General features: G+C 41.1%; 5 protein-coding genes across 9 annotated transcripts; 3 read left to right on the forward strand and 2 right to left on the reverse strand.

Annotated features, from left to right (window-relative positions):
* Positions 1 to 4391: 4391 nt before the first annotated feature.
* Positions 4392 to 31477, reverse strand: mrrf (mitochondrial ribosome recycling factor). The gene is made up of 7 exons (XM_060908870.1): positions 31407 to 31477; positions 14687 to 14851; positions 14204 to 14356; positions 10079 to 10197; positions 7002 to 7093; positions 5804 to 5963; positions 4392 to 4928 (listed from the first exon to the last, which is right to left on the reverse strand). Exons 2-7 carry the CDS (start codon positions 14847 to 14849, stop codon positions 4851 to 4853), a joined length of 765 nt encoding a protein of 254 aa, XP_060764853.1. The 5' UTR covers positions 14850 to 14851; positions 31407 to 31477; the 3' UTR covers positions 4392 to 4850.
* Positions 31478 to 31544: 67 nt separating this feature from the next.
* Positions 31545 to 55149, forward strand: rbm18 (RNA binding motif protein 18). Of its 2 annotated transcripts, XM_060908872.1 has the most exons (7): positions 31545 to 31701; positions 32732 to 32826; positions 33092 to 33205; positions 43895 to 44021; positions 44771 to 44851; positions 52599 to 52687; positions 54234 to 55149. In XM_060908872.1, exons 3-7 carry the CDS (start codon positions 33099 to 33101, stop codon positions 54397 to 54399), a joined length of 570 nt encoding a protein of 189 aa, XP_060764855.1. In that variant the 5' UTR covers positions 31545 to 31701; positions 32732 to 32826; positions 33092 to 33098; the 3' UTR covers positions 54400 to 55149. The 2 variants fall into 2 exon arrangements, with proteins under 2 accessions (XP_060764855.1, XP_060764854.1); XM_060908871.1 differs by lacking the exon at positions 32732 to 32826.
* A 2428-nt stretch (positions 55150 to 57577) lies between these two features.
* Positions 57578 to 80929, forward strand: lhx6a (LIM homeobox 6a). 4 transcript variants are annotated; one of them, XM_060908399.1, is made up of 8 exons: positions 57578 to 57811; positions 60533 to 60721; positions 63707 to 63828; positions 77966 to 78186; positions 78399 to 78499; positions 78617 to 78712; positions 78976 to 79150; positions 79234 to 80929. In XM_060908399.1, the coding sequence occupies exons 1-8, from the start codon at positions 57734 to 57736 to the stop codon at positions 79311 to 79313; spliced, it is 1062 nt and encodes a 353-aa protein (XP_060764382.1). In that variant the 5' UTR covers positions 57578 to 57733; the 3' UTR covers positions 79314 to 80929. The 4 variants fall into 4 exon arrangements, with proteins under 4 accessions (XP_060764382.1, XP_060764383.1, XP_060764384.1 ...); XM_060908400.1 differs by having other exon boundaries at positions 77969 to 78186; XM_060908402.1 differs by lacking the exon at positions 57578 to 57811 and adding an exon at positions 58469 to 58506.
* Positions 80930 to 85213: 4284 nt separating this feature from the next.
* morn5 (MORN repeat containing 5) lies at positions 85214 to 107167 on the reverse strand. The gene is made up of 6 exons (XM_060908545.1): positions 107121 to 107167; positions 106677 to 106824; positions 104807 to 104918; positions 104517 to 104648; positions 85523 to 85622; positions 85214 to 85369 (listed from the first exon to the last, which is right to left on the reverse strand). The coding sequence occupies exons 1-5, from the start codon at positions 107165 to 107167 to the stop codon at positions 85528 to 85530; spliced, it is 534 nt and encodes a 177-aa protein (XP_060764528.1). The 3' UTR covers positions 85214 to 85369; positions 85523 to 85527.
* A 393-nt stretch (positions 107168 to 107560) lies between these two features.
* ndufa8 (NADH:ubiquinone oxidoreductase subunit A8) lies at positions 107561 to 114892 on the forward strand. Its single transcript, XM_060908881.1, has 4 exons — positions 107561 to 107830; positions 108624 to 108787; positions 112517 to 112682; positions 114575 to 114892. The coding sequence occupies exons 1-4, from the start codon at positions 107780 to 107782 to the stop codon at positions 114710 to 114712; spliced, it is 519 nt and encodes a 172-aa protein (XP_060764864.1). The 5' UTR covers positions 107561 to 107779; the 3' UTR covers positions 114713 to 114892.
* Positions 114893 to 144179: the final 29287 nt, after the last annotated feature.

Here is a 144179-nt window from a genome sequence, read left to right on the forward strand (position 1 = left end):
ACCTAAAGGGCGGGACAATATCATGATGTCATAAACATTGTGCTGATATCATATGCATTTTTATTTTTTAAAATACAATATTACTGTTTTGCCGGAACTTTCTACAAATTGCGTATGATACATTAAATCAGAGAAATGTCTGAGTATCATGATGTGATATTTTTATCGTATCGCCTACGCCTTCATGACAGAGTGACTTCGGAAAACTGGAAAGAAAGAAATATTCTTGAGGGTAAATCAGTGACCCTTAAAGTCCACTCAGTACTCAGCATGTAAACATTAAAAGGTGCAGTACGTTATTTAGCACCCTTGACGAGATTTATAAAAAGAAACGTGCTTAGTGTTGACGGTTTCACGCCGGTGAGACAGTTTGTAGCCTGAATGTACTATTTAGAGCTTTTTCAATGCAAATTGCTCCTTATGAGTGCACTATGTAGGGTACGAAGTAATGACTTCTCCACCTACGTCGCGAGTTTAACGTTCATGCTGCAGAGCTCAGATGACTCAGCTGTCATTTTGTTGAGAAACAGGAGCACTGATTAAAGTGTGTAATTCTTTAAAAGAGGCTCGACTGGTTCCTCAGATGTAACGAAAGAAAAACTACTACCATCAAAAAAAAAAAAAAACCCTGAATCAAAACCGGAAACCTTGAAATAATTGTACACTTTTGAAATACGAGACGCTATCAGAAGCGTGACACAAAAAAGAAAATCGGACCAAAAAATAAATAAAATAAAAGTGAAAATTGTGTTAATTTTCCTTGGTGCAATTTGCATATGCAGTGAGGCCGCGTGCCCTCTTTCTAAAGGCACCGGTGGAAAAGAGGGGGAAAAAAAGGGAAATATCATCACTTTACGAAGTACATTCCGCAGTTAAGCTGATTGGATCCTTGATGAGGCCGTCGGGTGGCCTCGCACACTTGAGAGACAGGCGAGGACGCGGTGAGCCAATTCGGAGAGGCGCTGAAGTGATTAAACGCGCTCTCGAGCCCCACCATCCTCCTCGCACCTCACCCACCCATCCACGACAGCGCGCACAGAGCGTAATCAGCGCAGCCCGGGAGGAGAATAATAGGCCGCTTCTTCTTCGCTGGAGACCCCGCCGCTTGCACAAGTGCTTGTGCTCTCCACCAAAACTGGGATATCGGTGCTCGCGTGCTGCCACGAGACGAGACCATACGCCAAGATGAATGATGCAGCTCGAGCGTAAATAATCTGCATATAAACCAGACGGGAAAGAAAAAGCCTGAGACAGACAGACTGATGGGTTTCACATTTCTAATTTCCAGAAGAATAATGAATGAAACAGATGGATGCTTTATGGTCAGATCTCAGTCTCTTCATCCTGTGGTCGTATCCCAAATCTCTCCTCACACTACACTGCACTACAGGCTACAGCAACAAATACGTGATATTATTATACACACAGGACACTTTTTCGATGGAATAAAAACGTGTTCTTTTCCCTTCTAGCGGGTTTCATTCATTTGGTTTGATAGCATGCAATATTGTTAGCATATCGCTTATCCTACATGTATTATGTCACTCTACCCAATGGAGAATGAGCGTTGAATATGGTTTACGATATTGCATGGTTGTCAAGACATGACGTCACGCATTGGAGATGTAAAACTTCCATGCTAGCAAGCAACTGTGACAATTTGTAAACAAACATGGGCGCCAGGTTTGCTTCGCTAAATACGGAAGATTTTGAGAGAATTTTGAAAGAGAAAGGTGCGTTGAACACCTGAAAGGAATGTGTATGGATAATAATAATAATAATAATAATATTGTCTGGCCTTTTTTCGTGGTTTATCAGATATATTCCATTCAGCTACTCATCTTCGACTCGTTCAGTATCATGCTCGCTGAATGGAATATATCTGATAGACCACTCAACACCAGCCAATAGTATTTAAAATGTTATTCAGTTCAAATGTAAGAAGGTGAAGTTTTCCGTGACCGTTATGCCACGATGTACAGAGCTACTGCTGGTTTATATTCAAATGAAACATGTTGAAGTAAATAAAACAACAAATACATTTCATCATGGTAAATCGTTCTTGTGAGAATTATGATGCAGCCGTCCATCTTACCGCGTTATAAAGTATACATGTATGCAATACTGAATACTGAACATGTGAGGAGTAACACACTCCGGGCTGTGCTGTTACAGGAAAATCATCTCATTTTACATGTTTATAGTTACGTTAAATGTTGTGGAATGTCCATAATGTTCCTGTTCTCACTTAAAGGAGAACTGAAGGCAAATTTTTATCATCATCAAAACTCGATTTCTCATTTTATTAAATATCAGAATGCATGTTTGATCGCTATTTTGTCGCTGCTATAGCAAGTTATGTTTGAAATATGCTCTGTAATATATCAGTCCATATGTCAAAGCAATAGCCGTAAACGAGATTCGTTGAGACCTGTGCAAGACATCGTAGGACGGAAGTAAAACGTACAGCGGAAATCAAAGTGACCGACGTCTGCCAACGTTGTCAAAAGACGCGCGCGCCGTCTTTCGAATGCTGACGTGATCAAGCTGGAAGTTTTGTTTGTTTTGATAGCAAAGTTTGAAAAAAGTAGGCAGTAATCGTCATTTAAACTCGTTTTTGTGCAATATTTCATTTGGAAAACAGTTTTCAAAATGGCGGCACTGACACCTGGCTGACGCTTCATGTTTCGAAGTCTCGCACAAGTCTCATGAAGATCGCGCGGATAAGCGACGCCTGCCGTGGACCCAACGAACTAAACTCATTCAACACGGCTAAAAACCGAATAGGCCGATAAGTATAATATTTAATTGCAATTAGTTGCCAATACAAGTCACGATATAAGGTTACTAAAACCCAAAACGCAATTGAATAACACGTTAATTAAGAAATAAAGCAAGTTTAAAAATGACTTCAGTTCCCATTTAACGGCTGTAATATAAACGCAACTCGTCTTGTTGCAGAGGAACCAGAAGCATGAACTCCTTTCTGTGACTGAAAACTTCTTGATTGTTACAAAACGCTGAACCTGGAGACGCCTCCATAAATGTTTCATAAAAGTATAAACATCTAACAGAAAACGTCCCCATATCCACATTCACACGCTCCGATGGCTACTCTACTACTAGGCTATCAGCTCATATACCGTGTGTAGAGAAAAACGAAATGGCGGGGCGTGTCGCTGAACCAACCGAGGATGAAATAAAAACTCTACTCGAAAACAAAACCACAAAAAATAAAAAAAAAAGCAACAAAATATGGAATAAAAGTATTTAATGGTAAGCGCGCATCTTTTTTTATTTTTCAAGAATTATCATCACATTTTTCACAAATTGCTCCTGTCATCTTGCCAGTTTGTTTACATTCCAAGTGGAAATGATTTTGTTGAATGTTTTGTATAAAAGTTTTTATTTATGGAATTTGCAAAAAAAAAAAAAAAATACTCTCTCAAAATCCAGTGAATGTGGATAGAATAAAACGGTTATTCCACTCAATCTCGTCGTATTTGGATTATATCAAAATATCAGCTCACGTACGACTCGACTTAGTGGAATACGTGTTAAATATACACTTCCTTAAATCAGTTCACGTGGAGCATCTGTCGTACAAGCCCCTGTTACTATAGAAACGCTAACAAGACACAACCTGTGATGTGTGTGAAAGCTGGAACTACTTTCAGAGTTGCTGTTCTAGAAAATTAATCAACACCTTCTGTGGTATAAACAGTAATCGAACACTGAACTAAATTCAAACCGCTCGTTCAATTCAATTCAAGTCCGTACCAGTTTCTCAGGTCCAGCTGCCAAAAAAAAAAAAGCAGCCATTTTGTTTCCCCTGTGGTTTTATATTAAGACGTGTTTGAGACGAGTGAGTGAGTAATCGAGAGTGAGACTCTGACCAAGAGCGCGAGCTCACTTTCCAATCTGAAAGTTTACAGAGTCAATTTCTGCGTGTATATTTTCAGCGACACAGAAGGAAAAACATTTGGCCCGGGCTCCTGCCACCCCGATCGCCTCCATCATGGCGGCTGTAAACAGAGAGAGACACGCCGCAATCCGCGTGATAAATGTAAAGCGAAGTGAAGCTATCAGCTGAAAGCAATTTTCAGGCCGGTGCACAGAGCCAGCGACTCAGGAGTTTCACCCCTTCATCGATCATGAGCCTCCAGTCCAGGCCAAGATACACAATGCCCCCAAATTACTGACATCTGGACCTCAGCCTCGGTGGAAACCTGCCTGTGGACTGCGCCGTCTAAACGCCTGTTTATTCAGTCACCCTGATGGGATTTTTTTTTTTTCCTGAGGCTTTTTGATGCGAACCCTTACACTGCGGCGACTGTCGGAGATAAAAGGTCACCCGTACTCAAGAAATACACACTGAATTTTTCCCAAGGTATTGCTTCGGAGATTTTATTCTCACAAACAAATAGAACATTTTTGTCTCAGTGGCGATGTAGAGGAAACAAACACCTGATTACGAGCTCCATCCTGTAGAGCTGAAGGAGTTTCTTCTCCTTTTTTGCTTCTGCGCTTTCTGAGACAAATGCTGCGGCTGTGTGAGCGTGGCATCGTGCTGATTAGCAGGGAGGAACCCTGAATCACATTAAAACTTCATCTTCATCCGTCCTCTCGGTGGTTCGTTTGAGGATGTGAGGATGGGCGTGGCCGCTAACCGCCACTACCGTGCCACGGCGAAGTTTGTTTATGAGTCATGAAAGCACACAAACAACTAACGCCCCAGCACAGTCCAGTTTCATCAACACGCTGCTTTATATTTAGTCCGTTAAATAGATTTTGTGATGTCCAGCTTCCGGCAAAATAAATCTTTCGAAATCTTGGTGAGGAAATCCGCGTCAGCCGAGGAGCTCTTTGGTTTTAGAAGCGAGCTGTTTGTCGATGTCTGCTGAGAAAGTGTCCGCCATCTGCTGAATCTGGGACAGAAATCAGAAATAAACAAATACTTCACAAATATTTTAGCATTTCTGGTTTAAAGCACATCCCACTTTTGATCCTGCGTGGTCTGGAACCAAAAAGGATGTAATTAAACAGTTCTGGAGTGATCATGGATTTGTTGATCCTAGTTTTATTTTTAAAACGGATTAAAACCTTGAGCTGGGGTTTATTCTGACCACATAATGGATCCTTTGGTCAAAACAAGGAATAAACAGCATTGTTCCATCCACATTCACTGGATATGAGTAATCGTGAGCTCTGATTGGCTACTCTACTACTAGGCTATCAGCTCATATACCGTGAGGAGAGAAAAATGAAATGGCGGAGCGTGTTGCTGAACCAACTGAGGACGAAGTAAAAACTTTACTCGAGAACAAAACCACAAAAAATACAAAACAAAGCAACAAAATATGGAATAAAAGTATTTGATGGTCAGAACAAAATTTTTTTTTTCAAGAATTATCGCATTTTTCACAAATTGCTCCCGGTCATTTCGCTGGTTTGTTTACATTCTAAGTGGAAATGATTTTGTTGGATGTTTTATGTCAAATTTTTATTTATTGAATTTGCAAAAAATAAAAATGCTCAGTTTCTCAAAATCCAGTGATTATGGAGAGAATAAAACAGATATTCCAGCTCATGTACGACTCGATTTTGTGGAATAACTGTTAATTACATTCATGCTGACAGGAAAGAGTTTTATTTTTATCTGAAGTGAAAAGACAGAAATAAATCCATAACTGGAATTGAAAGCTGAGTTTAAACTAAGAGAATAAATTAATCCGTCTGTTTATTTACTCTTCTGGACGTCTGTCAGAATCAGCAGCTTCTGAGCAACGCAAAAACCTCTCACCTGCTTCTCTATCAGGTGGATGGTGTCCTCGGACACGCCCTCTTTACTCCTCTTCACCCGCGCCAGGGCGTTGGAGCGAATCCTCCTCACCGACTCTTTGGCCTTGTTGCTGAACTGTTTTGCGAGTTTAGTGAGGTTCTCCCTGTGCTCCCGGGTCACCCTGACAACCACACACACACACACACACACACATACACAATCATCAAGTAGACTGTTTCATACACTCTGCACCACCAGTGTGTTTTTACTCAAACATTTTACAAAATGGCCAAAAACAACACTTTCATTCAAACACATTTCGTGTTAAAGTGTGGTGTGTGTGAAGGTTTTAGTGGAAGAACTCGAGTGTCCTGAATGACCCCCCCCAGAACCACGCCCCAAAACCTAGTGGAAAGACTTCACAGGAGTGTGGAACACGTTCTAACAGCACAGGAGAATAAATCTGTAGAAACCATAAACGAGAGAATGTCACTCGTCACTGGTGATATTCTCTGTGCAACATTTCATTTGAGGAAAGTTTTCAGAAATATAAATCTGACCAGGGTTCACACACACGCACCAGACGTGCCACATTACATCAAAAAGTGCAGGAACCCGAGCGAAAGTGTGCGTCTCTAATTCCTGGGAGGTGTAGAAGTTCCTCATCTGCTGCTCCTCCTTAATTAGAGCTCTGAAATGAGCCGCTCTGCAAACAGTCCAAGAGCGGCGCGTGTTTACTGCAAACAATGTGTGTAATTAGTGACTGGGATCCAATCAAGCCGCGCACTCTGTATTTTGCACATGCAAATGTGCGTGAGGAGGCTGTGCTGATTGCGGACGCCTCGTCTGGCCCATTCGAAATCCGCCGCCAGACGAGCACCTGGCACTGCCGAGGAGACGCAGCCGGCGCCGAGATGACACGCGCACGATGTTACAACAGGGACGTGAGGAGGAGAACCGAGATGCTCCAGTCATTTATTATCTGACGAGAGAGAGACAGACACAGATGGGGGAGTGAGAGAGAAAGAGCAAGTGTGTGTGTGAGGGATAGACAGACAGAGAGAGAGACGGGGAGACTAGACAGACAGACAGGGGAGGGAGAGAGACAGACAGACAGACAGGGGAGAGAGAGAGAGCACAGAAGCCACTGGAAGGTGAAAATGATTTGCTAAATCTCAGCCCTCAGTCCTCTCACACACACACACACACACACACTTACTTAGGAGTGGGGACTCTGATGATGTTGCCCTCCACCTCTGGGTTCAACTTCATGCTGCTCTCCTGTAGAGCACGGGCGGCTGCTGCTGTGGCCTGAGGATGGACACACACACACACACACACACGGGTGGGTGTTAATGACCGCCGGCGAAGGCTGTTGTACCTGCCACTACACCACACACACACAGATTCTCACAAAGACTCAAATACTACCACACACACACACACACACACACCCCTCAAGGTTCAACAGATGTTAGTCAGCTCGTCCAGGTATACAGTATCGTATTACTGTACAGTGAGGTTGAAATAATGTTTCTCTCAGACCTGTGGTACAACATTAAAGACAAACACACTCAGATTCTCACAAAGACTCAAATACTCACACACTCCCTGTCTCTCTCTCACACACACGCCTTTGATCTGAGGTGAACTGTGCAGCATCTCGCTATAGTGAAGCTACAGCAGGGTCCTTTTTGTGTGTGTGTGTGTGTGTGTGTGTGTGTGTGTGTGTGAGAGAGAGAGAGAGAGAGAGACAGCCGCGCCGCAGGGCACTGTCAGCACACACACTCCTCTGGGAGACGGCTGACGGGCTGCAGTACAGCCTCCTGACCTTTACTGACCCTGACCAGGCTCGAGGTCCTGCTGAACTACCCCATCTCCCCCCCACCTTTCACTTTTATGTTTATAGTTAAACACTTGCCTGTTAATGCACTCGTTATCATTTCACTATAAACTGCTGTTTAGTTTAACATCATGTTCTTGCCATGTTTCGGCAAATCGTCATAAAAACATCCAGAATGTTCGAGACGGTCTGATCTTTTTGCAGGTGAATCAGTTTGTGCAAAAGTCAGTAATGTAATAACAGATTAGAGATGTATTTATTGTGCAAAACCCCCCAAATAAATCAATCAATAAAAAACCCTTTAAATCAGGAAAATAATCCAGTTTCAGGATCCAAACACAACCTTCTGCTCACTCAGGAAGTGATTTATTTATTTATTAAAATAAAAGCCCACAGATAGAACTGTGATGTTTGACACATTTAAACTTTACACACAAAAACATCTGGTGACATCTGGCAGGGGTTTGAGACATGCAGCAAACTTCAACAGCGTGAGGATTTTTTCTTTCCTGTATTTTGGTGGAACTCTCACACAAAGGTGGATATTTTTGTGGCTTGTTTCCCTAAACGGATCCAAAAGCGTTGAGTTTTTCCCCCCCGAGCTCCTCTCACGCTGGATGATCGATACGGAGTGTGTGTGTGTTTGATTGCTCTCTGAATTTCATTTATCATTATTTCCCTGAGCAGTTCTGCCTCTAATGGTGAAGAACACTCTGGGTTTAGGTAATGCCTTATAAGCAAGATGAGAAAAAAAAAAGAAAGAATGAATGAAAGGAAAAAAGCAGAGTTCAAAGCAAAGTGGAGCTAAAGTAAACACACCCCTAATGACAGCGAGAAAAGGCTTAAGCGTTTAACCGCTGCTCTTTGATGAACTCTCACACGAAAGACACTCGGAGGGTTTTTCCTGCAACTTCAGCGCCGCTGTAATGAATGACGGGAAAACAACGGCGTCTCTGGCGCAGGCTCACGTAATGGATTAGGATCATTATAAAGCTGTTTGCCTTCGAGCCGGGCCAGTCACCTCTGTGTTAGTTTTGTGTAGGTCTGGGGCATAATCTGGTGCTCTCACACACACACACACACACACACACACTCGAGCAGGGATTACACCACCCTGTGTCAGGATGTTATGGGAAAATAATCAACAACGGGATGAGGGGATTCCACGCCAAGACACGTCCGGACGTCTGGAGCCTGACACCCGTTTCTCATGTTGAGTAAAAAATCCTGACAGGTATTAATGAAGATAAAGAATATTTTTAAAAAAAAAATCACAACTTATTCTGCAGATTCTATTAAGTTCAGTTAACTTCAGTTTTTTACGTAACCCTGAGTTTAGAAACCAGCTCGAGTGAAATCCTGCTCGGTCAGAGCGAGCCACAGAGTGAAACTCAACCCTGAAACATTCAGGAACCTTTAATCCAAGAGGAAAAGCCATCCATCAGAGAGAGAGAGAGAGAGAGAGAGAGAGAGAGAGAGAGATTTATCAGGAACTTATCAGGAACTGAGCAGGCACAGGAGAGAAAGACAGAACAAACAGAGAGAAAAACAGAATGCGATAGTGTGTGTGTGTGTGTGTGTTAGAAAGCAGCTCTGTGCTGTAGAGGGCAGTGTGCGGTCATTTCCTGATCTCTGACAGACTCCTGGACTCTGCTTCAATCGCTCTGAGATCAAAGAACTTTTCCTCAACGATTCATCAGAGACAAAGGCAGCAGGACTGACCGCCGACTCGCTCCGCCCCCTCCCCTCAGGCCGCCGACTCGCTCCGCCCCCTCCCCTCAGGCCGCCGACTCACTCCGCCCCCTCCCCTCAGGCCGCCGACTCGCTCCGCCCCCTCCCCTCAGGCCGCCGACTCGCTCCACCCCCTCCATCAACACAGAGTCACTCCACCCCATCAGCATGCTGACTTGCCCCCTCCATCAGCACGCCGACTCGCTCCGCCCCCTCCATCAGCACGCTGACTCGCTCCGCCCCCTCCATCAGCACGCCGACTCGCTCCGCCCCCTCCATCAGCACGCCGACTCGCTCCACCCCCTCCATCAGCACACCGACTCGCTCCGCCCCCTTCTCTTTCTGAAAACTGCCTCACTCTCAACACCACCTCGCTCCATCATTCTCTGTTTTCAGAACCCGGACTCCGAACGCTCGGGTCAGATGATATTCAGATTGATGAATCAAACACCAAACAATTTTCAAAATCATCTTTTCCCTCGAATTCATTCCTCTTCTCCCGTCAGGTTTCTTCTGCGCTTCCCACGTACACACAATATTTTCTCTTATTCCGCATTTTCTTTTTAGTTGTATTTTTTCCTTTCTCTTCTCTTTACCAGTTCTAAACGAACATCTGAGTGCAATTCTTACATAACAGGAGAACACGGCTGTCCCGAACTGCAGGGTCTGGGAGATACAGAGACAGTTCAAGACCCCAAACCCCCTGTAGATGCCCAGTGTACCTCGGGGTAGCTGGCCATGTTGATAATGAGGAGCTGTGGAGATTTCATGGAGATCTGTCCGAGCTGGTTCAGAGGGAATTTTCCATCCTTGGTGCTGACCGTGATGTGATCCAAGGCGCCTGTTTACAGAAACACAAAGACACAGATCGCGCATTAACACTGGTCGAATTTTATTTGACATTCAAGTATCGGCATTTCTTTAGTTTTACGCTGAAGCTACAAGACTAACGGAGCCAACAAGCTCAGAGACGTTTATAGCATCCGATTTAGAAGAAACTCCTCGGAACTGAAGATTCTGGAACGTTAGAGCTTCACGTCTGATCGTTCCAAATCACTGACACTGGAGACTCCTTCCATAAATGTTCAGTAAACATCATCTCTATAGCAACGAGGACATTAATTCTGCAGAAAACCTCCTGACCAATCAGAGTCCAGGATTCCAGACGATATAAACTGAGGATATAAAAGTTCATAAATCAGGACATCATGAGAGCAGACAGACAGAGTTCACTTTACTGCATAAACGTATAAAGAGAGGTATTTTTGTCTCTTTTCTCTGCACTCGTTTTTCCTTCCTCTTTAATTTGAGTGTACGATCAGGAAACGGAGAGCGAGGCCTGGCTCGTGACTCGTTCTCTCAGTAAGCGGTTCCATCTCCTCCTCCTCCTCGCTCTGCTCCTTCTCAAACCGGAGAACCCGAGAGCTTCACGCCAACACGTCTCCTCCACTCATCTGCATTTCCTCACACGCCACTGGCTCCTCGTCTCGCTGTCTCTCCTGTCTTACCTCACTAGCTGTCTTACGCGAGACACGCTGCAATCTACCATCATTCTTTCTGCACTCGGATGGTTTTTTCTTTCCCTATTGCTCGACCCAGGCGCGCGCCAAAAACTCCATATTTATACCATTTTCTTGCATAACCCCGTGTCTCGATCTTCCAGGCAGTACCTGGAAAAGAATTACTCCATTTGTGAAACTGCCATCGGAATCCGAGCCAGTTCTAATCACAGATGTGATTTTAAAGAGAACCAAACTTCCATTTTGTCATTAGGAACAGCGCGTGCCTCGACTATGAGCAACAGCGATTGCTGGCTGCGGCTCGTGCATCATGATTGGCCGTGGCCTAGACGAGTGCGTCTCAAGTCCCTGTCTCGTGTGTGTGTGTGTGTGTGTGTGTGTATGAGATACCTGGTCTGTCTCACATCTGCTAACGTTTCCCGCGACTCAGACCGCCGTTTCCTCCATTACAAAACGATGAGGATCAACCAGGAGGCTATTAACCAATTGAGCTCTTCCTGGTGGTGCCATCACCTCGTACCCTCTCCAGCGGAAACGCCCAAAAGGTCACACAGTTCTCAGATAAAGAACATATTCACTGATAAATGTTCTTCAAACCAGAGATTCCTTTCTCAGCTCACTACATTTAAATATTCATCTCAGTTCTGCACCAGGAGATTTGGGACCATTCCATCCTTCCAACATCTTCAGGACGTTTTGTTAGGTCCTGATGGACTTCACTTGTAACAATTTATCATGATGGACAAATCACCCAGCTCTAATTAAAATTTTATTCTGTTTCACTTGAAAGCCCGATTACTCCAGCCTGTAGAACAAGCTAAGGAGTTAAATCAGGAAGGTTCTTGAACCCGGATTCAACCAGAGCTGCTGTTTTAACTCACGCAGACCTTTGTATACGTGCTTATTCACTGCAGGAACCTTTTCGGCAAATCAGGAACCATTCCGTCAACCCAGGAATGAAGGAAACTTCTCAGAGAGCCAAGGAACACATGCAGGAACCGATCAGCAACCTAGAAATTCTTCTAGCTCATTCAGCAACCTTTTGTGGAACACTCTGCTTGGGTATGGGATTGAACTGAAGCAGTCTTCAGGTTAGAACATAACGCTGTAGTGAAGCTCACCTGCTTAACTTGAGGAGTGTTGTGATGGAGATAAAAGGCATGCCATCATGAGGCTTCCAGAACAGCAGTGTGACCAGACACTGGGTCACGGCATTAACTCGCAGACTCGTCACGCCCTTCCCACAGCGAAGGTGACTCTCTGTCCCTCCTCCACAACACAAACACTCAGTAATGAGCCCCAGATGACCATCAGTCCCACTTAAAGGAATGATGTCATGCATGACATGGAAGGTTTCTCCTCCAGCACAGACGCCAGACAGATCCAAGTCCTCCTGCCTGCTTTCCCAAAAATGGCAAGAGAAAGAGCAAGAGAGGCGGATAAACAACAACAAGAAGGTCAAAAGGTCAGAGAGCATCCACCTTGCTGAGTGAGTGCCTGGTCTGAGGAGATCAGATTTGGCCCTGAATGACCACAAACACGGTGAAGGTTCCCACCTCGGGGAACAATAGTCCACAACAGAATGGATCAGTGAATGGATGCTTGTGGAGTAATTCCTCAGGGAGCACGAGGTGGAACAATGCTGCTTTACCCTGACATAACCTCCACAACTCCTAAAGACGCCTCAGATTGGTCTGTAGGAACCCTGATTCTCCCTTAGCTACTGGGATTCTCTCTCTCTCTCTCTCTCTCTCTCTCACACACGTGCGGCTACCTTTTTCCTTCAACCCAGAAATCATTTCTGACCCCAGGAATTCATTCAGGAACATTTTCAGAGCTTAGAAAGCATTTTTTGTTTCATAAAACCTCAGGAACTTTTTCCACAACTGAGAAACCTCCTGGAACTCATACAGGAGCCCAAGAATTTATTCATAAATCTTTTCAGGAACACAGTAAGCCTTTGAGAAACTCCTGGCCCGTTTGACAAATCAGGAATCAAAGAAACATCAACTCAAGTCAAGTTTGTTTGTATAGTACTTTTAACAATAGACATTGTCCCAAAGCAGCTTTACAGAATCTGAATGACCCAAGACATGAGCCAGTTTTATCCCTAATCTATCCCCAATGATGAAGCCCGTGGCAATGGTGGCAAGGAAAAACTCCCCCAGACGACACGAGGAAGAAACCTCGAGAGGAACCAGACCCAAAAGGGAACCCATCCTCATTTGGGCAACAACAGACAACATGACTATAACATTAACAGTTTTAACATGAAGTCAGTTTCGTTGATGTTATAAACTCTTCATTGATGGAAACTTGAGTGCAAAACTGTTCATGACAACTGCAGTCCTAAAGTTAGCAAGTCAGCTGTAGTCCTCAGCCATAAAAGCATTACTGTAAGAGTCCAGAGCGTCCTCCAGGTTTGACTTTCAACTGAGAATTTCTCAACTGAGAAATTCTTTTAGGAACCTGAGAGCCTCAGGAACCTTTTCAGGAACATTAAACATTTGGAGTCCCAAAACCCGTTCAGAAACCTATTCCTGAACATTTAACATTTTTTGTATTAAAAAAAGGACCATTTATGAAGCCAGGAGCCTCTTTAAGAGCCCCTTAAGAAAGATTTTTAGGAACTTAGGAACCTTTTGGCAAACCATACACACCTACACACCCAGGAACGGTTTTAGGAACCCAGGAGCCATGGAAACATTTCAAAAACCCAACCAGGATTCCAGAAGCTTTTTGGCAACCAGGAACTGTTGATGGAACCTTGAAAGCTTTTTGGAATCTATTCAGGAGTCTTTTCCAGACTCCAGAAAGTATTTGCAGGAGCCCAGAAACCTGATGGTGAGGTTTTTGTTTTTTTTGAAGATCCCCAGAAACCCATTGAGGAACATTTTCAGAAACACAGGTTAAGGAACCCAGAAACTGGTTCTGAAACCTTGTCGTGATCTCAGGAACCTTTTAAGAAAATCCTGGGAACTTTTCAGCTGCCTGGGATTTTTTTTAACAGAATGTTTACTGGATGTAGTAATAATTCCCAGTTGAGAAGATGATCACCAGATTCTTGTCTTCTTGTAGTTTCAGACTGGCATCAGTGAGTCAGAGTGGAAATAAAATAAGTTGTTAAAAATAAATAAATAAGTAAATACACACACACGGAAAAATTAATAATAAATGCTTATACACTCAAAAATATAGAATGTCTCACATCATCATGGTTCCGAGCTTGTAGTACAGGAACTACAGGAATGATACTCTTCTACGAAAGGAGAACTGTGTGTGTGTGTGTGTGTGTGTGTGTGTGTGTGTAGGGGTAATAACGCTGACCTGGTGAGGTTCTAATCCCAAGGTTGCGGCTGAAGTCGTCCTTCAGCATAACCAGCACAGCAGCCATGTCCTCCTTCACCTCGTCCAGGCTGATAATGTCCTCCACCAGGGCGGCGTTGATGCTCACTTTTGCCGTCTGGTTCTTCGCTTTTGCTTCACAGAGAGGTGGTGTGGAGGAGGAGAAGAGGAGAGAAGAGAAGACGAGAGAGGGTTTAAAGCTATTCTGCAGATTTCTGATGTAGAAATGAAAGGAGTCGCCTGCATGCTGGTAGATCATCAGTGCCATTACATATGAAAGCAAGACAAGTCCGAGAGGAATTCCCCGTCCTCTCATATGGCCACTCCACTGAACCTAAGCAAGCACTACAACTGAAGAGCTGAGATTTTCTCCCAGAACAAAGGCTCAAGACCAAGCTCGCCCTCACAGACGGCTCTTTGAAACGCTCTGCACGGCGAGACGAGCGATGCAGGCACTACACTTACCTTTGCTTTTCTTCGTAGCGTAATGGCGGCTGGAACAAAGTGGAGAGACGACAACATGGGGGCAGAGATGTTGAGTGAGAGGAGGCACTCGCACGCTGCTTACAACGGGGCTTCTGATGTAGCAGAGCAGCGGACGCAGGAGGCCTAGACGGCTAGACGCCATGTCTGGACATAAGAACACATGTGAGAGGAAAGGGCACACATTTAATTTATAGTGTGTTATTTATTACCTTTATTTCACAGATTCATATCTGAAAATCTGATGAGATGATTTATCATTTTAACTGATCCGTCTCAGACACAAAACATTTAAATGTCTTTCTTCATTTGTAATTTATTCAAGAACAAATGAACAAATCTTTTCACTGGATTACTGTAATGACTCCCTTTCGCCACAAGGGGGCGAAAATCATATACAGTACAATAATAATAATAATAATAATAATAAACAAATATGGCATTTTACAGTATATTTTGATTTTTTTATGTCATAATTTCCCTAAATGCTCGGACATGATCGTAAGAGTAGAAACATGGTGGTGGTTGTATTACAAGAAGCCACGCCTTTTTCTGAGTTAAAAAAAAACCCCCACCAATTTACCGTATTTTCTGGACTATAGAGCGCACCTGTATATAAGCCGCATCCACTCTATTTTTAAAAAAAAGATATACAAGCCGCACCGGGCTATAAGCCGCAGATATCTATGTTGAAAAATTAGATATTTACTGCATGTACAGAACGATTTTGTACTGTAAATGTACATGTATGTACCTGAACAGATTCTTTCCGAACAGTGCCTTTTAACACGGCAGCAACTTTGCTGATTAAAACGGAACAGAACCAAGAGAAAATAACCGGTATTTATTTACCTTCATTTCTCCTGTGTTTGAAACCACAAGTCACTTTAATCATCTTCGCTGGATTTGAAAATAATTACCAGTTAGTAATTTGTCGTGCGTGTTCTATCTGCTAAAGATCTGCTAATTCTTCTTTGCATTGATTTTTCGTCCATCTTATTTTTGATTCTACTTCCGGTTAGAGCGCCCCTAGCGGTGGAAGAAAAATCCACAGAATAGCCGCACCTTTGTATAAGCCGCATGGTTCAAAACCTAGAAAAAAAGTAGCGGCTTATAGTCCAGAAAATACGGTAATTTAATTTGTCGGGAAGAATGTACAAGAAATAAAATTACACACAAAAAAAAGTTTCCCCTGGAGCTGGGTGATAATATTGATATTGTGATGTGTCACAATATGCTTTCCTGAAGTATCGTGATAGCTGTCATTTATTTTGTCAAATAAAATTAATTTTATCGCTTTTATAAATTATTCGACATTTAAATTTTGTCCATATGAACTCTTACACTGTGCTACACACATCATGTACTATAGAAATGCCTTCAGGATACGATGTTTTTTGTCTTATCGCCCACTCCTAGGTGGAGCTGAGGATCACGGTTACCATGGAAACCGCTATTAAAACAAAAACAAAGGTTTGTATCATTAAAACCAGAAGACTTAGATCAGATTTGAACAGTGAGACATTGTCTCAGGTCTCAGTTCAGGAATTACGAGTCTCTCTCTTCTTAACGAAGTTGTTGTTGCGAAGAGGCAGGTCTCGCCAGCTAAGGGGCGTGGCCAAGACGGCCACCAAGTGAGTGGTCTCATCTCCTAATGGTCTTGGACGTGACTCAGTGTGGAGAACGGAGTTCTCAGAGTTTCTTCTGAGGATCTTTCCGTAAATTATAAACAGGACAGCTGTTCCTGATCGAAGAAGCATCAGAGCCTGACTCACATCTGTCCACATCCTTAACATTAACGATACACAACCCCTAATGACCCCCCCCCCCCCCCCACACACACACACGAAGCATTTTACTGGAGCGTACAGTATCGAGGAGTGAAGCATCACTCAGAGAATCCTGTTTAACAACGATCACATTTCAACACAAAAATAACACAACAGGCGAGAAACCGGACCAAAGCTCCGATTCGCAGATCCGATTCTTTCGGCTTGGTTAGAGACGGCACTGATCCAATACCCAGGATAGAAAAAAGGTAAAGGGAGATTGGACATATGAGAGAGAGAAAAATAAAGACTGATCTGATCCTGTAGCGAATGGAAAAGACAAAAAAAGATTGGGCTTTGGAAACGATTTTTCTTTGGAAATGTAAAATGTTTTATTAAAAAAAAAAGTCATATAAAGAGACTTGATGGTATTTTTATTGTACATGTTGTTAGGATGTATTTTTTAAGCTATTTCTACTTTATTTGTTATGATATTTGCCGTGTGAAAGCTGTGGATTAGTTTTAAAAAATATATCAGCTGATACTCAAAGAAAAAGAATACAGGAAAGAAAAAGTGATCTTTGGTAAACAAGCTAAAACGTAAAGCCGTGAATACACACACCATGTGACAAGTGTGTGTGTGGTGTGCGCACACGCAACAACATCAACATTGCTTCCTTGCTCACTGTGTACCTTTGATACGTCTACATTTACATCTTTATGAAAGCTGGACTGCCTTTTAGGTTTTAAGTGTAGGTCATAAAAAGAATTTTCCCCGACACCCAATTATTTTTGTTTAGTGACCGAAAGCTACTGAATTCGAATCACAGACTTCCAATTTTATTACATTTTTTAAAATAGAACAATTAATGAGTTTATCTCCACGTGGCCCTAAACTGTCCGCTATTTTTTCCTGCTTCACCATGACCCAATTCAAGATACTACTGTACGTCATGCATCACATGGTGGGCTTTCCCCGTTCACGCAAGGCATTGTGGGATACAAATTTGAAACCGGAGAGAAAAATGGAGGACGTGAGTGTGCGAATGAAACGTGAAAGAGGACTACAGTAACTAAAAGCGAGAAGAAAAGACGTTATGTTATATACGAAGGAAAGGAAACGCAGGACCAAACTAATAAATATGGGCGCTCAGCGAGCACCTCGGTGTGATCAGCTGTTCGTTTAGCGACAGAATGATGGAACTGTCAGTGCACGCTCAAAGGGAAACCTGTAGATGGCAGTAATGCAGCACTGTGGATGCCAGCTGCTGTAAAACCCAAAAGAAGAAGAAGAAGGTAAACCTGCGCATGCGCACACGGACTTCCTCTGTCTGCTTGACTGCGCCAAGCGAGCGATTTCATGCACATTATTTGCTTTAATCCCCTCAAATTAAATAACTTCCCAGCCACAGAATGGCCTGATATTTTGTGAGATATTACGGAAATAAACAGATATCACAATCACCACGTTTCAGAGGGAACTAAATTTCACCGAGTTTATGAAATCAAAAGGCCGTCTAGCTTTAAAGTTGGTAAAAGACATTTGACATCACATCAACTATCAAACAAAAACTATAATATAAAACCATCAAATAAAACCCACTATGTAAAACCACTATATATACACAAATTGTAGAAATGCATGCTAGAAACAAACACCACTAAAAATTAAATAGTCTTTAATTCATTTATATTCAATACATTTTATATTAATGTACAAATTATTAATTTGTGCTAGCAGCAGTAGCGCTCTCACTCACAATCTTTCTACTTTCTTCTTCTTCTCCTAATGTTTTTTGGACGCTATTTCTCCCTCAGTTCTTAACCAATCATCACCAAATCTCACATGAAGAATCTCTCTGGGCTGAATTACATTACTATGACTTTTGGTGCTGATCTGGATTACCGAACCGGAATGATCCATGAAAAACAGGCTTTTTTCCTCACTAAGCGTCATTCTCCATCTCTTACCGTTCTGGATCTATAGGGTTCGGTGACCCTAGAGCTGAGAGCTAGCGCAAATCACTGTGACTTTCATACACAGATGAAACAGGAAGGAAGAAATAATTTTACAAAGTAAACACTGACTACGTTTACATGCACATCCAAATCGAGCTGCTGTCGGTAATCGAGCTGAAGGTCCCAGCAGGGTGCCAGAGAAATCCAATCCTACATGCACACAATGAAATCGGGCTATTGTGTGAGGTGCATTGTGCACCCGAGCCACAGGTGGCGCTACATGCCCCATCGTGTTGGTACACTTCCGGTTGTCGTCATGAAGAAGAGCTATTCAAGAGTGTAAACAAAGTTATCAGTTCCGTGTTCTCCATTGCGCGTTTTTCTCCCGTCCATGAATTTTAATATATTCAACTCCTTAAGCTGAATGAGCATGAACTCTGTCTCCTCATTGCTCCAGAAGTGCACGTTTCTGCTTGCCTGTGGCAGTGGGGGCGTGGTCAAGCGCCGGTCTGTGACAGGAGGGCGGAGCCAGGGAAGGTGAGTGGCAGAATCACTTCACCTGACGGTAATTAACCTGTGTTTGTGTGTCTTCCCAGTAACCGCGCCCTATTTAAGGAGGCAGAGGGAGAGCAGAGGGGAGAGCTCATCCCGGGACTAGAACACAGCGCGCACGTGTGTGTGTTTTTCTCTCAAGAATAAAAGTAGGCTGTTAAACTGAAAAGTCTGACAATAAAAAGCCTATTAGTACCAGAAGCTTTGTCCTGCCGTCCTCTGTGCTCCACCCACACTTCAGAGAGCTCTACATCGCCATTTTCTCTTCTTTGTTTGTTCCTCCTGACCTCTTCTGCTGCTCGCTACTACTGTTGTCATGCCGACCGAGGCTGTTGTGTTTCCCGCTTGTGGTCTCGTCACTCGTCACTTCCGGAAGTAGCTTGACAACTAGCTCGATAGGGTTTACATGCACAAAGTAGCTCGGCAGAAATCGCATAAACTAGGTCGTGTAGCTCGATTCCGAGAAATCAAGTTCGGTTCTATTTCAGCCGAATTAAGGTGTATACATGGCAATTTGAACTTCGATTTCAGTCGAGCAATGGCAGAAATTCGATTCTCTCTATGTGCATGCAAACATAGTGATTATGTGTCCAGGAGAGCAGGAATGATCCGGAATGATGGAATAAACTCTCAGGAAAGTAAATCCAGTGTTAGAGATAAGTGATGACCCCAAAATAACAACAACATCGCAATGAATCACATGACGATACATTCTTCAGAGATATTGTGTGTTTTGTGTTGAACATTTTTTAATAACGGTTCTAAACTCCAGAATCAGATCTGCTCAGGTTCTGCTTCCCTCTTTAAAGGGGAACTGAAGTAATTTTTAAACTTGCTTTATTTCTTAATTAACGTGTTATTCAATTGCGTTTTGGGTTTTAGTAACCTTATATCGTGACTCGTATTGGCAACTAATTGCAATTAAATATTATACTTATCAGCCTATTTGGTTTTTAGCCATGTTGAGTTTAGTTCGTTTGGTCCACGGCAGGCGTCGCTTATCCGCGCGATCTTCACGAGACTTGTGCGAGACTTCAAAACGTGAAGTGTCAGCCAGGTGTCAGTGCCGCCATTTTGAAAACTGTTTTCCAAACGAAATATTGCACAAAAACAAGTTTAAATGACGATTACTGCCTACTTTTTTCAAACTTTCCTGATTGCTATCAAAACAAACAAAACTTCCAGCATGATTACATCAGCATTCGAAAGATGGCGCGCGCGTCTTTTGACATCCCATGTCTGAAATCGCTCCCTACTCACTATATAGGGCACTATATAGTGAGTTCGCCATTTTGTAGTGCTGTCCAAAACCTTAGTCAGGGATGAGAGTGGGTGGTCACCAAAAAAGCAGAAAACAAGATGGCGCCCGAAGCCGGGGGTCTGGGAGGGATACCCCCCCCCCCAGGAAAATTTTGAAAAATAAGGCCTTACAAACCACTTTTCCTGCAATCTGAGCTGTAGTACATAAAAAATCTGTTGTCTTTATATATTTACATGAAAATGTTTCAAATTAATAGGAGTATTGTTTGAATTCAAAATAAAATCACATTCTACATTCAAGGGTATGGTTATAATTTATGATCAACAAAAATGACAAACTAAATTCACATTAAACGCAAGTTTTATTAATTATCAAAATGTTCATATATTAAATAAAATTTCTTAGGGAGAAAAGGTCAGTCACCCTGTGTCCTCATTAGTTGCATATGATTTCAAAGTCTTTTGAAATATTTAAGTTTTCAAAACTGTCAGCATTAATTCAGATTTACTGACCATCATATCCATGTTCAGTGTGTTAAATCAAACGAATGCTAAGTTTATGGGATAATGTCTATGTACACTTTATACAATTATTTATAGTTCACAGTCGCTTCTCATTTTCATTTAATCATTTCGACGACTTCTTCAGCTTTTTGGCCAAAGACAAGAGCTTGTCAGTCCTCTCTCTGTTTTTTATACCAGCATCGATTTCACGTACCTTCGCTTCGTCTCGCTTGTCAATTATATTCGGCACTTTGAGTAAAAAAGCCGATACGAAAGAGAAACGCATTTTTGAAGCGCAGCAACGATGAACATGTGCAAGTTTCGATAAAATAGAACAGATGCGGGTACTTTTGTAAGAACTGTTATGATTGGCTTTTGTTCTCTCCCACACTCTTGTAAGAACTGTTATGATTGGCTATCATGCTCTCGCCAGCGATGTTTTGGCCAATTACATTGTAGATAACACGTATTCTACCGCGAGACTAAAAATGGCGAAAATGTAAACATGTAACATCGTCGTACGCTTGAGTATCACGAAGGAACATACCCCAACCCCCCTCAATGAAAAAAACATCTCAATGGATTTGGCATAATATCGATTTTCGCTCAGAAAAAGCGGAAATCCGCCGAAAAGCGGAAAACTCTCATCCCTGCTTAGTGAGGATTATTTACACCCTATATAGTGCACTCAAAGTATCCCATAATGCATCACGAAAAGTAGTGTACAATGATGGTCACTAACCAAAGCAATACATCCCATCATGCATTGCGGTCGCACTGAAAGAAACCTAATTAAAAGTCTCAAATGTGATTTAATAAAAGGCAGCGGCAAAGAAGAAAGGATTCAGCCTTGATTTAAAAGAACTGAAAGCTGCAGGTACTTTGTAGTGATTAATGTGTGAAATGCGCTCAGTATAATATGGATTTATCACAAAAACACATGCATGTATTTATTATTTTGAAACCCACCAGCCGACTGATCTGGCACGTTTTAATTGTGCGACAGTAATGACGTAAATACCAGCGCGACGGAGGAGTGTCCGAAAGCGGTTTTACATTTTACCAATGAGCTCACTGTATAGTCCTCTATATAGTAATTCCCTATATGGACCCTTTTCACGTGACGTCACGACAAACGCGGCCGCCATTTTGGACATGTACTACCAGTAGTTTACCACAGCCAACATTGAGAAACGGCAGCAAAGAAAGTGTTTATTTTCAGCAAGACTTCCATCATGCCACTATATTGTTGTGCACCTGGATGTAGTAACCATCAACAAACAAGGCAAGGGTTATCATTTTATCGGATCCCGGTAGATGCTGACCGACGGAGAAGATGGATAGCGGCGTACCGGCGCTTGTGTAGTGACCACTTTGTTGGAGGTAAGACGAATAAAATTAGCCAGAAAAGGCATTACATTGCTGTTAACATTCCATTCTAGTTTACTGAAATTATGATCTGGCAGCTATTTACACCGGATCCAGTGTAAATAGCTGCCGGAGCCAACGTCCGAGGTTCCGGAGCGCGCTAGCTCGCGGCCGGCCGGAGCGCGCTCCGGCAAGCTCGGACGTTGGCTCCGGCAGCTATTTACACTGGATCTGGTGTAAATAGCTGCCAGATCATAATTACAGTAAACTAGTAAATACAGTTTTCTGCATCTCGCTCCTTTTTCTTTTATGTTTGTCGCCTTCCTCGCATTCAAACCGATTCGAGCCGAAGTCCACTACATGTCCAAAATGGCGGTCGCGTTTACGAAGGTCACGTGACTGAAAAGGGTCTATAGGGAGTAGTGAACAAGTGAGTGATTTCGGACACAGGGAACGGTGGCAGATGTTGGTTACTTTGATTCCCGCTGTATGTTTTACTTCCGTCCTACGATGTCTCGCACAGGTCTCAGCGAATCTCGTTATAAGCCGATACATTACAGCCAAGCTGGACTCTGATTTTTCTGTGTTGGAAATATGTACTGTTTGGTTTCCATAACAACAAAAGCAAAAAACAGAAAGTTATATATCATAAATTTGTTGATCATTTTAGGAAAATACCAGATTCATAAAGCCATGCTTAGTCGTTCAAAACCTTCATTTATAGCCTTCGAAAAGGAAACTGCACAATTGATCAAAATAATCTCTGACTTGAAAAACGAGAAAGCTGCTAAAACTTTTCATTTGTGCTCATTATTTAATGTCTTTATTTGAAAACTCCCCCTGGCTCCTGGTTTGTTGTTTGTGTTTGTATTAATAACTGTATTTGTATTTTGTTGCTGTTATTTTCAATAAAAATTATTTAAAAAAAAATAGAATCTCGTTTATGGCCATTGCTTTGACATATGGACTGATATGTTCATGGTTTTCCCCAAAGCGTTTTAGCGTATCGGGCCCGATCCGCTTGCTCTGCCTGCTGATACGCTTAGTCGCTTTATTTAAAATCCGATACGCTTAGATTTATACCGATACGTTAAAATTTCCTACCCATAAGTAACTAGATACATAGGAGAGCAAATAACAGATCCATTTACATATCGATTGATATTTGTGTTAAACAAGCCGTCTTTTTTTCCCCAGTGTTTGAGTTGATTCTGTCAAAGTAATACGTCTACGTGGTATGATGTAAACAAACTGTAATCTGTTGGCTATGTCAAGATCACGTGTTCAGACCGTCCAATAAAAACATCGAAAGAAAACGTCAGACATCCCGGATTTTTCCGATTCGTTATAAGCAATCTCATTGGCTGCCGATGTCGTCCCCCACCGGACGGACAAATTTTAATTTGCCAACTGATTTTAATCACAAAAGTTTGACCTCGTCTATTATCATTATGGCTTCGATCAAAGATTGGTTGACTAAACGTCGACAAACCCACGTGAGTGATGGCGCACAAAACCAGACAACTGTCACGACAACAAAAACCTCGTCAATTCTGATCACAGCGACTGGCTCAAAAAGCACTCGCTGGACAATTTGATCCACATCAGCATGGATGAGAGCGAGACGGACTATGAGAGGGCTGCCCAACATTGGGCCGAGCAAACGCCAAGGAGAATTAATCTGCTTTAAAGGAGTAGAAACTTAATTCATTAGTTTGGGTTTGCAGAAAGATTATATATTTATAAACACTCTCACCAAGTGAAACTGTCCAAATGTGTCAAATATAGCATCATTTCAAATAATAATCATAAGCATTTTTAGCAGTCTGACATCACTGGGATCCATTTAACAAAAGGCGGCTCCGGATTATTCTTTTGTTAAAGGCTCACCGTGACATCACACTGCCAAATACCCTCATCATTATTATTCACAGTTATGCTACATTTGACGCTTATTAACAAATTCTCTTCATGAATGTGTTTAAGTACATAATCTTTCCGCAAACTTAAATGTATGAATTAAGTTTTTTTTTCCTTTAAAGGAACAGTCCACCGTACTTCCATAATGAAATATGCTCTTACCTGAATTGAGACGAGCTGCTCCGTACCTCTCCGAGCTTTGCGCCACCTCCCAGTCAGTCAGACGCGCTGTCACTCCTGTTAGCAATGTAGCTAGGCTCAGCATGGCCAATGGTATTTTTTGGGGCTGTAGTTAGATGCGACCAAACTCTTCCGCGTTTTTCCTGTTTACATAGGTTTATATGAGCAGTGATATGAAACAAGTTCAGTTACACAAATTGAAACGTAGCGATTTTCTATGCTATGGAAAGTGCGCACTATAATGACAGGCGTACTAACACCTTCTGCGCGCTTCGGCAGCGCATTGATATCTGAGCTCCGTATCAATGCGCTGCCGAAGCGCGCAGAAGGTGTTAGTACACCTGTCATTATAGTGCGGACTTTCCATAGCATAGAAAATCGCCACGTTTCAATTTGTGTAACTGAACTTTGTTTCATGTCACTGGTCATATAAACCTATGTAAACAGGAAAAACGCGGAAGAGTTTGGTCGCATCTAACTACAGCCCCAAAAAATACCATTGGCCATACTGAGCCTAGCTACATTGCTAACAGGAGTGACAGCGCGTCTGACTGACTGGGAGGTCGCGCAAAGCTCGGAGAGGTACGGAGCAGCTCGTCTCAATTCAGATAAGAGCATATTTCATTATGGAAGTACGGTGGACTGTTCCTTTAAATATGTTTTAATCTTAATCTAGTCCATTTAATAAAGTGCCAAAATGTAAACTTTATAATATGCAGATGCCTGACTTTTCTTTTCAGTGTATCTTAGTTATACATATATTACGGTAATTGCATCAGAAACATTCTAAATCATTACAGTTACAGTAATACAGCAACTTATTTTAAGGTGGCAGGTCTTCGGTTCAGATCCCTTTGTGATCAACAGGAGGTCATGATGATCGATTCTCTTCATTGGGTTGCATAAGATGGAGCAAACCACTGGTCATATTTTCATGCACATTTTTGTTACAACACGACTTGATCATAGATAATTAAGGGATCCTGTAGATTTTCAGTCGATCGTAGACCTCAGTAATCTATAACAAAACAGTTTAACTTGCATGTTGAACTTTAAGGTGAAATTTCAGATGTGTTTACATTAAATACTGTTTAGGTCAGAAATCACTGAAACACTGGTAAACTCGATCCTATAATCCTCTATCTAAAACCTCTCAGAGACCCTGAAAATGCACTTGACAGCATCTATTTTCAAAACATTTTCCGGGCAGGCATGCCCCCAGACCCCCCTAGTTTCACACCGTCGGCGCTCAATTGCCTGTGTATTATCATGCCAGAATTTAGGGCTTTAATTGTTTTCTGGGGAAAACACTGATATTACAGAGCAAATTTCAAACACTCATAACTTGCTATAGCAGTGACAAAATAGCTATCAAAATGCATTCCTATTATTTAATAAAATGAGATAAATAGAATTTTGATAAAAAAATTTGCCTTCAGTTCCTCTTTAAATCTGTTACACGTTTCCCAAACTTTCGTACGCATTAAATCACGAAGCTGATCACGCTGAAGGTTTATTTCGCAGCTGCAGTCTGAGACTTCACAGGATTACTGGACCATGGCTCACATCAGGGATTGTAGAAACGTCTTGAAATATCGTGACGCAATATTTTACGCCTTATTTTGCGTACGACTGCGTATTACGATTTTACGAACTTGTATCTTGTTGAAATATTAAACCAGTAAAGATCTTCGTGGCTCCTCCACGGCTGTGTGTATAAACAACGCTGTAGGTGAATTAAAACAGGCCGAAGAATGCTGATGTTCCAGATGTTTACACAGCGCCTCTGCAGTGTGTTGAAGTGTGAGGTCTCGCTGTAGCCAAAACAAGGCCGCGCGTGTTGTGTGTGAAGTGAAGTGACGGCACTGAGGCGAGTCAAACTCAGCTTCACCAGTCGCAGGCTTTAAACCCATCGCTCCGGTTCCTGCCCTCGCGCCACAACCGTGATTATGATCAGAGCCCGGCGTCGACGCGTGGCAGCTTCAATAAAAGCCCACAGCTGGTGCAGTTTAAAGGCAAAGCTGACAAGAGAGAGTCTGACAAGTGCAGTCGTCTGGCGAGAGAGAGAGGAGGAGGAGGACGCAGGCTGAGAGGGTGATGGCAGATTTTAACAGAGCAAGTCGACCGGAAAAGTGCAGCACAGGTGCGATGTGGACCTCGACACACCTCTGACCGGCGCCAAGACCAGCTGCTGCTCCTGGTATGAAAGATGGGCTTGGAGCTTACACCCTTATCGGAAAGACGAAACAATAACGTCCATCAGCAGCACATGCAGCCGTCAGGGGAATAAAACTCAGTCACGGAGGATCTGAGAGAAAATTAAGTGATTTCATGAAATCAAGTCGTACATGAGCTGATAGCCGACGAGGTGCGTAGCACCGAACAGAATAACTGTTTTATTCGATCCACAGTCACTGCATTTTGAGAAATGGAGCATTTTTATTTTTTGCAAATTCAATAAATAAAAACTTCATACAAATTGTAAATAAAAACGGAATGCAATGATGTGGAAGTTTCAAAATTCCATATTTTATTCAGAATAGAACATAGATGACATATCAAATGTTTAAACTGAGAAAATGTATCATTTAAAGAGAAAAATTAGGTGATTTTAAATTTCATGACAACAACACATCTCAAAAAAGTTGGGACAAGGCCATGTTTCCCACTGTGAGACATCCCCTTTTCTCTTTACAACAGTCTGTAAACGTCTGGGGACTGAGGAGACAAGTTGCTCAAGTTTAGGGATAGGAATGTTAACCCATTCTTGTCTAATGTAGGATTCTAGTTGCTCAACTGTCTTAGGTCTTTTTTGTCGTATCTTCCGTTTTATGATGCGCCAAATGTTTTCTATGGGTGAAAGATCTGGACTGCAGGCTGGCCAGTTCAGTACCCGGACCCTTCTTCTACGCAGCCATGATGCTGTAATTGATGCAGTATGTGGTTTGGCATTGTCATGTTGGAAAATGCAAGGTCTTCCCTGAAAGAGACGTCGTCTGGATGGGAGCATATGTTGCTCTAGAACCTGGATATACCTTTCAGCATTGATGGTGTCTTTCCAGATGTGTAAGCTGCCCATGTCACACGCACTAATGCAACCCCATACCATCAGAGATGCAGGCTTCTGAACTGAGCGCTGATAACAACTCGGGTCATCCTTCTCCTCTTTAGTCCGAATGACACGGCGTCCCTGATTTCCATAAAGAACTTCAAATTTTGATTCGTCTGACCACAGAACAGTTTTCCACTTTGCCACAGTCCATTTTAAATGAGCCTTGGCCCAGAGAAGACGTCTGCGCTTCTGGATCATGTTTAGATACGGCTTCTTCTTTGAACTATAGAGTTTTAGCTGGCAACGGCGGATGGCACGGTGAATTGTGTTCACAGATAATGTTCTCTGGAAATATTCCTGAGCCCATTTTGTGATTTCCAATACAGAAGCATGCCTGTATGTGATGCAGTGCCGTCTAAGGGCCCGAAGATCACGGGCACCCAGTATGGTTTTCCGGCCTTGACCCTTACGCACAGAGATTCTTCCAGATTCTCTGAATCTTTTGATGATATTATGCACTGTAGATGATGATATGTTCAAACTCTTTGCAATTTTACACTGTCGAACTCCTTTCTGATATTGCTCCACTATTTGTCAGTGCAGAATTAGGGGGATTGGTGATCCTCTTCCCATCTTTACTTCTGAGAGCCGCTGCCACTCCAAGATGCTCTTTTTGTACCCAGTCATGTTAATAACCTATTGCCAATTGACCTAATGAGTTGCAATTTGGTCCTCCAGCTGTTCCTTTTTTGTACCTTTAACTTTTCCAGCCTCTTATTGCCCCTGTCCCAACTTTTTTGAGATGTGTTGCTGTCATGAAATTTCAAATGAGCCAATATTTGGCATGAAATTTCAAAATGTCTCACTTTCGACATTTGATATGTTGTCTATGTTCTATTGTGAATACAATATCAGTTTTTGAGATTTGTAAATTATTGCATTCCGTTTTTATGTAAAATCTGTACTTTGTCCCAACTTTTTTGGAATCGGGGTTGTAAACAAACTGGCAAAATGACAGGAGCGATTTGTGAAAAGTGCGATAATAATAATTCTTGAAAAATAAAAAAAGATATGTTCTTACCATCAAATACTTTCATTCCTTTTTTTTGGGGGGGGGTTGTTTTCAGGTCGAGTTTTTTATTTTGTCCTCGGTTGGTTCAGTAACACGCTCTGCCGTTTTGTTTTTCTCTACTCATGGTATATGAGCGGATATCCTAGTAGTAGAGTAGCCAAATCAGAGCACGCAATTGCTCATATCCAGCGAATGTGGATGGAATAATACAGGATCTAAGACCTTCTAGGAAATTAATTAACGACGGTGTGGTGGTGTGAGGTGATGAAACGGAGACAGGCTGCTGTTACGGATCATCCTGAAGCGTTTTATTCCTCTAACTAATTTTTCATTTGTTAAAGAACGACACGTCATGCGTTTTATCTGTTTATAGTTACATTTAATGTTGTGGGACTTGCATGAAACAGGTTAGCTCCTGTTCCAGCAGCTAGAAACAAACATTTTCTTTTTTTCTTTCTCTCTCTCTCTCGACATTAATGAGACTCAGGAATCAACTCCTGTCTCTGTCCTGAAGGAAACTTAAAGTTATAGCAACTGTTAAAATGTCATCATCATCACCAGAGCAGATTAAAGCGCTTGCACGCTCTTTGTTTAAATGTTGAAATGGCTGAATAAAGACAGTCTGAACACCAGTCAGTGAAATTAGTTTCCACAGTGACGCGAGTGTGAACGGTGGAGTGACGAGGCGACGATGAGGCTCATGTTTCAACGTTGCCAGGTGATGAGACACAGACTGACGTGGCTGATGATGAGAATCAAAGTGAGAACTCATTTCCTGTTAGAGGTCTTTCTTTCAATTTGCTCAATAATGGTGTTTTTCCATCAGGAGATGAGGTTAGAAATGGAGAGACTTTAAAACCTCAAACTTTATTTCTGGGTAAAAACAGATTTCGGTTCATGAAGGTCTGGATAATGTGTAAAGTAATACTTAATACTCACTGTCCCAAAATAAACAGAGCCTGATTTTCTTATTGTGCTTCACTTTGTATTCAGCATTCACACTTACTCTGAAAAATATTTTTTGGGGAAAAACCTCGCCTCTTTTTAATTTGCCATTTAATTAAAGGTGATTCCTCTGCTTGGGTATTTATTTTTCTTTGTATTTTTTTATTTATTTAAATATTTTAAAACTATTTAAATTATTTTTTCTTATTTATTTAATTCTGTTTTATGTATTGTGTGTGTCATTTGTGTAAATTGAACAATTTTTTTTGTACTTTGATCTTTTATTGTATCCTTGTGCATTCGGTTACATTCATTTTTATCATTTCTTTTTTCCGACTTCATTCTGCACCAATCGATCAGTCAGAACATTAAAACTGACCACTGACAGGTGAAAAAGTGAATAACGTTGATTCTCTCATTACAGTGGCACATATTAGGCAGCAAGAAGAGAACAGTCAGTTCTTGAAGTTAATGTCTCCAAAACGGCACATCGTGTTGGGTGTTCCTGGTATGCAGTGGTTGGTACCAAACAAAAGTGGTCCAAGGAAGAACAACTGGTGAATCGATGACAGGGTCATGGGTGTCAAAGGCTCACTGATTCGCATGGGCTAGGCCATATGGTCCAATCCCACAGAAGAGCCACTGTAGCACAACCTGCTGACAAAGTTAATGCTGACTAAAACAGAAAGGTGTCAGCATTAACTTTTTCAGCCATTGTAATGGGATAATCAATGTTCTTCACTTCGCCTGACCGTGTTCATGCTGTTATGGCTGATCGGTGTGTGTCACCTTTGAGTGAAATTTTAGTATTAAAATGTAGCCATGTGAAAGGTTTTGTGGGCTGCAGGATCAGCAGCTGGATCAGCTTTCTTCTGTCTTCAAAACCCAAAAAACAAAATGGCTTCTTGTTTTTGTTTGTTTTGTGTTTTTTCACCACTAAACTCTAGACAGTATGACTAAGGACCTGGGGATTAGTTTCAAATCTACACTATCAGCTCTTACATTACAGTTTTGTCACTTGGCTATAAAAACTAATTTCATTTTCCTTTTATTAATTTTATAACAAAACAAACATTGGGCAGCACGGTGGTGTAGTGGTTCGCACGGTCGCCTCACAGCAAGAAGGTCCTGGGTTCGAGCCCCGGGGCCGGCGAGGGCCTTTCTGTGTGGAGTTTGCATGTTCTCCCCGTGTCCGCGTGGGTTTCCTCTGGGTGCTCCGGTTTCCCCCACAGTCCAAAGACATGCAGGTTAGGTTAACTGGTGACTCTAAATTGACCGTAGGTGTGAATGTGAGTGTGAATGGTTGTCTGTGTCTATGTGTCAGCCCTGTGATGACCTGGCGACTTGTCCAGGGTGTACCCCGCCTTTCACCCGTAGTCAGCTGGGATAGGATCCAGCTCGCCTGCGACCCTGTAGAAGGATAAAGCGGCTAGAGATAATGAGATGAGATGAGACAAACATTGGGCAGCACGGTGGTGTAGTGGTTCGCACGGTCGCCTCACAGCAAGAAGGTTCCGGGTTCGAACCCCGCAGCCGGGGAGGGCCTTTCTGTGCGGAGTTTGCATGTTCTCCCCGTGTCTGCGTGGGTTTCCTCCGGGTGCTCCGGTTTCCCCCACAGTCCAAAGACATGCAGTTAGATTGACGTGGGGCGGCCTTGGGCTGAGGTGCCCTTGAGTGAGGTACTGAACCCCTGACTGCTCCCCGGGTGCTCTGGTGTGGCTGCCCACTGCTCTGGGTGTGTGTGTGTGTGTGTGTGTGTTCACGGCTTCAGATGGGTTAAATGCAGAGGATGAATTTCACTGTGCATGTGACAAATAAAGGTTTCTCTTCTTCTTCTTCAAAACAAACATTGAAACATGTCCCTCAGGAATCTGATGCAAAACGTCACAGAAATATTTAACACTGATGAATTAAGTAAACTAAATTATATTCCTGAATAATAATAATAATAATAATAATAATACTCTTCCCCTCATGGCACCGCAGCTGGAGAGGACATGTGGGACACTGTTATGAAAACTCTCAGCTCGCTAAAACTCTATTTTTAAACAAATAATGAACAATTTTTAAAATAAAAAGCTATTAACGTTGTTATTGTGTAGTATTAATATGAATACATACCTCACACTCAGGCTAAACTTGTACACTTCACCGTTTTCAAACACGGCTCAATCCGATGCAGCAACATGTGTGAAACGTCATAAAAAATGGCGGCCCAGTTCTACAAAGCTGCTAAAAACGTCATCCGGTTGCGCCGTTTCTTGACGTCTTGCTAGTTCGAATTGTTAGCACAGAAGCTAAATAGCAGCTGCCAGAAAGAAAATTAGTGATATAGTTAACGTCATGGTGTGTTTTTAAATCATTTCTAATCATCGCGACTCTGTTTCTTGCTTTTATTGCGAGCTTTAGCAGTACGGTAAGTGAATAACGAATTATTTATAGAAAAACGCGACGCTAATTTAGCTAGCGTTAGCGAGCTAACTAGCTCAGTATGAGAAATAAACATCTTAGTGTAGTATAACATTATTTATCAGTTGTTTAAGTGTTTTATTAAGCTGTTTATCATCTGATATTAAGTAGCAGTTAGGTTGAAAGCACGAAATGTTCGCGATTCTAAGTAACTAGATTAGTTGTGTTCTAATATGTGTATGATTTGTATTGTTTTATATTAGAGGTTGTCATGGAAACGTTAGCAGCCGTTTACTAAACAATGAAGGATGGGAATGAGTGTAAAACGTGTGGAAATTGATTTATAATTCATTTATTCTAAACATTAGTGTACTTTATATTATAATATTAGGATAAGAACATTAATTAGTCCTGGGTTTTATTCTCATTACGAAATAAAAATCCAAACATTCCAGTATAAATCTTATTTCTAGAAGCTTCTGAGGTTATAATTGAGATAAAGAATGAATGAATGAATGAATGAATGAATGAGGAGAGGGAGGTTTATTTGGGGTTGTGGTGTACTGAATCGAACCACACCTCTACTGATCTGAACTAACGGATCTGATTCAGATCTCTGGAAAGAAGTGAGATTGGACCATGCTGGCTTTAGAGAAAAGACAGATCGGATATTTTCACTTTTTCTTGTCATATCCACCTAAAATATGTTTGAAACCAAATGATGGAAGGATCAGAAAACACTGTGGCTGCTGTGAACAGGTAAACAACGTGCATCTCAGAGTGCTGTTGGATTCTGGATCCGGATTGGTCAGGAGGTGTTGATTAGTTTTCTCTCGCAGCTTCTCTGAGAATAGTGCAGATTTATATCAATGTTATCGTTTCTATGGTGACAGCTCATTCGCAGGGACTTGTACAGCGCATGATCAGCAGAAAAAGATGTGAAGTTTTCTTAAAGTAATGAGATTTTTATTTGATGGAAGGAGTCTCCAGTATCGGTGCTTTGTAACAAAGGTAAAGCTGTAACTTTACGTTTACAGACATTCAAGACAGAGAAGTTTACATGGTGCAGTTCCTCATTTCTGAGAGAGAAAACGAGAGGCTGGTGAGGGATCGATCGTTTAAAGCTGCTCAAGTGAGTTCAGGAACTGACTGGTTTCCTGGATGCTCCCCAACTTTAAACGTAGCTATAAAGTACGATGCCAAAATTTACAAAATTGTAAAATGGTGTAAGAGGAATACAACTCTCCATGTTCTGCTGTTAATATAGGAAAATGGTCAACGTTGTCATGGCAACAGTAACAGCTTCATCATATCACCTCATGATTGATTATTTTACTATGACAGCACAGCACACGGTGTTTTATTCCTCATGTAACGTCCAACTCGTTTGTCTTTAGGAGTCCAATGCAGTCGGCTGTGGAGACGGTGGAGAACGCCTCCATCCTTTCGAGCAGCTCGTCGCAGGAAGGCCACCGCCTGTGGATCGGCAACATCGACCCCAAAATCACAGAGTGAGTACCTGAAGGCCAAGGAGCGGTCTCGACCTGTTTGGATGATGGATTAGCCGTGTGTGTGTGTAAGGTTGGAGAATGAGCAGATGACCACGGGGTGTGTGAGAAAAGAGCCGTGGAGACCTGCTTGTTTGCTTGGCCGTCATTTCCTACTCACCTGGCATGTTTACTCTGTCAACTGAGAGAGAGAGCGCGCAAGCACGAGCGCTGCTGGAAAATGTACAGCTCTCTCAGGCTGGTGTCTAGACAGGCGTTTCCTTCCCCCTCCGACTCCTCCATCTGCTGTTTCTCTTAACTAACCTGCTCGAGTGAACCCAGCCAGTTCGATGCCCACGGGCTGGTGTTCAGCGAAGATTAATTAGCTCACGTGCCGGCAGTGTTTGTTGTAGCAGGGTCCACTTCACTGTGAAAATCCAGCAGTGTGACGTCAGCGCTCGGCTAATGCACTCGTTTTTTGTTCCTTCCTTCAAGTTTCCAAATCTTGTAGCTCGTGTGTGTTTGCGTCAGGATGATGGGCCGAGCCTGAGAGAAGATACCGTACTAATCTTGTGAAAGGAAACCGGTCCACTAAAGACTTTAAAAAATAAAAACCCATCAAAAGTGTGTATGTATTCACTGATACACTGAGGAGTAATAAATGTGACGCTAAAATGGATTTCACATCTGGACAACAGGTTTAGTGATAAAATATTTGTGAATATTTTGCTGTAGCAGTGCAGATATTTGAGCAGAATCAGATGTTCTACATTAGAAGAAAAATAAAACTGAATTGAATATAAGATCAGTGGTATGTGTGTGAGATGGTGTAATATTGTGATAAATTGTGCCACAGTACGCTTTCTGCGTGATATTTCAAGTATTGTGATTTTTTTTTTTTTTTTAAATAATGAGGTTTTTTTTTCTTTTGGTAATTGTTACAAGCTTTAATTGTAAGGTGTGCTGGGAAGGAAAAAATCTTGAATTTTCTCCAGCTTTTTCCTTCGTAGAGTTATTTTGAAATATTTCTATAAAATAAAAATATTTTCATTTTTCTAGATGTTAAATAAAAGTATTATCAGACTTTTTTTTTTTTTTTTTCTTGTTTTAGAGAGATTGATTGATTGGTTTGATTTACTTTATTGATCCCAAGCTGGGAATTGTTTTGTTGCAGCAGCAAGTTATCAGACATGTGGGGAAAAAAAAGACACACTGTACAACATAAAATAGAATTTAAAAAAAGCCCCAAGAACAAGCGGAGTATACAGATAAAAATGTAACGGTGTGTGTTAATAATACCCCCTCGCCTTGTGTGAGTCACTGTAACACACATCTGATTAAAAACGTGGACCAAAATATGCTGATAAAATCCAGCCAGGGTTCCATAATGAATTAAATGTATTAATAATCTCTTTTGCCACACGATGTAGTCTGATCACAGCAAGCTCTGGTTGCTAAGCAACGCAGCAGACGAAGATGAGGGTTCTCCATGGACAGAACGATGGGTAAACTGTAGAGACGGAACCAGAAGGTGTTTTCTTTTCCAGAATCGAAACTTTGAGTTTCAGCTGATGGATTTTCTTTAAAAAGTAAAATGTTAATTGTTAAAAAACTTGATACGTTTTTTAAACACAAGATTACTTGGATTTATAAATAAAGTGTAAATATTATAATAATAATAATTTCTGTTCTAACAAAAGAAAGAACAGTCAAGTTTCTTGATATGAATGTAAACATTCCCAGTTCCCAAGATTGATTCCTTTTCTGGATCTGATGTCCAGGATGGGTTTTGTTTGATATCTGATCTGCTGTTTGGTGTCGGATGGATACCAGATTGCTGCTGTATTTATTTAATTGTAATGCATTAATGCACAGTTGGATTATTTTGATGTGTCAGGTGTGTGTGTGTGTGTGTTGAAGATTTTATGACCCTTAGTCTCGAGTGCAGCTCAGCCAATCAGAGTTGACGGAACATCTTTATAGATGTATAATTCCACTCTCACAGCGCTGGGGCAAGCAGCGGGTCGAAGTGGAGTTCTGTGCTTTAGGGACTGTGTGCGCACGTGTGTCGGAGCAACATTGCTGTGATATAGAAGGTCAAAGGTCAGGGCAGAGTGACGAGCCACACTGCTGAAAACACTTGCACTGAACGGCCTGTTCACGCACTTTCCACTTCAGTGCTCTCTCTCTCTCTCTCTCTGTGTTCTGTGCTCCATTGTATCTCCTGCGGTTCAGAGTGAGTAAAGTCTCCACCCTGAGTTCTGTTTGTATTTGACCCTGAAGCTGTGACCTCGCTGCCCTGAGGATTCAGTGGAGTCTGAGGAAATCCATCAGTTCCTTCAGTATCGTCTCTCCCACTCTGGCTCCAGGCTTCAGTCTCAAACCCTCACTGCTTGTGGCAGTCGTATTCATGAACAGCGCAGAAATAATAACCTGCATTGACCGGGTTGAAATGTCTAAAGTCGGATCCTATCACAGCACAAATATCTTTTTTATAAATATTATTCGCTCGTTAAACCATTTTCAGAAGCTTTGTGCTCGTACCGGCGCTCCTGTTCAGCTCACTGCCAGTGAAAGTGTTGATTCTTCCTCAGTCAGCAAGTAACTTGGTTTCAACTTTTGTCGTGATCTTTCAAACCTGCTGCGCTGGTCTTCTACAGAACCGGGCTGGTAACAGTCTCTCATGTGACAGTCAAAAAAAACACGATGCAAATTAACCTCCTAAGGCCCAAGCTGTTTTTTTACATGCATTTTTTATTTCTCTTTGCTATTTGGGCTTATTAGAACCTGATTAGAATAAAAACTAAGCATCATCTTTTGATAAGATGTACTTTTATAGAAAAAGTATGTCCACATATGTGGATTCTTGTTCCGAATTTCTAAAAAGTGCTGTCCACGCATGCGACCGCTAAGCCCTAGGAGGTGAATGATGATTCGAGTTGATGAAATAAATCGAAGAAAACGCATTTCTGATCGCAAATATGCAATAAGTGTTTTCACTAGAACTAGTTGAGTTGAGCTTTATTGCTGTTTTTGGGTTGTTGTCATGGTGATGAAATGATGTCGCCTCAAATCCCACAGCCATCATCTTCATCATCCAACTGCACTGAAGCAATTTCGGCCTTCAAATCCTGATCCTCGGAACAATTCTAGATTAATCAAATCCTCTAAACCAGACATGGGACGTGATCAGTGGGCGGTTCGATTAAAGTTACAAATCGTTTCAGTTATTGTGATCAGAGGCGTAACGGTGATGCGATTTGAACTGATGCTTTTGAGGAAGTTTATCTTTGAGTAGTGAGTGTATATTTTTCAACACAAGAATATAAACTTCATATCTTCACTCCACTGTGTAATGTTCTTTATATTATATGGACACATCCACAAAAAAAACTGCAAGTTAATCAAAAGAATTTTAATTTTGAACTGGTTTGCTATTTTGATAACGCGCATCTAGTCAGCAGGAAAATGCTGTGAGTGACCTCATCGGAGTGAAATATTGGGAATTATTATCCATACAGGACACTTTTCCCATGGAATAAAAATGTGTTCTTTTCCCTTCTAGCGGGTTTCATTCATTTGGTTTGATAGCATGCAATATTGTTAGCATATCGCTTATCCTACATGTATTATGTCACTCTACCCAATGGAGAATGAGCGTTGAATATGGTTTACGATATTGCACGGTTGTCACGACAACATGACGTCACACGTCAGAGACGTAAAACTTCTACGCTAGCAAGCGACTGTGACAATTTGTAAACAAACATGGCCACCAGGTTTGCTTCATTAAGTAGAGAATTTTGAAAGAGAAAGATGTGTTGAACACCCAAAAGGAATGTGTCTGAATAATAATGATGTCTGGGGTTTTTTTTTTTTTTTGTTCGTGGTTTATCAGATATATTCCATTCAGGTGCTTGTCTTCGACTCGTTCAGTATCATGCTCACTGAATGGAATATATCTGATAGACCACTCAACACCAGCCAATATTATTTAAATAGGTCGCTCAGATCCGTGATGGATTTCATATGAAAAATGTGAGTTTTTCAACACGAGAGGATAAACTTCATATCTCCAAGCAAACGTGTGATTTTCTTATTACAGTGTCTTGCAAAAGTATTCATCCCCCTTGATGTTTGTCCTTTTTGTTGCATTACAAGCTGAAATTAAAATGGATTTTTGGAGGGTTAGCACCATTTGATTTACACAACATGCTGACCACTTTAAAGGGGCACTTTTTTTTTTTTAATTGTGACACAAACAATAAGATGAAAAAACAGAAATATGGAGTGTGCATAAGTTCCCCCCCCCCCAAAAAAAAAGTCAATACTTTGTAGAGCCACCTTTTACTGCAATTACAGCTACAAGTCTCTTGGGGTGTGTCTCTATTAGCTTAGCACATCTAGCCACTGGGATTTTTGCCCATTCCTCAAGGCAAAACTGCTCCAACTCCTTCAAGTTAGATGGGTTGTGTTGGTGTACAGCAATCTTCAAGTTATGCCACAGACTCTCAATTGGATTGAGGTCTGGGCTTTGACTAGGCCATTCCAAGACACTTAAATGTTTCCCTTCAAACCACTCCAGTGTAGCTTTAGCAGTATGCTTCGGGTCATTGTCCTGGTAGATCATGAACCTGCAACCCAGTCTCAAACCTCTGGCTGACTCAAACAGGTTTTCCTCCAGAATTGTCCTGTATTTAGTGCCATCCATCTTTCCTTCAGTCCTGACCAGCTTTCCTGTCCCTGCAGATGAAAAACATCCCCACAGCATGATGCTGCCACCACCATGCTTCACTGTAGGAATGGTGTTCTCAGGGTGTTGGGTTTGCACCACACATGGCATTTCCCATGATGGCCAAAGAGATCAATTTTAGTCTCATTTGACCAGAGACTCTTTGTCCATGTGTTTGGGGAGTCTGCCACATGCTGTTGGGCAAACTCCAAACGTGAATTTTTTTTTTTTTAAATAAAAGCGAAGACTTTTTTTTTTTCTGGCCACTCTTCCATAAAGCCCCACTCTATGGAGTGTATGGCTTAAAGGTCATAGGCAAGGGTCGGAGGTGAAACATAGAATATCAACTATTGTCTAGAAGAATGTCCCAAAAAGCGAATTCGATCATCCTGGTGTCTAATTTGCACCTAAAATTGAATAAAACGGTTAAAATATACTGTTTTGCCCAATTTCCGGAAGTTTGTTTACATCTCACTGATGCGCACTTTCACCGCCAGGGGACCGTCGTCGTGATGTCATTTAAGCCAAACAGACCGGGAGCAGCTCTGTGTTTACCTGCGAACCGAGCACACGTGTACGGACTTTGGTCGTGAGAGGTTGCGTAAAATGTCTGAAAGCGATAGTAATTTGAAGTAGGAACTCTCCAAATTGAATATCAAGAGGTGAAACCATACATGTATGAACCTATGGCCGTTGCGAAGCAATCAGTGAATGTGGCTCACTGGTTTGACCGTGCGGCCTCGAAATCGGACAGCGACTTGACCAACTCTGATCGCGGCGACCCCAGACCTCAACAAGACTCGCGCCCAAACGATTTATCCTGGTAGTTATGATAAATTCCTACTTTTGTCGTAATACTAAATAAGAGCCCTTTTGAAGAATAATTAAACCGCCCTCCCTAGTGGATATAGGGAACGATTACTGGACAGCGCGCCGGTAGGCCACATTAGCCTGCCATCCGTGGCATTGTACTATTTATAGCCGACTCTAAGCGAGGAAATATCCCTTTGTCTCATTTCCACAACGATTGTACAGGATCCCTCAGGATTCTTGACTCGTCAATTGCAAGTAAAAGTAAAAATGTTTACTTCCAATCTTCTCCTTTTTGCTTGAGCGTTGCCGCTCCATTTCTTCTTTGACTGCTTGATTTTGTTTCACGCACACAATCCACTTTCTCCGCCTCTAATCCTCTTCCGGAAAAAGCCAACCCACTTGCTCCGCCTCTTCTCCTTTTTCGGAAAAAGCCAACCCTCTTGCTCCGCCTCTTCTTTTTTGGTAAAAGCTAACCCTCTCGCTCCGCCTCTTCTCCTTTTTCGGAAAAAGCCAACCCTCTCGCTCCGCTTCTTCTTTTTCGGGAAAAAGCCGACCCTCTCGCTCCGCCTCTTCTCTTCTCTTCTTTAACATAAAAGTTTCAAATGTGCATAAAATTAAAACCGTTGCCTGGAACTTTAAAGTGGTCCTATGGACAAACACTCCCATCTCCGCTGTGGATCTTTGCAGCTCCTTCAGTGTTCTCTTTGGTGTCTTTGTTGCATCTCTGATTAATGCCCTCCTTGCCTGGTCTGTGGGTTTTGGTGGGCGGGGCCTTCTCTTCTCAGGTTTGTCATGGTGTAATATTCTTTCCATTTTGCTATAATGGATTTAATGGAGCTCTGTGGGATATTCAAAGTTGGGGATATTTTTTATAACCCAACCCTGATCTATACTTCTCCACAACTTTGTCTCTGACCTGTTTGGAGGCTCCTTGGTTTTCATGTTGATTGCTGAGTAGTGTTGCAGAGTCAGGGTCCTTCCAGAACAGGGTGATTTATACAGACATCATGTGACAGATCATGTGACACTGATTACACACAGGTGGAGCTTAATCAACTAATTATGTGACTTACAGTGAATTGGTTGGAGCAGCTCTTATTTAGGGGTTTCATATGAAAGGGGATGAATAATTATGCACACTCCAGATTTCTGTTTTTTCATCTTAATTATTATTTATCACAATAAAAAAAAAAGTGCCCCTTTAAAGTGGTCGGCATGTTGTGTAAATCAAATGGTGCTAACCCCCCAAAATTCCATTTTAATTTCAGCTTGTAATGCAACAAAACAGGACAAACACCAAGGGGGATCAATACTTTTGCAAGACACTGTATATCGACACATTCACAAACAAAAAGTCCCCAAATTTATCAAAACAATCCATTGATTTCCTCACGAGTGACAGGCAGAGTTTTTTATGTCCCGGTTTTGGTTCTCCATGTCCCGGATGGAGCTCAGATGAAAAATACAAGTGGTGTATTTCCCAGTAAAACATGTGTGAGATATAAATTACACATAACTGTTGTAAATTTGGTCCTGATTCTGATCAGATGGAGTAGAAGCCAGAGGTGTCGACCCGAGCAGGTGGTTTGTGGTGTTTACACTCTGTAGTGTGCACTAATCCTCCTGCCATGTGCTCAGGTCCTCACAGCACACACGGGTGTTTCTGTATAATGCGCCTGTTGTTGAAGTGGAAAACACTGCCGTGTTGTTTTCTGATTTTTCCGTTTACATCTTCCTGCTTTTGGTGCTCAGATCCCCTGAAACCTCAGTGGGTGGAGAAAATTAAAAGCAGTGCTCTCCTTCCATTGGCTTCCACCAATCTCTCTCTCTCTCTCTCTCTCTCTCTCTCTCTCTCTCTCTCTCTGTGTGCTCTGGTTTGTGCTGAATCCAGACCCTGCTCCTTTTTCCTCCCCACTGCTCTGTTTATTGCCCCCTCGAGAGGTGCATTGTGGTCTGCTAAAAGCCGCGGGTCGTCCCCCGTGCATCACGCCTCGATCCCTTTCTCAATCAGGAAGATCTGGTGGCCAGGGTCGAGTGGGTGGAGTCTGGGAAAGTGCGAAACGCTCCTCGAGGTTAAAGCTCCTGGGAGAGGAGGGGAAGACATTAAGAAAGTGGCCAGGACCCCGATTCTGGCCTAGGATTAAAAATAACCCCTGAGCAGACCACAACAATAACGCAGACCCCCAGTCAGGACTGCGGCTCGGCCCTGAGACCCGCCGTTCCCAGACGGCTCCAATTGTTTACACAGAAATAACCAGGATACAACAAGCCACAACAAGTGGTGGGTGTTGATGTTGTGTTTGTAATAATTTAACACACACTCTTCACTTTTAAAAAGTGTTAAACTGTTTTTGTTTTGTTTTTTTTAAATATTTATATATATATATATATATAAGTGAAATGTTTACATGCTTGGATACATGACTGATTCATTACAGTGAAGGAAAAAGTTTAATTGATTTTGTACCTAATAATAATAATAATAATAATAATAATAACTGACTTGTTCCACATCCTTTGTTTTAATAGCACATGGAATTCTATCTGTTTCCCTTAAACTGATTTTATCATCAGCAAACATGCAACATTTTTATTTTGTCATATAAATTGTATTTTGTTTTACTGTGACATGAAATCTCATCTCATCTCATTATCTGTAGCCGCTTTATCCTGTTCTACAGGGTCGCAGGCGAGCTGGATCCTATCCCAGCTGACTACGGGCGAAAGGCGGGGTACACCCTGGACAAGTCGCCAGGTCATCACAGGGCTGACACATAGACACAGACAACCATTCACACTCACATTCACACCTACGCTCAATTTAGAGTCACCAGTTAACCTAACCTGCATGTCTTTGGACTGTGGGGGAAACCGGAGCACCCGGAGGAAACCCACGCGGACACGGGGAGAACATGCAAACTCCACACAGAAAGGCCCTCGCCGGCCCCGGGGCTCGAACCCGGACCTTCTTGCTGTGAGGCGACAGCGCTAACCACTACACCACCGTGCCGCCCTGTGACATGAAATGTATGTCTTAAATAATACGGTTCTTCAGTTCGTCCTTCTGAGGAACTCCAGAGCAAAGTGTTTACTGATCAGTGAAGGCTCCAAGTGGAACTTTTTTCAGTTATCCACTTGAAGAACCTTTTTATTTCTAACAGTGTTTGTATGAACTGTGAAACTATATAACAGTTTTTCCACGAGATCAAGTCGTACGATGAGATTGAGTGGAATAACTTTTTTTTTTTTTGTATCCACATTCACTGGATTTTGAAAAACGGAGCATTTTTGTTATTTTTTGCAAATTCAATAAATTAAAAACTTTATGCAAAACATCCGACAAAATAATTTCTGCTTAGAATGCAAACAAACCAGCGAAATGACAGGAGCAATTTGGGAAAAATGCGAGAAGAATAATTATTCTCAGGAAAAAAAAAATGCGTTCTTGCCATCAAATACTTTTATTCCATATTTTGTTGTGGGTTTTTTTTTGTTTGTTTGTTTGTTTGTTTGTTTTTTGTTCTCAGGTAGAGTTTTTATTTCGTCCTCAGTTGGTTTAGCAACACACTCCGCCATTTTGTTTATCTCTATTCATGGTATATGAGCTGATATCCTAGTAGTAGAGTAGCCAATCGGAGCACACGATTGTTCATATCCAGTGAATGCGGATAGAATAAATACTCGTTATTTTCTTCCTGATATCTGAAACCTATAAAAAAGGTTCTTTGTCGTCTCCTAAGAGGGTTCTGAAAAGGGATTCTGACAGGGAACCGATAGGGTTCTACATGGAACCATTAAGAATAAGAAAGCTCCAGAAATAAATAGGAAGCGATGGATAAAATTTAAGTTTATTTTTGTCTTTCACAGATCAAATATAATGAAAGTGGAACAAATGTGGAGAATTTTTTTTTTTGGGATGGGATTTGTATTTATTTATTTATTTAGTTAGTTAGTTAAATTTTTCCAGAGTGATTGTACTTTAATGTTATTGGGTATTGTTTGGCCGAGTCACAGCGCTTCAGCATCAGAGTTCCCGATCGCCGCGGAGTGCAGTCCAGATGTACGAAGGTGAAATCCGCTGCGGCTGTTGTTCTGTTCTTTCTTGGCAGTGTGTGAGGAAAGTCACACATCCTCGGGTGGTGTACAGCTCACAGCTCGGGCATGGAGAAGTCATTCCTGGTGTTAATGGCTTTAAGGATTGTTGAAGTGACTCTAATCTATTGCCCTCGTTCATGACAGAAACGGGCCCCAGGGGCGGGACCTTGATGTTTTTTCTGTTCCCTGATTGGCTGTCGGTGTTCTTGGGGTTTGGATCTGCTCACAGTCGTAGCTGTTTTGCTCTGAATTGAGCTCTGGAGGGAATTCAGACTTCCTCTGTTTGATGTTTTCATTGTCCTCTCGCTGTATCCTCTGTATTGTGTGAATAAAAGATTTACGGCAGCTAAAAAGGTGTAAAGTGACCTGTCATTCGAATCAAGCCCATCTGTGGGGGAGCATGATGTCATCACATGGGGTTTATCGCTCTTTTCACATGCAAGCACTCACAAATGCGTAAACAGAGCCATTCACGGGGTTAACAAACACTCGTTCGGTGGTGTGGAATCCTGGATTGTGATTGGTGTTGATTAATTTTCTATAACCGCAGCTCTGAAAGCAGTGCAGGTGGTGAAATTTTCTTGAAGGAGGAATGTGTTCAGATTTATTTAACGTTTATGGAAGGAGTCTCCAGTGACCACGCGTTAATTTTGTGCTTTCTTGGGAACATGAAAAGATGCGTGTTTTGTCTTATTAACTCCAAAAGAGGAAAAAGAGGCTGGTGAGGGAACGAACAGTTATAGCTGCTGTAACATGTCAGAACAAGAACTACCTGTTCCATGACATTCCATTAAATGTGAAGATAAACAGATTTTTTTTTTTTAAAGTATGACATGTCATCCATTAATAGGTAAAAACTGTAATTGTTGGCATGTTGCTGTTGTAGAAGAGGAATAAAACACTTCAGGATGTGCTGTTAAAGGAAAACGATCAATGTCAGGATGGTATCAGTAACTCCATTCCATCTCACACCACCATGTTGTTATTGATGATTTTACTCTAACATGGAATGGTTTTTATTCCAGGCCTTGTTTGTGGATTTCATGGTGAAATTGTCATTTTTAAAAATACAGGTATCACCTGGTGAAGCTCCTGGAGAAATTTGGAAAAGTGAAGCAGTTTGATTTCCTGTTCCACAAATCCGGACCGCTGGAGGGTCAGCCGAGAGGATACTGCTTCGTCAACTTCCACACCAAAGAGGTTCCTCTTACTCAACTAATCCAGATGTTTAGTGTAAACCTGTAGGATTAATTATTCTATCTGCATTCACTGGATATGAGCAATCGCGCACTCTGATTGGCTACTCTACTACTAGGCTATCAGCTCATATACTGTGAGTAGAGAAAAACAAAACTGTGGAGCGTGTTGCTGAACCAACCGAGGACGAAATAAAAACTCTACTTGAAAACAAAACCACAAAAATACAAAACAAAGCAACAAAATATGGAATAAAAGTATTTGATGGTAAGAACGTATCTTTATTTTTTTATTTTTCAAGAATTATTATTATCGCGTTTTTCACAAATTGCTCCTGTCATTTTACCGGTTTGTTTACATTCTAAGTGGAAATGATTTTGTCGGACATTTTGTATGAAGTTTTTATTTATTGAATTTGCAAAAAATAAAAATGCTCTGTTTCTCAAAATCCAGTCAATATGAATAGAATAACAGTTATTCCACTCAATCTCGTCGTACGTGGATTATAGACAACTCGGTGCTACGCGCCTCGTCGGCTATCAGCTCATGTACGACTCGATTTCGGGGAATAACTGTTAAATATAAGAGCTGTAACACTTCTAAAGGATCAGGTTCACTAACTGAGTGCAGAATGTGCATATGATGTGTTGGATTATTGTTTGATTATTGGTTGAAGGATTTAGGAATGCTTTCAGTACTTTACGGAATGCTGTGATTTTCGCTTTGTAACCGCAATCTTTCCGTCTGCTCAGGAGGCTGAACGGGCCATCCAGTGTCTCAATGGAAAACTGGCACTGTCCAAGAAGCTGGTGGTGCGTTGGGCCCACGCACAGGTAAAGGTGAGTCCAAACCCATTAGTGGACCATCTGATAACTGGATTGGATCTCGGGGGGGGGGGAAACAAATTCGATCTGATCCTGTAGCCCGAAATATCAGAATTGCAAAAAAAAGTGAATAAATATAAAGCAGGTTAAAACGGGTCACTCGGGACCAACAGGAGCCACATGGATTAATATCAACAAAAACCAAGGCTGGGAGTTACTCAGATCATCCAAGTGGAAATATTTCACATGTCTGGAAATTGGAACTTTTTTATTTGAGCTTTATTTCGATTTACAGTAAGTTTTTGTTTGAGAACCGAGTTTTAAAGAGAAGCTCTTCATTTTAATTTTAAACGAGGAGATTTTTTTAAACAAAACAATCGAGCTGGTGTCGATATCGACTCGCGCTCGAGGTTCATGACGTGTGGAGTGAAGCCACGTGGTAGAACAGAAGCGGGTCAGAAAGCCGTGTTGGAATTTTCCGGTTGGCGCTCAGTGAGACGGACGCAGTGTGGAGGATGGCTGAAGGACTCGTCCAGAGAAGCTGGGCTGGAACAATAGGCAGCTGCCTCTGAGAGAGAGGAAATCCTGTATGGTCGAGAACGACACCCCCCTCCTTCACCCCATCCCTTTCTGTCCCGGTCGCTCCCTGTCAAAGGGGAACGGGACACCAGGCCGGGGTCAAGGCCCTCTGAGTGGAGCTGTTGACGACGACGACAACAACAACCAGGAGCTGATTCTGATCTGATCTGATGGGACGTGATCTGATCTAAGCTGAGCTGCCTCCACTCCTGACTGCTGCAAACTGCACGTTCAGGTGTCCTCACATCCTCGCTGTTGCGTTTCTGTCTGCCTTTTAAACACCAGGCAAAGAAGGACTGCTCAGGATCAGACCTCAGTGCATTGGATTTATTTTAAATAATCCACTGATGGTCTGATTTCTAGCTCGGGTTGCACCTTTATTAGGAAATGAAAGCGTGAAGACATTTGTCTTCTGTTCAGTAACAACCTTTTGAATGATGTTTTGCTGAAACACAGACATCATTTTAATGCTGAAGTTGCTGATTTAACCGATGGACGTTTTGTTATGATGCGAATGCACAGAGCGGCGTCGGGCATCACTTTAGATCAGACTATAAATGACGTGCCTGGACTTGGATGTCATTTTAGGATGAATATAAACAGGTTCTTTGGAATCTGCCATCACACATGGTTTATTATTTCAGACTGACAAAAATCTGTCATGTAGCCAGTGGGATTATGGGCAGCCATCTTGGAAAGCCTATCGCTCCTTTGTTGTTGTTGTTGTTGTTGTTGTTTTTTAAATAAATGCAGTGTTGAATGTGTATTTCAGACTTTCCAAATGTCTGATTTAGAAAACAAACAAATGCCCCTTCAGCTTGGAATTCCTATTTCAGGAATTTTGAAAGGTCTTTAATCCCAAGTTGACATCGCGTGACGTCATGCCTAAATGGCCACTCGCACCGGTAACAGGAAATAAAATAAGATTTTACTACTTTAAATGAGTTTATCAACCCATTTGGTGGGTAATTATGATGTTATATACAGTAGAGCCCTGCACTCCCGCGGGAGTCCCGCGGGACCCGACACAAAGCAGTGCGGCGCGGGACAAATTTTGAAAGCTCATTGCGGGCGGGAGGGGGAGTGCACAATGCGGGAGCGGACGGGAGAGGTGATAAGCTGCAGTCCCGCTAACTAAAAGCATGTTTAAAATAAAATTTATAAATTATTAATTTATGTCTATCATATATAATTTGTGCTGGATATTTTATTTGGCATTAATAACATTTTAAGATGCCTAAATTTGTGGATGTGGTCTAATCTCGCGTACGTTTCCGATTCCTTTCCGCTCTTCCGTGTTTGAGATCTCCGATCATGGCAGAAGAGCAGAGCTCCTCTAGTGAAGCTCACAGTGCTTCAGAAGTAAGTGCTGCTTTAAAAAGAGGTACATTTACCGTTAAAAAGTCAAGAGTCCTGAAATCAGACATTTGGAAGTCGTTCTCACTCGTGTATGACGCAGAGGGAAATCAGCTGCCCTTTGCTTGTTGTGATAAGTGCCAAAAGGTTCTGACATACAACGGCCATAAATCAGGTACATCAGGCCTGAATCGCCATGTATGTACTGTCTTAAAAGGACAACAATTCCCCAAGCCAATGACAAGAACTTTCGTGAGAAATAACGCGAACGTCTGCATCATGCGGGATTTGCGGGCGGGAGCGGGACAAAATATGGCAGGCGCGGGCAGGAGCGGGACTGAAAATTATAATTCTTTGCGGGCGGGAGCGGGACTGAAAATTCTGTCCCGCGCAGACCTCTAATATACAGTTCACTATTTTGCGAAAGTAAATACACCAGAAACTTGTGATCGCTAATCTTATGTAGCTACCAAGGCACGTGCTTTCATGGAAGCGTCTATTTTGTCACCAAAACGTTACACGCTTCCCACTTCTGAGGATAATAAGGGGATTGGTGGTGTTATGCCCAAAAGCCACACCCCCTAGAGTCTGAAACTGGAACTGACCCAGAGATCTGGAAGTAATGCAGATGATGATGATGGAGGATAAATTCAGTCATAAAGATTTTTGGCTTCTGCTACTTGTTAGCTTTGTAGCTCCAGAAACGAACTCTGCAAACATGCGAGAGCAAATAAATCGGTGCTGTTCAGTGGAACAGGAACCTCTTGTATAGTTTATTTTCCAGCCGTTCCTTTAAAGTGTGCTTCTGACTCTCTAAAGTTCAGCCCGAATGTTCTCATCGGGTGGGGTGTTTGTGTGGGTTTTTTTTTTTTTTTTGAGCTGAAATCACCTCGTTAGACATCCATGTTAGATGTGATGTTACAGGAAAATGTACAGCACCATATTGAAGCCATCAGAGATGCGCCGTTTAGTTTGGGTAATGATTTACACATGGGACGGGCATGGGGCTCTTCGGCAGTCTCATCGCTTTCTCGAGTAGCTGCAGGAGACCAGCTCCTTCTTCGTAAAGAGCTCTAAAGGACATTTCCCTAAAGCTGAACTGAAGAATCTCATTGCTATTTCTATTGTTTTTCATGAATCCGAGTCCTCATTAATCATAAACGTCTCGGAGTCATGTTTATTTAGTGGCTCAGTGAGTCCCGGGATGATGCTTTCACACAGAATGACTTGTTTGATTCATTTGTGTGGTTGTATAAATCAGTGATGATTTAATGCTGAAGGAACTCTTCAGATTTAAAGCATTTCTACGACTTTAATTCGATTAAACACACAAGAACTGATGACTGCACATAAATGCGCAAAATTATTCACAATTGAGTAGATTTTACTTTCAGCTTCAATTTACGTTGTTTTTTTTTTCTAGTGATGTGCCTAACATCAATCAGACAAACCTGTCAATCTACTGTTGCCATGACAACCAACATCTATTCAACATTAGCACATCAGCTAACTAACTTCAACTTAGCGTGCAGGTTCTGCTGATAAACTCCTCCTCTAATCTCAGATGCAATTGATCCAAAGCTGCTGTGACATCACAAGTGACACTAAACTGTGGCCCCGCCCCTGAATCAGATTAAGATGGAAAAAAAGTTAATTTAACAAGAACGTGTCACACGTTTTACTTAAATTGTCCAGTTGGAACCGAGGTGTTAATGATTTTGAACCATGTTGAATTTGTAATGCAGTGTGAAATTTCCTCTTTATGTGTAACGTTCTGGTTAATTTGACTTCCTGTGCTTGTTCTCCGCAGGTTTTCTCATCACTGATTGGAGTAAGGAATGAGCACACGGAGCAGGAGCAGTCATGGCGTCTCTCCTCTTTTGTCCTGTGGATTTAGCCGCGCGGGGTTTTTTTTTTTTTTTTTTTTTCTTCTCCAGTCTTTCAGTAAAGTTGTGTGAAAAATGTTTTCGGTCAAACTGAATATTTAGAAAAGGTTTGCAAGTTTTCTTCACACTCGAGCGCCAGTCAGCTGGAAATTTATTAAGCATGTTCATAATATGGTTGTTTAAAAATTTAGCCACGCCTACAAAACTCCATAAAAGGCTGAAAATGGAGAGTGAGTAGTGACGGAGTGCATGTGAAAGTGTAGTTTGTTAAACCTTCCAATAATGCAGCTCAGCCACTGCAGCACATCAACTACTGTAGACACACTAACTCTTCCTTTTATAGGGTGCTAATACTTTTGTTCTCATTGAACAGCTAGCCTTATTTATCTTAAATGGATTTGTTTTTGTTCAAGTCTTAATATAAAAAGGCTGAGCTTCAGAAACATGTAGGGGTGGTTCTCCACTATAGTTGCAAATTGGGAAATGGACCTTGAGCAAACTGATAAGTTCATAAGGCAGAATTCTGGTAGCCAATTTTGGAGTTTTATCAAAGTATCTTCTTGTTGCTCGATATGGCAAAATTCAAGGTCAAAGGTCAAGGTCATTTCAAGGTCAAGGTTGCCCTTGTCTCTGTCAGTACACCAACAGGTCTCTGAAATGCCTAATAAATCCATAATCTCTGACCAAAATCAAAATGTAATTGACCCCAATTACAAATCTGGGCCTTATTATAAATAATTCTATTTGAAAATGTATATTTATCACAATAGAACAATAAATATATGTATTAAAAGGGTGCAGCGTTTGTGTACTGACAGCATGTTTGTGTACTGACGTTCAAAAATAAGACAACGAAGTTGATTATTTGAGCAGAACAGTAATAGATTTAATTTTTGAACCTCAAAAATGGCAACAACATTAACCATGTGTTAACAAAATTAGGAACAAAACATAAAAGAACCTAAGGCAACATTTCATGACACCAATTATAAAGTAGCCTAATTAACATTTCCTCACTTTTCTAACTTTGCCCGTGCTTTTGACATTTTAGTCAATCCAAACAATGTCCAAATTCATGACTACTACAGGCGCTGGATAAATGTCCCAATCACTACACCACATCTGGGTGATTTTTTTTTTTTTTTTTTTTTTACTAGTTGGGTCCATGTACAGTGGTGCTTGAAAGTTTGTGAACCCTTTAGAATTTTCTATATTTCTGCATAAATATGACCTGAAACATCATCAGATTTTCACACAAGTCCTAAGAGTAGATAAAGAGAACCCAGTTAAACAAATGAGACAAAAATATTATACTTGGTCATTTATTTATTGAGGAAAATGATCCAATATTACATATCTGTGAGTGGCAAAAGTATGTGACCCTTTGCTTTCAGTATCTGGTGTGACCCCCTTGTGCAGCAATAACTGCAACTAAACGTTTGCGGTAACTGTTGATCAGTCCTGCACACCGGCTTGGAGGAATTTTAGCCCGTTCCTCCGTACAGAACAGCTTCAACTCTGGGATGTTGGTGGGTTTCCTCACATGAACTGCTCGCTTCAGGTCCTTCTACAACATTTCCATTGGATTAAGGTCAGGACTTTGACTTGGTCATTCCAAAACATTCACTTTATTCTTCTTTAACCATTCTTTGGTAGAACGACTTGTGTGCTTAGAGTCATTGTCTTGCTGCATGACCCACCTTCTCTTGAGATTCAGTTCATGGACAGATGTCCTGACATATTTTCCTTTAGAATTCACTGGTATAATTCAGAATTCATCGTTCCATCAATGATGGCAAGCCGTCCTGGCCCAGATGCAGCAAAACAGGCCCAAACCATGATACTACCACCATCATGTTTCACAGATGGGATAAGGTTCTTATGCTGGAGTGCAGTGTTTTCCTTTCTCCAAACATAATGCTTCTCATTTAGACCAAAAATTTCTATTTTGGTCTCATCCATCCACAAAACATTTTTCCAATAGCCTTCTGACTTGTCCTCGTGATCTTTAGCAAACTGCAGACAAGCAGCAATGTTCTTTTTGGAGAGCAGTGGCTTTCTCCTTGCAACCCTGCCATGCACACCATTGTTGTTCAGTGTTCTCCTGATGGTGGACTCATGAACATTAACATTAGCCAATGTGAGAGAGGCCTTCAGTTGCTTAGAAGTTACCCTGGGGTCCTTTGTGACCTCGCCGACTATTACACGCCTTGCTCTTGGAGTGATCTTTGTTGGTCGACCACTCCTGGGGAGGGTAACAATGGTCTTGAATTTCCTCCATTTGTACACAATCTGTCTGACTGTGGATTGGTGGAGTCCAAACTCTTTAGAGATGGTTTTGTAACCTTTTCCAGCCTGATGAGTATCAACAACACTTTTTCTGAGGTCCTCAGAAATCTCCTTTGTTCATGCCATGATACACTTCCACAAACATGTGTTGTGAAGATCAGACTTTGATAGATCCCTGTTCTTTAAATAAAACAGGGTGCCCACTCACACCTGATTGTCATCCCATTGATTTTGAAAACACCGGATTCTAATTTCACCTTCAAATTAACTGCTAATCCTCGAGGTTCACATACTTTTGCCACTCACAGATGTGTAATATTGGATCATTTTCTTCAATAAAGAAATGACCAAGTATAATATTTTTGTCTCATTTGTTTAACTGGGTTCTCTTTATCTACTTTTAGGACTTGGGTGAAAATCTGATGATGTTTTAGGTCATATTTATGCAGAAATATAGAAAATTCTAAAGGGTTCACAAACTTTCAAGCACCACTGTAGATGTAGGAATCATCATGTGCCTAGAGTTCTTGGAATTTCTGGCGACGGGGACCCTCTCAGAAATTGACTAGGCCTAATCAGAAAACCTTTAAAGATATCCTGGTAGGATACATGTACTAGGTATAGGCCTATATACTAGTAGGTTGACAAAAGGGATCGAGAGACATCAAACTGTCATCCTATCAAATTGGTCAATACACTAACACAATAATAAGTACACAAACAGACCCCGGTGTGAGTGTATGGACTGTTAGTGTATGGACAAATAGTTCATCATCTGGTCACCAGGGTGCAGATGTGTATATGATGCCTGTGCATTGTAGTCTAGTTGAAAGGTCTTCTAACTCACATTCATGGCACAAACATGTTTTCATGACAAAGCTGGGCCTACATCATTCTAGAAGTGTTAGTGTATTGACTGCTATTATAAATTCTGTTAAAAATTGCCATACAAACCTGAACAATGCTGGAAAACTACCACAATATGAAATTCAGTGTTTCCCTCCCTTGAACTTGTGGGATTCCCATAATGCACTGCAGTCATCTCATTAGAATAGTTCTGTCCATTTTCCCCAGGTGTCTCTAGTTAGTACTGTTAGTGTACTGACTTAATTACTTGGGACACCAAAAATCAATTTCTTGGCGGGAAAATTTAGAATTTCTGACTAGTATTGGAAATATTTTCAAAATGTGCTTTTCTTCATACTGCATGGACAATACTGATCATATTTAAATGGGTGACACAAAATAACACCAATAAATATTTTTCAGCAAGGATTTATTTTCCTTCTGGGATGTATGAGACATGCAATTTGGACCCCCTTGGGTACTTCCAGTGAAAAAATTCTACCAACACTATTCTATTTGAGTGGATAAAATTTAATATCAATTAATTTTTATAATCAATAGGAAGGCATATGAACACAGACACCCTGATTTTATTTAAAGGCCTGGTCTCAGAATACTTGTTAAGTGAGGTGACACCAATTTGCAACTATAGTGGAGAACCACCCGTAGGATACACTCCGGTAACTAAAACTTCCACGGATTCGTATTGTGATGTGCTGCACTCGTCTGTGTCTGTCTGTGTGTCTGTGTGTGTCTCTCTCTCTCTCTCTCATTAGGATCTTTGTGTGTGTGTGTTTCAGAGATTTGAGCCCTACAGAGGGGATAAGAACCTGCCTGCCAGCTTGGAGCCATCATGCAGTGAGGCAGAAGAGCAGCCCACCTCTCTGAGGTTGGTGAAATTGTGTTAGATTTTTCCCTCCTCTCTCTCTCTCTCTCTCTCTCTCTCTCTGTGATGGAGGTGTGCATGTGTTTTTTTTTTTTTTTTTTTTTTTGTTTATGTTCTCTCCTGAAGCTCGACTCTCAGCACTTCACCAAAAAAACTTTACAGCAGAGTGGAGACACTGCGGTGTTTCGAACTCCGGCATTATCCCTGTATTACTGACCACCGTTATTTACTCGTGTGTGTGAGAGAGAGAGAGTGCGTGCACGCATTATAAACCATTGAAGATGAAAAATGTTTGGTTGCTTGAGGGGTAAATAATTTGGTGTGTGTGTGTTTTCTCCTCGATTCAGTAAATCTGTTCAGTTTTCTGTTTGCTACAGAAACAATACACACAGTCCGATAGAATCTGGAAATAAATGTTAACTATTTACTTAAATCATTTTAATTTTTGCATTTTAAATCCTTATTTATTTTCTAATGAAGTGTAAAAAAAAAAAAAGTGTTTCAGAGATGTTTTTGTTGGGCACCTTTCTAAGGAAATGAATGAAATTAATAAATCTAGATTTAAAAAAAAGTATTTTACATTTCTTTTTTCCTTTCCTTTTGAGTTTTTCTGACCCCCAAGATTGCTTTAGAAAGTAATAGAACACCAAGTCACACAGACAAACAAACAAACAAAAAATATCGAAATGAGCATTGAGAAACGGGTCAGATTGATTTTTGTTTGCTTGTTTTTGTTTTAGCATCTTTCTAACACCCTAAGTTGCATTTCAGTGTGTTCAACACAGTAATAAATAACAAACAAAATAGATAAATACCCATTTTACAAAAGTAAGTAAATTTAATTTTTCTTTGTTTTGAGCTTTTTTTTTTTTAACCTTTGGAAAGTATGTAACACAAACAAGCAAATAAATCCATATCAGTAAATAACAGTGAAGGATTTTAGTCTCTCTCTTTATTTTTTCTTCATCTCCTTTCTAACGTCCAGTTTATCTTACAATCTGTGCAATACAATAGCAATAAATAATTAAATACTTTTGGAATTTGTAACTGTGAGTAAATGTTTATTTGTGTGTTATTCCTTGTGAGAGTTTGTAAAGTGATTCTGGGTATAAAGTCTTCAGACAGAAAACAAATCACATTTGGCATTTATGTTTTTAGTGAACTGTTTGTTTTCCTTTTCGAGCAACGGAGGTCACTTTTTGGAAAATATGAAATACAAAGAAAAAAATTTAAAAACTTTTGCTGCAATTAATATTTAATTATAAAGTAATTAATAATTGCGGTATTTATGTTCATGAACATGAATCGCACAACCTTCCTTCCTGCTTCAAGTGTGTGTGGGGGGGAGTTTAGATGCTTGTGTTAAGTGAAAAAGAATGTGTGATTTAAAAAAAAAAAAGCATTTTTGTTTGTTTATTTATTGTTCATTCAGTCACAATCTTGAACCCCTTCCGTTGGTGTGAGCTCTGAGCTGATCCCATGTGGGCTGCAGTGGTGTGTTAACTCCAAGTGTGTGTGTGTGTGTGTGTGTGTGTGTGTGTGTGAAAAGTGTGAGTGCGAAGATTAAAGCAATCGAGGCGAAGCTGCAGATGATGGAGGAGAACGTGGATGAGGAATACTCAGGACCATCTCCGTACCTCTACAACAAACCTCCTGAGAAGAAGGACAAGAGATCGCAGCCCTACAACAAACAGTTCCGCAGGTTCAGGAGATGACCCGCTGTCCGTCTCCTCGCGCGCGCACACCACACACACACACACACACACACACACACTTCCACAACTGTCGTGCCAGCAGCAGAAAGACATTTGTGTGTCACACTTCTCTCTTTCACTCTTTTATTTTTAAATAAATAGTTTAAAGTTTTGTACATTTTTGTAGCTTGTCAGTTCTCCACACTTCCTTTCTTCCCCTCGAACTGAAACACTGATGTGTGTGAGATGTCTTCTACCCTCCATCGTGCTCCTGTGTGTGTTCTGCTGCTGGTGTTTTGTGTTTTAGATCACAGACTGATCTTTATTCTCATTCTGGAAGTACAGACTCGGCCTCGGTTCCACTGTTCACTGCTTCCCAGCCTTCCTCAGAGACGGTTGGTCATGTGATCTACACAGTGACGATGTGACATTCAGATCGCTTTTTTTTTTTTTTTTAAATCCATTCTACCAGTAAATCCCACGAGTCCGTAAAGTGATGTTGAGCTGTAGCTGTGCTTTCACTCTTTATGAATATCCGGATAAACTCCTCAGTAATTATGTTTACGTTTTCACCCTGAAATAGAAAAAAAACTGATCACCTTTTCGCTTCCAGGGCGGGGACGTGAGCAGAAATCTGACAAGAGGTCTAATTCCCATCAGCTGAAAGATATCATCTGTAGAGTGTGTGTCGTTTATTATTTAAAAATGTTTAGATAGTGATTCAGTTCAAATTTTGCTCTGAAATAAAAATGATCACTGCTTTTAATGAAATGGTGCCTGGGATTTATTTTTTTATTAATTTTTTTTTAACTCATTGTATTTAAACATCCCTTTTGATAGGATGTGATGTGGATCTTTGTTCATTTGTGTGTATTACATCATAAGAATTAATTTTTTATTAATGCAAATTCAGGACATAATATAATGACCATGCTTTTATTGGATGAGGGGTGTGTTCAGGGCCTGGTCCAAATTTGCATATTCAAATGATCTCACTTTTTGGTGTTGGTGTTTAAATAATGCCCTTATAGAGATGTGTAGAGAGACAGGGCCACACCCCGGAGCCCGCGAGTCACTAAAATAACTTAGATTATTTTATTCACTTTAATGTGTTTTTATGGCACCAGTGTAAGTTTTTTTCTCGTGAGATATAAATACAGTGGCCATTTTGTGCCTGATGATATCTGCAGCTGTAATAATGAGTCCTCTCAGGTGTGTGTGCGAGAGAGAGAGAGAGAGATTCCCTCAGGGTTCGGAACATGTTCTAGTTGGTTCCTCACGTGCATTTTTCTGAGTTTGATATTTAATACAAGTGAAATTATGAATATTATGATTTAGATTCTGGACATTACACACAGAAACATGATTATAGAGGAGGTGAGGAGATGAAGAAGGATTTAGGGAATGAAAAGGAAAAGAAATTGTGCTGCAGGAGTCACTTCGGCTTCAGGCTGTCGTTTATTCATCTGTCTCTTATTTCTACACGCGCGCACAACTTCCGGTCTGGAATGCCTATATTATCGTGTGTGTGTTTTGGGTATTTGCTAAAAATCCATCCCCCCCCAGTGTTTGATGAAAAAGTGTCATGGTCAGAATTAGAAATCTGACCTTTTTCTTTCTCCGTTGAGCTGAAAATGAGGGAAATAGATTTTAGTGATAATTTTAGAATCATGAAAATTTATTGCAAAAAAACTAAATTATAATTTTGCACTGTATGTGTGACATTTTGTAATATTTTTAAATAAGTAGAGTAAATTAAAGAGAGCCCATTTACTCCAAATGTAGTGATATACTTATTATAACAGATTTTATATATATATATAATATTTTGTGTAAATGTACATTACTACAGATAAATTTGGCCTTTAAGCTTCTGCATTGTTGTTAGAAATGAAACTTATGGCCGATCAGTAGCAGTGTAAAAATATATTAAATAATTATTCAGCTTAAAAAAAAAAACCTCTGTGAAGTTATTGTCGGATTTCCGAGTGGAACCAAAATCCTTTCTTATATTTCATTTTACACGTAAATTAACTTTATTTTCGTGTGTAAAAGTAATCTTGGTAAATGATAACAAAATAAAACAGGAGCATTGAACTGTGTGTGAATTGATTAAATATTATAGACCGCTCTCAAATAACTGAATATAATACAGGTGTAAAAAAAAAAAAAAGTGCTTTGAAGTAAATGCATTAATTAATGTAAAAATGATTTTCAGTTAATTTTTTCTGAGCTGATTTCATGTTCTGTTTTTTCTATTATTATTATTATTATTATTATTATTATTATTATTCGGATAAACCTCTTGTGACTTTAGTGTTTTTATTATTATTAATTATTTGTTTATTTATTTACTAATTAAATTCAGTTATATCTCAGTGGCTGAATGCAGGAGCCTCAGTGACTGATATTCATTAAAGATATTTTTTTATAGGCTTTAACAAATTAAAATAGATCCAAAACCACATCCTGCTGTAGCCAAGGAAATAAAAATGATCGATAGATGGAGACTAAAGTAATCGCACCCTAAAGAAGAATAAAATGAACTCTGTACTCTGCTAAACTGCAGCAGTTCAAGTTTATGAATAATTCTACATAACTGTAATAAATGTGAAATGTAGATTATAATAGTGTAGATAGTGAGTCACAGAAATAAGTTTAGAGATAATGTTGTAGTAAATCTTTATCGATATAAAGTGAGTCACGGCGTATGGTATTAACTGAATAATAATAATAATAATAATAATAAACTCCACTGATTTTTTTGTTTACTCTTTAACCGCATCGTCTCTTATTGCAGGTTCACAAAAAATCCTCCCACACTAAAACCTGTCCAAATACACAGTGTGTTTCCGGACCTGATTCACCTTCACGGCAGAAGGACAGACAGACGGACGGACAGACGGTAACCATGGCAACCCGTTATACTCTACTCTTTGGTTGTTTGGTGCGTGAGGGTGCGGCTGCAGAAGTCTCGCGCGTAAAAATAAATAAAAATAAAAAGTGACTGTTCTTGGAGAGGGGAGAGGATCAAAACCCGCCATCCAGCAGCTCTTCAGTTTCCATCCACTTCCTGCAGCCAGAGGCTCCATCCATCCAAAAAAAAAAGGAAAAAGGAAAAAAAGCGGTGGGGGTGGAGGGAGGGGGGAGAGAGGGAAGAATCTGACCGACACTCCTAAATAACGCAGTGCAGCAGCAGGAGTGAGCGCGCGCCCGGACTGCAGCGACTTTTCCCAACTTTGTGAAGCGGAAACTCGGCGGATTTGAGCCGCGGATCTGATGGGAGAGACTCGAACCCAGCCCGCAGGACACCCGGGAGCGCGCGCACGCCTCATTCTCACTCCGCTTCTCTTTCATGTACTGGAAAAATGAGATTTTGGCCCCTCTGTCAGAGGGAAACCCAGCTTTATCCGAAGGAATTCACTCTAAACAGGTAGGGAGGGACACACACCGCGGCGGGCAGCCTTGAAACACCCGGAGAGGAAGAAAGGAGAGGACAGGAGAGGAGGAAGTGCAGGAGTGGGGATGAGTCGCTGTGTTTTTCTCCCCGACACCAGCGTCAGGCTCAGGGGATTAATCCCGCGGGTTGAGTCGCGTCTCTTCACTGAGATTAAAACATGACTCTGAGCTTTATCAAAGAACATCAGCCCCGAGAGAGAGAGAGAGAGAGAGAGATCGGATTGATTAGATTTTAATTGCCGAAATTTAAAAAGAAATCAAATCTGCAATTCTTTTCTTCTTCTTCTTCTCTGACTGACAGCTGAAATTAACCCTCAGCATTTCGAACCCTTTGTAATTGCAGGTAGTTTGTTATTATTGTGGGTTTTTTTCTTCCTTTTTCTCTTTCTCTCTCTTTCTCTCAGCTTCGTAACACGCGATTATCCAAAGAGGTAATGGGTTAAGTGTTGTTTGAAGGAGGGGAAAAATCAATCCAGACTAAATATAGCTTTATATGAGAGAGAGGGAGAGAGAGAGAGATGCCGCACGTTGACGTCGCATCGCCGTTGAATTGTGTCTTTGTAGGTGATCCGTGGACACACACACACACACACACACGCAAACACACACACGCGCGCGAACGCGGTATACCGGGAGCGTCACGCCGCGTGGACACCCGACACCGACATGGTAAGCGGCTTCACCTTATCGCCTTCACGCGCACATTTTTTTTTTAAATTATAGGACACAAACTCAGTGAAGGTTTTAACGACACAATCAAGGCTGATTTATTTATTTATTTAATTATTTATTCAGTGTGAGATGATTCCGATTATTTAAAAAAAAATCTCAGGTTTAGAAACTTCTACAGAATCCGCCACTGTAAATAAGAGTCCTGTTCTTAGAGACTTGCATAGATAGATAGATAGATAGATAGATAGATAGATAGATAGATAGATAATCTATCTATCTATCTATCTATCTATCTATCTATCTATCTATCTATCTATCTATCTATCTATCGAATTAACAAACTCATTCCGGTTTAAAATTAAAATCGAAAATTTCGAGTCGCTTTTATTGTCGTCAAATTTTTCTAAATTTGCTTCAGCAAAACGATCCTTTCAGTTTTAAATAATTAAATTAAAATTAATTTTAAAATTACTTTATGATTAAATGTCATGTTTGTCAGATTAATTGATCTTCCTGCGGACTGAAGTAATGGCACCCGGAACTGTGCTGCTGCTCTTCTCTGATGAACCATCAAATGGATCAACTTTATGCTGTTTAAACCTGTGTGTGTGTGTGTGTGTGTGTGTGTGTGTGTGTGTGTGTGTGTGTGTGTGTGTGTAACTTGAGCTTCAGAGGAACGGTTCTGAAGTGATTTGTAAATTTTTCCAGATAATAATAATAATAATAATAATAATAATAATAATAATAATAATAATAATAATAACACACCGCCTGTTAAAGCTGTAAAACCATCCGAATGCTCTGGATATGACTCACGGTGTGAACAGCAGCCTGGACAGTTCGGGACCTTTATTTCTCTACACATCAATAAATGTTAGATTTTCTGTTCATGCTGTTTATTTGACGAACTTATAAACAACTAACCGAGCAATAAAAATTAAAGAAATTATAAACTATGATTATGCACATGACAGCAACAAATTTATTTCAATCAATAAAAATAGAAATGCACAATCTGCAAGTGTAGTTTTAGACCATGCTAAAGCTCTGCTGCACTCCACTTCCACTTAGCGCACGTGCTCGGTCTGTATGTTGTTGTTGTTGTTGTTGTTGTTGGTACTCATCGTCTCGTTCTGCGCTTTATTTATTTATTTTTTAATGCATTTATCATTTGTGCACATTCTGTACTTTTACTTTCAGGCGACGTACACGCACACACACACACGCACACACACACACACACACACACACACACACACACACACACACACACACACACACAGCATTGTGTTTCACCCCTCATCTGTGACACATGACACACTCAGTGATTGAGCTCCATGAGGATGTGAGCAGGTCACTGTTTAATGCGCGGCATGAATTTAAAATAAAAAATAAAGTGAAAATGTAAAAGTTGATCAGTTTATTTGGGATTTCACACAGAAAGAGCGCGCGCGATTATCAGCATCTTTTATTTCACTCAAAACACAAAAGTGACTGAACTCTGGGCTCTAGAGTGAGTTTAGGGAGAAGACGGGAGTTCGCGTTGAATGATGATGTCATAATAATGACAGAGAGAGAGAAGAAATTAAACTATTGCACGGGAATTATTATTATTATTATTATTATTATTATTATTATTATTATTATTAAATAAGGTAGCTCGATATTCCAGGATTTACGAGTTAAAATTATATTATAAATATAAAACAAAAATAAATAAATTTAACACACTTCTAACGCCACGCGACAACATAGGACCCTGTGTGTGTGTGTGTGTGTGTGTGTGTGTGTGTGTGTGTGTGTGTGTGAGAGAGAGAGAGAGATTTTGAAAAGGTCAACGTAATATTTAATAAATAAAAAGATAAAATCGTGTTATTTCATTCAACTTTAAAATTATGTCATTCTGTAGCCCAGCAACATATTTAACAGGATATATATATATATAATCAGGAATGTTATTTGGTTTTTAAAGGAAATTCTGTAAAATAAATATTTATGTGTTCTCTCTCTCTCTCTCTCTCAGTCCCACTCCGACGGTGAGTCTCAGAGGTCGGTGATGGAGAAAGAGGAGCCGCGCTGCTCTCCCAGTCCTCCGTCCACACCGTCCATCTGCTCACCCACCTCCAGCGCCTCCGCATCTTCCGTCCCCTCCACCGGAAAGAACGTGTGCGCGAGCTGCGGCCTCGAGATACTCGACAGGTACCTGCTCAAGGTACGACAGCATCGTGGCGCGTGCAGGAGGGGCTCAGGGTTCGGGATGCGCGCGCTGTGCGGTGTGTGATGTGTATCGGATTGAGCCTGAGCACGTGCACGGGGTGTATGGCGATCAGGCCGGCAGCACGTGCGCTGACACAGTTGCAGATTACGGGAGTAAAGTTGATGACGCGCCGTTCCGTGGGCGCGGTGTGTCACACATCAACCAGCAACCTGGAGTGTGCACTGCTCCTTTTGCTGAGGATGTAAGGTTTTATGAGGAGGCTGGTGCATCAGTCTAACCAAAGAAAGAAAAAGGTTACAAAATGAACTCAATAATAATAATAATAATTCCAGGGTGAACCCCGCCTCTCGCCCGTAGTCAGCTGGGATAGGCTCCAGCTTGCCTGCGACCCTGTAGAACAGGATAAAGCGGCTACAGATAATGAGATGAGATGAGATAATAATAATAATAATAATAATAATAATAATAATAATACGCTAACAAAGCGAAGAAGAGAAGGAAATGGGATTAGCGTGTGTGTGTGTGTGTGTGTGTGTGTGAGAGAGAGAGAGAGAGAGAGAGAGAGAGAGAGTCGGATCAGGCTGCAGCAATTTAATTGACCAAAGCGAAATTAAAAATGAATAAAGCCGCGCGCATAGGTGCGTTTCATAAAGCAAAACAGAGAAGAAAAATGGCTTAAGCATGCAGATGTTGTGTAATTGTTGTGATTATTATTATTATTATTATTATTATTATTATTATTATGTAGCAGTAAAACAATTACACAAAATTAGGGAATTCGTATAGCTATAATGAACCAATATGCAGATGACGTCACACATCACACAACGTTTTTATTTATTTATTTATTTATTTATTTATTTATTTGCTCGAAATGTTTATCCAGAGAAAAAGCTTTTGTTTTGTTTATTTTGTTTGAGGTGTTTAATGTCGGAGAGAGTAATGTTGAGCACGCGGAGGCTGAAGTGTGTTGGGATGAAGCTGTGCATTACACACACACACACACACTGACTAGAGGAGGACTAGAGGAGCGCGTGCACGTCGGGTGCTCTGATTATAATTATGACGCAGTAATCTAATAAATTACACACACTGAAAAACAGCAATTTAACGAAGCGACAGTAAAAAATAAAACCCAGGAGTGAAGTGTGTATGTGGTGGGCTGTGATCCTGCATCAGAGCTGTGACACGCTGAGTGCAGGTTCTGGTTCTGGAGGGAAAAACCCAGCTGGAGGAATATATTTGCGCGTGCACGTGGAGTTTTAGGATTGTTCATAATTGTGATTATGGAGCAGCAATTTAATTCAAGTAATGAAATAAAATGAATTAGAGAGAGAGAGAGAGAGAGAGAGGCTAAACAGGGAACCGGAAGTGTTGCTGCAGGTCACACAGGGTTTGTTTCAGTTGTTGTTTTATAGAGTTTTTTTTTTAAATCTTTACCTTGCATGTGCTGCTGTTTTTTCTGATCACACAGCTCTGATGTGATGAAGTGAGAGTGCAGCAGAAGCAGCTTCTGGTTTTGTTTAACAAATCATTTGTTCTCATAAACCTGGGAGGGAGAAATCATGCAGCTTCGTTATAATCACGCGTGCACGCGTCCAGAGTTGGTTTTGGATTTATTCCCCTTTTTCTTTTTTAAAAATTATTTAAAACAAATGTCAGGATTTTTTTCTTTCTTTCATGTTTGAGTCTCAGTGTGTCAGTGTGGCATGAGCCCTTTTCTTTCATTCATACTTGTCTATAAGGTTATTAGGGGTTTTTTAAGTCTTAAAATCTTAATTTAAAAACATGCACTGAGACATGAAACAGAAAATAAAATAAATTAAATTAAAATGCAATATGTAATTTAACCTCATGTAAATATAAGCGTCAATAACCTCATATAAGTAGGAATATAATATAATATAATATAATATAATATAATATAATATAATATAATATAATATAATATAATAGCAGTGGGCTGGAATCACATGTCACCTGTTTTACACATAATTATGACTCAAAATCGTTGCTGTATGCCATGTTTAGGCCTAATTATTATTTTAAATTGTTAAGATAATTCCAAAAGTGAGATTTTAAAGTGCAGTAATATCTGAGATGTTGATATGATGGAGATATGATGAGGTTTATTATGTAAATATGAAGTTAGCCAGTGTCTAAATTAGTGATTAAATCAGTATTTTTTTAAATTAAAAAAACAATAAAAGGACACTTTTAATTTTTAGCTACTTCACAGTAAGAGTTAAGTTCCATTCGACAATCAGGGTGTTTTGGATTTGATTTGTTTGTGTCGAAATGATTTTTTCCCCCCTCGAAATAAAAGCGGGGGAAGAGAACCGGAAGTGCAGTGTGTGAGATAAAATCAGATCAGCACAGACTGTTAATCCTTCACGGGGAAATGAAAGTGTTTCCGGAGCCTGATACTGTAATAAGAATACAGTGTGTGATAAATAAATATTTAGCTCCATAAACACCAGTATAACAGAAGTGGTCACGTGACCAGAAGACAACAAGAAAGTGTTGCGACAAAAAGATGCATGCAGCAGGACACGTGTGTGGTGCACTGAGGATCAGAAAATGTCCAAAAAGGGTAACAGATCGAGGAAATGTCCATGCAAAAACATTTTTGCATTAAAAAATATAACTTAAGCATGAAATAGTGAATAATGAAGGACAGGACGAGTTCAATACAGTGTGAAGATAATTGTGCACAAGTGCAAAGGTACTTTCAGAAATACACGTGTTGTGTCCAGCTGCTGTTTTGTGCACAGAGTTCATAATTTTTACTAAAACGCAAAACAACAAACAAACAAACAAACAAACAAACAAACAAACAAACGAACCGTACGAGCTTAAAAAATGCGGCTTTTAGTGAAACTTTTTAGTGAAACATGCAATAAACATTTATTACAGTCTACATAAGATTAAATATATAACATTATTATTATTTTTTTTTAATATTATTATTATTGGCAGGTGAATAATCTGATGTGGCACGTGCGCTGTCTGGAGTGCTCGGTGTGCAGAACCTCACTGCGCCAACACAGCAGCTGCTACATCAAGAACAAGGAGATCTTCTGCAAAATGGATTATTTCAGGTAGGTAAGTTTTCTTTTTTTCCCCCCACTTCATCCTGAAAACCCCAGGCTGATTTTTGCCTTTTTCACTTTCTGGAAAAAAAGAAAGAAAGAGAAAACAAGAAGAAAAAATCCGACCTTCTTGCTTGAAGGGGCTGCAGTTTATCAGGAAACTCGAACAAACTTTAAAGCGTGCATGAGTTCTGAGACTTTACAACCTTTTAACTGTCCAAAAGAAACAGCACTGATTTATTTTATGAATTACACAAATCTGTAAATGTGCAGAAGAACATTCTGGATCTTTATTTATTGTAGCTGGAGAGCTTTTTATAAATAAATTCATTATAAATAAATAAATATCCACTCATATAGAACAAGAAGAATACAGCTGTATGCTATATTTAGTAAAAATAAAATCAAGCATATATATATATATAATTTTTTTTCCTGTTTCTGTTTAATTTTTTATATCGGCCGTGACTTTTTTAAAATCCAAAAGTGAAATATTTCTCGACTTCCTGTTTATACAGATTAAAGGCATGCTTTCAGTAGGGTACTAAGGGTACTAAACAGTCAGTACCTGATCTCGTCGTTTGTCTCTTTGGTTCCTTTTTGATCTTAGACCTGGAAAGATGCATGCAAAGTCCCATAAAAACACATTAAAGGTGCAATAACACATCCGTACGCATATAAAATCTTTTTAAAGGGATGTTTATATTAACATTAAAATTAACATTAACATGTAAAGGACACAAAGGGGGGAAAGGTGGATCTTTTAATGGTACAGAGACATGGAAAAGGGTGCGGACGGGTGAGACCTTTTTCCTGAGCGTGTGAAGCGTCAGCTCTTACGAAGCAGGAAGCTTTGAAATATTGTACCTTTAATGAATAATAATAATAAAACATAAACAACTATGAATTTTAAATGTGCTTATTAAATGTAATGCATGTCCTTGTTTTCCTTGATTATTTTATTGATATTGATCTACAGTTATAACTTTATCTGAGAGTGTAATAACGTTCCGGAGATACTGTACAAGATAAAACCAAAGATAAACATTTCCTTTGTAATTTGATCATTAAAAGTGTTCTTTTATTTGATGCACAACAAGAAGGCGAATCTTTCAGCACGTCACGCAGCTTTTGAACAGCTCTTGCAATGCATGCAAGAGCTGCATAATGGTGATGGAATGGCGACAGCGTGGTGGATTTCGCTCACGCAGACTCGGGAGTGCGGCGTGAGAAGATACGAGCTGCAAAATTGTCTTCAGGATGTGAGGGGATGTGAGGGGTGTGTGAGACGCGGTGATTGCAGAGCGTGCAGGATGTTGGCCTGCCTTCACTGCTCGTGTGTGAAGTGACTGGACCCTTTAAAGCTGAGACGGCGTTTTTAGGAGAACATTTGTTTTCTGTGTTAGAGCCAATAATCTGAAGTGATGCTTCACATGATAGGCTGTGAATGCTGCTGGCTCTTCACGGACCATGTTGGGGCTGGGCACACACACACACACACACACACACACACACACACACACACACACACACACACACACACACACACATCTGTGCTGCAGTTTTGTTGGAGAAAGGCAGAAGTGCTGGGTGTAGAGCACTAGTTTAGAAAAGGATTTTTTTTCTCATTGTGTGTGTGTGTGTGTGTGTGTGTCCTTTTTCTCCCCATGCTGCATGTAATCAGCCTGGAGATAGAGCAGATTCACATCAACATGCAGAGATCACAGTGCGTCTCGCTCTCAAGCGATAAATCACTGAATCCAGATTGAAATATTTTTCTGATTTGAATCTTTTGCTCTGTGATTTTATTTCCTGATAAATCTCATGTTTACACGACACTGTATTCGCCTCTAATAGAAAACATTTTACACACCATATAGTCATCTTTTTATCCTTTCTCAATCTAAGGCTTTTTTTTGCACAAAGATCTAAACTCAAATTAAAGCAGCCACTGGGACATGCTAATTTTTTCCTCATTACTGAAATAAATATATATTTATATATTTTTTGAAAAGGCTCGTTCCCACAGACATGTCAGCTTCTTTATGTGTTTCAGCCCTTTATGTGATTTTTAAAAATTATTATTATTTCTACGGAGGCCCCCTGTATATCAAGGCATCATGGGAACGTTACCGGGGGCCACACGCTGATTGACTGCGTTAGAGATTCGTGCAGACAAGCAAAAAGATGGCTGTAATAGTTTCAAGTTGTCGAGCAGTCTGCATGAGTGAACGAAGCTCGCTGTAAGGATCGAATCTTGGCGTTTTGTGTGGTTTGTACAGCAGCACTGAAACATTCTCTCTGTTCTCCAGTCTGTCCTGTGATCAGGAGATAACGTGGCATTTATCCAAAACACTGTCAAAAAAAAAACATGACATGATTTTACCCTGAGTGTATGACATACCAACAGAGTATATATATATATATATATATATATATATATATATATATATATATATATATATATGTGTGTGTGTGTGTGTGTGTGTGTGTGTGTTGTGTGTGTTTAAAATCAATCAAATTTGAATACACTTTCAGAAAAAAAGGGTTTTAAACTAGACCTGTTCTTGTCCCGTTTCTACTTATTGCACCTTTAATACATATCTTAGCCCTGCAGACATTTACATCGTGACCTTTAAAAAAGATTTAAGGATCATAATTGGATAATATTTACCTGTTTTTCCAAATAAAGTTGTAAATTTACACCACACACACCACTTACAGGGAATGGGTCCAGTTTAGTACCCTGACAGTGTCCAGAGTTCAGGAACAGAAACTGTCACAGGGCAGCGTTACAGAAATCCTGGTGTAACTTTCCATCTTTAACTCTTGAGCCGTTACCTGCTTAGTGGTTAAAGTTCGTATTTTCAGCTTTTTGAGCTCAAGCCCTCACTCAGTGAAAGTCTCTGTACGAATGTTCCTGCAGTGCTGTGTTTATAAAGAGCAGTCTGATAGATCTCACCTGCACTGCTCCAGAACGCCGCGCTCACTGCCGCGAATGTTTCCAAAGCATTTTTATATTTTTGAAAGAATGTTTTTGTTACACTGAGCTCATTAGATTGAGGGTTTTTTAATGGTACACCATAGCTGTCTATTCCTTTGTGCATGGAGTTCTAGAGTTTTTATTCCTTTGTGCAATAGGATTCTAGAGTTTCTATTTCTTTGTGCATGGGGTTCTAGAGTTTCCTTTGTGCAGTGGGGTTCTAGATTTTCTATTCCTTTGTGTATGGAGTTCTAGAGTTTATATTCCTTTGTCCATAGGGTTCTAGTGATTCTACTCCTTTGTGCAATGGGGTTCTAGACTTTCTATTCTTTTGTGTATGGAGTTCTAGAGTTTATATTCTCTTGTGCATGGGGTTTTAGACTTTATTCCTATGTGTATGGAGTTCTAGAGTTTATATTCCTTTGTCCAATAGTGATTCTATTACTTTGTGCAATGGGCTTCTAGACTTTTTATTCCTTTGTGCATGGCATTCTAGACTTTCTATTCCTTTGTCCTTCTCATCTCATCTCATCATTTCTAGCCACTTTATCCTGTTCTACAGGGTCGCAGGCAAGCTGGATCCTATCCCAGCTGACTACGGGCGAAAGGCGGGGTACACCCTGGACAAGTCGCCAGGTCATCACAGGGCTGACACATAGACACAGACAACCATTCACACTCACATTCACACCTACGCTCAATTTAGAGTCACCAGTTAACCTAACCTGCATGTCTTTGGACTGTGGGGGAAACCGGAGCACCCGGAGGAAACCCACGCGGACACGGGGAGAACATGCAAACTCCACACAGAAAGGCCCTCGCCGGCCACGGGGCTCGAACCCGGACCTTCTTGTTGTGAGGTGACAGCGCTAACCACTATACCACTGTGCCATCCTTTGTCCTTAGGGTTCTAGTAATTCTATTCCTTTGGCAATGGGTTCTAGATTTTCTATTCCTAAGATTTCTATTTCTTTCTGAAAAAGAAAGAAAGCACAACTTTATTCATCACACACTTGTGAAATTTCCTCTCTGCATTTAACCCATCTGAAGCAGTGAACACACACATGCACACATGTGAGCAATGAGCACACACACACACACACACACCCAGAGCAGTGGGCAGCCATGCTAACAGCGCCCGGGGAGCAGTTAGGAGTTTGGTGCCTCGCTCAAGGGTACCTCAGCCCAAGGCCATCCCATATTATCCTAACCTGCATGTCTTTGGACTGTGGGGGAAAACGGAGCACCCGGAGGAAACCCACGCAGACACGGGGAGAACATGCAAACTCCACACAGAAAGGCCCTCACCCGCCCTTGGGTTCAAACCCAGAACCTTCTTGCTGTGAGGTGATTGTGCTAACCACTACACCACCATGCTGCCCATGGGGTTCTAGAGTTTCCTTTGTGCTATGGGGACCTAAGTTTTCTATTTCTTTCTGCATGGGATTCAAGACTTTTTATTCCTTTGTGCATAGAGTTCTTGAGTTTCTATTCCTTTGTGCATGGGGTTCTAGAGTTTCCTTTGTGCGTGGGCTTCTAGACTTTCTATTCCTTTGTGTGTGTGATTCTAGAACATCTATCCCTTTTTTCATGGGGTTCTAGAACTCAATTTTGCATGTGATTCAGAGTTTCTGTTCCTTTATACACATTATTCTACAAGTTCTATTGCTTTGTACATGTGATTATGTTTTCTACTTCGTTTGTTCATGGGGTTCCAACATGGATATTCCTTTGTCCATGTGATTCCAGAGTTTCTATTACTTTGTGCATGGAGGACTCTAGAATTTCTCTTCCTTTGTGTGTACAATTTCGTTGCACTCAAATGTTTTGGAAGTGTACATATGATTTTATACATTTCCATTCTTCATGCTTGGGGTTCTAGAATTCTGTCCAGAATAGAAATTCCAGAATTCCTTTGTATGTGCAGTTCTAGAGTTTCTATTAATTCGTGTGTGGGGTTATAGATACAGGACTACAGGTTTTTCTTTGCAGTATTTTTTGGTTCCTCAGTTTCTCTGCAATTCTAGAACTGTGTTCTGTTTCCTCTGAAGGTTCAGTGCTTTTTGTTTGTGAAATCATAACTGGCAATTCCTTCGTACATGTTATTGTAGAATTTCTATTCCTTTGTATGTGGTGCTCTAGAATTTCAAATCCTTGGTGGATGTTTTTATGCTCAATCCCAGCTGGAACTGAGGAATCTCTCCATCACTGAGGGAAATTTCAGAGACTGTGTGGTTCTGCAGCGTGGGAATCGTCACTTCATGAGGTTTCCACGTGCTCGCTTTCACACGTCCGTCACTGTGACTGACTGCGTGGATTGGAAATGATGTGTGAGCTCTGCGGTGCCACAGAATTCCATCTTGTCCCGCTCCGTTCCCATAATAACCTCATTGATTTGTCAGACTCCTTATCGACCCTGGAGGTAAATTAGCAGCTGCACTACAGACTGCAGATGCCACCATCTTCTCCATTGCAGGTTTGGAGAGATAGAACCTATAATCTGATTTTCCGCAGAGCACAGCTATGTGTTTTTATGTGTCTGAGCTGAATGTCAATGTCTGGCAGGAGACGTAGACGTGGACGTGTCGGTCTCTCATCTGCGCCGGACTGACAGCTGCTCTAATCGAACGTAATTGCAGGAAATCAGAGTGGGTTTACTCTCAGCAGCAGGAGAGGCAGGACACAGTGGAGGCTGTACCTAAGGAGGAAAAAAAAAACAACTAAACAGGCCGAGGAGCGTGAGCGGAGGGCCACACAGGAAGGTCGAGACGGCTGCTAATCAGACGAGGAGGAGAAGAGACGGCGGAATCTGAGAGGCGCTGAGACTCCTGGAGGAGAGACTCAGCTCACCTCCGCTCAGCTCGGCTCCTCGCGTCTTTCCTCCACAAGTCTCAGCTCCTCTCAGGTTCTGCTGTACCTTCATTTCGACTGCAATCCGACCTCCACCTCGACGTTTTGACTGATAACTATCTTTGTAGGAAGTGCCAAAAAAGGATCGGATAAAATACTGTCAGATAAAATTTTCCATTTTAGAGAAATTCTTTCCTCTGTTACACAACTGATGAAGTGATGAAATCTGAAAAACACCTGACGCTGTAGTAAATGTAGAGAATGTTTTTTTTTCTTGTATATGGAAAAGAAGTAAAATGTGTGAAGTAAATTTCGAGTGGCTCTTTGTCCCTGGAGTGTCACAGTCTTTCGACCACGTTGTCAGAATTCCCCCTCAGACCGTTCTGTTTCTGGAAATGAGAGAACAGCACATCAGGAGTACCCCCCCCCCCCCCCCCCCCCCCCCCCCCAGGCCTGTACCTCCTCACCTTTGGGTTTTTTCTGTTATTTTATCCCTGTGTGTGAATTAGTTTAGAGTTCAGATTCTGTCAGAAATACTCTGAAACTGTTAGAGCTTCCTGTTGTGAGTTATCGCTCTGAATGACAGATGCAAATCCAGAACAAAACCACACGAAGTGCAGTTATACAGTGGGGCAAAAAAGTATTTAGTCAGCCACCAATTGTGCAAGTTCTCCCACTTAAAAAGATGAGAGAGGCCTGTAATTTTCATCATAGGTACACTTCAACTATGAGAGACAGAATGGGGGGAAAGAATCCAGGAAATCACATTGTAGGATTTTTAATGAATTAATTGGTAAATTCCTCGGTAAAATAAGTATTTGGTCACCTACAAACAAGCAAGATTTCTGGCTCTCACAGACCTGTAACTTCTTCTTTAAGAGGCTCCTCTGTCCTCCACTCATTACCTGTATTAATGGCACCTGTTTGAACTCGTTATCAGTATAAAAGACACCTGTCCACAACCTCAAACAGTCACACTCCAAACTCCACTATGGCCAAGACCAAAGAGCTGTCAAAGGACACCAGAAACAAAATTGTAGACCTACACCAGGCTGGGAAGGCTGAATCTGCAATAGGTAAGCAGCTTGGTGTAAAGAAATCAACTGTGGGAGCAATTATTAGAAAATGGAAGACATACAAGACCACTGATAATCTCCCTCGATCTGGGGCTCCACGCAAGATCTCACCCCGTGGGGTCAAAATTATCACAAGAACGGTGAGCAAAAATCCCAGAACCACACGGGGGGACCTAGTGAATGACCTGCAGAGAGCTGGGACCAAAGTAACAAAGGCTACCATCAGTAACACACTACGCCACCAGGGACTCAAATCCTGCAGTGCCAGACGTGTCCCCCTGCTTAAGCCAGTACATGTCCAGGCCCATCTGAAGTTTGCTTGAGAGCATTTGGATGACTGGGAGAATGTCATATGGTCAGATGAAACCAAAATAGAACTTTTTGGTAAAAACTCAACTTGTTGTGTTTGGAGGAGAAAGAATGCTGAGTTGCATCCAAAGAACACCATACCTACTGTGAAGCATGGGGGTGGAAACATCATGCTTTGGGGCTGTTTTTCTGCAAAGGGCCCAGGACAACTGATCCGTGTAAAGGAAAGAATGAATGGGGCCATGTGTCGTGAGATTTTGAGTGAAAACCTCCTTCCATCAGCAAGGGCATTGAAGATGAAACGTGGCTGGGTCTTTCAGCATGACAATGATCACAAACACACTGCCCGGGCAACGAAGGAGAGGCTTCGTAAGAAGCATTTCAAGGTCCTGGAGTGGCCTAGCCAGTCTCCAGATCTCAACCCCATAGAAAATCTTTGGAGGGAGTTGAAAGTCCGTGTTGCCCAGCGACAGCCCCAAAACATCACTGCTCTAGAGGAGATCTGCATGGAGGAATGGGCCAAAATACCAGCAACAGTGTGTGAAAACCTTGTGAAGACTTACAGAAAATGTTTGACCTCTGTCATTGCCAACAAAGGGTATATAACAAAGTATTGAGATAAACTTTTGTTATTGACCAAATACTTATTTTCCACCATACTTTGCAAATAAACTCTTTAAAAATCAGACAATGTGATTTTCTGGATTTTTTTTCTCATTTTGTTTCTCATAGTTGAAGTGTACCTATGATGAAAATTACAGGCCTCTCTCATCTTTTTAAGTGGGAGAACTTGCAAAATTGGTGACTGACTAAATACTTTTTTGCCCCACTGTACCTGCTGCTCAAAATACTGCTCTTACAGCTCATGCTCGAAATTGCACTGCTGAATTTTATTCCTGCAGTAACGTGAAGGTAGTGATGGTGGTGATGGTGGTGGTGATGGTGGGGTAGGTGGTGGTGATGATAGTAATGTGGTGGTATTGACAGTAGTGGTAGTATTAATAGTAGTGGTGTTGATAGTGGTAATTGTGTTAATAGTGGTGGTGGTGATGTTTATAGTGGTAATGGTGTTGATAATGGTGGTTGTGTTGATAGTGGTGGTGGTGGTGCCAATATTGGTAATGGTGTTGATAGTTGGGTGGTGGTGGTGTTAATAGTGGTGACAGTGTTGATCATGGTGGTGGTGTTGATAGTGCTGCTGGTGGTGTTGATAATGGTGATGGTATTGATAGTGGTGATAGTGGTGGTGGTGTTGATAGTGATGATGGTGGTGTTGATAGTGGTGGTGGTGTTGATATTGATGATGGTATTAATGGTGTTGATATGGTGGTGTTGATAGTGGGAAGGTGGTGTTGATAGTGGTGGTGTTGATATTGATGATGGTATTAATGGTGTTGATAGGGGGATAGTGGTGTTGATAGTGGGAAGGTGGTGTTGATAGTGGTGGTGTTGATACTGATGATGGTATTAATGGTGTTGATAGTGGGATGGTGGTGTTGATAGTGGTGGTGTTGATATTGATGATGGTATTAATGGTGTTGATAGTGGGATGGTGGTGTTGATAGTGGGAAGGTGGTGTTGATAGTGGTGGTGTTGATAGTGGTGTTGTGATAGTGAGATGGTGGTGTTGATAGTGGTGTTGTGATAGTGAGATGCTGGTGTTGATAGTGGTGGTGACAGTGGTGGTGTGATAGTGAAATGGTGGTGTTGATAGTGGTGTTGTGATAGTGGGATGGTGGTGTTGATAATGAGATGGTGGTGGTGATAGTGGTGTTGACAGTGGTGGTGTGATAGTGAGATGGTGGTGGTGATAGTAGTGGTGACAGTGGTGGTGTTGATAGTGGTGGTGTGATAGTGGGATGGTGGTGTGATAGTGGTGGTGTTGATAGTGGTGGTGTGATAGTGGGATGGTGGTGTGATAGTGGTGGTGTTGATAGTGATGGTGTGATAGTGGGATGGTGGTGTGATAGTGGTGGTGGTGATAGTGGTGGTGTGATAGTGGGATGGTGGTGTGATAGTGGTGGTGTTGATAGTGGTGGTGATAGTGGTGGTGTTGATAGTGGTGGTGACAGTGGTGGTGTTGATGGTTGGCTGGTGGTGTCAAGATATCATCAGGGTTTCAATATTTCCAAACAGTCCTCTGAAATGCATCAGTACACTGATGTTGTATTGTTTGTGCGGTTCGGTTCTGTCAAAACACGGGTTTAGTAAAATACACAAAATGCCACTGAATGTCTCTGAATCCTGCTCAAAGATTCCAGACGGGTTTTTTTGTAATGGAACAAACAAGCAGAAAGACGAAGTTACATCAGACCTCTTTAAGTGTCTCTCTGCTGGAGCTGCAGCGTTCAGCAAACGGAGCGATGGAACAGCGTTATTCAGGAATATTCAGTATTCTTATTCCGTTAGATTCGGTAAGACACTCAAGTCAAGTCAAGGTTAAGGTCACTCACACTGAATTTTATAATTTGAGAATTCCCGTTTCTTTGTACATGGAATATTAGAATTCCTTTTTATATGGGATTCTAGAGTAATGTTGTTTTTTTTTTTTTTTTAGAATTTATTTGTGCATAGGGTTTCAGTTTTTGTTTTTCCGTACACATTCAGAAACGTTATTCAGTTCAGGATAGACAATAAAATTCCTTTGTGCACCTGATAACATTTCTATTCCTTTGTGCATGGAATCTTAGCTTGTTTTAATGAATGTGATTCTATAATTTATTTGTGGTCCAGCGTTCCTTTTTTCCTATTCCAATTTTTGAAATTCTTTGTGCATGAGGTTCTAGAATTCCTTTTTGCATTAGAGTTCCGATTCTGTCAAGGATTCTAGAATTGCTTTGTTCAATAGATTCTCGACTTCCTGTTCCTTTGTTCTTGGGTTGGTAGAATTCCTATCCCTTTGTGAATATGTTTCTAACTCTCCTTTGTGCATGGTGTTCCCGAATTTGTATTCCTTTGCGCATTCAATTCTGGGGTCTCAGAATTTGGTTAGAATTTGTTTATTAGGTTTTAAGAAATGGATAAATTTCATAACTTCGCTCCAATGAATTTGTGTTTACTGATTCTGATCATTTGTTTGTTTGTTACCCCATTTTGTTTGTTTTGTTTTATTCCACCTTCAGAGGTCGAGCGTTTCTGAGGGGACGCCGTTGTGGCACATTTCTGAGATTTGTCACATGGCTGAACCCGTGGCAGTTCAGGTCGTGGTGTATGTTAAGTGTAATAACAGTGTAATTACCGAAGGTCCTGTGGTTTTACTCCATCATTTGTACACATATACTGGATGTGAAATGCAGTTCCTTAGAAAAGACTTAATGTCTCAATCATTAACTCACTTATACTTGGTGTCTGTGTTTTCCAGTTGCCTAGCAACAGCATTCTAATGACTTCAACTGTTTAAACAGAAGACGTATTGTGTGTTTGCTTTCCTGAACCTAAAGCACAAATTCACAGGTTCCAGTTAAATACATTACACTTCCGGGTCAGAAATAGAAACGTAACATTAGCAAGAATTTTCTGGAACATGTTTCCCCAAAAAACTTTTTTTGTTGCACTAAAGTCAACATTAAACAGAAAAGTGTCACATTAATCACACTGGATAACATTGTATGATGATTTTGGGAACCTGGGCATAGATTTTTAAAAAATCAGGAAAATCATCTCATCAGGAACGTTCCAGTCCAGCACTATTAAGCTATCTGTGCACCTCTCTACACTGGAATGATGTCATTTTCAGTGCCCCCCCCCAAACCTGGGCCCCTCGGCCCCGCGATCCGGCGTGCAAGCCTGGTGTCATCATTCTTGGGACGAAGGAAAGGGGAACCGCAGCCAAATCAGTCATCTTGATATCCCACATTTCTCTGTGGTCGGAGGAGGTGGTGTACGACACGTTGTTTACACAAGCGCTCTGTGTGCCAGAGGTGTGGTGGTGGTGGTGGATGGGTCCGTGTGTGTGTGTGTGTGTGTGTGTGTGAGGGGGGTCTAGGCTTTGGGGCTCCCATGCAAGCCGCCGCCATCTGCACAGCATTAGTCTGAGCCGCTGCGCCAAGCCACACTGACCTTCTCTGCGGCAGAACCCGAGACCCCTCACATGGTCACTGCGCTGTTATGTGTTCAGTCCGGTTCCGTCAAAATAACACCTGATAACACGCCTCCAGAGCTTCTGTGCATTTTGGTGCTGACTTGATATGCAGTGATCTCGTTACTGATCTGGGAAATGGATTACAGAAGCACATCGCTCTGAAAAACTACGAAATTCTATAAATCTCACCTCTGCCGGGCTTTTAATAAGTGTTTCTTATTTAAATAAATAAATAAATAAAATATGATAGAAGTCAAAGAACATATCATGGTCCTACAGAGCTTTCCTCGAGTATCAAAAATACTAATTTAAAGTATAATAATAATAATAATAATAATAATAATAATAATAATAATAACCACAGGTCCTCTATTAAATTGACAAATGCTTTATAGATTGCCTGTTACGAAATACAGATTGAAGGTGTGGCTTATTTCAGGGCTGTAAAAACACACCTGAAATATTCATCAGATAGAAATGTTGTAAATCATATCTCTGTAAGGTTTCTTTAAGATTATATGCTTATAACGTCCTCTGTATTTAATTTAAAAATTAAAGTAAGATATTTCTCTTTCTTTAGTGTGCATTGGTAAAGGTGTATATTGGAGCAAAATGGAAATGTCAATACTGTAAAAAATAAAATGTATTAAAGCTGGCATACAATAACAACAACAACAACAACAAAAATCCCGGTTGATCCACGACATTAAACAATTTCCCAGGTTGGGAGCAATAAAGTAAATCAATCAATCAATCAATCAATCAATCAATCAATCTATCTATCTATCTATCTATCTATCTATCTATCTATCTATCTATCTATCTATCTATCTATCTATCTATCTGTAATTCAGAGAAAATGTTCAGAACAACAACAAAAAAAGCACAAAACACTGGATCTCATTTCCATTCATCACGAATCCTTGAGTGAAATGTCTCAATAAAAACGAATTTTTAATTAATGGTTTATTGTCTATTAAATTAAATTAAATTAAATTAAAGGTGCGGTTTGGATTTTTTTAGCCCTCTGCTGCCTGACAGAGGAATTACAATCGCAGTAAAACACTTTAATAAGAGCTGTAACTTTCTCTTTTATGATCCACATCAGCTGAGCTGTTACACATGTGGGCGGGGCTTATTTATAGCCTGTAAAAATGCAGACTTTTATTATATCGCAATTTTATGAATCAAAGCTTTATCAGGGTCCTTTAACTTTAGAGTAGGATTATTGTATGTCGAGAAATTCATGAGGGTTTCAATACTTTACTCTGTATATCTGTTATCCTGTTATGGAGTTACGTAACGTTGTTGTTGTTGTTGTTGTTGTTTTATATTATCCCTTCGTTTGTCGTATTATGAACCAGATCACTTTAGCTCTTTTGCCTATCATGATACTCTGCAGTTTTTTCCAGACGCAAACGTCACATCAAGAGTACAGTCAGATGATTCAGTGTGTCAGTCTGGGGAAAGACTTTAGAAGATTCATTCTGGCAAACAAACAAACAAACAAACAAACAAACAAACAAGTAAAAAGCAAAAAAAAATGTTTTTGCATGAAATCGAGTTATTCTGTCTATAATATGTCTTGAGATCTTGTAAATATATTTCCGCAAAATGCCATGGAAATGTTTTTAGTTAAAGCGGGCTCCAGCTTTGCTTGAGTGTCTGTCTGCAAAGATTATGTTGCATAATGAGACAGTTTAACAACAACAACAACAACAACAACAACAACAACAAGTTATAAAGAAGTCTAAAACTTTGATAGCGAAGTGTGGCTTCCTCACACACTGAATGTCATGATTTGATCAAGTTTTTAGAAAGTTAGTGCGATTCACAAACAGCTGTCAATCTTTAATTGCGTCTTGTTTTGACTTTTGAAGATCAACAGATTTTAAAAAGGAAAAGTTCAGACTCCCGAGTGGTGCAACAGAAAAGTTTGTTTGTAAGTGCAACACTGAGAGTGTGTAACCTACTGCACGTTGGTGCCTTCTTATGTTTTCTCACTGTGGTAACTTACCTTAATTAGTTATGAATATTTTTGCCTCGATCATTAATTGCTGCCTCGTTAAAGTAATGTATACATTTTCTGATCTCCTAATAGTATTTGTGTAGTTTTTAGACAGTATATATTATCATTTTAATAAATACGGGTTTGGTCGCATTCGGGATGAAAGTTCAGTTCCTTTCCCCATCACACCTCTCGAGTTAGTTTTTCTTTGTTAGATGTACGTGAATATTTTTGCTATCTGAGTTTCTCAGTATTTTTTTTATTGTAAATTTGTGACGAAGCCATGAAGCTAAATTAAACCCAAAACATTCCTTCTATTGTCGAGAGATTACGAGTTTGAATCCAATAGAGCGAAAGTAAAAGGTTCTCTGGGTGGGACAGACTTTTGTCTGTTAGTCATAGTGACACGAGCCAATCGTGGGAGTCTGAGAGTTCATGTATGCGGAAGATGGAGGATAGCAGCTTTCTCCGAGTGTGTTACGACACCCTGTGGAGCAGCAGTTAAAAAAGAATGTGGTGTCTCTGAAGAAGCCTGTGTTCCGCTTCACCCTCCCTGTGTGTAAGAAGGCAGAGCTGGTTGGTGGGTGGGAACTGTCAGGAGGTGACCCGTTTGGGGTAAAATGGGGTAAAAATCCAAGAAAAAAAGCCCTAACTTTACACTTATGGTCAAGACACATGTGAAGAAACATATTTGAGTTGTGGAAAGTCTCATTTTTCCAGGCTGCCAGATAAATCTATAGAGCACAGATGATGCTGTAGAGTTCTCTCCTGACTGTTTAGAAGTTCAACATCATCAGCTTTGCAGAGTATTGATGCGCCAGGCCTCGTCTCTCTCACAGTAGGTTTGGTACTAAGTGTGCCCGCTGTGGGCGCCAGATCTACGCCAGCGACTGGGTGAGACGAGCTCGCGGAAACGCTTACCACCTGGCCTGCTTCGCCTGCTTCTCCTGCAAACGTCAGCTTTCCACCGGAGAGGAGTTCGGCCTGGTCGAGGAGAAGGTGCTCTGCAGGATCCACTACGACACCATGGTGGAGAACCTGAAGCGGGCTGCTGAGAGCGGTGAGTGTGTTCTCGTCTGGGATTCAGAAGCAACTTGTTCATGATTGAGAACTCTCTGATCACGCTCCTGTGTGCTTTCTGTGCAGCTCCTTCTCTGTACTCAAGAGTCATTTTGTTTTGAGATTTACTGTGTATTCTCTCTCTCTCTCTCTCTCTCTCTCTCTGTGTGTGTGTGTGTGTGTGTGTGTGTGTGTGTGTGTGTGTGTGTGCAGGAAGTGGTCTGACGCTGGAAGGAGCCGTGCCGTCGGAGCAGGACAGCCAGCCCAAACCGGCTAAACGTGCTCGCACGTCCTTCACCGCCGAGCAGCTGCAGGTTCGAAGCCCTGACCCTGATAACCAGAGAATCTTTAACTGTTTAATGATTCTGTTATGATTAGTGTTTGAAAGCATGCTTTGGGTTTGTGATTGTTTTGCAACGCTTTGTGTGCAGGTGATGCAGGCTCAGTTTGCGCAGGACAACAACCCTGATGCTCAGACGCTGCAGAAGCTCGCGGACATGACGGGACTCAGCAGACGAGTCATACAGGTCAGAGATGATGAAATGTTGTCTCTCTTCCTTTCTCTCATTCGTTAATAAATAAAATGCTGTAATTGTTTGCAAGTCGCCGTGGTGTAAGAGGAATAAAACACTCTCATTAACTTTGGTGTTGTAACAGTAACTCCACTGTTGATTATTTTCCTTTAAGAGCATGTTTTTAGTTCTTCAGTGAGCCCGTTTCATTCTGTAAAGCCCATACAGTGGAGTAGGAGCTGAGAGACGCTCAAACTCTTGTCCTTTTTTTTTTGTAGGTTTGGTTTCAGAACTGTCGCGCGAGACACAAAAAGCACACACCGCAGCACGGCGGCCCTCCTCAGGCCCACCCGCAGGCACGCATGCCCCCGTCGTTGCCTGACGAGCTGCATTACTCACCCTTTGGCAGCCCAGAGAGAGCGCGCATGGTGGCTCTGCGTGGCTACATCGACAGTGAGTGATGCGATCCTGTATCCTGTAAAAGCTAGTGTGTGTGTGTGTGTGCACAAATTAATCCGTTGTTTTTGCGTTTGCAGGTCATCCGTTTTCGGTCCTGACCACACAGAGTCTCCCCCACCAGGCCATGTCTCTGCCACAGCTGCCCCTCAGCCGCTAATGACCCCGCCACATCGACCCCTGACCCCTCAACCCTGACCTCCCGCTCCCGACTTCCATCCGCTCTTCAGAGGTCACCTCTGGCTGAAGGACAGGGTCACCGTCCCCGCGTGCTCTTGACCTCCGACCTCACAGGGGTGGGGGGTGGGGGTGGGGTGTTTCCCTCCTGCCTTTCAGTGGACAGGATTTTCCTCACTCCACACCTGCAGGCGAGTTGTACACACCTGTGACCCGTTAGCGGCGGCCCAGAACCTCATTATCAAGAACCGAGACTGAGACCAAGACCAGGATTTTGGACCTCTGATGCGCACAGCACACTGAAGAGCGGCTCGAAACATTCGGAGAACATCCTCGGTTCTTACTGCAGGATTAAAATAAAGTATATGGAGTGAGATGTGGAGCAAAGCGGGACGAGTCATCATCTGTCGCTCTGAGAAAAAAACTGTAGAAAAAAACTAACAAAAAAATAAAACCAATCAGTGATTATTTGTTGAGTATCGCGCTGGATCTGTGCGTCTGTTCCCAAGTGTTTACATGGATCTCTCTCTCTTTCTGCTTCTGATGGATTTATCAGCGAAAAGTCACAATCATCGCCTGCTCACATCTGCATCTCCGCTCCGTCAGGCATATAAAAACCCACAGAGATGACAGCCGAGACGAACAGCTTCACAAAATACTCGTCTGATCTTACGATTCTGTCTGAGGATGGACGATACGACACGAAGAAGAAACATCTCAATACTTGAAGACGCTTTTCAGAGTAAACAAGACGCCTCGTCATATTTAGAGGCTGAAGTGAACTGAACTGAACTGCGGTGCTGCAAGATGAAAAACTACAAGTCTAAGACTTATTTTTAAAAGTGGTATTAAATCGGTATAGAATAGTAAACTACTCACTGATGTAAGTCATAATGGAGTCAGTCAGTGTTACAAAAATTCACGATTCTCATGATATGTCAGAAAAAAATCATTTCAAAATGCATTGGCTGGGAGATGAAAATCCTCAAACCTAAAACGTTTTTTTGAAAAATACATTTTGTATGAATTTGCAAAAGTGTGAACTCAGCGAGAAAAACAGGACGTTTCTTCAGGACGTTTATCTGAAACACATTTTTTTTTTATCAGCAAATCGTGAATGCTGTTTTATCCACAAAGTAGGATGAGATGAACACCGAGGACATGTAAAGAAAATTAAAATACAAACACATTTTTTTTAATTCAAGTCGTGTCCTGCCGTGAAATGGGAGCAGAATATATGTGTGTGTGTGTGTGTGTGTGTTTCTGTTTTTTCGCTGATTCTGTGTCTGCCATGTTGACTTGTGGCTTGTGCCTGAGTTCCGGTGATGTAAAAGCGAGCACGTGACTCGGCCCGGACTCTGACATCATGGTGGCGTGAGGCAAAAAAAAAAAAAAGAAAAAAAGAAAATAAAAAAAAAAGGAAAAAAATCTGTAGCTGTCACTAAACTGTATATTTGTATTGCGGAGTACGTTTGTGTGTTCTGAGCTCGGATGAGGATGAGGATGAAAACGATGCCTCGACGTTCCTGTATTTATTGAAACCGATATTAGCCTGTAAAGCACTTTTCCCCCCAGTTGTCCCGTTGTCTGTTTTGTAAAGTAAGTTGAAATAAATAAAATGAATAAATGACATTAAGCATGTGTTTTTGAGTGTTCCTTGAGTGCAAGCTGTATCGATACACACGAAAAGATGAATGTTGAGAGAGAGAGAGAGAGAGATGGACGAACGATCCAGAGCTCATCAAGCTCTCAGACACTGATTTACCCCATGAGATAAATTAAAAACAGCTTTGCTCGCTCAATGGGGGGAAAAAAAATCACCCGAACAGGCGATAGTGTGTTTGTTTATCAGCCAGTGTGTGTGTGTGTGTGTGTGTGTGAGTGTGTGTGTGAGGACATGCTTTCAAATCCTAAAGGGAGAAAATGTTTCTGTACTGTATTATTTAGTTGTGTGTGTGTGTGTGTGTGTGTGTGTGTGTGTATGGCATAAAGCAGGAAGCAATCACAGGCCGATGGCGGAGCTGCCAGGCCCTTCACGGGTCAGTGTGTGCAGTAATGACTCACTCACTGATTCCAGCACCATCACACACAGGAAGTCACTGTCAGGCTGCATCAGGGGGCTGATCTCCTGTCCTGGGTACTGTTTCAAAGTGTGCACACACACACACACACACACACACACACTAATCTAAAGAAGACTTTAGGTCTATTTTCCCAAAAGGATCATTTGTTGGATGGAAAATTTGGAGAAGTAGCTGCAAGAGGTGGGCATGAATCTCTCTCTCTCACACACACACACACATGGGTATGATTATCTTTCTATCCATCACTCCATACACTCTACATTAGAATATAAAGCATCATTGTCCATGTGTGTGTTGATGTGTAACCCTTCTGGAAGGAGTCTCCAGTGTCAGTGCTGTGCAACAGTCAGAGATACAACTTTAACGTTTCCTTCAGGACAGAAAAGTTTATTTATACTGAGGGTTTTTAAAAAAATATTAACTTAAACACAGAGAAGAGCGAGAGGCTGATGAGGGAACGACTGTTTATCGCTGCTATAATGTACAGGAGAACAGGAACTCACTTGAGTCACAAACATTAAATGTAACTATTAACGGATAAAACGTACGATGTGAAATTAACCTCTGCTTTGGGTCAGAGTGTGTGACACCACCGCCACCATCTTGGATTTATATTCCTGTAGGTGTTTTATTCTATATATTCAAAAACATGGTTTGTAGTGTTGTCTTATTTACAGAAAAAGTTTGTACACCCTTGTAAAAAAGAAGACGATAAAGAAACACAATTTATGTTCCGTCATTATTACGTTCGGCAAAATAGCACAAGTTCTGATATTTCTACACTATAGTGACAAAAATTCTACGAGTTTGTTGAAGATCTTTTGGATTCTGTGAAACATCTGTTGTGGATCACATTCTTCAAATCAGACCCAAAGACTCACTAAATAAAATATATTCTTGTTTACTTTACTTTTGAGTCACATTTTAATGTGACGTTTGTTTTCGATGGTGATCGTAAAACAGAGACACGGTTCTCTTTGCTCCAGGGAAAAGACATGAGGGGGTGCAAACTTTTGCACTCAACTCCAACCTGAACAAAGCAGATCTCTGGGTTCAGTGAGGAAAAAATGGAGACAGTTTTGTGCTGGACCTGAAGAAGAAGAAGTGAAACCGAAGTGTTGAAACTTTTTCAGATTAAAACTTTACTCGCTTTAATTTGTTTTATAAAATGATATTATTTTATATTCTATTTAAATTATATTTTAGTTATTACTGAGTTAATTGAGCTTCTTGCACTGTGTGTGAGTGAATGGACTGATGAGAGAGTGAACAGGGTTCAGTTTCCCCTTGTTTTAAGAGAGACACCAAATTTCGTGGTATGTTAATTCGCAGTGACAGTGAAGAGCATTCTGATTCTGATTCTGATTTACACCAGACTCGAGAAGTGGATCATCTCCTTTTTTTTTCTCCTTTGCAGAGAATTTATTTTTCGACATTTAAGATTCAGGATACAAGGTTAAAATTAGACATGGCGTGATATCAGACCATTGACACTGATATCAGACGACATCGACACCCATCTGATATTTATTTCTTTAAAAGTGACTTCTTAGATTGAAGATGATTTTTTTTTTTTACCTGAAATGCTTAAAAAAGTTCACACACAAAAAAAAATAATTTGCACAAAAATAATTTGCATTGGGGCGGCACGGTGGTGTAGTGGTTAGCGCTGTCGCCTCACAGCAAGAAGGTCCTGGGTTCGAGCCCCGGGGCCGGCGAGGGCCTTTCTGTGTGGAGTTTGCATGTTCTCCCCGTGTCCGCGTGGGTTTCCTCCGGGTGCTCCAGTTTCCCCCACAGTCCAAAGACATGCAGGTTAGGTTAACTGGTGACTCTAAATTGACCGTAGGTGTGAGTGGTTGTCTGTGTCTATGTGTCAGCCCTGTGATGACCTGGCGACTTGTCCAGGGTGTACCCCGCCTTTCGCCCGTAGTCAGCTGGGATAGGATCCAGCTTGCCTGTGACCCTGTAGAACAGGATAAAGCGGCTACAGATAATGAGATGAGATAATTTGCATTGCAAATATGATCAATTATAAATAGAATAGAAGTTTTGTTATGGCCGGGTTTTTGCCTGAACTGATAATCACATGATCAGTTTTTCTTTGACTAATCAGACACGAGGTACGCCACCACACTGTCTGAGCAGCTGGGGATGAGGTTCCTTGCTCAACGGCACTTGAGCCAGTCCCACTGATTCAGGGAACTGAACCAGCAACCATTTGGCCCTAAAGCTGTTTCTCTAACCATTGGGCGATGGCTTCCCCAAATAATAATAATAATAAAAAATCAACTGTAATAAAACATTTCCATTTCCAAAACAATTCTCTTCAAACACAATTCCAGTCTTTTCCATTTCTTACAGAATCGGATCAAAGGAATCCTTTTTGTTGGTGGTTTTATTGTTTTTTTGACTTCAGAATCCACCTTTTTTTTTCCTCATATCAATCCAATAACTCACATGTTGTGACTGACATGAAGTGACTTTTGATTTTGTTCTTTTGTGTATTGTTCTTGACTGCATTTTCTAAAAGTACAAAATAATCAGTTGTCCTAATCAGAGATAGATTTACTCAGCCTGTGTTTCTCGGCGTATAAACGATACAAAGCTCTGAACAAAGCTAGAGATCTTGACATGAAGAAGTAAAGTTGGTTTTGGTGGGGTCTTTTTTTTTGGCTTTCTGGTTTCAGTTTCAAATTTTCAATCAGGAATTATCTCATCTCATTATCTCTAGCCGCTTTATCCTTCTACAGGGTCGCAGGCGAGCTGGATCCTATCCCAGCTGAGTACAGGCGAAAGGCGGGGTTCACCCTGGACAAGTCGCCAGGTCATCACAGGGCTGACACATAGACACAGACAACCATTCACACTCACATTCACACCTACGGTCAATTTAGAGTCACCAGTTAACCTAACCTGCATGTCTTTGGACTGTGGGGGAAACCGGAGCACCCGGATCAGGAATTATATTATTATTATTATTATTATTATTATTATTATTATTATTATGAGGCTTATGAATAAATTACTTCTGCAGATTCCATTCTACTGGGATTTCCTTTTTACCACATGGATCTGCAACTTTCTCCCTGAGGTACAGCTCAGTCTGGAGTGCACACACACAAACACTCGTCCTTCTCTCCTTATGAGCGCTTTCTCTTAATAGTTTGGGTCTTTTTTTCTTAAAAGCTGCAGATTTTTGAAAAAAAAAAAAAGATAAATGTCCCCACAAGGTTAATATCATCCGATAGTCCTGTCCTTGTGGGACATTTGGTCCCCACAAAGATATTAAAACAAATCCTCCCACACACACACACACACACACACACACACACACACACACACACACACACACACACACACAGATTTCATCATTTAACCCACAGGTTCTCAAACTTGTTGCATCTTCTAGTTAAAAAAAAATCACCACTAATCCCTTTACAATCCCCACAGATTTATTTATCATATTTTAAGCACATTATGCAAATCTGTGCATCTTATTTATTCCTACTGTATTTATAAAATTATTAGAGATTTGTTTTCATTCTTTACTTTCCACCTACTGTGCTAAAACACAGAGCCAAACTGTGATGGATGATAAACAGCAGCAGTAAACTGGATTTGAAAATATTAATACTTTTATTTGTATTTTTTACATTACAGACATTTATTAGATGCTCCTCTTATCCAGAGCAACGTATAGCAGGACCTGGACACACCCAGTCTGCCCCCCCAGACACACCCACAGCAGTGGACAGCCGGGGGGGGGGGGGGGGGGGGGGGGGGGTGTCAGTTGGGGGTTCAGTGCCTTGCTCAAGGGCACTTCAACCATTCCTGCTGGTCCAGGGAATCAAACCAGTGACCTTTTGGGCCCAAAGCTGCTTCTCTAACCTTTAGGCCATGGCTTGTGTAGTGTTATGATCTGACCTCCACTTTTCCCAGGACTCCACTCTGAAACCTGTAGATTTAGAATGGATAAAATATAAATAAATGATTGATCAGTTTAGTCCTTAACCCCTTTTTATCCTGCACTGGCTCCTAACTCTGATACAGAACCAAAGATCTCACTTATTGAATCAAACATACCGTAGATATATTAACAGTTACTTACGTTATTCACATTTCCATCGTGTTGTCCCTGGGAATGCATCCCACAATCTCATCCCAGCCCTTCCGGCATGTCTGTGTGATCCACTTGTGCTCGTCATCATCTGCAAAAGCAAATGAGTTACAGATCTCCAGTTTGTGGTCACGTATAACATTCTGACATTAAAGTAACCCCAAGCTTGTCCAGCTTGCCCTTATAAACCATTCCGACTCATGTCGCACAATAAACTGATTGTTTTTTATTTTAATACACAAAAACTATCACAGAAACCTTTCTCGACTTTTACACAAAATAGAAACACCATGAAAATACAGTACAGATAAAACAAGTCAAATTTTATACCACAGTTCAGAATTCAGGACTCTGTTCAGTTAGGAGGTGTTGGTGAGGCTACGGTAATGTCATCGTTTCTATAGTAACAGCTCAATCATATTGTACAGCAGAATAAATGTTTATGTAACACTGGTGGAAGGAGTCTCCAGTGTCAGTGCTTCATTTCTAACAGTCAGAGGTGAAGCTGGAACTTTAACAGATGAGTTTGTGTTTCTTGGGAATATTTTTTGGTGATTTTTTTGTCTTCAAGACAGAATAACGAGTCTGGTGAGAGAACAAAGTGCTATAATGTAAGTGAGAACAGGAACGCGCTCATCTCATGTACACCATCAGAAGCAGGAGTACAGGAGGAGTCCATTTCTGTCCCCTAAGGTACTATCTACACTGTAAAAAATGTAACTTGCAAAATTGTTGAGTGAAAAAAGGATTCTAAGTTGAATGAACAAATTTCCCTTCTAATTGTTCAAGTAACTAAAAAAAAATAGTTGAGACGCCTTTCCTTCGCCACAAGTTCATAGGAATTGGAAAATTAAGTTAAGTGAACTTATATATTCAAGTGCTGATTGACACCCCTTCACCGATGCCACTGCGCATGCGCACTTCACAAGTTCGAAAGTTTCAACGGTCGGGTGGAGTGAGAAGTCTGTGGAAACTGACACGAGACGTTGTATAGGAGTCTAGACTAAGCTTTCCTCAACAGAGGCCAGGGAATTCCCTCCTTGTATGTCGGTATTTGTTTCTGTTTGTGTAATAATAGGCAAAGTGAAGTAGAACTTAAGTGTTGAGAGGTTTGTGTTAACTAACAAATGTAATGCACACTAAATCATTGTAAAAAAAAAATAGTCAAGCTAACTTAAAAATATAACGCAACCTGCTGCCAAAGGATTTTGAGTAAACTCAACTTAGAACCATGGTGTGCCAACTTGCTCTTCTAAGTTCATTGGCATTATTATTTCAATTTATTTCAACTAAACAATTTGTTGGACTGTGGGCGGCACGGTGGTGTAGTGGTTAGCGCTGTCGCCTCACAGCAAGAAGGTCCGGGTTCGAGCCCCGTGGGGCCTTTCTGTGTGGAGTTTGCATGTTCTCCCCGTGTCCGCGTGGGTTTCCTCCGGGTGCTCCGGTTTCCCCCACAGTCCAAAGACATGCAGGTTAGGTTAACTGGTGACTCTAAATTGAGCGTAGGTGTGAATGTGAGTGTGAATGGTTGTCTGTGTCTATGTGTCAGCCCTGTGATGACCTGGCGACTTGTCCAGGGTGTACCCCGCCTTTCGCCCGTAGTCAGCTGGGATAGGCTCCAGCTTGCCTGCGACCCTGTAGAACAGGATAAAGCGGCTAGAGATAATGAGATGAGATGAGAATTTGTTGGACTGAACTTCTAAAGGCAAGTCAAGTCAACTCAACATAAAATACTCTTCTATGTGAACTTAAAAGAACATTTTGGGGTGTCATGACTCAGGTGGATAAGGCACCATACCATAAATCTGGGGACTTGGGTTCGATTCCGAGGCGAGGTCATTTCCTGATCCCTCCCTGTCTCTACACTGTCCTATCCAATACAGGTGGAAAAAGCCCCCCAAAAAAATCTTTAAAAAAAAATAATAATTTAGGATAACAATGTTTTTTGTGCCAACTTGCTTTTCCAAGTTAATTGGATGATTATTTCAATTTATTTCATCATCACAATTTGAATGCACTGAACTTGCTAAATAAAGTAAGGTCAACATAAAATACTCATCTTTGTCGACTTAAAAGAGCAAGTCAGCATAACTATTTGGCCCGGAGTTGAGTTTACTCAAAATCCTTTGGCAGCAGGTTGCGTTACATTTTTAAGCTGGCTTGACTAATGTTTTTTTTTTTTTACAGTGTACACTAATGTACCTCCCAGGGCTCATTAAGGTAACTATGTGTACCTTTTAGGGCCAAAAAGGCACATAAGCAGTATATAAAGGGTACAAATAAGTACCTTAGAGGGCACTGATCCAGTGCCAAGCCGTTGTAGCACTAAGTGGATAAAACTCTGGCATGTTGTTTGTTAATCAATTAAAAATGTAAGCATAATAAACTTTGTGTAGCTTAATAACACCATGACGCTTTGTCTTTTATTCCTGACAGCATTTGCTCATTTGCATATCCTACGTGATTGGTTGATTGTGTATTTAGTGACGTCACATTGATCTCCAGATACGACCCTGTCCCTGCTCTTCTATACACTATACATTTACACACTCTCATACATTATTAGTCAGAAGGTTGTGAATTTTTGGATCTCTGTAGTCAGAAATCTCGGTGCAGGAAATGTGAATAATTTGCATATTTTAAATCTAAAGCCCAGGTTTATTTACGGGAGGCATAAACTAAAGCACCAAACATATAAATAGCTAAATATCCTCATTCTTAGACTATAGAGATATTGTTAGTGATGGAGGTCTTGGTCAGAAATTAACACCCCCGTCTCAAAAAAAAAAAAAAAAGGCCATGTGTCAATCTCATCATTGACGCGCAGTTAAAGCAATTTCCATTTTTTAAGCGCAGGATTAAGAGCATCATTATGAAAATTCGCTCTTCACAGCCACTCGAGGCAACAATCAGCCTCTGCTTTTCTTCCACACATCTTTCTTCAGGGAGAACACAGGGGCCTCACTGCGGCGCTGCTGCTGCTGCTGCGGGGTTTGTTCTCCTCCTCCTCTTTTTCTTTAAATAGAGAAGGGAAAAAGTGAAAAGAGTTGCTAATTGCGGCACGAGAGGTGGCCGCCGTTGCCGGGGATGAATCGCGCTCGCGCAGCTGCACGCACTTGAGCGCCACACCCCCACCATATCCCTCCCTCCATCCATCCATCCATCCCTCCTTCCTTCACTCCACACACACCGGGCCCCATTGTGGAGAGCGCGGGGTCTCGAGCCCTCCTCTGATTGTCCGTAATTGCGCGCGACGGCCCCTAAAACCGGCCTCTCCACCGCGCCACTTCTCCTACCGGTACCTGCCTGACTGTGACGCTCACGCCGGTGCGCGCGTGCAAACGGCACGTCATTTCATTACTATTTTAACGCAATTAAAGAGGCTGCACGCGCGGCTGAATGTGCGCCGGGGGTCGCGCCGCAATTACACCCCGGCGCTCGAGCGCGCCTGTGCGCCGTAATGGCTCCAGAAATTTGCGCATTTTCATATTTGCGGCCAAATTGCCCTCTTGAGGCTGATCGTTTCCCAGGCGTTTACCGACGCGCTGTAATTCTCAGACTAATCTGTGTGTTTCCGAGCACAGGTGGCCTCGCGCTTCTCACGTCCACACCGAAAAGGAGCCCGGATGGACTTCAGGGCTGTTGGGGTGTTGTGTTTTTTATCCGCCGCATTTAACGGCCTGCAAATAGTCCCCTTGTGACATGCAATTTCAGTATCAATAGTGCTTTATGAATGTGGAGAAGTGAACAAGCGCCATGTTTCTACAGCAGCTTCGAGAGAGAAAGAAAGAGAGAGAGAGAGAGAGAGAGAGAGAGAGAGAGAGAGAAATCACCCACCACTCCGTGCAGGTTGCTGTAGAAGTTTTAGTGCGCAGCAGAATAAACTGCAGGAAAACATCACAATGCAGCTTACAGATGAAGACTCGGGCTACAGGAGAATAATGCTCATGACGTGTCTCTGACAGGGGAATCACGTGGTTTTTAAACACGTCACACGTTTCCCACGTCGCACTCAGTGAATGTAGTTTTATTTTCATGTGCTTTCATAATCACCATGATGCCAGACCTTTTTTTTGTGTGTTTACACACGTGATGGTGCACAGGATTCATCTTCATCATTATTCCATCCGCATTCACTGGATATGAGCAATCGCACACTGATTGGCTACTCTACTACTAGGATATCAGCTCATATACCGTGAGTAGAGAAAAACAAAATGGCGGCGCGTGTTACTGAACCAACCGAGGACCAAATAAAAAACTCTACTCGAAAACAAAACCACAAAAAAGGCAACAAAATGTGGAATGAAAGTATTTGATGGTAAGAACATATATATTTTTAATTTTCAAGAATTATTATTATTATTATTATTATTATTATTATTATTATTATATTATAATAATAATTATTATTATTATCACATTTTTCACAATTTGCTCGTCATTTCGCCGGTTTCTTTACATTCTTCATCTTTAAGCATTAAAATTTGTTGAATTTTTTGATTCAACAACTGATTCAAAAGCTCTAAGAAGTTTGAAAATTACAGAACTGAAATGTCCGAGGAAGAATTAAATAAATGTCTAAAGTTATTCTATACCCCAACAGCACAACCTCAAGACAGCACTTTCTACAAATAAACAACACTAAAGTCAATTCATGCCGCCATCGATTGGTTTTTAAGAAGTCCGCCTCAGCAGAAATGATTTTGTCAGACATTTTGTATAAAGTTTTTATTCATCGAATTTGCAAAAAATAAAAATAAAAATGCTCTGTTTCTCAAAATCCAGTGAATGTGGAGAGAATAAAACAGTTATTCCACTCAATCTCATTGTACACGGGTTATATCAAAATATCAGCTCATGTACGACTCAATTTCAAGGAATATTCACTCTGTAGTAGTCACTTCATCAAGCTCAAAAGTTTGCATCCCTTTTTAAACATGCTCTATCTGAATGTTGCCTTAAACCCAGTCCGATACACTCCACACTCTCAGAACCAAACAGTACTTTCCCTTACTGCTGGAATGGTTTTGGTACCATCAAGCACTTCATCTTTAGCTTGTATCTCTGACCTAAACGTGAATATATTTTGTGTGTACATTTTTTTTTCCACAACTCTTCTCCAAAAGATAGTTACAGTCCAAATCTTTTTTTTCCCTTAAATGCAACTCTATCCCAGTTTTACCAGGTGAAAGAAACATATTAGAGGTTGCCTCGGGTCGAGTTTTCTAACGTATAAAAAGTTAAAACATGCTCAAACTCTGGATTAATAATAATAATAATAATAATAATAATAATAATAATAATAATCTTTTACATGCATTAAACCTAAACCAGATTATTATATATTGTGTTTATGGAGGGAGTGAAAGTAAAAACCATACAAACTCCTTCAGAAATGGAAGAAACAGAAACACAGGGACGTAAAAGGACAGACATGATGAGTAATATAAGTGGAAAAAAACAAGCAGGGAAAATAGAAAAACAGAAGAACAGAAAAACAGAAAAAGAGAAAAGCAGAACAGAACACATCGAGAGAAATCATTCCGGTTATTTCACTGTTCACCTTCACCACTGTCGTGCCTCTGAAATCTAACTCACATTAAATGTCTTGTCGGCTTCATTATTTTGACGTATGAGAATGCAAACCTTTGCACTCCAGCATTTTACTGAAACACACATTTCTGGTTGGAAAGCATTAAAATGCATAAAATCTCAGAACGTTTTCCTACAGCACCGAAAGAGAAGCGTGACTTGCTGGAGTCTATAAAACTGATCCACTGATCATCATGATCCCAATATCGGTTAAAATTCCGGATTAACGTTGGCTTTTCCTCTCTGATCCTCTCATGCACTTTTATACACAAATGCAGAAAGATATCGTGTGTTCTCAGAGCAACACCGTTTAAAAAAACATTAGTAAAAATATCAGAATCGGTGAAAGGACTAGGATCGGATATCGCCTCGTACTCGGAGCTCTGATCTCTGTATTACAGTAAACATGTTAAAATAAATATTTCTAAATAATACCCAGTGTATTTGTATAATTTGATGACAACGGTGGCTTCTTCCTTCAGGGTTCTTTGAACAGCTCACACTTTCTGGAGCGCTTTATTCTTCACTTCTGATAAAACCTTTAACCTTTAACTCATGTTAATCTTATTTGTACTGCAGCGAAATAAATTGCTCGCTCTAAAACATGTCTGTGCTGTGCTGTGATTTGATTTTCGGCACATGTTTCAGTGATTAGATGAAGCAGAGCTCGCCCTGTGCTCCAGCGTCTCTCCTTTCTCTGCTTAATGCTGGTAATAATTCGTCACTCAGTCTCTGCGCTGAAGCCCTCCAGCAAGACGGGAAGCTCTAATGGCACCTTGTTAAAAGGTGTTTATCTTAATCCCTAAAATACACTCAGAAGGAAAAGTGTTTCCTTCCAAACAGGGCTGCACTTGCATTAATGGCCTTAAGATCATAGCGAGCTCGTAGTGAAAGATCTTCACGCTGGAGAGCCACAAAGCTGTCCTTCATTCTCGACGCACGCTGAGATTTCAGAGACAAAACAATGAGGCAAAATGGAGATTTTCTCAATTCTGTGCAAGGCTTTGGTTTCAGTAAAGTGACAAATCCAAACGACTGGGTGAGTCTTATAGCGTGTGTATTCTGATGTTTCTTCAGTTCCCTTTGTACGAATTTAGTTCCCACCTATGATCAGTTCTCATTTGACAGAAAACATCCATCCATCCATCCATCCATCCATCCATCCATCCATCCATCCATTATCCATAATGTGCGGGGTTGCAAGCAGGCTGGATCCTATCCCAGCTGACTATGGGCGAGAGGCAGGGTTTACCCTGGACAAGTTGCCAGGTCATCACAGGGCGACACACAGAGACAAACAACCATTCACACTCACATTCACACCTACGGTCAATTTAGAGCCGCCAATTATCCTAACCTGCATGTCTTTGGACTGTGACCGGAGCACCCGGAGGAAACCCACACAGACACAGGGAGAACATGCAAACTCCTCACAGAAAGGCCCCCATCGGCCACTGGGCTCGAACCGAGAACCTTCTTGCTGTGAGGCGACAGTGATGACCACTACACCACCGTGCTGCCTGACTGAAAACAATGGCAGGAAAATGTAGAACCTCATTATGGTAGGTCTGTCATTTTATCCTGCCATGTACAAGCTCATTCACTGTGTATAGAGATGTTAATGGGTGGCACAGTGCCGTAGTGGTGAGTGCTGTCGCCTTACAGCAAGAAGGTTCTGGGTTTGAACCTCACGGCCAATGAGGTGCCTTGTGGAGTTTGCATGTTCTCCCCGTGTGGGTTTCCTCCACAATCCAAAGACATGCAATTAGCTTAAATAAATAAATGCCCAAGACACACCAACAATGGTGTTAAAATGTCATCAGTGGTGCCCTTGCTGGCTATTGGGGAAAAAGAAGAAAAGAAAGAGACATTAAGAAGAAAATTTAAGTTTGGAAAGAAGTTTAAAGTTCAGAGCTCGCTCGCTGGCACCTCTGGTGAGTGTACGTAGCTAATACAGTTAGCTCGCTTTGCTAATCTCACCTGATAACGAAGCTAGTACGAACTCTAACAAGTAAAGCAAATTAGTACAACTTAAAAAGCACTACACAAGCCACACCCACAAGAGACTGTCATGGGGAATTCTTTCCCACCTCTCACATAGGTTCGAGGATAAGCAAGGAAACTGAGAAAACTTCTCAAAATCATAATGAACTTTACGACAAAATAGCAATCAGGGAGTTTGATCTCAAGAGCGAATGTCACAAGAGACTTGCACTTGCTGGTATGGACTCAGGGTGAGAAAGTGTGTTTGTCATCTGCAGGTTGTAGAGAAGGAGCTCAGGCTCGTCCTGTTTTCACTGGCAGTGAGGGCGAGCGGGAACCTTTCGCTTGTTTCACAGGAAAAATTACTTTACAAGCAGGAAACCTGGACAAACAGTTCAGAGCTTTGGGAAAAGAGCCAAAGACTCTAAACACGCTTTCATAAATCAATTCCATTATTAGTATAAAGCCCATGAAAATATTTCGTTCTTACACTAACAATATCTCGCCTAACAACACCACACACACACACACACACACACACACACACACACACACACACAACGTTGTAATCTAAAACTTTTCCGAATAAAGCACAGGACAATGCAGGATCTGTTTTCTCTTTTCTATGCCGATGAATCCAGACACTGCCACAGACGTCACACTCCATCAGCAATCATACGATGTTTTCCCTTCGACCCAAACAGCGTCCTTTAGAAAACATGTTCTTCTGTAAAGTAGCTCATAAATACTGGAAGTTTGTACTGTCATTTTTAAAAAAATCATTTTGCAATTTATTATATTTACGCATTTATGTTCAGATTTAAATGTTATCATCATCTGAATCAGGGTCTGATGTTTGTACGTTGTTTAACAAACCCAAGTCGCGTCAGCGGTTCGTTAATGCGAATGGAACGGAAGCCTGGAAAGGCCATTAAAGGTTTTCTTTTCTTTCTTGCACACAGTTTAGTGGCTGTGGGATAATAAATCAGAATCAGGAAAGCCTAATGAATAAACTTTCAGCTAATATGTTCATGCTCAATTTATAAACAGATCGCTTCAGTTTCAGATCGCTTTTCCATTTTAACACACTGAAAGCGCAAACCGAATTAATCCGAGGACTCGCAATAGCAATTACACAAACGAACGAAGGAATGAACCTCCATTTAATAATCAGATCAGCTTGTTCATGTTGAGTAATGTGCTCATGAGCAGGTTTGTGCTGATGGACTTGTCTTGAGGAGCTCTTGAAGAAATTTTGTCCAACCCTGTCCATCCTGGAGGAATACTGACCAATCCTACTTGTTCACCAAGGGATTCTGGCCAATCCCATCCACTTCTGAAGGAATTCTGACCAATCCCATCCTTATTTGAAGGAATTCTGACCAATCCCACCCTTACTTGAAGGAATTCTGACCAATCCCACCCTTACTTGAAGGAATTCTGACCAATCCCATCCATTCTTGAAGGAATTCTGACCAATCCCACCCATTCTTTAAGGAATTCTGACCAATCCCACCCTCACTTGAATGAATTCTGACCAATCCCACATTCAATTGAAGGAATTCTGACTAATCCCACTTGCTCACCAAAGAATTCTGACCAATCTCACCCTCTCTTGAAATAATTCGGACCAATCCCCACCTTCTCTTAAAGGAATTCTGACTAATCCCACTTGCTCACCAAAGAATTCTGACCAATCTCACCCTCTCTTGAAATAATTCGGACCAATCCCCACCTTCTCTTAAAGTAATTCTGACTAATCCCACTTGCTTACTAAGGAATTCTGACAAATCCTATGCTCTCTTGAAGGAATCCCACAATCCCACAATCTGACCAATCCCACAATCTCCTGAAGGAATTTTGACCAATCCCACTTGCTCACAAAGGAATTCTGTCCAATTCCATCCACTTCTGAAGGAATTCTAGGAATACCCCCACTCCTGGGGAATACTGACCAATCTTGCCTGCTTCTGAATGAATTCTAATTAATCATCCCACCCTCTCCTGAGGAATTCTGACCAATCCTACTTGCTCACCAAGGAATTCTATCCAATTCCATCCCCTCCTGGGGGAAGACTGACCAATCTTGTCTGCTCCTGAAGGAATTCTAAACAACCCCACCCATTCCTGAATGAATTCTGACCAATTCTCTGCACTCCCAAATGAATTTTGACCAAGACCCAAACTCTAGTTGGAATACTATCCGATCCCACCTTCTCCTGAAAGAATTCTGACCAAATTCTCCTTGCTCACCAAATAATTCGAACCAATCTCACCTCCTTCTGAAGGAATTCTGATAAATCCCACCCACTCCTGCAGTTATTATTCTGTTTGCACATGCCTGCGATGTTTCCCAACAAACCACATTGGTTCTGTTTCCCGAACTATAAACAGAACCAGTAATTTGCCCAAAGCTAACAAATTAATGTGTCTGACTGCTGAACTGAGGCATTTCCTGATGAAAACCTGATGAAAACCTTTATTTACAACTGATGGATCGACACCGCTCCAAGGAACATCCACAACGACTATGATGTTTTCAGACTATGGGGCGGGGCCAAGGGGGTATAATATCACCACAGTAAAAAAAATTCATGTGATTTAAGCAGTCTCTTAAGATTATTACTCATCACAAGAATAAAATATGAACTGAACACATGACAGTGGAATTCTTTGAAGACGTACAGCGAAGGCGAGCTCGTAATAATACAGCGTAGATCTGGATTAAGATGGCCGCCTCTACGGATAACGTTCTAGAGTTCAGTGAGGTTAAGTGATTATAGATTACAGAAGCACACCAGCACATCACTGTGACTGAATCACATGGTTTGAGGAAGAAATTTTAATCTACATTAGACATTAGATTGACTTCTAGCATAAAACATTAGACACGGAACATGTCTGATGTAAAGCGTTATATTTGAGGTTGATGGAAAATTGTGCACGCTGTATTTTTCCAAGGAGCCTGAGCTCGGCTGTGCCAGTCAGTCTGAAGTCTCACTAAACCCGTGTTCATCACTGCACCGTTGCTCAGCAGGGCTAACAGCGATGTGAAGCTCCTACACACTTTGGCTTGCTTTATCACACCCTCGCGCTCTAATGACAGGATCTTGGCAACAACGATCCTCAGGTTACAGAGCGTCTCTGCTCAGGGAGGAACCACAGTAATCATCTGTCCTTCCTCTAAACGCCTCCCTGGCACGCAGGAAAACAAACGCCTTTCGTTTCACAGGAACATCCAAAAACCTGAAGAGCAGTGCCAGTGTGCGAGTGTGTGTGCGTGTGTGTGTGTGTGTATGTATGTATGAGTGTGTGGGTGTGTGCATCTCTGCACCATAACAAGGCCTTATTTGTTGACGGACCCTTCACACACAGACACACTATGATGCTGTTATTCAGAATCGCGTGTTTCGAAGTTCTCGAGCACAAATCTGTAACTGGCTTGCTGTAGTGTGTTCAGGTGATATTTAACACTCTAGTGATCATGAAGAAGGAGACATCAGACTGAAATTACGGTCATTAATGTCCACTGCAGTGGATAAAACTCACGTTTTATTAGTTTTGATGATAAGACCAGAACGCCAAGGACGTAGTAGCTCATCTGGCCTGGTATCAAAACAACCATGATGACCAAAACATCAAACAGAACTGAATTTGCATGATCAATGAGAAAGGAGATAAAATTCTAGTCAGAAGAAAATGTGTTAATTTGACCTGATTACTAATTTGTTTGCAAAAAATTTGACAATACAACGACCACGTGTTGTGCAGAAGGTCGAGTTCTTTCAAATAAAACAATCAGAACTGAAATCCATTGAGAACTGAAGGAGGGAGGAGATACAATTTAACTGAAAATAAACAAAGTTGTAAACAAGGTTGTAAACAAATTGTTTACAACAGGAAAATCAACAAACAACCAAGTTTTGTTCCTCATAGGGAAGATCAACCCAAATCATCGATCAGAACTGGAATCGGATGAGAAATGAGAGAGGAGATCCAATTCCAGTGAGAGGCCTGGAAAATTAGAGGCCTAATTAGTAACTTGTTAGCAAAAAATTGACAAACCAACAACCACGTTTTGTGTGGAGTGATGAGTTCTTTCAAACAAAACAATCAGAACAGAAATCCATGGAGAACTGACGGAGGAGATGCGATTTAACTGAATTGTGGACGACAGACGGATGATGGACACCAAGCCATGGCAACAGCTCATCGGCCTTACAGTCAGAGGAGCTAAAAATCATCAATGAGAAAATTGCATCGGATATATAATTTATGTCCTTGTTACGTGCTCAGGCTTCATTCTCAGCTCAGCTAACTGTCCTAGTGTAGTTATGCACACTAATCAGACCCACCACGAGCTCTGCTGCTTCCATCTACAATTTATTTTCCTTTATAACGCCTCTCTCTATACACGTTAAATGAGAAGTTGTATACAACAGGATAAAGAAGAAACCACGACTAGAAGTTTGTATTTTATTTTTGTGTGACAAACACTAAACAGGAACTGATTGCAGGTAGGGACTAAAGTTGTGAGTGGGGAACTGAAGAAATGTCGGACCACATGTGCCACAGGATTGGTCCGAGTACTCTTTTGAGCCAGTTGTTTGGATCTGACTCTTTACTGCATGATTCCTGCTTTGCATTAGAAAAGAATCTCAATTTGAAGGCTGTGCATCATGCTGTCACTTGCCGCCGTTGCAAAAATCACAGCTCTGTGTCACGCACGTGCGTAGGAAATAAATGGAGTTCATATGAACGTCGGGATGGTGAGCTGAAGAAAACTACATAACTTATTAAACATCAGTTTAAGATCAGGACATTTCTTTAAGCGTAGTTCTAAAGGATCAAAGATTGGCTCCCAGCTGGCACTCCTGGGGGTTTAACCTGACAACCTTCTGGTCATGCTGTTGAAGTAGCGCTAATGGACAGGGGATAGATATCTGGCAGTGTGACTGTGGATCTGTACGTGTGGCAGCAGCAGGTATGCGGGTGACTCATATTCCCGTACAAAAAAAAACACATTCTTCTCCGTGCAGCCGACGCTCGGGTCTGTGTGGAGATCCCTCAGGGTTTCCTCCGTCCTGCTCCAGCGTTTGGCCCCAAGCCGGGGCATTTCCTCGAGGCTTCCTGCCCCGGTCCGGGCTGCTGCTCCCTGCGCCGGCTGCCTCCTGTCATCCCTGAGTTTGTCCGTCTTTCCTGTCCTTCCCTGATGGTTCCCCCCGCTGGGACAGGGGTTCCTCTTCAGCAGTGGCTCGGTGTGTGTGTGCCTCGCCTCGACCAGCCCTCATCCTGGAGGGAAGCCACCGGCAATAAATTCCATCTTCACACCCATTTTGACAAATAGACCTTCACCTCTGAGTGATAAAAATATCACATCGCTGTGCTGTGTTTTCTCACTCAAAGAACAAACACCAGTGGAGAGGCACACGACAAAAATGCATTCGGAAAATAGGAGAAATACGAGATTCAATAAATAAAAATAATCTTACTCAGAGGGATCCCAGTTTTAACTGATTGTCATTATCTGTTAATCGCATGTGAGGTTTCTGATCTTTGGGACTTTTCAGCTTAATAAAATGTCGCCAACCCCCCCCCAAAAACGGTTCCTAGTTTTCCATCAGATACAAATGTTTAGTGTTTGTTATTTACTTGTTTACAGTGTTAATGCAAAAGTTTGTCTCACCCAAAATGTATTTTGGTAAAAAAACAAATATTGATAGATTTGCTTCAGATGTCACTGTTAAGCTCCATAATCTTATCATAAAGTTGTTCAATGAGAAATTCTGACAAACTTCTGACCAATCCCACTCCTGAAGGAGTTCTGATTAATCCCATTTGCTCAGAAATGAGCTTTGTCCAATCCCATGCACTCCTGAAGGAACTATGACCAATCCCATCCTCTCCTGAAGGAACTCTGACCAATCCCATCCACTCCTGAAGGAACTCTGACCAATCCCATCCACTCCTGAGGAAATACTGTCCGATCCCATCCAGTCCTGAAGGAACTGTGTCCAGTCTTGCCTTCTTCTGAAGGAATTCGGACAAATCACACTCTCATCTGAGGAATTCTGACCAATCCTATTTGATTAACAAGGAACTATGGCCAATCTTATCCACTCTTGACGGAACTCTGTCCAATCCCATCCACTCCTGAGCGAATTCTGACCAATCTTGCCTTCTCCTGAGGAATTCTGACCAATCCTATTTGCTCAGCAAGGAGCTTTGTCCAATCCCATCCACTCCTGAAGGAATTCTGGCCAATACCCCTACTCCTGAGGGAATACTGACCAATCTTGCTTTCTTCTGAAGGAATTCTGGCTAATCCTCCTACTCCTGAAAAAATTCCAACTGACCCCACCCACTCCTGAAGGAATTTTGACCAATCCTCTCCACTTCCAAATGAATTTTAACCAACACCCCCTCCCCATTTCACATGGAATACTATCCAATCCCACCTTCTCCTGAAAGAATTCTGACCAAATTCTCCTTGCACACCAAAGAATTCAAACCAATCTCACGTTCTGAAGGAATTCTGATTAATCCTACCCACTCCTGCTCTTATTTAGTTTGCACATGCCTGCAATATTTCCCAACAAACCATGTTGGTTCTGTTTCCCAAACTATAAACACATTGGTAATTTGTCCACAGCTAACAGCTAAATGTGTCTTACTGCTGAACTGCAGCATTTCCTGATGAAACCCTGATGAAAACCTCGATTTACAACTGATGGATCGACACCGCTCCAACAAACGAACATCCACAACGGCTCCAACATGGCGTCAGGATTTTTGTACGTAGTTCCCTGAAACATTTGACACACGTGCTCGAGATGTGCAAAGTGTATCGCGGATAAAATAAGCGTGCATGTGTGAGTGAGCTGTGAACACTGTGAGTCAGCCTGAGATCATCAGGTAATCCATCTCCAGTTACATGGAGTTACTTCAGGCAGAGTTTACCAAACCATGGGGGAAACAGCCAAGTGCCAAGTGGTTGCAAATGGAAAGTCAGAACCATACACACACGCGCGCACACACACACCTGAACACACATTGATCAAAGTGATGACGAATGAGTATCATATTATCTTTTACTGAGGTAGTCTATAAAACTCTGACACACTCTGTCAGTGTAAATCGAACTAATATCTCAGATATGGTTTATTAAAAGCACATGTTGGCTTTATATATACATCTAACCACAGACACATACAATATACACAGGCCTGGTGTGTGTGTGTTGTGTATCATATTTAATTCCCAACCTTTCCCTAATCCACGACATTGCCCGGTGGTGTGCCGATCTGAACCTCTGGCACAGGGAGCGGCGGAGTTGCTATCTGCGATCCTGACATCCCAAATTCCCTTCAAATCACAAACCAGGCATCGTACACGGTGGGGAAAAAAAATGTGTTTTACATTTGGCTTTTTTGGAGACACGGCTCAAATGACTGCTATGGAGAAGCATGTCAGCATGTCAGGCAGAGAGAAAGGACCTACCCTGGAGTTATCGTGTGATCACAATCTTCCTGCCCACGCTTTCACTCTGTAATGAGTTGGTGAGACAGTGGTGGCTCTGCGGTTACGCTCCTGCACTGCTCACTGGAAGGCTCGGAGTTTAAAACCCAACTCTGTCAGCATTATTGCGTAATCATGTGAAACATACTGGCTCTGTTTACACCCGGTCATCCAAGAAGTCTTGGATCTGGATTGTATGTGGACGAGATTTCCGATTACTATCATTATTATTATTATTATTATTATTATTATTATTATTATTCCTTATTTTTAGCTGTTCTATAAATTCAACGATTGTAACATTTTTGTGTTGGTTTTAATCTGGCACACATTTTTAAGCCGCCGATGACAAGAATGCATTGCGAGCCGGGTTTTGGTTTTTCAAGAAATGCTGAATTCAGACTTAAATATAACATATCGATGACATGCTGAAATGCGTCTCAGACTTCCTCCTGAAGTGGCTGAAAAAACCCTAAAATACAAAGAGTTAGGAATCTGATGTAACAACATGCTTCTGAAGAAATCTGTAGAAGTACAAGAAGAACATCAATGATGGCGTAGCTCACTCCGGCCCTGTCTAGTCCAGAAGGAACGATCTAAAGTGGGCCACGTTGTGCAATAAATGTTGCGAGCTATATACACTATATACAAGCTATGGAAGTGATATCCACCCTAGGAATGCCGACCTATTTACCAGAAAGAATCCAAAACAGTGAGGAGTTGACTGAGAAGAAGTGACTTTTGTTGAACTGCTCATTAAGGCTTAATTAGTCCATAACTTCATTAATAATTGTAATAAAGCAAATCTGGGTAGAAGTTATATGCACCCTAGGTACCCCGACCTTCAGGCCAGAAAGAATCAAAATTGGTGAAGAATTGAGGGAGAAGAAGCAATTTGTGTGGAAACTGCTTGTTAGGGCTTAATTACTCCATAACTTCATTATTAATTGCAATTATGCAAATCTGGGTAGAAGCTATATGCACCCCAGGCAGACCTACCTTCCTGCCAAAAAGAATAAAAATTGGTGAAAAATTGAGAGAGAAGAAGCAATTTTCATGAAATGAAATGTGGACGATGGACGACAGATGGAGGACACATGATGGCATAAACTCATCACCTGTCAGCTGGATGAGCTAATAAGTACTGCTGATATACAGTATTACATTTTTAGTGGAAAAAAGGATTTATTTAGGATGCTAAAATAAATATTTTTTTTCTGTAACGACGTAAAATTTTAATTATGACTGGGGCATGTCTGGAGCAGTTAAAGGAACAGTCCACCGTATTTCCATAATGAAATATGCTCTTACCTGAATTGAGACGAGCTGCTCCGTACCTATCCGAGCTTTGCGCGACCTCCCAGTCAGTCAGACGCAGTCAGACGCGCTGTCACTCCTGTTAGCAATGTAGCTAGGCTCAGTATGGCCAACGGTATTTTTTGGGGCTGTAGTTAGATGCGACCAAACTCTTCCGCGTTTTTCCTGTTTACATAGGTTTATATGACCAGTGATATGAAACAAGTTCAGTTACACAAATTGAAACGTAGCGATTTTCTATGCTATGGAAAGTGCGCACTATAATGACAGGCGTACTAACACCTTCTGCGCGCTTTGGCAGCGCATTGATACGGAGCTCAGATATCAATGCGCTGCCGAAGCGCGCAGAAGGTGTTAGTACGCCTGTCATTATAGTGCGCACTTTCCATAGCATAGAAAATCGCTACGTTTCAATTTGTGTAACTGAACTTGTTTCATATCACTGGTCATATAAACCTATGTAAACAGGAAAAACGCGGAAGAGTTTGGTCGCATCTAACTACAGCCCCAAAAAATACCATTGGCCATGCTGAGCCTAGCTACATTGCTAACAGGAGTGACAGCGCGTCTGACTGACTGGGAGGTGGCGCAAAGCTCGGAGAGGTACGGAGCAGCTCGTCTCAATTCAGGTAAGAGCATATTTCATTATGGAAATACAGTGGACTGTTCCTTTAAGTGGTCTGTTTAAAATGACCGTAAAAGTTCATTCATTCATTCATTCATTATCTCTAGCCGCTTTATCCTTCTACAGGGTCGCAGGCAAGCTGGAGCCTATCCCAGCTGACTACGGGCGAAAGGCGGGGTACACCCTGGACAAGTCGCCAGGTCATCACAGGGCTGACACATAGACACAAACAACCATTCACACTCACATTCACACCTACGGTCAATTTAGAGTCACCAGTTAACCTAACCTGCATGTCTTTGGACTGTGGGGGAAACCGGAGCACCCGGAGGAAACCCACGCGGACACGGGGAGAACATGCAAACTCCACACAGAAAGGCCCTCGCCGGCCCCGGGGCTCGAACCCAGGACCTTCTTGCTGTGAGGCGACAGCGCTAACCACTACACCACCGTGCCGCCCCCGTAAAAGTTGAAAAAATTAAATATTTTCCATCAGTTATTTAAGAAAGGGAAACTTTAATATATTCTAGATATATTTCAAGCATTTTTCGATTTTAAGTTTGATAATTATGGCCTACGGTGCAAAAAAAAAGCCCATCTTAAAATATTAGAATTTGAAGTATTAGAATTTTGAGTTTGAGTAAAACAGATAAATTCCATGTATCTCTCAGTCTAGTTCAGTGCATGCAACCACAATCATGGGGAAGACTGCTGACTCAACAGTGGTCCAGAAGACGCTCATCGACACCCTCCACAAGGAGGATAAGCCACAGAAAGTCATTGCTGAAATGGCTGGCTGGAAAAGGTGCACAAGCAACAGGGATGAGCACAACCTTGAGAGGATTGTCAAGAAAAGTCGATTCAAGAACTTGGGAGAGCTTCACAAGGAGTAGTCTGAGGCTGGTGTCGGTGCAGCAAGAGCCACCACGCACAGACATCTTCAGGAAAGGGGCTACAACTGTCATATTCCTAATATCAAGCCCATCCTGAAACAGAGACATCATCAGAAGCATCTTACCTGGGCTAAGAAGAGAAAGAACTGGACTGTTGCTCAGTGGTCCAAAGTCCTCTTTTCACATGAAAGTAGAAAATAATTTTTGCATTTCATTTGGAAATCAAGGTCCTAGAGTCTGGAGGAAGAGTGGAGAGGCACAGAACCCAAGGTGTTTGAAGTCCAGTGTGAAGTTTCTGCAGTCTCTGATGATTTGAGGTGCCGTGTTATCTGCTGGTGTTGGTCCACTATGTTTTATCAAGTCCAAAGTCAACGCAGGAGATTTTAGAGCACTTCATGCTTCCATCTGCTGACAAGCTTTATGGAGATGCTGATTTCCTTTTCCAGCAGGACTTAGCACCTGCCTACAGTGCCAAAACTACAACCAAATGCTTTGCTGACCCTGATATTACTGTGCTTGATTGGCCAGCCAACTCACCTGACCCGAACCCCAGAGAGAATCTATGGGCTACTATCAAGAGGGAGATGAGAAACACCCAACCCAAAAATACAGACGAGCTGAAGGCCGCTATCAAAGCAACCTGGGCTTCAATAACACCTCAGCAGTGCCACAGGCTGATCGCCTCCATGCCACACCCCACTGATGCAGTAATTCATCGTAAAAGACCCCAACCAAGTATTGAGTGTATAAATGAACAGATTTTTCAAAAGTTGGACATTTCTGTATTGTAAATCCTCTTAGGAAATATTCTAATCATTTGAGATAATGGATTTCTTATTTTCATGAGCAACAAGCCATAATCATCAAAATTAAAACAAAACCAGTCTTGAAATATTTCACTTTATGTATAATGAACATAGAATATATGAAAGTTTACCTTTCTGAACTTTTTCACCGCATTCTAGATGTCTGAGATGCACGAGTAAGTGCATGCACAGGCACTGAGTCACTGACATGCTCTACTAACACACAGCTCTATCATTAATCCTGTTACCAGCGTTCCTGAGAAAAGCGCCTGTGTAATCCGTGACGACTCTGGTGTTGGGGTCGTAGAATCCATCTCCGCAGTCGTAGCAGCCGTCAGGGATGACAGGACTAGGATCGCTGTTAGTCAGCTGGGATTCTCCTGACATCACAAAACAGCAATTGGTTATCAAAAGCACACATCCTATAAACATCCCGTACATTTTATTTGACCAGATTGTGGGGTTTTTTTGCCTTTAGTGTAAATTAGAGCTGAAACCAAGCATTAGCCGAGGAATGACAGATCAGGTGGGAGTTTACCTGCAGGTTTGAGTCCAGAACATCTCTCCGTGTAGAAACGTCGATCGTAGCCGTTACAGTAATCCCAGTCTGTCTCCTCATACTCCAGTCCATCAGGGAAGGTGTAATGACCCTGGAAGTGCATTTATCATTTAATATATAATCACACTTTATACAACAGTTAGTTTACAATCCATTGATCTGATTATTTGAGCGGCGTTCCAAGAGCGCTGATATTTCACAAAACCACACTGTGACGTTTCAATGTGCTTGTCTGTCTCCGGCACGTAAAATTCCACTTCCTGGTCCAAAACGGTGACTTAGTGACATCATCCATGGGCAAATTAAACTTTTCAGCCATATAACTTCTGACTTAAATATGAAAATATGAAAGTTCATCACATGGAGATGAAAAGAAAGAAGGGATGAAAATTTTGCCAGAATGAACAAATCACTATAAGAGTGACCCAACTATTTGATGTGCTATAAAGTGGGTGTGGCTTCTTCTGGATGTATAGCTGCTCACGGAGCAAAGATAAACAGAACATTTGGCCATACTGTGTCCAAAATGTCATTTACTCCCAATTCATTTCTTGTTTATACTAGAACTGTTGTATAATACGATGTTTTGGGATTAATATTACTGCATGTTGCATTTTACTGCTGTAGATATTTATGTTGAGAAAATTTTAATTACTTTATATACTGTTGAGTGGTTTAATCTAGAGCAAAGCATCATATTCTGTAAGATCATCAGACGCACCGCTGTCTTATAGGAATCGTGTATCTCTCAAAAGTCAGCTTTTCATGAGCTCAGGAAAACCCAGCCCTGAGTTCAGCTTTGTGATGAACATTTTCCAAGACAATGAGTTAATTTGACTTATTTTGTGAAAAAAAAATGACCTAATGGTTAGAGAAGCAGCTCTGGGACCAAAAGGTTGCTGGTTCAATTCCCTGGACCAGCAGGAATGGCTGAAATGCCCTTGAGCAAGGCACCTAACCCCCAACTGCTCCCCAGGCTGCTCTGGGTGTGCTGTACATCGCTCTGGATAAGAGCGTCTGCTAAATCCCTGTAATGTAATGTAATGCTTAAGAAGTAAGACGATTTTCTCAATCCATAAATGAACACTTAATCCTTCAATTTATCACATACATTCATGTTTGAAGATGCGTGTCAGGGTGTGAAAAACTGCAATCTGAAAAGTAACTAGTAGTTAAAGCTCTCAGAGTTAAAAAGTACAATATTTGCCTCTGAGATATAGAAGGAAAGTTGTAATAAAATGGAAATACTCAAAGTAAATTACAAGCACCTTGAATTTGTGTTTCAGTACAGTACTTGAGTAAATGTATCTCGTTACAATCCACCACTTGGAACCTGAAGGGTCTCATCTCATCTCATTATCTCTAGCCGCTTTATCCTTCTACAGGGTCGCAGGCAAGCTGGAGCCTATCCCAGCTGACTATGGGCGAAAGGCGGGGTACACCCTGGACAAGTCGCCAGGTCATCACAGGGCTGACACATAGACACAGACAACCATTCACACTCACATTCATACCTACGGTCAATTTAGAGTCACCAGTTAACCTAACCTGCATGTCTTTGGACTGTGGGGGAAACCGGAGCACCCGGAGGAAACCCACGCGGACACGGGGAGAACATGCAAACTCCACACAGAAAGGCTCTCGCCAGCCACGGGGCTCGAACCTGGAGCTTCTTGCTGTGAGGCGACAGCGCTAACCACTACACCACCATGCCACCACCTGAAGGGTCATGAAAAGTTATTTAAAACTAAAAGGCATCTAAACCTAGATTATGATCCTGTATATCTGACAAGTTAGACCATGTGTTACTGTTATTCAGCTACTAATTGAGAAAAAAATACACAGGAACCTGCTTGCATCTCCCTTTTTCCCAGATTCCATCATATTTCCCTCCATTAGGAAAGTGCAAGACTCCTTTTCCATGAAACATGCCGTCGTTTATCTCTCCTTCATATCTGGTGTGTGTGGGGAGTGTGTACTCTCCTGTGCCCTCCATCCTAAAACAGACCACAGCACTCATTATGATCTCGAAAATAACTTTTAAAAGGCTATAAAAGGCTCAGAATCATGGTTTGAAGACAACAACAACAGCAACAACAACAGTGAAGAGAGACTTGAGCTCTGCACAAAACAAAAACAGGCCCAAATACCTGTACTTTGGCTGTATAGCCTTTTTTTAAAAAACGTATAATAGAGTAACAGCTTTAAATCAACAATCAACACCTTTTATTAACTTATTTAAAACTATAAAGCACTTTATGTCTACAAATAAATACGTTTTTAACTACTTTACCTGACATTTTTATAAGTTCCACGGTAACTGCTACCTGTAAACTCCATTGCTCCGAACACATTGACGTTTCCATGGAAACGCTTGTCAAGCGTTTCCATGGAAACATGCAAACGTCAAGATGTGTTCGTCAGCGCAATGGACTTGGCCAATCAGGAGCGTTGTTTAACCTTTAAACGAATTTAAATGAATTTCTACAAATTAACTTGCTAAAAATAACCTCCAAAGTTTATTTAAACTGAAAAAAAAATTACCTGGGGAAAAATAACTTTGAAAAAAATATATTTTTGTTTCCAGCACTGAAATGAAATACACATCGTCGCTTAATATCTGCGTCATGCACTCGCGCATGCGCATCTTCCTGACCTTCCTCTGAGTCCCATCGTCCTCCTAGAACGGAGTGAAGTTGTTTTCCACCTGTATTCAGACAACTCACGCTCCGATGTAACGGTTCACGTGCGGATGAAAACTTTAACGTGATTGGCTGAGTCCTTGTTAATGTGAAATATTACCCAATCCTAGCGCAGGAGGCGGGATTTCTTTAGGAATACGGGTGTAGTGGAGAGATAACAAGCTGACCGGGACGTTAAAACGGTTAGCAGTGAGTAAGCTGTTAGCCTTATTTTTTAAAATTATATTTGGCGTGTTTTTAAATCGGAATAATGCCCGGTCAGGTTGAGGTTCCGCCGTTGTCGGATTTGAACGTCGAAGAGGTATGTTTATGAAAGCTGAAATTATTTTTAGGTTTAAATTAAGCGTATAAACAAACTGGGGCTAACTACCTGCCTAGAAATGAAGCTTGAGCTAAGATAGCTTAGCTAGCTAGTTTATATGGCTACTAAAGTATAATTAGAATACTACATACACATTATACTGCATAATTTATTTAACCTGTGCTCCTTTCATAAGCTGAGTGGATAAATGCCGGTTGTTATTAGCAGTTAGCTCACTGACTGAGACAAATAGTCACTGTGTAATCTGTAAATGTGTTCTATAAGTCATATACAGCATTTTATTTATAATTATTAATTATTCATAAACACTCTTAAACCCAGACAGCGCCTTGTAAATAAAATGTATATCTTTGTCTTTCACTCATTAGGAGAAAAAGCATACAGCACAAGAATTGTTGAAGTCAGTATGCAAATTAGGTGATTAATATTAAACATGGTGATGTAATTTGCATATCGCAATTAATGCATTTTATTCGGAATGACATTATTAATATCAGACACTTGTGATTTATTTACTGTACACTGCAGCACTCTGATTGGTCAGAAAGTGTTGATTTAGTTTTCACTACTGATTCACTTTTGTTCAGTGAATCGATTCAGAGTCGAATCACTTTCCCACTTGAGTGCATTTGGAAGCAGATGGAGACCCTGTGGGATCACTGTGCTCTCACCTGACTGAAGAACTGGGAACGTGTTCGGGTTCTGTTCAAACACAGTAAATGCTGCGTGAAATAAAAACACCTGTTCATGTTTGATTTGCCTTTTAAAAAAGGTAAACGTCTCGTCAGCCGTCCTGAAGGCCGCCGCACATCACTACGGCTCTCAGTGCGACAAACCCAACAAGGAGTTCATGCTGTGCAGGTGGGAGGAGAAGGACCCGAGGAAGTGTTTGAACGAAGGGAGGAAAGTCAATGAGTGTGCACTTAATTTCTTCAGGTACTTTTATGCCTCACGCGATCACGATGTTGTTTTGTGTTTTACACCTGAAGGCTGCGTATTTCACAGAAACTAACTGAACACAATTCCACACTTTTACAACATGCTATGTGGAAAGTTGTTCAGATTTTTTTTTTTTTTAATTCTGATTTTACTTCATCACTCAGGTGTTTCTGTCGCCTGTGAGTGAAGGTGATGAGATCTCAGGGCAGGTGCACGACTTGTACGACTCGCTTGGAACCACGTTTCCTATCGTGGTTTATGAAACTCTTGTCGATTTTCTCAGAGAAACGTAACAAGATGCTCTTTCAGATTTGTCAGAAACAGCTGTTTTTCTGTAAGGAATAGGATTAATCTTACAAGTCCTTATCCACAATCAATAAATAAAGTAATTGTCTTTATTCATCTTGTTCGCATCCAACATCGTGTACAGTCAGAAATGCACAAAAGTAATGTAAATATCTTAAATGTAAGAATTGATAAGTGAAAGAAATGCACATTATGAAATGAAATATAAATACAGTAATAATTATATTTAGTATAAATACACAGGTGATTTATAGGAAATCACGCGCTCTGATTGGTCGAGAGATTCAGCCAGATGTATTTCTCAATAATCACCTCGAGCGACTCGGCAAAACGGCTCCAATCACTTCGTCACCGTAAGTGAGGAAGAATTACAAATGATGAAAGAAAATGCTGTTCCTAAAAACACTAAAGATGTTCTGAAGTTTGGTGCAAAACTATTCAAAGGGAAGGTGGGATTGGGATTTATTTTATCGATTTCAAAACAAAGTATTTTATGTGACTCGGCGTAGATCAGTGACAAGTCTGTGCTGCAAAGTGATTACATTTACATAAAGATTTTGAAGATTGAAATAAATTATTTTTTTAGTGCTTTTTTTTTTTTTAAATTAATCACCTGTGTATTTATACTAAAACAATTACCTGCCTCAGGCTCAGTGAATATCAGCGAATAATTGTTAAATAGGACATAAATAAATCAATAAAAATATGCATATACTAAAGCAGAGGAAGTACTATTAGTAAGTAAATGCCAAATTTTGTAAAGCTGCTTTGTGACAATGTTAAAAAAAAAAAAAAAAAAGCATTTTTAAATGTATTTATTTTAAATTTCTTAACTTAAATTAAAATAATTTTATAACTATAGCTAGATTTTTGCCAATTTTGTAATATTGCATAGCTGAAGATCCACACCGTCATTCATTCATATGAGGGGAGGATATGGCATGAAGATATGAAGTTTATCTTCAAGTGGTGAATGTATATATTTTTCAACATAAGATAAACTTCATATCTTCACTCCACTGTGTAATGTTCTTTATATTATATGGACACATCCACAAGATAATGAAAAGAATTTTAATTGTGAACCGGTTCACCATTTTGATAACATGCATCCAGTCAGTGGGAAAACACTGGCAGTGACGTCATCGGAGTGAATTATCAGGAGTTATTATACATACAGGACACTTTTTCCATGGAATAAAACGTGTTCTGTTCCCTTCTAGCGGGTTTCATTCATTTGGTTTGATAGCATGCAATATTGTTAGCATATCGCTTATCCTACATGTATTACATCACTCTACCCAATGGAGAATGAGCGTTGAATATGGTTTACGATATTGCATGGTTGTCAAGACAACATGTCACACGTCGGAGACGTAAAACTTCCGTGCTAGCGAGTGACTGGGACAATTTGTAAACAAACATGGCCGCCAGGTTTGCTTCGTTAAATACGGGAGATTTTGAGAGAATTTTGAAAAAGATGCGTTGAACACCTGCAAGGAATGTGTATGTATAATAATAATAATAATAATAATGGTTGGCTTTTTTTGTGGTCTATCAGATATATTACATTCAGCTACTCATCTTTGACTTGTTCAGTATCATACTTGCTGAATGGAATATATCTGATAGACCATGAAAAAAAGCCAGGCAATATTATTTAAATGTGTCACTCAGATCCGCGATGGATTTTGTATGAAAAATGTGAGTTTTTCAACATGAAAAGATAAACTTCATATCTTCAAGCCAGCATGTGATTTTCTTTTTATTATATCAACACATTCACAAACAGAAAGTCCACAAATTTATCAAAACAAATTTATCATCGATTTCCTCATGAGTGACAGAGATTTATGTCCCGGTTTTGGTTCTCCATGTCCCGGATGGAGCTCGGATGAAAAATACCAGTGGTGTATTTCCCAGTTAAATGATTGATTTGAACTTCGCACTGAGTTCTTGCTTTAATTTTTGCTGCAGTCATTGAGTGTAGCTCTAAAGGAAGCTCCTGATGTAATATTGCGAGTAAAGGTAATTAAAAGTTGCTGTGTGTCACCCACATGGCCCTCAGCCACAGCCCTGTGACATTATCATGACGCATGACTAAATCCCGTAATTACATGTCGGGTCTTCAGCGTCTGGGCTGTGAGTGCGTCCTGAGAGGAGAGGAGAGCTTTGCCCCCTGCTCGATTACGTGTAGGAAGTGGTCTGCTTCATCTCAGTCTGGCTAATGGCAGGCGCTCGGCTCTAATAACACAGCGACGCCTCTGCACTGTGACTGGTGTCTGTCATTAAAACACAAAACAGCTTTTCTGGGGGGAATGCGTACAGATCTAACCGCTGGCTCAGGAGGCTGGAATAAACCATTCTGTCCACAGTGTAAACAAGCAGGACTAAGCGCAAACAGAGCGGAAAGGAACCTGCGTGAGCCGAGAGACGCGAACAAAAAAGAGCCATGGATCTGATTATTAACTGGCGGAAGATCAAAACCAAATCCAGTTAATCTGCATCTAACTTGGTTCTCATTGAGGTTATTATGGAAAAAATACGGGGCTGTGGTCGCAGTATCCTCCCTGTTCACACTCTGACAGCACACATGGGGGTTTTCTCATTGTCTGGCAACCCATCTGGAAGTCTTCCTTGTATTTTGTATTTTTCCATCGCAAGACTTGTTTGGGTCCAGCAGAAAAACGCACAGTTCTGGAAGTCTGGAACCAAGATCGATCGATCTATCAATCGATCGTGGAGGTTTGTGAAGTCCAGGAATAGATTTTGTGAAAAAAGGTGACGTGTGATGGAATTTTGAGGAATGCTGTAGCAAAAAGAACCAGGGTCAGGGGCTGGACTTCTAACCCCATGTAAACAGCAGACGTTCAGCGAATTAACTCACGCCTGTCTCTGACACAGGATTAAATGGTGAATGAATCACAATCTGGTGTCTGTTATTGATTTGGAAAAATCCTCAGCTCTCGCTGGACCCTGTGTGTTCTGTTACAAACTGGGAGTTACAGTTCACTTTTTCTAAAAACGTTCCTCATTTCTATAAATGCTCATCAGTAAAACTGTGAAACTCCATGTTTCCCTTTATAGTTGTATCATGTAATGGTAGATGAAGGTTAAATTTAAATTAAGATAATCTGCCTCAAAGAACACTGAGTGGAATTTTATCTAAACCTCCATTTCTCTCGCACGCACGCACTCGCTGTAATAAATGTAGCTGATCTATAAGCAGCCCGAGACCGCCCACCAGGGTCTGAGACCGCCCCTTTTGCATACATTGCTCATCAAACGTCTTTAAAATGACCTCGCACTCAGATAAAACAGTTAAAAGCAATAAAAGCCTGTGCTGATGTGAAGTATAAAGTAAATGCAAAACGATATAAAATGTTCTCTTCCCCAACACACACACACGTGTTTGTGCAGGCAGATTAAGGGGAACTGTGCCGAGTCTTTCACCGAGTACTGGACCTGTCTGGACTACACAAGCCTGGCCGAGCTCCGTCACTGCCGTAAGCAGCAGAAGGTGTTCGATAACTGTGTGTTGGAGAAGCTCGGCTGGGAGAGACCCGAACTGGGAGACCTGTCCAAGGTCAGACACTGTGCACGCTGTACACCCTGTCCTCACACTCGTAACACATCTGTCTGTATCATACTAACATGCGTACTTGGAAGAAATTCCTCCTTGTGATGTTTGTGATTATGATGCTGCTGCTGTTGTTCTTTCCGAGTTCTGTGTCGAGTCCACATCTTTCCCACCTGTTCACCTTCTCCACATCATTAGAACTCCTCCACCCGTCGCTAATTGGTTAAAAGTTAAATCAAACGCGTGATGTGTTAGGAAAATCATCAGCGAGCCTGGTGCGATGAAGCGGAGTCGCTGTTAGCACCCTGAGGTTGATTAGTTTCCTGTAACAGCATGTTGCAGAAAAGCATAAACTCCTGAAGATGAGAGAACTTTTTTTTAAATTGTAGCTTTGTTACAGAGCACTGACACTGGAGACTCCTTCCATAAATGTTATTGACCGCTGTACAATACTCTGTGAACGAGAGAAACGAATTGGAACAAGCGTGTTAATGTTCTCCTGCGATTTGGAGCGAGTGAGCTCATTAGTGTTGTGATGCCTTATTCGGGTCAAGCACTGTTCAATTTTCTAAAAGTAAAAAAAAATGTACACACCAACCCTGCTGTAACGAACTCGTTGGGGTCGTCCAAGTAGTTTGATGTACTGAAAAGTTTGCAAAACTGAAATGGAGCCACTTGTCACACCAAACACTCACTCTTGCATAAAACAAGACCAACTGTGTTTTATTTTATATTTACACTTTATTTATGTACAAATTTACAAAGTAAAGGAAATAAGTCACACTCCATTGTTTGCTTGTCGTATCATCTTTCTTTTCAGCCCATCATGTTGATCAGTCATGGATGGAGTCTCAGAGCTCTTTTTCTTTTACTTTAAAATTTGAAGTTAAATTTTTCCAGATACTCTGTTCTTCAGACAAATTCATTACTTTCTCACGACACTTTAGGTGCGCCAGGATGTGAAGTTTGTCTTTGATAGAAAGTGTCTTGCGTTCACAAGTGTCCTATAAGCAAGCGGATGATGGAATCGCAGGAAGTGTCTTTATTTAAAAACAGGCAGGAAAACAGTTCAAAGTTGTTCAAAGAAACTGTTCAAACGAAGGCAGCGCGCAACGGTTGAGTGAGATACAAACAGAATATCAGAGATAATCACAAAGTCCAAAATACAAAAGCGAGTCAAAACCAGTAAAGTAATACACACCGATACAAAGGCTTAGTAATGTGAGACACTTGGAGCAGTGTGTATACTTCATAAAGTTTGTGTGAAGTGCATGCTGTGATTGCACTCTAATCTGGAACAAGTGCATGGTAATTAGTCCTAATGCCACTGTGGACATAAGTAGCCATGACAACAGTGCTTACAGAGTAAAGACTTGAGTAAAACTGCGGTTAGCTCATAAAATAAAGTCCTTTTAAAGGGATTTTTTTTAAAAATATAAAGTCAGTGATCAATGCTCTTGATAATTGTTAGTGATCAACACCTAAGTGAGGCTCGTTAAGCCTTCGCTTTATGGTGTTAACGTGTATTGTTAATTTGACTGTGGACTTGATTACTTATTGTCTGTCTCTGGTGGGAGGAGGAGCACATGGCTCATCGTTAAAGATGGGGACATGAACTTAGCTCGTTATATGTGAAAGTTCGTAGTAAGAGTTAATTATCATGGGATTGCAGTGTACTCTGCCAGATTTTTAGGATATGATTGGGTTCTGAAGGACTTGTTTTGCTGTCTGGAGTGAGAACAAAATCATGATGTTCTCTACCTGTAGCTTGAGTCCAACATGAGATCTGAACTGAAATTCAGGACGTTTCAGTAGCAGGTTAAGAACCACGCATAGATTTTAGATTTCCATCATTTTCTTTCTTCATTACACCATGTGTGTGTGTGTGTGTCTCTCAGGTGACCAAGGTGGCGACCTCCCGACCCCTTCCCGAGAACCCGTACCACTCGAGACCGAGACCCGAGCCCAACCCTGTGATCGACGCCCCGCTCGAGCCTGCAAAGCACGGCAGCCGGCTGTTTTTCTGGAACTGGTGAAGGAATATTCCCACTGAACCCGCCGACGCTCCTCTCGGACATTTCCAGACCCTGACAGATGGATAGTAGCGGAACCGGTGCTTCGCCCACAGCATCAGTCTGCTATCCTACGTGTAGAAATGTATTAAATAAATAAACACAGTTACTCATGTGTTGTGGATTAAATAAGTTTCATTCAAACTGGGCTGGCAGTTTTATTTCAGGCAAACAATTTACTTTTTTTTTTTTTTTTTAAATTACAATTAATTATTTTGAAGTAATAATATTCTGTTCATATATTTGAGTAGTCAGTTATTTTCTGGGTTTTTTTTCCAGCAGAAAATATTTTAGTTCTATTAATTTTGTTTATAATGATTGGAGTGATTTTGGTTAAACTAGTGGAAAAGATGCAGCCAGAAGCATAATTATGAGCGTTATACAGTTTAATGAGCCTGTCACTTAAGGCGTAGCTCGCTCCGTCTAGTCCAGAAGGAACGATCTAAAGTGGGCCACCTTGTGCAATAAATGCTGCGAGCTATATCCACTATATAGAAGCGATATCCATCCTTGGAATCCCGACCTATTTACCAGAAAGAATCCAAAACAGTGAGGAATTGACTGAGAAGTGATTTTTGTTGAACTGCTCATTAAGGCTTAATTAGTCCATAACTTCATTAATAATTGTAATGAAGCAAATCTGGGTAGAAGTTATATGCACCCTAGGTACCCTGACCTTCATACCAGAAAGAATCAAAATTAGTGACGAACTGAGGGAGAAGAAGCGATTTGTGTGAAATGTGGATGAAGACAGATGGATGATGCACAATACATGATGGCATAAACTCATTGCTTACCCTGCTCCTCCTCCTCCTCCTCACTATACGTGGGGGTAAAATAAATTCAGCTCCTCTTCCAGGTGAGTGTGTAACAGTTCCAGTTGGTGCCCACTTTTTTATTATTGCTCCAACAGGACATAGGAAATGGACATTTTCAGATGAAAGCTATTTTTTATCCCCATTCCCTGACTTATGAGGGTCAACAGACTTCTCCCTCATTGGGTTTGTGTGTCTCTTATCTTTCCCATGTTGATATTGAGGGAGCTTGGCCTCTGTGTCACCTCATATTTGTTCCCAGTTAATCAGGAAGTCATGGATTACAGCGTGAAAGTTCCTACACACTCCAATCAACTCCAACATGTCCAATTTAAATGGAAACATGCTTCAGGTACAGCGAGGTCACTATCATTTCCAGGGGTGCCAATAATAGTGGTGTGTGTTTTTGTTGAAAATAATTATTTCTTGCTGAGGGATTTGTTTTTCTTTGAATAATTTTTTTTTTCATTTAAAGGTTGGATTTTTGTAATTTTTTTCAGTGTGAGATGAAGTGACTTCACCAAGAGGTGGATTATTTTTCTAAACCTTTTTACTAACCTTTACAAGGGGGTGAATAATTATGGAGGGAACTGTAGAGAGGAAAAAAGTGCTGTTAGGGGAAAGTAATCAATGATGGGCTAATGTGTGATGTGATGAAGCGGACTTACTCTTAATAACATCTATAAAATGTTTTATTTCTCTTATACCACAGCAATTTACCAACAGCCTTAATTTTCTATTTATTAAAAAGTGACATACTTTTTATTTATCCATTTGTAGTTACAGTTAATGTTATGGAACACTCCTGAAACAAGTAAGTTCCTGTTCTCAGTTAACGTTACAGCATATGAACAGTCATTCTACGACCACCTCCTCTTCTCTCTCTCTCTCGATTTCCTGTCCTGAAGTCTTAGTAATAATAGACACAGCCACCGAGCAGATTTACAGAAATCGGGCTGTAGTTTTCGATCCATGATAAACAAACCAGAAGTGATAGTGACAAGGAAAAACTCCCTGAGAGGACATGAAGAAGAAACCCCAAGACTCGAAATGGAACCTGGATAGTATGATTAATAATCACGGTACTGAGTGTGTTTACAGGACGTTGAGTCTGAGCAGATTATGGATATGAGTCCTGGGATGAGAAACACGATCGTCTTTATGATTATAGCAGCAGCTCTTCGCTACAAATCTACAGTATCCAGGTGAAATCCAACACTGAAGCCAGGGTGAGGTTTGGACATGAAACTTTTTGAGAATGTTTTTGTCAATATTGGGTCATGCATAGGAGCAGAAAGTGAGTCAGATGTGCAGAAGCTCCAAACAGAAGAATTTCTCATCTCATCTCATTATGTCTAGCCGCTTTATCCTGTTCTACAGGGTCGCAGGAAAGCTGGAGCCTATCCCAGCTGAGTACGGGCGAAAGGCGGGGTACACCCTCGACAAGTCGCCAGGTCATCACAGGGCTGACACATAGACACAGACAACCATTCACACTCACATTCACACCTACGGTCAATTTAGAGTCACCAGTTAACCTAACCTGCATGTCTTTGGACTGTGGGGGAAACCGGAGCACCCGGAGGAAACCCACACAGACACGGGGAGAACATGCAAACTCCGCACAGAAAGGCCCTCGCCGGCCACGGGGCTCGAACCCGGATCTTCTTGCTGTGAGGCGACAGCACTAACCACTACACCACCATGCCGCCCCTAAGAATTTCCCATCTCATCTCATCTCATCTCATCTCATCTCATTATCTCGAGCCGCTTTATCCTTCTACAGGGTCGCAGGCAAGCTGGAGCCTATCCCAACTGACTACGGGCGAAAGGCGGGGTTCACCCTGGACAAGTCGCCAGGTCATCACAGGGCTGACACATAGACACAGACAACCATTCACACTCACATTCACACCTACGCTCAATTTAGAGTCATCAGTTAACCTAACCTGCATGTCTTTGGACTGTGGGGGAAACCGGAGCACCCGGAGGAAACCCACACGGACACGGGGAGAACATGCAAACTCCGCACAGAAAGGCCCTCGCCGGCCACGGGGCTCGAACCCGGACCTTCTTGCTGTGAGGCGACAGCACTAACCACTACACCACCGTGCTGCCCCTAAGAATTTATCAAATATAATTAAAAAATGATAGTATTGGGAACAGAAAAGAAATCTGGTTGAGTTTAGGCATGGTGTATCAGAGTGTATTTTGGACCAAAAGTGTTCTTAAGTAAGAAAACTGGTCCAAAACAACAAATGACTGTGCTTCATTAAACGTTTTTGTAAACATTTAGATGGCCAGATGTGGTACGAGTGACGCTGAGCCAAAAGCTACTTGCTCGTGCGCGCACACACAAATGACTTTCAGATTATAATCTCCTTCAAAAAATAAACACAGGTTTGCATGATAAGATGTTTTCCTATCGTCTTAATTCACCTTCTCGAGCTGCTGGAGAATCCCTGAATCCCTATTAACTCCGAAACTCGATCCACCACAACCTGCTTTCCAAAAAAAAAAAAAAAGCCCAAAAGGTCCTTGCCTATTTTCTATATATTAATCAAGAGTGGTGAAAAACAGAGCTTTGCCCATTAGTTTTATTTATATTGGGCCGAGCCATGCGTTGCCTGTGGGGCCGGTTGACCCGAGGTGGTCTGGAGAGGTGCAGTTGAGCAGAAGGGCATTACAGATCTGCTCTCCTGCTCTTGCGCTTTGAACTGGAGTTGTGTTGCACAGACGCTCCTGCTGCTGAGCTCGAAACAGGAAGTCAGAGCCGAGTGCTGGAGGAAATTGGCTTCAGCCCAAAGGGACCGAACCTCCAACCTCGAGGTCCCTGACATTACACAGTCTCAGTCTGGTTTTACACTCAACACACACACACAGACATACATCTACTACTCAGAGCTTAGAGAAGGGGGAAATTTGCACTTGATTTGTAGCTGAATGAAGCCATTTACTCCAGAGGCACAATGCCGAATGAATCAGTGTATTCTCTGAAAAACACTCACATTGATATCACTTCATAAAGACTTATAACAGCTTATTATATCCTTTGTTCTTGAGGTTTTTACTGTGTGTCAGGTTGATTGCAGTAATTCTTAATGGCATTGTTTCATCCACATCCCCAGAGACACCAGGCATTATATCGTTTTTCATTTTCCCCCAAATTGTTTGCTATTTTCTGTTTTTATTAGAACTCAATTTTCTATCTTGTGACTTCAAAAAAATTATTATCTGGAAAATCCAATAAAAACAAGTTCACAAAAAAAGTTGATTATTTTCTTTTGATTGCGAATGGGCCAAACGGTTTGAGGGAGATGTGGTGTGGTGTAATGGAGGATGTGGATGTCACAGATTCTCTAAACAGTTCTTTGATCATGTAGAATGGCGAGATAAATCCTTCATGTTCCAGTTCATTCTCCTGGAAATTGGTGGAAGTTGGCTCATTGTAGAATAATACACTAATGATGGACGTTTTATCACCAATATATACCATCTTTAATCTGAAAAAATTAAACTAAACTAAACTAAAGCTGATCATGTGATCCTGATAAATCATGAGACCATGAAATAAATAAATATTTTGAAAAAAACCTGGAATGCAAGCAATGTCTCTCTTTATGTTATACACAGATTATATATTATATATAGTGAACTCACTGTATCTGAAGCATGTTTCCATTTAAATTGGACATGTTGGAGTTGATTGGAGTGTGTAGGAACTTTCAAGCTGTAATCCATGACTTCCTGATTAACTGGGGAACAAATATGAGGTGACACAGAGGCCAAGGTCCCTGAATCATCCGTCAACATGGGAAAGATCAGAGACACACAAACCCAATGAGGGAGAAATGTGTTGACCTTCATAAGTCAGGGAATGGGGATAAAACATAGCTACTCACATGAAAATGTCCATTTCCTATGTCCTGTTAGGGCAATAATAAAAAGTGGACACCAACTGGAACTGTTACACACTCACCTGGAAGAGGAACCAAATTTATTTTACCCCATGTACAGTGAGGAGAATAAGACAGGCAAAAAATAAAAAATAAAAAAATCCCCAAGGATCACCGTTGGTGAATTACAAGAAAAAAAATCTTAGGGTTTCCAAGTGTCAAAAATCCCCACCATCAGACTCCACCTCCATGCCAACAGATTATTTGGAAGGTTCCAGAAAAAAGCCTTTTCTGTCAGTTAACCACAAACATAAGCACCTGAAGTTTGTGAAATGCTACAACAACTTTGACTGGAACCGTATTCTCTGGTCTGATGGAACACAAATGGAGCTTTTTTTTTTTTAAATAAACGCTTGTGGTGTGTTTGGAGTAAAAAGAAGGATGGCTATAGTGAAAAGAACCTGATCCCAATTGTAAAATATGGTGGAAGTTCTGTGATGTTTTGGAGGAAAAACAGCCCCAAAACATCACAGAACTTCCACCATATTTTATAGTTGGGATCAGGTTCTTTTCACTATAGCCATCCTTCTTTTTACTTCAAAGGCCATGGAACCCTTGTTAGGGTCCATGGCATCATGGACTTCATGAAACACCAGGACATTTTAAATCAGAATCTGGCTCCTCTGGCAGGAAACTAAAACTGGGTCGTCACTGGATCTTCCAGCAGGACAATGATCCGAAATGCATGCTCAGATCAACACTAAAATGGTTCACTGAGCACAGAATCAAGCTTCTGCCCTGAACATCTCAGTCCTCTGAGCTGAACCCCAGTGAAAACCTGTGGGCGGAGCTGAAGAGGAGAGAGCACAAGAGAGGGTCGAGGACCCTGGATGATCTGGAGAGTGTGTAAAGGGGAATGGGCTCAAGGCCCTGCTCTGGATCTCCAACCTTATAAAATGTTAGAGGAGAGACTCAGTGCTGTTTTACTGACAAAGGAGGCTGGACAGAGCATTAAACACAGGGGTACCAATAATAGTGATACTTTTTGTTGAAAATAATTATTTCTCGATGAGGGATTTGTTTTTCTCTGAATGAGTTTATTTTAATTAAAGGTTGGATTTTTCTCATTTTTTTCAGTGTGAGATGAAGCGACTTCACCAAAAGGTGGATTTTGTTCTGAACCTTTACAAGGGGGGCCAATAATTGTGGAGGGCACTGTATGTACTGTACACAGTTCCAGATATCTTTTAGTGCCCTGACAAATTAAATGCACACCATGACACTGTTCTTGTTCTTCCTTTAGGTTATGGTACAGAGCCTATATTGTTAGCCTGTATTGTTTTTTCCACAGGTATCACCTCGCTCTGATCTGCTCTCCTGTTTATACAAGAAGCTTCTTGTGAAAACTCCTAGAGATGTTATTGACCCTGATGTGTGTATCTGAAATCCCCTTAACATTTATACACACACATATACACACACACACTACATTTCCCCGAACTCCCAAGGTGTGGTGCAGGCTCGCGGCTCGTGCAGGAAGCCGCTGACAGCTCTGGCTGTGACCTCGACCACACTGTGACAGCATGAGTGGAAGATTTTTTTTTTTTTTTTTTGGATTAAGGTCTGGAGGCTGTGGGCAGGGCCTGAGGGCTCGTGGCAGCCCCTCAGCTCAGACCCTAACAGGAAAGTGGGGTCAGAACGAGCTGACACTGCCCCAGCTCAGGAAGCCGAGTCTGGCAGCGGAAAGAAATACAATACAGTCTCAAAGTCTCCAAAAAGTGTTGCTTAAACACTCAAACACACCGCCTCATTCGCAGAACTATACTGTCAATATTCCTATTGTTCGCTCCCACTATTGAGAGGTTTAAGATAAATATTTGAACGCAAAACATCTCGTGGACCAGCCCTCAGTCCTGCAGGTCATGAGGTCATGAGTGCTGTATGTTCAGAGAGCTTGGTGCAGGAACAGCGGCGTGTTTTCCCCCATACCCTGGTACTCTGAGTGTAGGTGTGGAGTGCGCTTTTCACACAAACAAGACCTGAATGTTCCTGAGGGTTCCATCGCTGTGGTCATCGCCGGTGAAAGAGAAGCTGCGAGTGTTTACCTTCTCGCTTCCCCTTCACTCTGATCCACAGTTTTTGAGAGGTGCTTTCATGTTTCCTTTTAAAACGTCCACTCATGAGAGTGACTTTGAACTTTCATGCAGGTCGAGCTTGGAGCCTTAACCGCCCAGATGGTTCTCCTCGCATCTGAACAATGTAAGGAACGTTCTGGGATACTGCAATGTCTGATCCATACCATATGTATAATGAAGCTTGCATCTCATAATGAGATTAGTGTCAGGTGTTTGACAGAAGGGAATGACTGAATCCACACACACACACACACACCACTAAACCACAAATTTCCAAGGAATCAAAAGGATCAAGCTCCAATTACAATGAGTATGAATTTCTTCAGTTCTGTACATATCAGTGGGATGTTTTCTCCTCGTGTTCTCAGGTCCTGAAAAGTTGTTTAGTGTTTTAAAATTAAGAATATAATTATGCATATGGAAAAGCAATATATTTCAAACTAAATGAAACTACCTCATTAAAAATACTACAATTAGGCACAGACTATAAAATAAACAAGGATTATGATTATGAATATATTGCCATGCATATATATATACATACACACACACACACACACAAAGTATAGTCAGCTAACAAACAATAGGCTAATCTACTGTGTGATTACAATTGTTAGCCAAATTCGCTAGCTAGAAAGCTAGATATGGTAAAGCAAGGCTCCAAGTTTCCTAGTAAGCTAGCTAACATTTGGCCATATTAGGCTAACTGTTATATCTGGTGATTAAAACATTGCTAACAAGCTGCTATTAACTGTGTTAATAGGCAGACCTTTGTTTTTAAAACCATTTATTAGTATAAAAAATCCAGGCTAACATTTATAGGTGCAATTAAATGAACACATTGCTAGCCAAGTTCACTAGCTAACAAGCTAGCAAGAATTACACCTATTAGCCAAGTTTGTTAGCAGGCTAGCTATAAAACATCACTAACATGCTAGCTAGCGTTATACTATGCTATTATGCTATTATGTGTATTATTAAAAACTGTGATTACAAGCTACTCAGCTAGCTAGCAAGTTACTGTAGCAAATTTCAAACCATCTGTTGTATATATATATTTTTTTTATTAAAATTGCTATCAAAATTTGTTAGCAAGCTAGTTAAACCTTTAAGGGTATGTTTTATTATTACAAATACTGTATTAAACAATTTCACTAGCAAGCTAGCTAATATTAGGCTAACTATTAACTAACAGTGAGACCTAACTAGCAAGTGGAAGTTGGTAATGAATAAACTGAAATGAGTTTTAGCTCAATATTATGAAGAATTTGAAGGTATGTATTTATGGAAAAGATTCTGTGTGAGAGAAATTTTGTATATAGCTAGCATCGTTGCTCAAGTGCAGAGCTAAAGAAGAAAACTGTGTTGTGGCTGAACTGGGGTATGTGGGGAAAATTGTGGAGGATCTAAAATGATTTTAAATTGGCCCTGAAATTAAAATAGGGAGTTCTGTGTTTATTTTAAGGTGTTATGGACACCAAAACAATATTATATCCTGAAAAAAAAAATAATTTTGGGGTTCATGTTTTAAATGGGGTTCATTTTCTAGCTCATCACTCCTGCAAAAAATGATTACTTTTTTTTTGGATGACTCATCCTGTACTAGTCTTGGGTTCATCCAATTAAATGCTTTCTAGAGCGTATATGTCCCACCCCCAGAGGTGTGCCTTGATCTACAGTAGCAGCTCATTAGCAGTAAACATGGCTCTTTGATATGTTTTTACAACATTTCTACATTTAGAAGGAGCGTGGACTTTGTGTGTGTGTGTGTGTGTGGTGTGTTTTACCAACTCAGGGATGTTAAATGTCGGAATGGCAGAATGTCGCTACCTCAGACTGATGGAAAATGCGATTCTGTCTTTATATACTGTCGGCACTTCTCCATCAGTCAGAGTCAGTCGCATTGTTTTATCTCCCATTCAGACGCGTCAGATGTCTCCAGGTGACGATCCTGTGGCTCTCTGTCACTAATACGGAACCGAATCTCAAGCCGTTTGAACTTTAAAGATTTTCTGAATAAGACTGTTGATTATCATTTGGCTAATTTTGGATGTTATGAGAAAAGCACTCATGCGATCCAGTGAGTGTTTTATCAGTTCCTCAATTTTATAAGTTCTTCGATCCTCAGCTCGAACCTCCATGTCAGATTTGCTTTCGAGAAGAGCTGTATTACACAAGGCCCGTTCTTCTGAGAACCCATGTTCCCTTGTTTTATGCTGTTTTGCTCCTCAATGAAGAGGCAACGTTGAGCATCTGGTGACTGACGACTACTACACATCCAGCTGTTTGCATTCCACGCAGCACGCGCCGTGTAACACTCTTTTGTGCTTGAGGAGGTGTGTGAAAGGGTTGCTGTGTGGCCGGTATGTTTTGGAGAGAAGTGTTAACGCCGGGCCGTCGAGAGCAGCGCTCTGAAACACCTGAGTGACTTTGAGTGGTGTGATCTTAGCGCTCGCCGGGGAACACGGTACCGCATGTATGCGTAATGTGTCCAAGCTTGCTGAGTGTTTGTGTTCTTTGGCTGTGGATCCAGAAAAGGCTTTGTCCTACTTTTCAAATATCATTTGTAAAAATTGCAAAACTGAACCTAAAAAAAAAAAGCCATACCAGCAGTCTGCGAAACCCGCCGTGCACTCGTGTGTTATGACATGAGCCGTCTAAACAGTGTGTGAGCGACTGTGGGGGTCGTCATGCCACTGAATGCACGCTGACGGATCCTCAAGCCTGAAACACCATGCTAGCTCTGAGGTCGTTTTGCAATATTCAAGACATTGACACAACATTTATTCCAAATTCAGTCCATCAGATGGGTTTGGTGCTTACAATGCTAAATTTTTTAAAACCAATGACCAATTTTTCAAGCAAGCAAGCTAACCTTTGACCAACTATCTTATTATTATTATTATTATTATTATTAAAAACATTGCTAACAAGCTTGCTAACATTAAACCAATTATCATAGTCCGTTATGAAACTGGTTGCCAAAATGTGCTAGCAACTTACATATTTCATGAAGTTTTCACTACAATTATTGTCAAACAGTAATTGCTAGGCACCATAGCAAGCTAGCTAGCTAATATGAGGCTAAGTATTAGCTTGAGAGCTACAAAGCTAATATTGTACATGGATATTGTAGCTAATTATTAATCGCGTCTCACCCAAGCTTTTTCTCCTAAATCTTAACATATTTGCATTCAAACATCGGAAGGCGTGACCTAGTGGGCGTCGTCTGACATTAGCTTACATAAAATTGAGTCTGTGCTCACTCAAAATTTTTTCCACCATTTTATTCAAGTAACATAATATATTTTTAAAGTGAAGTATTAAGGATGATTTATTTACTAATTTAAGCTCAAAGTAGAACTTGATTATCATTTGGATCATTTAGAACTTTCAAGCCAACGTGACACCAAGATTTTTTATGATTATTATTCATTACAATGTACAAGATCCCATTATGTGAGCTATGCAATGAAGATCCTCTTACGATAGATCTGTGATTAAAGAAAATTACTTTGCGCACGTTGTCATTCAGTGCGATCTGGAAATTGCTTGTGAAAAAAAACAGCCTTGTGTAAATATAAAATGTTTGTCAAAGTGAGCTGACAGTAATAAGGAGATTCTTTCTGTCCATTAGTATGTTTTTTTTTTTTTTGCATTATTCCAACACTTCCAGAGCTTTCTTGCTGGCTTTCTTATGTTGCAGTGAAACTAATTAAGCTTCCAATAACCGACAACCAACGAATTCTTGTGCGACAGAAAAATACAGCTGAAAAAATTCATGCAGTGTAAACTACAAAAAAAGTGTTTTCAATTATCTAAGCTGGCCGTCCTTATAAAGTCCACAAGGTTACCGTGAGCTTTACTTTTAGCTCCTGTTTATGGATTAATAATCACTAAAAATCGATGTCCTCTGTGAGATTTTGTCCTCAGTAGGTTCTATTTTTTACTGGTATGTTTGTATGTTTGCACGGTGTTTATTTTCTTGAACGCTTGGCGATGTGTTTTGTTGTCTTGCACGCAGCTCTGGCTGGAGGCCGATTCAGGATTCAGCTGGCCGAGCCGGGGCTTCGCTTCATTCCGTACTGTAGATAGACACGTAAACAAACAGAGGGAGTGATTGATTGCTGGTTCGATGAGGTTGTCGTGAGTGACAGGTCCAGCTGCTGACAGCTGGAAGGAGGGATACAGATGACGGAGAGAACAGGGGTGTGGGTTTGAAAAGGAGGAAAGAGGGTGCACAGCCGGCTCTGTTTGTCTTGGCTTGTACCCAGACCTTCATTACTCCTCCTGAGATACAGAGTGAAGCACTATTTACACGCTCGGCCTACGGTGTTCGTGCGAGCTGCAAATCTTTTTCTTTGTCTTTATTTCTCTCACTCTATCTTTTCCTTTGTCTGTCTCACAGGCAGCGTCTCATATACATGGTGTTTGTTGAAATTTTAGCTCTGATGGATCACTTTGGCTTTGTGGAAAAGAATGAAGGCCAGGCCGTGGCTCTGTGTACAGCCTTCCTCTCCGTCTGTCTACACCTCCTTTCCTCTTTCGTCTTGCCTTTTCTCCAAGGCTTTCATTGTTCCTCAACATAATGATGTAAGTATGCATCGCCATTTTTATTCTCGCTCACAGTGAGCCTTGAAACAGTCAAGTAAATATTTCATTTCCGAGTCAAACCGAGCAAAAAAATTACCAAGTGCTTTTAGCCACACCTACAAAACTCCACGAGTTTTCTCTAAAAACGATAAACTGAGAGCCTCCTAAATCACTCCAATAATGCAGCTCAGCCACTGCAGCGTAAACGAAACTACCTTCACAAGTGTACAAGCTTGCATACATTCCGCTGTTTTGAGAATCAGGAAGCTAGCGTGTTTGATCAGCGTGCTGTTTATTCACAGAAAACCAATAAGCACCGTCATAGGTGATTGGTCATAGGCATGGGTCAAATCACAGGCAGACACAAACACACAAGTACAAACCATAATCAGGAGCCACGAAACAGGCACGGGTCAAAACGCGGACGTAACTAGAATTGTAAAACCAAGGTTAAACACATATACATGGATGAGATTTTGCACCAAAGCAATCAAACACCAGGGCTACTCTCAGAAAGGTAATCAAGTGAGGAAATGAAAACAGGTGAGGACAATCAGGATAAACACCAATCACATGATGGGGTGGAGACAAGATACAAATCAAACCCTAACTCACGTGACAATGTAAACTGTGCTGTAGCTGAATTCTGGTTGCTGTACCATGCATTAATATCCAAACCTGTTAGCGAAAGCTAGCTGTTTTCAAACTTAAACCCTTCCATTAATTTTCCCTCCAAAGCCACACCACCAAAACTGGTAAAATGCCTCAATGCCAGTCCAAGAGGTGGAGCTTTCTGAATTAATCTGTATCATGATCATTGAATCTGATTGGTTGGTATTGGTGGTAAGTTGTTTCTTGCTGTTTACTGAGCATGAAGTCCCACAGAGACCAGAGTTTCTCCTCTAAAGACATACACTGACCAAGACGCAAACTTTAGTGACTAATGCAAAACAAAATGAGCCAAGTTGAAAATCACTGATGGCACCTTTAAAGCTCCTGTTCTGATTTAGATCCACACAGTGAGCGCTCTGTCACCTCTCTAGCCGGATCTCTGCTTATGGTCGCTTTAAGATCTTTTGCTTTATCTTCTGATTTAAGATTTAAGATGGAGAACGCTACAATTTAGACAGAGAGAGTGAAAGAGGAGGAGGTGTGTGATGAAGACATTCCTCCCCACTGTGCTCATCTAAACACAGCGAGTTTGAAAGTGGTACCGTGCGGTGTGTTTGGTGGCGAGCGGATCTCACTGAGCTCAGCGTCGTGCTGCAGTTTCCTGAACATGTCAAGGTGTGTTAGTCTTTTCCTGCAGCTCAGGTTTCCGAGACTGCGGTGGGTTTATCAGTCACTGAGGGCCAGGACCCCACTTTCACCCTCAGTGCACCCCCAAAACACACACACACACAAAGAGCCTGACTACTTTCATCGTCGAAAGGTTTGATCCATTTCCTGTTTAAACGTATTTGTATTCCACCTTCAACAAAGACACTGGGCTGTTTATGCGATTGAGTGCAAAAGTTTGTGCCCCTTTCATTACCACTATTTTACAGTTTGTGTGCACAAATGAATTCCATGTTAAATTTTTTTTTTTAAGTTTTCTGGTTGAAAGTCGGCGGATCTTGTTATTCACAAGTTGGTGAATTTATCTGAATGTTGCATTTTTGAGGTGTCACACAGGTTCAATCTGTATCATGATCGTTGAATCTGATTGGTTGGTATTGGTGGTAAGTTGTTTCTTGCTGTTTACTGAGCATGAAGTCCCACAGAGACCGGAGTTTCTCCTCTAAAGACATACACTGACCAAGACGCAAACTTTAGCGAGTAATGCAAAACAAAATGAGCCGAGTTGAAAATCACTGATGGCACCTTTAAAGCTCCTGTTCTGATTTAGATCCACACAGTGAGTGCAGTTGACCGGTCAATTTAAGAGTCAACTGGAATCACGAAAATGGTTCTCAAACACCTAAACCTGAAAGGATCATGCTTTCAAAGAGCTAGTGGAGAAAGTTCAAAGATTATGGAGTATTTGCAGTGAAAACCATCATTTAGAAATGGAAAAATCACAAAAAAAAACCAGACATGAGCAAAGAGCAAGGGAAAAAATGTTAAAAACTGCAAAAAAAAGTAGAAGACATGAAAACATTTTTAAATAAAAAAGTGGGTCCAAAATCATATTGTTTCAGTATTACTATTTTTAACAGATGCTTTTTGTCCATTTTTTTGTTGTTGCTTGCATTAACAAAGAAATACAGATCTGTAAAATCAGTCTCAGTCAGGGTGCACAAATTTTCACGCTCAACTCTATATACTGAAAAACCATTGGTGGTGTGTTGGAAAGTGCACCATGTTCTGACAGACAAGTGACTTGTGATTTTTTTTTCCAGTGGTTTTAATTAATTTGTTTTTTTTAATCTGTTAAAGTGCTGTAAACGTGTTCATGTGTGAAGAAGAATCCTGTTTATTCCTCATCACCTGCTCGGAGCACCTGCAGGGTCAAAACAGCAGCTCGAGCAGCTCAGCTGAGGAAGTAAAGAGAGATTAGTCACTGATCACTCTCTGTATTGTGTGGAAATTCCGTACAGAACCATTCCAAATTCTTCTGCCGATGCCAGTTATCCTGGAAGTTCCCAGAAGGATGTGTGGATTCCATCACGCCGGTGAGTTTAATATGTTAAAGGCTACAACTGAGTTGGATTCTGATATCATCTGGGTAACATCAAAATGTAGCAGTGTAATGTTGAATGTTAGTCATTCTGATACCACAGCAATATTCCACAGAGTTGTGGATTGTGATTGGTCAGAAACTGTTGATTTGTTTCCTATAACAGCAGCTCTGACAGTAGTGCAGCTACAAATCACAGGTTTATTATTATTATTAATTTGTAAAACATTAAGCTGGAAAACATTATTGCTGATATGGTGAAGTTTTCTGTAAGGAGAAATGTGTTTGTCACATTTCTGGAAGGAGTCTCCAGTGTCAGCACTTTATAACACTCAGATTTAAAGCTACAACTTTAACTTTTCCGACATCTTCAGGACAGACGAGTTTATTATTTGTGGTTTCTCGCTAACATGACAAGCTGTAGTGTTGTTGGGTTTTTTTGTCTTACTTACTTCACAACAGAAAAAAGAAGAGACTGGTGATGGAGCGACTGTTTACAGCTGCTGTAACATAAGCGAGAACAAGAATTAACTTTAACATTAAATGTAACTCTAAATGGATAAAACATATGTCTTGTACCGTATGTTGGACTGTTGAGTTTAAGAAATGATAATGATTAAGAAACGTTACCATGAATCTGAATACATATTAATATTACACAAAGGAACATTTCACCAGAAGAAAAAAAAAGTATTTATAGTCACCGGCCACTTTATTAGGAACACCCATCCATCCACCTGCAGCGGTTTGATGCAGTTCTCTAATCAGCCGATCCCCTGATGCATCAAATCATGCAGATCCAAATCAAGAGCTTCAGTTAATGTTCACAATGTTCAAACATCAGAATGGGAAAAATTGTGATCTCACAGTGAAGTGTGACTTTCTGTCACTGTGGTATGGGTGTTGGTTTGAGCCAGATGGACTGGTTTGAGTATTTCAGAAACTGCTGATCTTCTGGGGTTTTCACACACAACAGTCTCTAGAGTTTACACAGAATGGTGCAGAAAACAAAAAACATCGAGTGAGTGAGTAACAGTTCTGTGGGTGGAAACAAACGCCTTGTTGATAAGAGAGGGTCAGAGGAAAATGGACAGATTGAGCAATTCAAGCTGCCAGGAAGGATATAGTAACTCATATAATCACTCTTTACAACCGTGGTGAGCAGAAAAGCATCTCAGCATGCAACAGCAGACAAAAGAACACTTTGGGTTCCACTCCTGCAGCCAAGAACAGGAATCTTAGACCCAACAAGTTCCTATTAAAGTGGCCAGGGAGTGTATTGTGGCATATTTACAGGAAGGTTATACTTTAGTAATATTTATTTGTTTGTTGTTTATTTACTTTTTTGCCCCACCCTTATCCCAGTATCTCAGTGACCATGAAATGTAGTTTGTAATATACAGTAGTGTACATTAGAATCCAGGATAACCAACCAATAATCATTTATATAATTTAAAATCTCAGGGAAACTTCAGGTAAAGAATTTAAAATGAAGGAATTCATCTAAAAATAACATCACAACATAATATAACATTAAAGGATAAGGCAACTTTTGTACAAAATCACCACAAATAGATAGATAAATATATAAAGTAATCGATCATGGAATTTATAGAGAAAGAACAGACCGCATAACAGTATCTTTTAACTTTTAGTAATATGGGCTTGCGCTGAGCTCAGCGAAGATGCGTTCCGCCATATTGATCTACTGCGTGACGTCATGTGACCCACCACTGAAAAGAACTCTTCAGTGCTTCATGGTAATAAGGTAAAAAAAACAGTACAATCGCTTCTTCAAAGTTTCACCAAATGGTTTTATTTATGCAACTTAAAGCTCATAATACTGTATAACTTTGGTTGAGTAAAAACACGGAGCAAAAACATGGCTGAATCCTGAATGACTCCTATTTGGATTTGTCCTACCAAGCCTACTGCGCATGCACGAAGCGGCTCGGCTCGGTTTTCCCTTTCGGGCGCTCTCATTTTCTGTTAGAATTTGGTAAAGAAAAAATATATATATATTATTTACCAGCTTACCGGGTCCATGAACATAAATCTGACAGCTGACAAGGTCGGGATATAAACAAATCGAATACAAGCCACCCGCCGGGACTCCTAATCACAGTGATCTGTCTGTAAACAGTTTTCATGGGCCCAGTGACGTCACAGATCAGAGGGAGGCGCATTAACGAAAGATTCTGATTGGTTTATAGTTGCCCACAATCTCAAAATGGCTGACTCCTCCAACTTCAGCTCCTCTGTGTCAATTCATGATTTCAAAGTTAAAAATATTTTTTCATGTTCAATATATAATGGAAATAATTAACGGAATTGATTACGTATATGTTTTTCTCCTATTACACACACTGTACAAAAGTTGCCTTATCCTTTAACAAGATATACGAGTGGATTAGATCACTCAACTAACCACTACTGCAATGCCAGGCGATTCTGATTGATGCCCATGAGTTTGAGGAGTTAGTCATATTCATTACCGTGTGATGGCAGTGATTGGCAGTTGGTTATGAGGTTCTGCCCCTTTAAGAAATCTCCCAATCATCATAAAGAGAAGATGTGCATCCAGGTGGGACAAGCAAAGAGTGCACTATCCTCTGACTCCGCCCACCTACACTCCCATTCAGGCTTAGAGAGGCACAGCATCAGGGCGTGGCTTGAAACAGCATGCCAAAAGCCATTACCTTCATTTGAAACACTTGAATCTGCCACAGAACCCAAGAGAGACACAGCATCTCAGAGTCTGTCAGCACTTCGAATCATTTTTAACGCAGGCTGCACTGTCCACCGAAAACAGTGTGAGTTAAATGAACAAACAGAGCAGAACAGATGCTCAGGATTGGCTGGTGTTGCTGTGACTGACAGGAAAGAGAGAGAGTATGCCCTGCCCACCTAGAAGAAGAAACCTTTATTTGTCACATGCACACTTCAAGCACAGTGAAATTCATCCTCTGCATTTAACCCATCTGAAGCAGTGAACACACACGCACACACACCCAGAGCAGTTGGCAGCCACACTACAGCGCCCGGGGAGCAGTCCGGGGTTCGGTACCTCGCTCAAGGGCACCTCAGCCCAAGGCCACCCCACGTCAACCTAACTGCATGTCTTTGGACTGTGGGGGAAACCGGAGCACTCAGAGGAAACCCACGCAGACACGGGGAGAACATGCAAACTCCACACAGAAAGGCCCTCGCCGGCTGCTGGGTTCAAACCCAGAACCTTCTTACTGTGAGGCGACAGCGCTAATCACTACACCACCAGTTTAGCCACCAGTCATGAACAACTCTGGCATCGTCTTGATACGAACGAGGAGCCAAATTCATCTCATCTCATTATCTCTAGCCGCTTTATCCTTCTACAGGGTCGCAGGCAAGCTGGAGCCTATCCCAGCTGACTACGGGCGAAAGGCGGGGTTCACCCTGGACAAGTCGCCAGGTCATCACAGGGCTGACACATAGACACAGACAACCATTCACACTCACATTCACACCTACGCTCAATTTAGAGTCACCAGTTAACCTAACCTGCATGTCTTTGGACTGTGGGGGAAACCGGAGCACCCGGAGGAAACCCACGCGGACACGGGGAGAACATGCAAACTCCACACAGAAAGGCCCTCGCCGGCCACGGGGCTCGAACCCGGACCTTCTTGCTGTGAGGCAGGGCCGGCTCTAGGTCTTTGGCTGCCCTAGGCGAGATTGAGTTTTGGCGCCCCCCCCAAGAAAAAAAACCCTCTAATAACATCTAAATAACACTTTAATCTAATCACTCTATTCTATTACTATTAAACAATGTACGGTGCATGGACAATAAACAAGAAGTCATTTTTTATCTTTTTCATTATTGTTATTATTGTTATCATTATTCACATAAAGTGTCACAAAGTAAAATGACCACACAAATTCAATACATATCTCCATATAATGGGCAAAAACTCTTCCGCACCCTGTTCAAAGTGTAGTGCATGGACAATAAACAAGAAATTATTTTTAGTTTCTTTTTTGCTATTAAAAGTTAAATCATCTCTGAAGAATTAACAAATTAAATGAATAAAAAATTCTACAATTCTAAATTGTGCAAACTTAAGCACCCTGTTAGGACATTAATGGGCTGTATTTTCAAACAAAAGTGCTATTATGGGTACTTTGTTATTGAAGTAACATTACAATGGGACTCGTCTGGTCTTCCTAATGGCAAATTCCTTGATAATATCATCAAATGATATTTCTCTTGAGATCTCTTGGTTGATGCTCATCAGAGCAAGCCCATTAAGACGTTCTTGACTCATTGTTGACCTTAAGTATGTCTTCAGCAGTTTTAATTTTGAAAAGCTTCTTTCAGCAGAAGCTACTGTCACAGGTAGTGTAACAGCAGAGGTAAGGAGCGCGTATTTCTACATCCCCAGCCTCATCAGAGGTGTTGTAAAAAAGGTTTTCAACCTTTCATGAGCCAGGGTGTATTTTTTTCAATGAAAAAATCTCAAGGCACATCACCAATAGAAAATGTTGACTGAAACTAAAACGCTGTTGCCAATATTTACAATATACAGTCATTCTATAATTTTCCACGGTACACTTGGTGATCTCTCACGGCACACTAGTGTTCCGCGGTACTAGAGTTCGGCAGCACAGTGGTTGAAAACACTGTACACCACTGATGCACTTGGTAACATCTCCATTTAATAACTCCATCCCTCATTTTGGTGGGGTTTTGGTCGCCCTTGGCGCCCCTGGGCACACTTTGCGCTCTAGGCAATTGCCTAGGTCGCCTATTGAGGTATTTCACCTGACGTCACAGGGTCACGTGATGCCCCAGTGTCCGCCATTTTGGACGGCAAGCTAGCTAATGTCAACAACAGTAGCTGGTATGTTACTGTAGCAATGTTTACGTTCAGTCATTTGGATGACTGTTAAAACCTTTCAGTCTCAAGTTTTTCCTTTACTGGATTTATTAGTTTACTGAGCTAGCGCGCGCTGGCTGGCTAGCGCGCGCTAGCTCCCGGCTTGCCCGAGCGCGCTAGCTCAGTAAACTAGTAAATCCAGTAAAGGAAAAACTTGAGACTGAAAGGTTTTAACAGTCATCCAAATGACTGAACGTAAACATTGCTACAGTAACATACCAGCTACGATGTTGTTGACATTAGCTAGTGCTAACAGCTAGTTGCTAATACACTGCTACAACTACACCGACCCTAATAATACAGTTCTTAGTCATTGCCTGGTAACAGCAAATTTATAACGGGCCATGTCTCAACAGACTAAGAAGTTATTTCAATGACATTTAATAACATTTTGTTTATCCTGAGGACCGAAAGTAAATGAAAATGTGAACAAACCTTAGCTGTAATAAGATGGCGACCACCGGCTCCAGGGACGGCCCACTGATGTAGGCATGGTACCCAGCCTGACACAAAATATTTGTAGGTATCCAAACTCGTATACGCTTTCAGATCAATACCTGTGTATGGCGATGGGTTTTTAACGACATAGGTATACAGATCATGTGGGCCGAAGTCAGGTAAAGATGAGGGCTTCGTGTACTTCCGTACGTCAGTGAACAATCCTGGTGGAAGCAGGTAAACGTCGTTCTCTAAGCCTGCTAACCTCAATTTTTGCAAATACCTCTCCCTCTGCTCGCCCTGTAAATGCCCTACGTCGCTGTATAGTGAAGGTGTTTTCTGCGTCTCGCTCCTTTTTCTTTTATGTTTTTCGTTTGTCGCCTTCCTCGCATTCAAACTGATTCGAGCCGTGCCGTCCAAAATGGCAGCATCACATGGCTTGGTCATGTGAGTGAAATACCTCAATAGCAATCGCCGGCGCTGCTGTGAGGCGACAGCGCTAACCACTACACCACCGTGCCACCTAGGAGCCAAATTATGTATTTTAATGCAAGACCACTACTAGTGCACTCGTGTTATTTCACAACTGAATTATAATTTGATTTCTCTGAGATTGGTCAAATGTAACTCCTCCTGGATTCCTGAGTTTGCATGGAGTTTGTCTGAGTTTGCTTTTGTTCTAATTGGAAAGTTCATGAAGTTTTCTCTCAGGGTTAACACACGTAATAAAAACGTAACTTTATGATCAGAGCACGTTTTTCAGGACAGGGAACATTTTGAGTGACGCACTCTGAAGCGTTCAGACCACTTCCAGAGGAAACATTAGTTCACCGCTGAGTGGAGCAGAGTGTCACGGGCGGTAGCTGGAGGTTAGGAACAGAGCTGCACCTTGTCAGGAGGTCTGCGGTGGCCAGCAGCTGGCTGAACACTGAGATATGAAGTGATGTGTGGACTCATTGAGAGAAGGAACCCAGCCGAGCTGTCCAGCTCCCTGAGCACAAATAAACAGCTCACTTCCACGTTTGCCTTGCCTGTTAATGTCAGACGCTGCACAGCCTTGGTTCAAGTCCCCTCTCCCTCCAGCTCCTTTTGTCCTTTTAATTGTGAATGTGGGGAGGCTGGTTGGTTTTTTTTTTAATCAAAACTAAGATAACTTTTTGGGGGGCATATGAAAATAAACAGCGGAGGATTTTTCCTGTGAGGAAGCCTTCAGTTTACCATATAACATGTTTCTTAATAGTGCTAAAGTGTTCTGTGTTCTTTAAATAAACAACAGGGAGTTTTGCATAGAAGGGCATGAAAGAATGCAGGATTTCACCAGGCTCTCGCACACATGTCAGCAATTTGGCTGCCTTGTGTATTTTGGATGTTGGGGAGAGAAAAAAAAAAGAAAGCATTTCAAAGTAAACGAAAGAGTGAGAGTCTTATCCGCCTGGCAGCTGTGCTGCTCCGGAGCCAAATTGCTTTCAGCTGATGCTGCGCAGCTCCAGCTTGCTTGGGTAATGTCAAGTGATGCATTGCAATACTGAGAAAACAACGCAGCGAAAAATAAATAAGGACCAGAGGAAATGGCTGAAAGTCCCTCTGCTGGTGCTCGGCCTTCACCTCTCGGACCCCTGAAGCACAGCCGCGGCTCACGCACACAATCATGATGTCATGCACAAGTGTCCAGCATTCATTCATTCATTCATTCATTCATTCATTCATTTATCAAAATAGCACATTAAAAGCACGATAAAATAACCTCCATCCCATGCACATTTTTACTATTTCATGACATTAGTTCAGCAGGCATCATTAAGTTTTATGCATGGATTAAATGTGGGGAGAGAAAAAAAATACAGTCAAAATAATAGCATGCGCTGAATCAAGTGCTATTTTATAACTTGGTGACTCATCATACATCATCGTATTCGTCTTTTTTATTTTACATTTTTAAAAATTGGCTTCTGCTTTTATATTATATAAAAGTTGACAACAAGGACAAAAAAATCACTATGTGCTTCTAGTCCGTATTTTCTATCCCTGATTTTTTTCAGGTTTAAGTCCGAGTGCTTTTGTGTAAAAGTGGTGGTCTAGAAGCTACTGAAAAATACCATACTTTATATCGCCATGCTGTATATACGGTGTAATTCTGTACACATTCTATGAAGTGAGTACGGAGCCGTAGAGGGGACATGGTGAATAAAAAAATAACAAAGCGTGGGAACGACTGCGCACGCCTTTATAACTCGAGCGCACGTATTAATATCTCGTGCTCACGCCTTAATGAAAGCGAGGGAACGATTTAATAAGCGAGGGAACGATTTGTAACTCGTCCCCTCACTTTTAACTACCCGAGCGCACGCCTTAACGCAAAGCGTGCGCACGGGTTATAACTCGTGCGCGCGCATTAATATCTCGTGCACACGCCTTATAAGTCGTTCCCACGCTTTGTTATTTTTTTATTCACCATGTCCCCTCTACGGCTCCGTAAGGTGAGTATATTTCCCAGTAGCCTGCATTAATTTTTTTGCTGATGGGTCTAAGGATGGTTCTGAAAGCTTTTATGCAATTACTATACACTCACCGGCCACTTTAATAGGAACTTGTTGATTCTCAGATCCCTGTTCTTGGCTAGGAGTGGAACCTAATGTGTTCTTCTGTCTGCTGTTGCATGCTGAGATGCTTTTCTGCTCACCATGGTTGTAAAGAGTGATTATATGAGTTACTATATCCTTCCTGGCAAAAAAAAAGCTCGAACCAATCTGTCCATTTCCCTCTGACCCTCTGATTTCAACAAGGCGTTTGTTTCCACCCACAGAACCGTCGCTTACTCACTCAGTGTTTTTTGTTTTCTGCACCATTTTGTATAAACATAGAGACTGTTGTGTGTGAAAACCCCAGGAGACCAGCAGTTTCTGAAATACTCAGACCAGTCCATCTGGATCAAACCAACACCCATACCACAGTGAAAGAAAGTCACACAAAAATTGAGATCACAATTTTTCCCATTCTGATGTTAGAACATTGTGAACATTAACTGAAGCTTTTGATTTGTATCTGCGTGATTTTGATGCATCGTGCTGCTGTCGAGGGATCGGCTGATTAGAGACCTGCAGAAAACAGCTGCAGGTGGATGTAGGAGTGTTCCTAATAAAGTGGCCGGTGAGGGTATAATTTACTAAGTAAATATTGCTCCTATCAGCCCTGTGATGACCTGGCGACTTGTCCAGGGTGAACCCCGCCTTTCGCCCGTGTCAGCTGGGATAGGCTCCAGCTTGCCTGCGACCCTGTAGAAGGATAAAGCGGCTAGAGATAATGAGATGAGATGAGATGAGATATTGCTCCTAAATTTTTGTTCATGCATTAGTCAGCATTAATAAATACATGAATTAATTCATGTTTATTCATGTAGCAAATTTCATCCCCAAAATGCAGCTCAAATTACAATAACAATAAAAGACATTATAATAAGTGTTGAGTAAGGACATAATCATCTTCTTCATCATTAAAAGAAACAACATGAGAAAACAAAAATGCGAGAAATAAAAACAGAAGAAATCATATAGAAATAGAGTCTTTATCAGAAAGCAAGAAATAGAAGCAGAAAGAAAGAAATATATAAAATAGAGTTTCAATGTAAAGCAAAAATTAAAGAAATAAAATAAGAAATCATGAAAGAAAAAAAGAGTTGCAATAACAACAATGTCACAAAGCAGCTTTACAGAAAATTAAAGTGAGATGGCCTTTCGATTTCATAAACTCGGTGAAATTTAGTTCCCTCTGAAATGTGGTCATTGTGATGTATGTTTATTTCTGTAATATCTCACAAAATATCAGGCCATTCTGTGGCTGGGAAGTTATTTAATTTGAGGGGATTAAAGCAAATAATGTGCATGAAATCGCTCGCTTGGCGCAGTCAAGCAGACAGAGGAAGTCCGTGTGCGCATGCGCAGGTTTACTTCTTTTTTTTCTTTTGGGTTTTACGGTAGCTGGCATCCACAGTGTTGCATTACTGCCATCTACAGGTTTCCCTTTGAGCGTGCACTGACAGTTCCATCATTCTGTCGCTAAACGAACAGCTGATCACACCGAGGTGCTCGCTGAGCACCAATATTTATTAGTTTGGTCCTGTGTTTCCTTTCCTTCGTATATAACATAATGTCTTTTCTTCTCGCTTTCTTTCCGTTACTGTAGTCGCTCTTTCACGTTTCATTCACACACTCACGTCCTCCATTTTTGTCTCCTGTTTCAAATTTGTATCCCACAATGCCTTGCGTGAACGGGGAAAGCCCACCATGTGATGCATGACGTAGTATCTTGAATTGGGTCATGGTAAAGCAGGAAAAAATAGCAGAGAATTTCGGGCCACGTGGAGATAAATTCATTAATTGTTCTATTTTTAAAAATACAGAATAAAATTGGAAGTCTGTGATGCGAATTCAGTCGCTTTCGGTCACTAAACAAAAATAATTGGGTGTCGGGGAAAATTCTTTTTATGGCCTACACTTGAAAAATCTGAAAGGCAGTACAGCTTTAAAGGCTTTAAACATGAGCTAATTTTATCCTGAATAAATTTTAAATTATTCTGTGTTATTCTGTTATAAAAATGCATCTTGCTGCTTTTTAAAATTATGTATTGTCATTTTTATTCTTTTCCTGAAGGGTGCCAATATTTATGGAGTTGACTGTATACAGATTGGGCACTGTACATCTTTAACACTATAGCCATGACAATATATATATATATATATATATATATATATATATATATATATATATATAAAAGCATTAATACGCAGTGTAGGAATCAAAAGGCTCTCGGTCAGACCATCAGTCCGACTCTTCATTCGCTGAAAAACGTCTCTGCTGCGTCTCACGTCTCCATTTTTCACCCAAAACATATTTTTTTCTTGACATTGGGTCGTGCGAGTGGCGTGTCTGCTCCATTCTGACACGCTTCCATCCATCACCATCACAAACCTGTTAGAAACAACACAACAGCCATATCCTCTGTTAGATCTGACCTGATTTTATCCATCCATCCATCCATTTCGCTCGTTTATTTCAGCCATTCATTTCAATTATGTCCATAATCTGAAATGTGTGAAAGCGGTGTTTATTTTAGCATCGCACTTGGAATAACTGCGCTTGGGTCTGAATAAAACCATTGAACAGAAGCATAAGAATAAATCAAGCATTAAAAAAATTCAATAACTAAACACTTGCTGAGGGGAAAAACAGTGTTAATAAAAAATAATCTGGAACTTTTCAGAAAAGAGTGAGTGAGTGAGTGAACCGTCAGAGATTTACGACACGACGAAAAATATTCCAACATCATGCTACATAAACATACAGCAAAGACAAACAAGCTCCTCATCACCACACCGAACCCGATCTGTGTTTCTTCTGCATCACTGACCATAATAAATCTATAGAGCAGAACTCGGCTAGTTAGTTCGCCAGGACTAGCTAGGATTCTCAAGAGCATCGTCATGGTTACAGCATGTATAACTTTCATATCAGTTTTTCATAAAAACACTCCAGTTTTCAACAGAGAGTTCTTTGTTAGTTCTTTAGCTTCCTGCACACTGAATAGAGAGACGCTATCTGAAATTCCACTGTTAATTAGCATGTGAGGAATTATGGGATTGCGAGAAACATGGGCTGCTTTCGACTTTGTGCAATTTTGGAAAAGGCAGCCATGGACCATGAACCAATCAGGAGTTCCACGGAGGACGGATTTCTGTTGTCCAGTCATGAATAGGAGCATCAGTGATGTCAACTCCGTTATTCATAACTTACATCACAAAAACTACATGAAAAAATAGTTCTCGCAAGAACCTGGTTCTTCATCTTGGTTCTATATCACCTTCAAATGCACAAGTGTAAATAAAAATAAAAGTCATAACCTCACCAAAAAGGTCTCCATTGCTCTTGGTGAGCTGAAAACTGAGCTGATGTTATTAAAAAATGATTAAGCTGACAATAATATGCATCTGTTGTGTGTATGGTTAATTGTTCTAGATTCCTAAAGAGGTTCTATTTGGAACCTTTTCTGAAAAAGCGAAATATTTTATTTCATGGGTTCTTTTTTTTTTTTTTTTTTTTTTACTTATTATTGAACTTTGTTTTCCAAAAGTATCAGCTGTGAAATGGTTCATCTTGGGTTCTTTGGATAGTTATGGGTTATAACTTCTTGATGTGGTTCTACTCCTTGGTTGAACTCTTTCTGGAAGGGAAACCCTCTCTTGCAGGGTTCTACAGAGAGTCTCCAAATATTGCTTGTGTACACTTTGACACTCTTAGAAAAAGAAAAGGTTCCTCTCAAGGTCTTTAGATAGTTAAGAGTTCTCAGGTCTGAACACTGAAGATTTCTGCATCGACGCTTCATGGGTTCCCCCAGATGAACAAGCTGGAAAATTCTGTAGGGTTCTAGATTTTTTAAAAGTACAGTATTCTCGGGAAAGAAGAAGCGCAAAGATGAGATTTATGGATGTGGTGAAGGAGGACATGAGGACAGTTGGTGCCACAGAAAATGGTACAGAGGACAGGAGGAGATAGAGGGACATACTGTAATCTGCTGTGGCGACCCCTAACGGGACCAGCTGGAAGAAGAAGAAGATTCTCTTTAAGGGTTCTTAAGGAATAGTTATGGTTCGAGCTTTTTAAACAGGTTCTTCTTGGAATCTTCTCTAAAAGGAAAACCTTCTGTTGCATATTGAGTTCTACGGAGAACTTTTTTCTTCTCAAAGAACCTATTACGGTAGGTGGCACGGTGGTGTAGTGGTTAGCGCTGTCGCCTCACAGCAAGAAGGTCCGGGTTCGAGCCCCGTGGCCGGCGAGGGCCTTTCTGTGCAGAGTTTGCATGTTCTCCCCGTGTCTGCGTGGGTTTGCTCCGGTTTCCCCCACAGTCCAAAGACATGCAGGTTAGGTTAACTGGTGACTCTAAATTGACCGTAGGTGTGAATGTGAGTGTGAATGGTTGTCTGTGTCTGTGTGTCAGCCCTGTGATGACCTGGCGATTTGTCCAGGGTGAACCCCGCCTTTCGCCCATAGTCAGCTGGGATAGGCTCCAGCTTGCCTGCGACCCTGTAGAACAGGATAAAGTGGCTAGCACGGGTGCAGATAGAGGGGGGGACGGGGGGGATTCGTCCCACCCAGATTTAAATTCACCTCGTTCGGTCCCCCCCACTTATAGGGAGGAAAAAACATCTATGCTGTCTTTCTTTACATAAGGCAAACCTCACGGAAAAATCAAAAGACTAATTACCATTCGGTTTATTGAGGTGCACAGCAGTACATACATAGTTGCAACTGCGCAGACTGCACAGGTTGCGAGCTCGAGCTTGGTTGCTATGGTTACTCACAACAAGTTTGACAGGCATATCGGGGACAGCGCCTCCTAGTTCAGGACCCCAACACGGCATGATGAAGGGTGCCAAAAGGCAGAAAACGATTGCATCATTTTTTCAAAAAAAAAAAACGACTGTAAGTAAACTGTGCCTTACTTTATCATATCACCTTGGAATTTTTTGATAGTCTGTTCAAAGTAATGTCGTAGTGAAAGTAAAATCGTACGGAGTGATGCCTTTCTGGTAGCCTCCTTCTTTCGGTGGTAGCCTGTAGATACAGTGCTCAGAAGGCAGTTTTAATGTTTAATCTGGCGTTCCCTGCCATAATTTCAGCGAGCATATTGTTTCATAAGGAAACTTTGCGAAGAGTTGTTGACTGACTGCCGCTCACGCAACACACAGGCATAGTTAGAAAGTCAGGATGCACTGGTTTACACTTTACACACACACATGTAGCCCAGCCTCTCGCTATGGTTAACAGTTGGAACTTAGCGGTTTTAAAACTACTTTTGCAGTTTTGCAATTTCTGTGCGTGATGATAATGTGTAAACTTTGGATTTCCATAGGCTATGTTAAAATGTTATCATTGTCCTGGCCTGCAGGTAGTTCCTGGTGATGGCAGTGAGGGAGGTGAAATAACATGTATACACACTACCGTTCAAAAGTTTGGGGTCACCCAGACAATTTTGTGTTTTCCATGAAAAGTCACACTTTTATTTACCACCATAAGTTGTAAAATGAATAGAAAATATAGTCGAGACATTTTTCTGGCCATTTTGAGCATTTAATCGACCCCACAAATGTGATGCTCCAGAAACTCAATCTGCTCAAAGGAAGGTCAGTTTTATAGCTTCTCTAAAGAGCTCAACTGTTTTCAGCTGTGCTAACATGATTGTACAAGGGTTTTCTAATCATCCATTAGCCTTCTGAGGCAATGAGCAAACACATTGTACCATTAGAACACTGGAGTGAGAGTTGCTGGAAATGGGCCTCTATACACCTATGGAGATATTGCACCAAAAACCGGACATTTGCAGCTAGAATAGTCATTTAGCACATTAGCAATGTATAGAGTGGATTTCTGATTAGTTTAAAGTCATCTGCATTGAAAAGAACAGTGCTTTTCTTTCAAAAATAAGGACATTTCAAAGTGACCCCAAACTTTTGAACGGTAGTGTGTGTGTGTGTGTGTATATATATATATATATATACACACACACACACATACAAAATGGAACAAAATGGAATCATTTGCTGACAGCTCAGTCCCCCCCAGTTCAAAAATCCTATCTGCACCCCTGGTGGCTAGAGATGATGAGATGAGATGGTCCTATAATAGTTTTAGACTCTTTGAAAAAAGGTTCCTCTTAGATTCTTTAGATAGTTCAGGGTTCTTAATTTCTCAGTTGGGAAAAATGTTTTCTTAAGGTTTTTTTTATAATCATGGTTCTAGCTTTTTGAAAAGAGGTTCCATTTGGAACCTTTGCTAAAAGGGAAACCCTCTGATGCAGGGTTCTCTGTAAATTATTTTAAAGAACCCAGAATTTTGATTTCTAAGGATATATACTTTTACACTCTTAGAAATAAAGGTTCTACTAGGGTTCACTGGAGCGTCCTTTGGCTTCCTAAAGAGGTTCTACATGGAACTCTATATGTAAAAGAGACATAATCTGTTTTAGAGTTCTTTATGGGTTCCTCAGGAAGGACAAGCCAAAGAAAATGTCATGGTTCCAGAAAACACTTATACACTTTTGTATTCACACACACACACACACACACACACACACACACACACACACACACACACACACACACACACACACACTTTCTCCCTAAGGGTTCTTTGGATAGTTATGATTCTACTTTTTGAAAGGTTCTACTTGGAACCATTTCTAAAACGGAAACCATCTGTTTCAGAGTTCTAGATAGAACCTTAAAGAACCCATGAGGGTTTTAGATTTAACTTTATAACCTCTAACAGTGTTCGAAAAATCAGTTCCTCTCAGGTTCTTTGGATAAATAACAGTTCACAACTTCTCAAAAGGGTTCTACTTGGAACCCACTCTGAAAGGGAAACCCTCTTCTTCTTCATAGGGTTCTTCTTATTGCTGTATGAGCCAAAGAAACCTTACACTCTGAGATAAAAGGTTTCACGAAGGATTCTTTGGATAGTTAATGGTTCTGGATTTTCTGAGAAGGAAACCCTTTGTTGCAGAGTTCTACACAGAACCTTTGAACCTTTCCCTAAATTAGATAAGCAGATGATTTGACTTTTTTGAAAGAGTGTGGAATCGGTGTTTCTTTGGAATTATTTTCAAGGAAAACCATCAGTTGTAGGGTTCTACACTCAAGGATGTGACATGAAACCCTTTTCCAGAGCGTAGGATGCATGTAGGATCTGTAATGTCTTGGCATGAACCACAGCAACGTGTCTTAATAGCATTAAGAACATTTTTCATGTGCTGTACGCTGGCCATGGCGGAACGCTCTGATTCTTTTGGCCTCGGCACACGGCTAACACTCTTCCCAAACCCTGAACACATCTGCTCTGGCTGGCTCTGAAAACCCCACTTTCATCTCTCTCTTGCGGCCAAGGCCGTGTTTTGGGCCGAGGCACCGCCTCTGAGTTCCGTGCACATTTG

Source organism: Neoarius graeffei, chromosome 25 (assembly GCF_027579695.1).
Source record: "Neoarius graeffei isolate fNeoGra1 chromosome 25, fNeoGra1.pri, whole genome shotgun sequence".
Classification (NCBI taxonomy): domain Eukaryota; kingdom Metazoa; phylum Chordata; class Actinopteri; order Siluriformes; family Ariidae; genus Neoarius; species Neoarius graeffei.

What these genes read in the sequence shown, in the direction of transcription:
- rbm18 (XM_060908872.1), top strand. Translation starts at nt 33,099, where the DNA reads ATGCAGTCGGCTGTGGAGACGGTGGAGAACGCCTCCATCCTTTCGAGC. An exon ending in TGCGTTGGGCCCACGCACAG is followed by an intron (nt 44,852 to 52,598) that starts GTAAAGGTGAGT and finishes TGTGTGTTTCAG; the next exon opens with AGATTTGAGCCCTACAGAGG. An exon ending in GAGCAGCCCACCTCTCTGAG is followed by an intron (nt 52,688 to 54,233) that starts GTTGGTGAAATT and finishes GTGTGTGAAAAG; the next exon opens with TGTGAGTGCGAAGATTAAAG.
- mrrf (XM_060908870.1), bottom strand. Translation starts at nt 14,849, where the DNA reads ATGGCGTCTAGCCGTCTAGGCCTCCTGCGTCCGCTGCTCTGCTACATC. An exon ending in CGCTACGAAGAAAAGCAAAG is followed by an intron (nt 14,357 to 14,686) that starts GTAAGTGTAGTG and finishes CTCTCTGTGAAG; the next exon opens with CAAAAGCGAAGAACCAGACG. An exon ending in ACATGGCCAGCTACCCCGAG is followed by an intron (nt 7,094 to 10,078) that starts GTACACTGGGCA and finishes GTCCATCCTCAG; the next exon opens with GCCACAGCAGCAGCCGCCCG.
- ndufa8 (XM_060908881.1), top strand. Translation starts at nt 107,780, where the DNA reads ATGCCCGGTCAGGTTGAGGTTCCGCCGTTGTCGGATTTGAACGTCGAA. An exon ending in CGGATTTGAACGTCGAAGAG is followed by an intron (nt 107,831 to 108,623) that starts GTATGTTTATGA and finishes CTTTTAAAAAAG; the next exon opens with GTAAACGTCTCGTCAGCCGT. An exon ending in AACTGGGAGACCTGTCCAAG is followed by an intron (nt 112,683 to 114,574) that starts GTCAGACACTGT and finishes TGTGTCTCTCAG; the next exon opens with GTGACCAAGGTGGCGACCTC.
- lhx6a (XM_060908399.1), top strand. Translation starts at nt 57,734, where the DNA reads ATGTACTGGAAAAATGAGATTTTGGCCCCTCTGTCAGAGGGAAACCCA. An exon ending in TCACCGCCGAGCAGCTGCAG is followed by an intron (nt 78,500 to 78,616) that starts GTTCGAAGCCCT and finishes CTTTGTGTGCAG; the next exon opens with GTGATGCAGGCTCAGTTTGC. An exon ending in TCAGCAGACGAGTCATACAG is followed by an intron (nt 78,713 to 78,975) that starts GTCAGAGATGAT and finishes TTTTTTTTGTAG; the next exon opens with GTTTGGTTTCAGAACTGTCG.
- morn5 (XM_060908545.1), bottom strand. Translation starts at nt 107,167, where the DNA reads ATGGAGTTTACAGGTAGCAGTTACCGTGGAACTTATAAAAATGTCAG. An exon ending in AAAAAGGGAGATGCAAGCAG is followed by an intron (nt 104,919 to 106,676) that starts GTTCCTGTGTAT and finishes ATGCACTTCCAG; the next exon opens with GGTCATTACACCTTCCCTGA. An exon ending in TTCTGGACTCAAACCTGCAG is followed by an intron (nt 104,649 to 104,806) that starts GTAAACTCCCAC and finishes TTGTGATGTCAG; the next exon opens with GAGAATCCCAGCTGACTAAC.